General features: G+C 41.3%; 4 protein-coding genes across 6 annotated transcripts in view; 2 read left to right on the top strand and 2 right to left on the bottom strand.

Moving 5' to 3' along the window:
• acbd3 (acyl-Coenzyme A binding domain containing 3) overlaps nucleotides 1-5,831 on the top strand; it is a 10,828-nt gene extending 4,997 nt beyond the window's left edge. Inside the window, exons 7-8 of one of the 2 annotated variants that reach the window (XM_078274297.1) lie at nucleotides 2,092-2,376; nucleotides 3,336-5,831. In XM_078274297.1, the coding sequence (XP_078130423.1) occupies nucleotides 2,092-2,376; nucleotides 3,336-3,550 (500 nt within the window). In that variant the 3' untranslated portion in view covers nucleotides 3,551-5,831. Of the gene's footprint in view, nucleotides 1-2,088; nucleotides 2,377-3,335 lie in introns of both variants that reach the window. The other variant, XM_078274296.1, reaches the window with a different exon arrangement.
• Nucleotides 5,832-55,868: 50,037 nt separating this feature from the next.
• On the top strand, nucleotides 55,869-116,062 carry LOC144532986 (NHS-like protein 1). The gene is given in 9 exon segments (XM_078273975.1): nucleotides 55,869-57,358; nucleotides 95,498-95,650; nucleotides 99,839-99,966; nucleotides 101,518-101,710; nucleotides 103,934-104,065; nucleotides 105,887-109,212; nucleotides 109,215-109,260; nucleotides 110,357-110,489; nucleotides 113,425-116,062. Coding segments are annotated over 9 exon segments (5,052 nt in total). The 5' UTR covers nucleotides 55,869-57,108; the 3' UTR covers nucleotides 114,116-116,062.
• Nucleotides 116,063-118,709: 2,647 nt separating this feature from the next.
• Nucleotides 118,710-126,475, bottom strand: hebp2 (heme binding protein 2). Its single transcript, XM_078274864.1, has 5 exons — nucleotides 126,403-126,475; nucleotides 125,973-126,070; nucleotides 120,611-120,746; nucleotides 119,694-119,874; nucleotides 118,710-119,510 (listed from the first exon to the last, which is right to left on the bottom strand). Exons 1-5 carry the CDS (start codon nucleotides 126,443-126,445, stop codon nucleotides 119,327-119,329), a joined length of 642 nt encoding a protein of 213 aa, XP_078130990.1. The 5' UTR covers nucleotides 126,446-126,475; the 3' UTR covers nucleotides 118,710-119,326.
• A 627-nt stretch (nucleotides 126,476-127,102) lies between these two features.
• cmtr1 (cap methyltransferase 1) lies at nucleotides 127,103-138,146 on the bottom strand. 2 transcript variants are annotated; one of them, XM_078274789.1, is made up of 24 exons: nucleotides 137,703-138,146; nucleotides 136,368-136,472; nucleotides 135,591-135,742; nucleotides 135,256-135,414; nucleotides 134,972-135,064; nucleotides 134,687-134,758; nucleotides 134,187-134,281; nucleotides 133,746-133,818; nucleotides 133,438-133,636; nucleotides 133,227-133,345; nucleotides 132,954-133,050; nucleotides 132,625-132,802; nucleotides 131,715-131,894; nucleotides 131,571-131,627; nucleotides 131,406-131,463; nucleotides 131,195-131,263; nucleotides 130,803-130,934; nucleotides 130,277-130,402; nucleotides 129,886-129,977; nucleotides 129,632-129,700; nucleotides 129,075-129,122; nucleotides 128,852-128,964; nucleotides 128,571-128,679; nucleotides 127,103-128,406 (listed from the first exon to the last, which is right to left on the bottom strand). In XM_078274789.1, exons 2-24 carry the CDS (start codon nucleotides 136,465-136,467, stop codon nucleotides 128,271-128,273), a joined length of 2,526 nt encoding a protein of 841 aa, XP_078130915.1. In that variant the 5' UTR covers nucleotides 136,468-136,472; nucleotides 137,703-138,146; the 3' UTR covers nucleotides 127,103-128,270. The 2 variants fall into 2 exon arrangements, with proteins under 2 accessions (XP_078130915.1, XP_078130916.1); XM_078274790.1 differs by having other exon boundaries at nucleotides 132,670-132,802.
• Nucleotides 138,147-144,179: the final 6,033 nt, after the last annotated feature.

The following is a 144,179-nucleotide window of genomic DNA, read 5'->3' as shown; positions in this document are numbered from 1 at the left end:
TATTTAAACTGTTAATATATTCAGCAAAGCGCATTCAAAATGACCTAAATAAAAGCTTTGGATGCTCACCTATAACAATGTTGAGGACACTGCGATCTCGGTTGTCAGAGGTTTAGTCGACAACAACGAAGATTTTCTTTCCACAGATCTCTTGCTGCACTTTTTGCGTGTGCTGGTCAAAGACCCGCGGCAGGTGGGTCTGCCTGAGGCCCTGCTTGCAATGTTTAACAAGAAACGGACGTGTCCTCTTCATTTTCTCTAGCGGTATGTCAGCTTCAGCACACGTTGCAACAAAATCTTCCACAAACTCACGCCTTGCATCTATTGATTTTGTCGTTGCTTCCATGGTAACCTGGAGGGATTTTCCCGCTGGAGATTTAGCTTTGTTCTCGAGATGAGCTTTTGATTTCAAATGGTTGTCGGGAGGCGCCACCAAGGGGTTAAGTTTCGCTTCAGAGCTCGAACCTCCTATGGCGCCATTTTGATGCTACAAAGCGATCACCTGACGTTAGCATTCCATTGACTGCCATTCATTTTGGCGTCACTCTGACAGCGATTAACTTTACATCTGAAGCGTTTAAAGACTTTATTTGTTCATTGTTTATTTCTAAAGAAACACGACAATGTATAAAAGGCTCCATTACCTTGTACCTCAAGTTATGGCTCCGTAGCAGACGTTTTTGTAAAAATAGGCTAATGATTGTGTCATAACCACGCGACTTACTGTCGCATAGTAGAGGAATTACCGTATAGTAGAGGAGAAGCTCGCAGGCAGTTTCGACTTACATTAGCTGTTTAAGTTTAATTACTAATGTTAACTAGCATTTTAGTTAGCAGTAATTAGCCTGTGTCCATGTTCTCTCCTTACATATACCTACGCTCTCCGTCTCTGCAATATTGGGAATGATTGAGATTTCTCTTGGCACAGCTACCAGAAGACTTCCAACTTTCAGACAGGTTGCTCACGTCACATTTACGTCGTCTCTCTCAGTTGGAGGCTGCGCAGTAACGCTCAGCGCTCACCGGAAAAGTGCTTCTAATATAATTCACTTGGCTCCGTCCAGAGCAACATGATCTGTTGGTCCATTCTTATATACTGTCTATGAGCGCCACTCGCTTCGACATTTTTTCCCTCGCAACAAACTCAACGTGAACGTGATGACGTATGGTTACTAGGCAACAGGCTGTGCCATTTGGCCAAGGTTTAGGTAGAGACCTGACTCTGCTTGTTGTTGAGACCTTTCTCCGCTGCGAAAAATGAGAAGGAAAGTAAAAAAAAAAAATTTTTATTTAATAGGTCAACAAAATATATGCAAATTCCGTTTCAATTCAATTCAACAGAATTCCATTTTCATGTGTAGATAAAAGCTTTGGATGCTTCCGTCTGTGTTTTCCGCATCGCGGAAATCATAGGGCCCTATACTATGCAACTCTCTGATATTGGTCATATGTAGCCTACACATGCTTTCTCTTTCTCTCTGACACACACGCATAAACAGGTGGCCTGTTAGTTGAGCTGGTTTGGCATTCAGCCTGTGTATGCTGGTAAGAAATGTAGTATATGTATGTATGTGTGTGTGTGTGTGTGTGTGTGTGTGTGTGTGTATGTATGTGTATATATATATACATACACACACACACACACACACACACACACACACACACACACACACACACACACACCCGGTCAAAAGTTTGGGGTCACTTAGAAATTTCCATTCCACTCCATTATAGACAGAATACCAGCTGAGATCAGTTGCATTGTTTTTTTAACCAGGGCAGCAGTTTTCAGATTACATTATGTGCTTACATAATTCCAAAAGGGTTCTCCAATGTTTTCTCAGTTAGCGCCTTTCAAAATGATATCAGATTAGTAAACAGAATGTGCCTTTGGAACATTGGATGTATGAATATAAAACTGCTGCCCTGGTTAAAAAATACAATGCAACTGATCTCAGCTGGTATTCTGTCTGTAATGGAGTGGAAGGGACATTTCTAAGTGTGTGTGTGTGTGTGTGTGTGTGCGCTTTTGAATTAGCAGATTTTTTTTCAAAAGATTGTGAAAAGTCTCTTGTGCTTTGATCACAGCAGACTCTCCACCAGTCATAGCTGCTCCCTCCATGTGGACACGGCCACAGATCAAGGACTTCAAGGAGAAAATCCGGCAGGACGCAGACAGTGTGATCACAGTGGGGCGTGGCGAGGTGGTGACAGTGCGTGTGCCCACCCACGAGGAGGGCTCTTACCTGTTCTGGGAGTTTGCCACGGACTATTATGACATCGGCTTCGGGGTCTTCTTCGAATGGACGGACGCTGCCTCTGCTTCGGTCAGCGTGCACGTGTCGGAGTCCAGTGATGAGGACGAGGAAGATGAAGGTGAGGTGTAGGTGGGAAGTCTGTGTGAATAAGCCTGCAGTGTTTCTGACTTTAGGTGGTGGTTGTTAAAAAAAACTAACAAAAAAACAGCTTTACTTACCATGATGTGTGTGATTGTAGGCTCTCCTATTATAATGTGTTTATAATGATGTAAACTAAAAATATTTTTTCCAAGAATTGGAAATGGAACTTTGTTGTTCTCTTAGTTTCACAGTTTCCCTTTTGGATATAAAATGGGTCATAATTGCCCCTTTGATCTTAAGTTCAGAGCCATTTGCTATGGTTAATATACAGTATACAACATACTCTTATTTAATGACATGTAAAGTCATGGTGGTTATTTAGTTCCATCTTTGCCACAGAAGCAGCTGCTTATCAATTTGTTTCTGTTGCTTCACTCGTCGGCCAATTGAGAGATGAATAACTATTTTTTCAGATAATATTATTATATTCTTATCTCAAGGTCAGGACTTGCCTACGCCATAGTTAAACATCTCATAATTTTCCTGGGGGTAGAGGAAGTCCTGCTTGTGTTCTTTGGTGAAAACCAGCGCAGTGGTGTGAACAGAAATGAATTGTGGCAATATATGTTTAGATAATTAAGGCAATATTGTACAGTGGAATTGGTATGTTTTTGTTAAAGTAACTGTACAAATTAGGCTTTGGCAGATATGCCAGTCCTTCTAAACTTCACTTCTGACTATCTGCTGGAGAACCAGTTGTGTATTTATGTTTAGTGTCACAACACTGTGTTTTGCACAAGAGATTGTGCCACATTTGGTCATAAACCTCATGTATGTATTTTGTTTTGTTCAATATTTGATAGCATAATTATAGTCAAGCTGTTAAAAGGTGTATGTGTATATGTGTATGTGTGTGTGTGTGTGAGATGAGAATCATTGGTGAATCCCTCCTGCTTTCTATCGCAACTTGATACGTTGTTGTTGTTGTGTCCTCAGGTGATCCTCCCAGTGAGGAGGAGAAGGCGAAGAAGGAGGCAGGGAAGCCTCAGGTGGATGAGATTGTGCCGGTGTACCGGCGGGACTGTCATGAGGAGGTGTACGCCGGCAGCCACCAGTACCCCGGCCGCGGAGTCTACCTGCTCAAGTTTGACAACTCCTATTCACTCTGGCGCTCCAAGAGTGTTTATTACAGAGTCTACTACACCAGATAAGCCTGAATACAGACACAGGGGAGCCAAGGAGTGTTTGTTCATATGTGTGTGTGTGTAGGTGGAGATTTGTGCGATCGCAGCCTGTGTGTTTGTGTGTGTGTTTGAGAGAGAGAGAAAGAGATAGTGATACCAGATCTGGACAAAACCACCAGAGGGTGACAAAGAGACACATCTGGAGCCCTAGTTTGGAGATTGGACTAATATGTATGTACTGTATGCGTGTCCCAAGATACACCCATGCTAGAGCCTGTCATCGAGCCCCTGGAAGAGGAGTGTGTATTCCTGTTGTATATTCACCACCTGTCCTCGCTGTGCTCACATAGACCAAGCTGTAGGACTTTGCTGTCATATTGTATTTGACCACTTTTCACCCTGGGCTCCTCTTCTGTCACCACCCTAGCCCAAAGCTGTCCAACGTGGCCTTGTGGCTGCTTCTGCCCTGAGTGACGCTTTCATAACCCTGAACGGAAACCCGGCAAGTCCAGTACTCTGTGAGCCAACGTTTCCTGTTTGGTGGTAACAGTAGTTGTTAATCCCACAAGAACACAGACAATGTTGAAAATCGAATTATATTGCAAATGTACTTCATAACACTATGCCTCTGTTCCACAGAGAGCTTCTGGTCTTTGCCAAGTCTCTCACACACGTTAAAAACACCATTGTACGTGCACTTAATCATCTTTTTTTTTTTGGTTAAACAGCAGTCTTATTCTCTTCCCCAGCCACCATGCATATATGAAGATCTGAGAGGATGTTTAGTGAAAGCAGTGCTCTTTTTGGCTTATTTCCCACACAAAACCAGCCTGACTTTCACCTTTTATTTCTTTATACAATCTGATTGACACATTGAGTACACCATGAGTAGTTTTCTTTTTAATGGAGTCTACTGGGCTGGCAAACATTATGAAGGACTGGCAAGTCATTCCATGTTTTAGCGTGAACTCCAAATAGAGTCATTAATGTTAAAGGAGTAAGTATAACATAACACGCACATGGAAAAGTAGGCCCTCTGGCTTTATAAACTCAAGCATCTCTGTGTGATACACAGCAAAACGTTTAAAAACAAATTACTAAATAAATATTTGTTCTCCTTTTCTCTAACAAATATTGTATTGGTGTGTCTGTTTCCACATGATTACATTAAATCATCCACTGTCCTTTGCTTATCAATTCTTCATGATAGAATCAAGAAAAAAAGGAGCTGGTATTACGACAGATGTTATATTAATATTACCTGGGATGTTTTTTGTGTTTATCATTCTGTGTGTTTGGAGATGCTGTACTCAGTTCTGACACGCACATACACAATATAAATTCCATGTTTTGGAGGTCATAACACACTGTTACATCTCTGCTGCACACAGAAATCAAAATACATTACACAAAATACAGTGTTGCTGTTGTTTTTCTTCCTGCTTTGAATTCACTCAAATTGTCATCTCAAATAAGGTGTCGTGAATAAACTGAGATGATTTATTTTTGTGTGTTTGGTGATGTGGTTGCTTACTAACTCAGTTGTGACATCTAAGTTTATTCAATTTAAGTTAATTTGTTTCCATACTTTAGATTTATTATGTTGTTTAGTTTGACATTACATATGCATGCTTTGTGTACCTACCACCTAGGTGCATTATAAGCAGTGTGTGCAATGTGTTCAGTAGGCTTCAGAGACATTTGGTTTCACTTTATCACTTGTTGATCTGTATTTGTACATTTTTGTGTGTGTATGCAACCAAACTTTAAAGACACAGGCGGAATAACTTGCAAGTTGAGTAATATGCCCAATGTCCTTGCTGAGTGTTAGTTTATCATATTATTTAATTAGAGGCCACTCCTGCCTTCTATCCATTCAGTGATTTGTGTAACAAAATGTCACTATGGCATAACCAAGCCATGAAGTTTAAGAAAGTTCCCGTATGTTCTGATGTGTGATGTCTTAAGTTTCTTATTGCTCACCAAATGGTTTGAGTTGACTTGTTTAAGCCTTGTATGTAAATAATTCTATAAATGAGTTTATGTATGGGTTTTTAAATGTGGAAGAAGGCTATGGTTTTGAGAATCAATGCACTGTAAAATATGGTGAATGAGATATGTATACACTTTACCCCCAATGATCCAAAACAAATTGTAGGAAGTATACAACTGTAAGACTCTATTGACATGACAGACAGAAAAGCTCATCTTTTTGTATTGTTTTGACTTGTTTGGATCTCTTCTGAGTTGCAAGATCTTCTTTTGGGCATATATTTAATCCTGATTAAACTTATGTTCCTCTCTAGAATTGGGAAGTGTACTTTTCTAATTTCATAATTTTAATTTCCTATGATGATGCCTTAATACATTCAAACCTTTCATTCATTGACTGCCTAGCTCTCAGCAGATATTTTGGCACGTCATAGCTGCATGTCATGAGACAATGTGAGGACACTGAAAATGGCCTTGGAACAGAATAACAGTATTGGCTAGTTCCTTTTTCCGCTGGTGTTGAATGTGTCATCCTCCTGCTGCTCTCTTGTTAAACACATTTTGTGCTGAGGGAAGAAGAAATGCGGATGTAACTCATGTTTAACAGGATAAAGGGACAATCTTCCTGGCCTTCAATATGTTCAGAAGAAGCTTTATTAGCATTGTACACTCTTTATATTGAATAATGTTAAATGGTTGCCACAGTATACATACCAGCAGGAGAATAATTAGAAGATTCACAGTTTGTTGACTAACGAGAAAAAGTTGACAGGAGAACTACTTTTAGCCTGGATTTAATGTCACATAAGTTGTTGTGTTCCCCTAAAGACACTGGTGGCACAATAAATACTAAAGAGATACATTTTAATAACTGGACATTGTTAGCCAGACTTTCCAAATAATCCATGACCACGAGTTTACAGGTTTAAAGCTGAGCTGGGTAAAAGGTATGCTATTGACGCACGCACGCACGCACACACACACACACACACACACACAGAGATCAATCAGACACAAGTGTTTAGAGTATGTGTTGTCCAGGGTTATTTTAAAAAGGTATGAGCTTTTTTCCTTTGTTCGAAATGAACGCGCTAATGTTATGCATTTGTTTTTGCTAGCTTAATTTGTAAATTTGGGTGTTTCATGGATCATTCAATACTAATTCAAGAGTCACTCACCAGATAACACTAATGCCCACACTCCGCTGTAAGCTGTAACGTTACATATACGTTAGCTGAACTCTTAACCTAGCTAGCTAACTAGCTAATGTTATAGCATTAATAACTCAAACTACACTGTAACTTTTGCTAACGCTAGGTTAGCTTACGTTGATTTAGAAAAAAAGTGTCTCTTCATTGCACCAATAACAGATAATTTCATTTTAACGTCATTATTTCCCCATTTGATTAGGGTTATAAAAACTCCAAAGGATAACTATCTTTAAAAAAAGTTATTTTTAGCATTTTAGCAGGTTTTCTGGGTTCAGTCAGCATTTGTGTAGTGTAGCTAGGCTTGCCTAAACTCAATCTCGCCTAGGACAACCAAAGGGCTAGAGCCGGCCCTGGCTAGGCCTAACATTACTCTGAAGTTATTAGGCTATTTCATATGGAAAGACCTAGCTATAATAACCATAAACTTGCACCAACCATAAATTGTACTCAATTTGGCAATATACGTTACTTCAATTACATGTTATACAATTGAATGAATGCAACTAAATGTAGGCGATAGCCTATCTTTCATTACCCATAATTATAAGAATTGCCATAAGATAAGGATTAAACATGAATGGTTATTTGACATAGAGCATTCATGAAATAGTGACTTTAGCCTCACGCTGTGATTTCTTCTAACTTCTCAGTTTGTTGGTCGCCTCATTCCCACCGGTTCCGTTTGGAGGAAACCCGGTCCAGGTTTTCCAGCCGACTGCTGTACTGACTTCGAAGGGAGGCAGGTAAAGGCTCCTCTGTATATCTGGCTCCAGTTCCAGTTGCCACAGGTGGTTGTAGTATTTTCCGGGTTTTTATCTGTACTTTTACCGACTTTTCCTTGTGTTTTTTTTCTTTTCTCTCCAGCCTGCACTCTGTCTGGTTGAATTTGAATAGACTTTGGGAGGCAACGTCTCCAGTGTACAGCAGCACAAAGTCCCATGCTTTGAAAAACTAAAATATGGCGGGACTGAGGGATTATACTGCCTCGCAAAAAACAGCAGCCAAAGGACGATGCGTCTTGGATTTGTTTTAAAGCTGTGAGTTTTTTGCGCGAACAATTTTTAGTCCCGCTGGAGTTATTGGTATGAAATAATCATGCCCTTTCATCAGAGGAGCATTGAGCCGCGGCGTGTTTGTAGGTTATCGGCGAGGGATGGCTGGATACCAAGGGAAGAAACCGGAAAACGCAAATTGCGAAAACCGGTGTTGTTCTCGTCATTGGATGAGGTTGGCTGTCATACATTGACCAACATAATTCACCAACTTTCCGACCTTTCTCGACATGCCAGCGACATCTTCCTGGGCATCGAGATGGAGGCAGGGATGGTGTTCAGAAGATCCTGCAGGATTCAGGGGCGGCTGCAAAGGCTGCAGGGTGAAGTCCGCAAGTTTGATCCCAAGAAAATCAAAATCCGTAAGTTTGCAGTGCTGGTGACTTGTTGTTGGTAACTGTTAGTGTGCTGTGTGAGAGCTAGGCTAACGTTATATCTTTAATACCCTGACCCCATAGCAGTACGTTACTGTAGTAATATAGTGGATATATCAGAGGAGTCACTATCTTCTAGTTAGGACCCATGTATATTATGAGTAGGCTACATATATGGAACAATGATACTTCTGTACCATGAATTATCTCCACAGATGGATTCCAGCCAGAAGTAGATAAAATATAAAATAAGTTTTCATTTGAGATGTCTGACTTTGAATCTGGAGTTGCGTTTTTCTTTTTTGACTTTTGCTGCTCTGTCATAATGACATAATCATTAGTGTGAAGAGATGCTGGTCAGGTCCAAGGTGACTGTCACATTTCGTCCATTGAAAGAACCAGGGAGGAGTGACTGGTGACACATGGCTGTATTTGTCATGATTCGGACTTATGTTAACAGGGGTTGAGTCCCGTCAGAAATGATGGATTTCCTCTCAACGGACTCACCATCTGTGTTCAGGTCTTCAAAGGACACCGAGATCACAGAAGGCCTTACAACCCTTTTCCCCCATTTCTTCTTTCTGTTTTATGCATGACAACAAAGTTGGTCAACTCGAAGATAAATGGAAAATCAATTCCATTTGCTGCAGCCTGTGTTTACTTTTGCAATTTGTGATTTGTTTTGCTGCCCTTGTAAAGCTACCTGTAGTCTCACCCACAGTGGTTATATATTAACTCAGACTATGGTTACGTGCCAGCTACATAAAGATTGAGAGATAGGCCTGTCATTTTGTTTGCTCTGATATAGACCTGTAGTAGGGCCTTTGAGTGAGTAAATATATGTTACTTTATTCCACTGCTTCCTATTTAATAGGTTGTTATGTGGTTCTGTCGATTAAACATAGTAGTTAAGGGATTGTGTTTCCCATTGACTCCCTGCATTGCTTCTTTGTTGATCTAATTTGCCTCTGAAATATGTTGCAAAGTAGGATTCAAAAGAAAAAACAAGCCCAAATTCCTCTGAACATTGGTGAGAGAGGAGGATTTAAGTTCTGAGTCAGAATCAGTCCTTGTTATTGTCCCCTTTTTACTCTATCTATTCACCCAGCCTTTGGTCTGACTGTGACTCACTCTCTCACACACACACACACACACACACACACACACACACACACACACACACACACAGATTCAAAAATTGGTTGCAGGGAAATGACAAGCTGAGCAGACAGTTCCCAGACGCATGTAGTATGATGAGCAATGGATTGAACACACACACACGCGCACGCACACGCACACACACAGAGGCTGATACTTCATCAAGCTGTGTTTAGTGGGTGCCTGCTACGTGACAGCTTCCAGACAGTTAACTAATCCCCTGTGTTATTGCATGACTGGACTGTTCCTATTATCTATACCTGAAGTTTTGATACTGTCCTAGGTGGGAATGGGAGTTCCTTTTTAAAGCTTTGAAGGTGGAGGCTAGCAGCTGATGACAAGGTGTGAGAGAGTAGACTGGAATGTAGTGTGTTACTTAGCGATCTGACTCCCACATAGCCCCAAGGCCAGCACTGGGTGGACAGAAGCACTGGCTTCAGATTCATTACAATAAAGGCATGTATGCTTGACTCTCAAGTTTTTCCACACAAACACACCTGTCGTTTAAAAAATTTCCTTGAAGCGCATTTCTTTAGGATTTGAATGTATCATAATACAGAACAGCTGGTGGAGGTTTTTTGAATGGGTATTTGAATGAATGTTAATGTCTAATGCCGAAACAGAGCATTCATGTACTAGTGTTTTGCATGCAGCCTCCTCTTACACACACACACACACCTCAGTGCTTTTTGTACTGTATGTCTAGTATAGGTTTTAACCTCAAATTTGATGAGACCACATGACATATCACCTTTACAGTATTTGACCAGGCTTAAAGGAATGTATTAGATAATAATCCTATCATCTTCTAGTTTGCATGAAAACATTTAACTGTGACCGGTCACTCCTTTGTCTTCAACTACTGTGGGTTAGAATTCCTACTCGAACCTCAGGTCGGAGATAGATCAAATTACTGGTGAGGGGCAAAAAGAGGGGCCCTTATATGCTGGGGGACTGACATTGAGGAAAGGGCGTAGTGAGTGTGTGGGTGTGTAGTGTCTCATCTTGCTGTTTGTCTGCCTGATGCAGTCATAGTAATCATCTGGCAGTTTAAACAGGGACATGATGGCAAATGGGATCTTCCTCTCTGTGTGTATTTTGACTCTCTCATGCCACTGTTAATCCAATTGTGCTGAAGTCCAGGGCAGCAGGTCGGAGGTCATTCTCTCCAAGTCAAGAGTTTAAATAAAGTCTAGTTTAGCTGGTTTGGGTTTCTGCTGCAGGCCAACAAGGGTCAGTTCAGCTATGGCTGACTTATACATCATACCTGAGTAGTTTATGACTAACAATCTTACAGAATCAATGCATGTCACACTGTGCAAGGTGGTGTAATTACAACAGAGTAAAAAAAAAAAAAAAGAAAAGAAATGTAATTTCCCCATGGCGGATCAATAAAGTATGTATTAATCTTAATAAAGTATTGTACCCCAATCTATGCCAGTCTGTACAATATCAATGTTTGAGGCATGTCGAATGAATGAATTGTAAAGCTACAATAGGAAAAAACAAATTTACGTCATCCATTGGCAATGCTGTGGTTTTTTGAAAAAAGATAAACGATGAACAAGCTTTGGCCATAGTTTTAACTAGTGCTGTCAGTCAATTTAAAAAAATAAAATTAATCAAGTTAATCACAGTCATGGGCTGTGATTAATCACGATTAATCACAAATTTAAAATACTAGGATTTACTTGTAAACGTGCAGTGTTGACTTGAAATACATAAATGCATGACAAACTGATTTAAAGAAACGGATTCTTCAGTTTTATTATCTCAACCATTAACATTTATTAAACAAGTGTTCAATAACAATCGTGTTGCTTTGTTGAGGCATCCATATGACCTGCAGACATATTTAGCAGAAACCAACAACTGTTACAAAGCAATTTCTGCTCCAAAGTCACAAATGGCTTACCTGTAGTTTTTTTGCATAGTAACATCAACTCAAATGAATGCAACAATAAGTAGGCCTATTTCAGAAATGGAATGCCATAATGTATGTGAAGACACTGAGGGAACAGTCTCTTCATTCTTGGTTAAAGATAATTGCATCTGTTGCATCTGTGCAACATGCCTCCTGTCAACCAATCATACAGTCTAGTCTTTCTTTCAACCAGTTGCTCAGGCAGACTAGCCTTTGTTGTCTGCCAAAGAGAACAGTCTCTCATATGGCACTGTTGAGGCAGGTGTAGTCAAGTACCTTTTTTGCAATATGGGCCAGCTTATCATATCCACCTGCTTGTGACGACCACCACTGCAGTGTACATGTTTCCATGCTGACACAGGCGTCTGCCTTGTACCTCTCTAGAGGTTTATCTGTGGACAGCACCTCATCATCAGACTCTGACTCTGATTCCATCAGTAGGAGGGCCATCTTCTTCTTTGGTGGCTCTGGCTCCACTTTTTCTCCAGAGGCCTGTGGTGCAAGTTCTCCATCCTTCAGCATCTCACTCAGCTTTTGCCACACCTCTCCCCGTTATGTCCCACTCATTTGCAACTTGAAGAAACTGGCTAGCGGATGCTTCAGCAAAATGCTTTTCTTCTGTTTTTAACACGCCCAAAGGGAATGAGTGCAGCTGCCAGTTGTCATCGATTAAGTGTGCTTTTACACCAGGGTAGTTATGGCTACTTACTGATGCCCAGTGGTCTCCAGTAAGTGCAATAAAATTACTTCTTCCAACTGCCTCATTTTCATAGCTTTTTCAGCGTTGTACAGTTAATGTATTCTCGTAACAATAGTTCCCCTTGAAGGTAGAGATGGTCCAATACCATTTTTTGCTTCCCGATACCGATTCCGATACCTGAACTTGCGTATCGGCTGATACGAGTACCGATCCGATACCAGTGTGTCATATATTTTATTATGTTTTAACAGCTGTACACTACTATCCCTGTATGGATGTGATATTATTTCTATCTTTGTTGTCGGTCTGGCTCAGGTTAAACTCTTTGTGAAACATGAATGCCACAGAACTTTCTTTTATTATCCAGTTTGACAGTCAGTTATAACGGAAAAAGAACATAAATAAACTACCTTTAACGTAGATTTTCTTTAGGGCTTTATTACGTGGTATCGGATCGGTGCATAAACTCCAGTACTTCCCAATACCGATACCAGCGTTTTAGGCAGTAACGGAATATCTCTACTCAAAGGTAGCTTGTAAAATGGGTTGCCTCTGGCGATCTGAATGATGTCTAGAAGAACCCCGTCCTGAACTATGTTGATGGGCCTGCAGTCTGCAGCGACCCATTTAGCGATTGCACTAGTTAGCTTTGTTGTTGTTGTTGTTGTTGTTTTGTTGACAAACTTGCCCCGGCTGCGCTCCGCCAGTGTTGTTTGAAGAGCACGGCTTGTTGACCCTGTCTCAGCACTAGCATCTTTGCCAACATCAGCAGAAATGTCTTTCGCCAGAAGATGGTACTTCAAACTTGCCGTGCTTCCGTTAGCAACAGTCACACAGAGGGATTTTTTTTCGATAATGTCATGATTTTGATGCAGGCGTTTTTTGGTTGCCAAACAATACGATCTAAGACCGCTTTTGATTAACAAACCAAAGATTCCACCACAGTTCTCTCACGATTGTTTGGGACAGCCCAAAATTGCACCATTTAAATAGCCTTTTAATGGAGGACTCCTTAGCCTCACCCACTGACATGTCCCAACTTTGACTTTTAAGTGAAGTGTGTCCCTTTTTAACTAAATAATAATCACTATGTTTCATCTGCCAAATATAGCACTGGGTTGAATAGGGAGTAAGCTATTTTAATGTTCAAAGTAGGTCGAACTAGTGAAGGTTAATTGGCGTTAGAAGAGACTTAGGGCATCCCTGTCAGATACATGTTGATGCCCACTAGCTACCTGCTGCTGTGGGGCTCTGAAGGACACACACCTACACAACACACACACACACACACACACACACACACACACACACACACACACACACACACACACACACACACACACACACACACAAGCAAAAAAAAAGCATAAAAAGACAATCTGGATTGGACACGTGCTTCCAGCTGACCTGCTAATGTCCACAGTCAATCTTACTTTAGACACACATGCAAACTGCCTGTACATTCCTCCCCCCATCCCTAAGTTATTAATAGATGTATGTCTTTCCCCAATCTGTTTTCATCTGTAGCAGCCATCATCTTTAGTGTGTGTTGCTATTTTCAAGTACTTCTCAAGGGTGTGTGTGTGTGTGTGTGTGTGTGTGTGTGTGTGTGTGTGTGTGTGTGTGTGTGGACACACATACACAATTGGTCTGTTGATGGACATATTTTGGCTCAGGCTGGCACCACACTGGACATGACTTTTTTTTGTCCATAAACAGTGCTACTCAGTAATGACTATAACGCCAGACTTAACCGCTTGAGATACAAGTTGGGTTCCTTATCACATGACCAATAATAACTAATTGCTGTTTATCCTGTTTGACACACACACACACACACACACACACACACACACACACACACACACACACACACACAGTTTATCCCACCTCAATTCCCCCTACTAGTCACTGTTCACTCAGGCCCGTCATGGTCCCTTTCATTCATGGATAGAGAGCAGTCATTACGCAGCCAGAATCCACAAGTCAGTTCCCACCGGGCTTGTTCCAGCGAGGGTAGCCTGGCCTGGTTCTAGAGGTTGACCTGGACCCATGAGGAACAAAAGACACGGGATGGGGGTGACAGAGAAAGAGAAAGAGTGGGGAAAGGGCTGTAGCATTCCAAGAAATGGAAGGATATTCCCATTGAACTGCATCTGGCTTGGACTGTGTATGTGTGTGTATACATAAAGCCGCCCTCTCTCACGCCTCTATGCAGACTGCCCAAGAGGTAGACAAAGCCCTGGCTAGGGCACAAAGGACTTGTAGGGAGTGAAAATGCAAGGGAGAAAGAGGGAGACATGACTGATGAATGTTGTTCCTAAACGTCCCTTGCACATTTGTCTTTTTGTATTTATACACATGTGCATTTCCTTTAGCAGTCTGTCAGTGTTACCACAAGATAATTGTTGATCATCACATGTAATGTCCTGACTCCAGCTTTCTCTGCGCAGCTCTGTCCTACAGTTCCTTGGCTCAATAAAACTAAATCTGTCAGGGACTAATTTGCTCTTGATTGTAAGAGACAGTGAAGTTAATAAGAAAATGGCTAAATTTAGCATGTGTGTAGGTGTGTGGGACTGACTGTGTGTAAGCCCTGGTTTGAGCAGTGGTGTTCAGCCTGTGCGACTGCTAGGAAGTCAGTGAATACCAGATCACTCTGTGGTATATGCTAGTGTATCTTATCAATTATTTCTGCCAGCTTTAGATGATGACACTCAGTTGTTTTTCACATAAATAATTCATGGTTAATTAATGTCTCTATTTCATGGCTGGTTTTGCACATAGTAGTATGAATGAATTGTTAGTTTAGTTTCGTTCTGACCTGCAAAAGACAGGTCCTGGGAGGCCTGATTTAACACTCACTGTGGTGACCTCTGCTTGGAGGATCCAGAGATACCCCTCCGTCTCCTGGATGGTTATACATTTGTAGATGCATTTATATGCTCAAAAGCACACTTAAAAAAATAAATAATGTAAATTATTTACCTTTAATGACACACTTACCTTGTTACCAATTTATCTTCTTCAACACACAGCAGCTGTCGAATTGCCCCTTGTGGGATTAATAAAGTTGTTGAGTTGAATGGAACGGGCCCTTCTACTCTCTCTCTCTGGCTTAACCACCAGCGAAACCCCTTTTTGCATGAATCACATACTTTTTCTCAAAACTGTTAAATTTAACAGGGCTAAATTAATTTATATCAATTGTGTACATTACGTTTGGTACAACCTGTAGAAATCTGCAATATATAATGTACATGTACATTTGTTTTTGCTCATGGATTTTATATTGGCTGCATTACAACAGATTTATTCCATTACTGTACATGTTGAAGAATGGTGCAGTAGAAGAGTGCAGTCACAGAGTTCAAGTCAAGGTTGTGTTCCAGACACAACTATTGTTTTATCAAAATAGCCAGATGTTCAGGTCCAATTGTATTTCCCCTGGAGAGCCAAACAAAAGCTAAACTGACAGCAGAGCTCAGGAAAAATCTGAAAGAACAGATGAGCCCATGCACTGCTTAGTTCCCACATTTTTGACCAGGCAAATTAAAAATGACCAAAAACGCCTTTAGGGAGATTGTATATTCTCATACAACATCTGACGAAACATTTTCACAGCTTGAATTGAGTGTGTTCGACTGTTTACGAGTCTGTGCACAGATGTGACATGATGTTTCAGCATATTCCATTGTCACTCACTCTCCTTTTCACCTCAGCCTTCCCTCCCTCCTTCCTCTGTTTTAAAGTCTCTTCCTCTCTCCCGTCTCTCTTACTCCCTGTCCTATATTTCTTTCCCTTTCTCTCTTCCTGTTGTTTCATATGGCTTCCAGACCTTTCCTCGCTCATCTCTGTCCATCCTCTGCCCTTTGATGTCTGCCCTCACACTGCCGCGCTGACCACAAGAAAGACAAGGCCCCAGCTCGCCCTTTATCTTTCTCTTGCTTTTTGTCTCTCCTATAATCTGTTTTTGTCTTGCTTTATACATTTCTCTTAAATTAATGTATTTTCATACTTCACAGTAGCCTTAGTAAAATAGGCATAGAACTAGGTAAACTGATTTCTGTGTAGATTTACCTGCAAAAAGAGCTTTCAAGTGATGCACGATGCATCATGGCAGCCAGCAAGGTGGTAAACATTGACCGTAGAAGTTTATTGCATTTACTTGGAGCAGACTTGTTGAAGCAACATGGAATTGCTATAATTAATTTCAAGGTGCAAAATGATTTGATAAGCACTGATACATTTGGTCCATTTTGTGTCAAGTAATGTCGCCTTATGATTGTCAGCCAATCAATGATGATCTGGTTAAAATCACTGACTGATGTTCACACAGTAGCATCTGTACAGCTAGTGTGAGATGGACTGGAATTTAGGTCACACCATCATTGAGATACGCAACTGTTTATTTTGCCAGCTCTTTCAAGCAGCTTTGTTCTTTGGTTTTTACAATCGTGCCTTGTTTTATTTATTTATTTTTTTAATCAGTTTCATCAGCAGTTATCAGTTATTTGTTGTTTTATCAGCCAAGTCACCACCTGATGCACTAAACTTGCCTCCCAAATTAAACAATTTTTTATAAACTTATGCATTTTATGATGTAGTATTTTTCCTGGTTATTGTATGTTCAGGCTTTTTATGACAGTTATTCATTGAACCTACAATACAGTGGCAGCTAAGCAGGCAGTTATACCCTTTTCACACAAAGCAACATCTTGGGGGCGGAAAAACATGTTTGCTGTTGGTATAAATGTCACAGGAGTGCAACAGGGGTGGTTATAGTAACTACAGCATAACTACACTATAGTCAACCTGTTTCATAGTCAATGACGTTTCATAAGGTGACAGAATAAACAAAGGATGTCCTCTAAAGCTACAAAACCACTTTTGATGGCAGCAAAGGTTAGGATTGAAGACATCCTGTATAATATTGCGGTGATGTGTATGACAGACAGGCAGGCAAACACACATCCATACAATACATAATGACAAATTGCAGCAGGTGGGAGCTCATCTTACAGGAACATAAAGGCTATTGTTATCCCGCATCTGCACTTTACTGCACTCAAGGCCTGGAAACACACTGTACACACAGACATGCACAGATACACTCTGACTGTATGACCGTGTCAGGAAAAATAAACAGGGATTTTCTGCCACATCTGTCACTTGTGCCACTTAACTAACCCACAGATGCACACGCGCACAATAAGCAACAATTGAATGTGGAATCATACTGAATATTTGCACTTAAAAATCAGCCATGGGAAGATGAGAAGTTGGGGTAGAGCTGCGGCTATATTTGTATTGGCAGATAATTCCTTAGAAACAGCTGTTTGTTGGCTCTTTCAAGCCTATTTTTAGTCTTGGAAACATTGGCAACATTAGACAACAATTTCCTCAGCTGAATAAACAACTATAAACTATAACCAACTATCTGTCCAATATGAGTTTTCTATTGCACGACTAAAACAACTTTTGAACGAGCACATTCCACCAAAAGAAATTCCTTCCCGAGGCTTTTTTGCAGAGGCACCGGTATTTCGTCCGGCGCTTAAGATGCATTTGCCGCCCAAGACGATTGTGATTGGTTTAAAGAAATGCCAATAAACCAGAGCACGTTTTTCTCCTATCCCGGGGAACTGTGTGGACTAACCAAATCTTCCTCCGCAGCGCTGTGGAGGAAGGTCTGGCAATGCGAGACTATGCAACTCATGACTCATGACAATTGTTCTCCTCTTTGGTTACTTGTAATATTGGCTGTTTAGAAATAGACTTCTCGCTCTGTCAAAGCACATTAAAGGAAAGTTGAGAAAGTTAAGTAAATGAAAAAGTAGGTTAATTTAGTTGGGATTTAGGCAGGGGTGGGAAAAATAATCGATTCTTAGATGCATCGCGATTCTCTCTAGAACGATTCGATGCTCGATTCTGGTAAGTTAATTATCGATTTTTTTTAATTTTTTTTTATGTGTTGATTTTTTATTTAAAAGTTACTGTCTCCAGACATGTACAAATCAGAAAACAGAGTGACTGAAAGAGGATGGGATAATGGACAACAACTTAGAGTTTAGGCAAGAGTGCAGAAAAAAACACAAAAATGGCCAAAAGTAAAAAAATATTTAATTTTGTATATATACACATGATCTAATAAGACATGCATAAAATAATTAGGCAAAACACATATAGGCTGTTTTACTTTATCACATTACATCTGACCACCTCATGTTTCATGTTGTAAGAAGCCAGTTCTCCACCTTTAAACAGCCTCTGACATGGAAGATTACTGTGAGAGAAGGTGACTTTCACAAGCATGTTTAAGGCTTAAGCATGGAATGACTACAAAATAAAAACCTCAGTAGACAAAATATTTAATTAAAACAAATACTGTATATGTCAAAATCTAAGCTTTGTCTAGCTGCTTTGTCTAGGAAGTGATTAGCAAACTCTGAGTAGCAAACTCAGATTTATATGCATATTTTTTTAAATCACGCATGGAACTGTACATACAAACATTGTTGAAGAATTGAATTGTTGGCCTCTGAATTGGAATCGAATTGAATCGTGAGGTGCCAAGAGATTCCCACCCCTAGATTTAGGCAGATCTGTGATGGAAAAGTCCCAGATTTGAGTCAGTTGGACATGTGTGCCAACTATCAGCAAGGTTAGTGGAGATGGTGATGGTAGGGGGCAGGGTATTATGTCACTGTTGTGTGAGAGTTGTGTTTATCATTGCCTCTGGGAGTCTTTTAAGACCGAGTGGGGCAATAATTATCACTAGCACCATACAAATTCTCTTTAAATTTCAATGTGTCTTGTAAGACCCTTAACTTTGGCCTTCAATCCAATTAGTGGTAGTATTGATGGACATCATACTTATTTATAATGATACAATTGCAGAGTTCTGTTTTGAATCAATCTGGCACTCGTTTCTGTTTCAGAAAGCTTTATTTTCTGTCTTGGTCACCGCCCTGCCCTCTGTGTGTTTGTGTCAGAGAATGGCAACACAATCTGTTGTCCTCAATTCCTGCCAACGGTCAAAGGGTCCATTGTCAACACGTTGACCTAGGTTATTATATATACTGTGTGTGTATAGATACCCCACCCCCTACTGCATAACTCCCTTGCACACATACAATTCACATGTACGCATACAAACACAGTATGTGGTTTTGGTTGTTTCAGCTTTGACTGGCAGCTCTGTGCCAAATTATATTTATTCTATAATTGGCCGCTGCTGTTGTGTTTTTTGGAGTCATGATGCTTTTTATCAGAGATATTTAAATAACTGGGTTTAATAACCCACATTCCCACAAGCCTTCTTGATCTTTTGAAGGCTGTGCTGGTTAGTACTGATTAAGTTGGCACATCTTTAATGCCTTTGGCCTCTAAATTAAAGAGAATTTGCAATAAATGAATAAAATGGTGACATGCAACTGTGCAGGGTTACCCGATGGATACCTAGATGAATCTGGTCCCATTTTCTTGTAAAAAGCAGTTACATTTTTAAAATTTCTTTATGTGTAATATGGCTACTGAGTGCTATTAAAGCAGCACTCTAAGGTCACATAGAAATATTCTAAAATCCTTTGTTATGGTTAGAATGAATTGCTTAGACTGTCTTAATTCAACCAACTCATTTGTGTGGCCTGTCCGTCTCTGTCTTTCTATCTACTGTAGTCACTAAGACTTATGAGACATATGAAATAAAAGACTGTCAGCTGTGTTGTTTTAGTGTAGTGTTTTCTCCTTGTCCTCTTGTCTTGCTCTTTCTCTTGCTGTGTTACTCTTTTTTTTTAATTCTCATGATATGATGTGACATAGAGCATATTAGCATATATTTTGTTAGAATGCCAGCAAATCAAGTTTCACTATAAATACTCCCTGTCTTTTGTCTTTCTGGCTGTGTATTTGGTTTGGACATCTCAGCCTGCAGCTGAACACAGTTTGAAGAAATACAGCACATGTTTTCTTTAGTTCAACGCACGCACACACACACACACACACACACACAGAGTTTGAGTCGATTTATTTTCTTTGCTAATTTGTCTATTAATTACTTAAAACAAATAGGGCATAACGTCTCTCCCTTTCTTGCCTGAAGCAGATCCTAGGCTCATCATCCGTCTTAGTCTGTCTCCCCAGATCACTGCATGCCGTGTGTATGTGTGTCTGAGAAAGGGTCTGTCACTGTGAAGTATGACATACTCTGCACAGGAATCCCTGTTGACTACTGAATCTTCCTCTGTAGTAGCTCTAGCTGTCTGCCTCATCCACAGAGACCTCATTGTGCGTGTTTCTGTGTGTATGTGCATGTACAGTACACATGTGCACTTAAACTTACTTGTCCTGCTGAAAACTTCCATACATCAGTGATACACAGAGTAATACTACTCAAGTTCTATTTACATGGCCTGTTCCTGTCTGTGTGAGTTGTAGTGTCGAGTGATCTTGCTGTCATGTTGGTCTGCCCACATTAAGCCTCAGGAGTTGTATATGTTTCTCTGCTTTTATTCACTTGTTTGCCATGTCTTATTTCTCTCATATTTCCCCACCCTTTTTCATGTACTTTATCTAATTTCAAATTGTCTTTCTCAGTCTCTCTCTGTCATGATGCATAATGTCATTTTCACTACTTCTCTCCTCTTCTCTTCTCTTCTCTGCTTGGATGAGTGCAGAAAAGCAGTGCAGAAAAATCCAAACCACTTGTTGTGCAATCTATATCTCCTCTGTACCATGCTGAAAACAGATGGTGACAGTGCTGCAAACGTAATGGGGGTGCTTATATAATTGTGATTCAGTCTTTTGAACATGGAAGTTGCCTGACGGGAAAAAAGACGTTGAAGGGCTGGTTGCAGCTTGTGCAATTTTAAATAGAAGGCCACTTGTATAGAAAATAGATACCATGTTCATGAGACGGTAAGAAAAAGTGCCATAAGATACATTTGTTAATAACACAAATAAAGAATGTACAGATGTGCTGTCATTCAAATAGAGCTAGTAACTCGACTTCCTCACTTCAGAACAGCTGTTGAGTAAAAATGACTGAAGAATATGAGAGACATTGTTCCTCAGTTCTGCAAACGAATATGTTGCCACATCGGTGTATTAATAACGAGAGTGGTATCACAATTTACTGATAGTTATTGGTCTCACTGTTATTTGTTCGGATTGGATAGTGTAAATGCTCGCCTAAAAGTTTACACACACGCACTCGCACGCACACACACACACACACACACCTGAATTGTGCAGATGTGTGTGTGTGTGTGTGTGTGTGTGTGTGTGTGTGTGTGTGTGCGCGCAAAAGAACAAGAGAGCACATTTAGAGAGACCCTCCCATGCCACACAGTGAGACGGGATTTTTGGAGTCAGTGATGGGGATTATGAGGAATATTATTTCATACAGCTACAGAATGGTTAATCTCTTTAAACCCTGCTGGAGTCTGCACACTCATTCCTGTTACTGCCCGGTAATGAAGGCAACAGGAGAATGTTTAGCTTAACAGACAATTCATGGTGGGAAACAACCTGTGTGTGTGTGTCTCTTACCTGTTGGTTTATAAGTAAGATGGGTGTGGAGACATGTAATTATGGATATCAGTAATTACTTGTTACGTGAATGTTGACATTCTTGTTTTTTTTTTTTTTAAATATCAAAATGAGTCATTTTATTTTCCAGTAAAGTGCTTTGAGTGAGCACTGCTCACGAATTATGGCCACATTGCCATTTAGCTCCTGCTGCTGTTGGCTGAGTTTTCGTCTGTCTCATATGGTGAGGTTTGGGCTGGTCTGCAGATTCAGATTTTTAGATTATAAACCTGTTTAAAACCTTTCAGACAAATGTGACTGTCCTGCTCCAAAAAGTGCCTTGCTCAAGGGTTTTCTGCAATGGCTGTTTGGAGAGTAAAAGTGTTGGGATTAGAATCGTCAAACCTTTCGGTCACAAATCTACATGTCTACACACGAGACTACTGCCAGCTTGTGTATGTGTTATATTGACTTAGCTGTGTTTTTGACCTGCTCTTTCTCTGTGTGTGTGTGTGTGTGTGTGTTTTCACAAAAGGTGGTAGTATAATTGCTGTTACCATATTAGGCCTATACCTTTCTTGTCTGCTAATAGAGAACCTGTGGAAGAGTATTGAGACTGTGAGAGTCACATAATAGCAAAAAATGAAGTCAAATGTGGTAAATCTGAGCTGTACAATGAAGAAGTAAATCTAACAACATAACCACAGCTGCAACTAATGATTATTTTTATTGTTGATTAATCTGCTGATTATTTTTTTGTTTAATCAATTAATAGTTTTATCTAAAACATTTCAGAAAATGTTACAATTTCCTAAATCAGATGGCTTCAAAATAGTCACCCGGAATCACAACACATAAGGCAAAATAAAACCGTAGATGCCCGCAATTGAGAAGCTGAAACTAGGGATATTTTTTATTGTCTAATCATTTTAACTCTCAAATTGAGATAATATAGTGGTACATGTTGGTGTCCAGCGTTCACATGGGTAACATTAAGAAAATGGAATTGGATTGACAGACTTCATATAAATATGTGATGTTGTATGTCAGATATTTAGGCTTTAAAGCTTATTTCAATGCCAGAAATGCATGCTCACTGATAAATGTAGTAACCTATCAGTTGTTATTCAGGTTGATGATTATCATCCTGAAAGGGCATTGGTTCCAGCTGTAGGATATGAACAATCTTGTGCAGTGATGCTAGTGGATCAGATAACTATTGTGCACCTGTCAGTGCCGTCAGCTGAGGTCGTTGGAGGGCAGTTTCACTCCTGTTGGATCCACTGCTGTTTGTGAAGGATCCGGTTCCTACCTCAGAGCGATAGGCATTTTGTCTGTACTCAAGGTTTGTGTGTTTCATGTTGCACTGTTTCCACTGTAATTGTATAGAGTCCTGGTGCTTAGGCTGTAATTTTAGTCCAGTTCCTCTCTTGTTTTGAATCACTTAATCCAAGTTATGGTTCCAACAGAAATTGTGGGGCTTTTTTCCATCAGATAAAAATGTTGTAGTATATGTGCAGATGAACTTATAATTATTTGGGCGTATATTGTCTGTATCCCTGAATATCAGACCTGTTAAACAAAAAAAAACACTTGTTCTCTTCTCTTAAGACCTATCACCTCTCTAAACACAGATTCTTCCCATCCGTCTCCCTCTACTTAATTTACCAAACCATCTTTAACTGTATTTCTCTCTCTCTCTCTCTCTCTCTCTCTCTCTCTCTCTCTCTCTCTCTCTCTCTCTCTCTCTCTCTCTCTCTCTCTCTCACACACACACATTCAAACATAACTCCTTCGTTTGATCCGCTAACCTCAATGAGGCCCACAGCAGCAAACAAGGCGGCACCACATAAAAGAAAGTCCCCCCCCCTTTCAATTACCCCAACAATGTGCCCCTACTGTCTGCTAGAATTGGGTTGAATTTACCTTATCAGCCACGTCTCCTACCTTTGAGGCCTCACCTCCACTCCACTCCACCCCCAACCCTCCAACCTCCAGGGATTGATGGATAAACTTGCGCTCTAGAGGCCCAAAGGTCCTGGAAGAAGACTGAGTTGGAAAGCAGGTTAATAAGCCTGGTAAGGGCTCTGGGCCTTGGTGGAGCAGAGGTCCTCTGGGCCCCCGATACCCTGGAGGTTTGGAGATGAGACTGACGGTCTTTGTCTTTGTTGTGGAAAGACTGAGGCAGTGATGAGTGGTCTGGATGGAAATGTCAGATCCCCATAGGGCTGGGAGGAAAAGAGAAATCCATCAATCTTTCTCTTTTATCAATCATTTATGAATAGGTCTGCTCTTTGTGCTGTGTCCTGTTATCTTCTCCATTTAGTCTTTTGTTATCTCCTCTCCCACTCTTTGTCTTTATTTTCCCCTCTTTATCACTTCAACTGCTTCTCATATACATAAAATAAAAACTGGAAAACACAGCAAAGAGACTCAACAGTAATGCAACAGAACAAACCTGTCTGTGACCTCCTTCCTCCATAGACCCATTTTGACTCCTACACACAGCTGTGGAACAAAACCTATGACTAATGTAGTGGCTATTAAAGTTTTTAAGTTCGACAGAAGAATTTCTATGGCAACTTTCACCAATGCAGAAAATGCAGTAGACTCTGCTGTTACATCTTAAGATAGTCCTGATTTTTGAAACCTCCAACTAGGTTTGGTTACCGATAGCTTTATCTTGGATCATGTTCACATTTGGCAAAATAGCCAAATTCATGATTAAAATGACAAACATAACTGGTAGCATGTTATAGCAGCAGTGGCTACAATTTAAATTAGCTGTTGTCTGCTTGGTCCCAGTTCGATTCTTTCACGATACATGGGTGCCGATTCGATTCTTATTGCGATTCTAGAAGTATTGCGATTCGATAGTATTGAGTATTGCAATTTTCTTTTCCTTCTTTAACAAAAACAAAAGTTGAATAATACACTTCTAGAGACAAAATATCATGAGACATTTCTAAAAACGAATTGTTTTCTAAACATGTCAGTCAGTCTGACACATTTTCCCCTTTGATCTGTTTTGCTGGAAACAGATATGACGTAGTCGCCGTCAACGGTAACATATAAACAGAAAATATTTAGGTGAATCATTGGTAAAAAGAATAAAAGAAAAATATCGATTCTAGGGAAAAGAATCGGTTTTAAAAATTGTCGCAAAAAAAATCACGATATATACGATTTTCGATATTTGTCCCACCCCTAAACACCACTTTATGATCCTAGTGAACAATTTGTTTTATAGACCCTCGGACTGGGGACCCTGCTCAAGAGAAATGATCTAATGTCCCAGGTAAACTCATCGATGCATATAATATTAATATTTTAAACTCAAATATAATATATATTATAATTATATAAAATCAATATAATAGCTCTGAATCAGGACCTCGTGTATTTGGAGAAACCAGCTTGTGAAAAATGAGGTGTAAAAGTCACAGGACCAGCCACTAAGTACAGTAGATTAAACATTTGCCAGGCTGCCAGACCAGTGTATATTATCAGCCATTTTAAAGATAAAACACATTTCTTGCAGAGTGTCTTTATGGGTTTCACACAGAATACATAGACGTACAGTCTCTTGAAATGTTCTACTGTTTGCCTTTTGTTCACTTCCATTCTTTGACTTAACTTCCAAACCTCAGTCAGTCTTACTGTGGTATTTACTCATTGTATTTCCTTGACCCCCTCCCTCCTCTCTCTTTCTTTTTTTTTTATGCATCTATTCTGAAAGTGTTTTTGTATCCATCTGTGTGCTGTTGAGGCTGACAGGTCAGACAGGGCTATACACAACAGAGAGAGGAAAATAGAGCCTAATTCCCTTTGGCAGACCAGCGCAGTCACACACTTAAAATCACACACGTACGCACAGCTTTTTGGCCAGTCTCGAGCCCTCGAGCAAGCTGACTATTCTATAACAGTTACAATTAAGTAGCTCAATAGAAGTAGAGGGAGGGAGAGAAAATGAGAAGATAAGGTGGAGGTGCTGAAAATGTGAGAGGATAAAGTAAGATAAGAATAAAAGTGTTGCATACAGCTGGATTAAAGAAAAGAAAGGAAGAAATGAAAGACAGAATAAGTGAGTGAGAGTGAGGAATTTGATGCCTTAAATAAATCCACCTTTTAGTGCATTCATGACAGTGCAGTGTGTCAGGGTGAACAAGCATGTCAGACTGTGAGAGATGAACATTGGACGCTCTGGTTGATGCTGCATTGACTGTATATGTAAACAGTGAATATAAATAAGATGATGGTTCCCACGAGTATTACAGGGTTCCTACACAGTTCTGAAAAGTCTGGAAATGTATCTGAAACACTGCAATTTTCTGGTCAAGTTTTTGATTTACAGTTATTGGAAAAACACTAAATGTGTCCCAATACTACATTTGCATTTGTTTTATCTCCTCTGTTGTTGGGATATGACATTGCAAATGAGTTAGTGCTTGAAGAAAGGGGGAGAGAGGAAGGAGAAATAAAAGTGGAGCGGGGGAGTTTATGGTTAACGGCCACTAACAACATAACTTGGTGTCCTAATTGGGCGCGCGTGTGTGTGTGTGTGTGTGTGTGTGTGTGTGTGTGTGTGTATGTGTGCGTGTGCGTGTGTGCGCTCTCCAGGAAAACAGCTGTCTGTAGGGCTCTTAAGGCTGGGGTCACAAGGTCGAAGGGAGCCCCATTAACCAGCTAAGCCGTCTAAACACGCGCACACAGACACACACCCTCTTGTCTCCTCACCATATGGGAACCCAACCCAGTAGGCCTTTCATGTGGTTGTGGGCTGGGGAAGGGATGGGAGGGGAGGCAATTTCAGAAGCAGGGAGGTGACACACAAGGTCCCAGCAGTTCTGCTCTTCCACTCCTCCTTGTCCCATCCCTTTGTTTCTGCTCAAGACTTGCACAAGTTGGGGTACATATTATTTTCAGGGATGTGAAGCAACAGAGTGGTTTGTGGTTTGGGTAAAACCCCAATTGTTTCCTATCCTCTGCCAAAGTTTGGGCGTAGTGCTTTGGATTTTGCTGAGTTTTGCCACATGTGCGCTTGAGCAATTAAAGGTTGCACCCCGATACTTTGCGAAAGGCTTTTTTGCCCACTTACTCAAAACACTGATTGGATAGGCATCGGCTGGTACTGTAATTAGTCATATAACTTCTAAATACATCTATAAAGTGAACATAGCCAGAGAAATGTGGCTTTTCTAAAGAATATTCTCCTTTTACAGTGAGAGACTTCCCTACTGTATTTTGAATCATATGTTGAACTACAAACTCTCTCTTCTCATTTAATCTCTCCTCCCCATCACCCAGCCTTCAACAGAAGCCCATTGTGTGAGCTCACGTCTACCAGCCTTTCAAAGCATGGCAGACGGCTTGAAACGTAGTAACACCATAAGTCACACGTGTACACACACACGCACACACACACACACACACACACACACACACACACCAGTTTGCTCTCTGTTGCTGGTTTTTCCTTGTGGGTCACTGGGACACTATAAATGGAATCAGGTTACATTTCCGTATACCCACATAGAGAGATGAATGTAGACTTTAGTATCTAGTATAATTTTAGCAGATGCCGTGTTAGATTTTCAAACTTTGCATTCCTCTTTATTTACACACACACACACACACACACACACACACACACACACACACACACACACACACACACAACCATACCTTGATATAAATATCATACATGAGGATCATATCCCTAAGGTTTATGTTTTCTCTCTGTATCTTGTGTCACCTTCCAGCAAATCTGGCTTCTCTCTTCATTTTAGTTCATGAGTTTGTTCATAAACAATGACCGATGAGCTCGATATTGTGGTCAACATTAGGAAGCACAGTTATCAGTCTGATTGTTTTGGTAGCCCACTTAATTATTTCATTGCACTGTTTGCATATTGTGTCAACGTTGTAAAGGCACTTCATGGACCTGATTAGTAACAATGAATCCCTCAGGCGTCTGGCAGCGTTTTACATTAGCTAGCCTAATGGCATAAAGATATTCTTGGTGATTGATTGCTTTATGGCACCAAACAGGACATTTGTACTGTTCCTCCAGCACAGCTTAGCTAAAGCTGAGTTTCCCCCCCAAAGGCAGATGACAGAGCAAATAAATAAGGCCTGATGGAATACTAACTCCCACAATTTGTATCATTTTGAACAAAGTAATAGGCAAAACAAATTAATTAGGAACTAATCTTGACTGGTGGGGTTTGAGGGAGCAATATCCCCTTTGTAACAGGAACAGATGCAGCTTTGTTTTCAGGAACTCTTACTTTGACAATATACAGTATGGGCTATATTGATATATCGGCTTTGCTTTGGACCAACAGGCAGCATTCTAAAAGTAGAGTTGAATTAATTCATGGACACACACACCGTCATTGCTCTCACTTGTGTTTCCAAGACTTGAATGTCACATTTGACAAGAGCTGAACCCCTGAGAGAGACAACACAGCCTGCTGACGTTGTATGTGTGGTCAGTGTGCCCTACTACCGGTTGGCGTTGACATTTACTGATAGCACTCTCTGGCTGTCTTTTCTCTGTTGCAGCCCTCTTCTGATAATGTCCAGACACACATGACCAAGACATGCCCAAGTTCATAGTCACATACTGCTGCCTTCTGGTGCAGCAACTCTTGTTACTCCCAGAATTCATGTCAGATATTAGACAAATTCGTACTTTTTTTAATTGCCCGTCTGTATCGGTCTGTGTTCACTCCTTCCTCTATCCCTTAGTTTGACTATGACTCAGGAATCATGAGATACATGCGTGATTAAATGTTTCTAAACTCAATCAAAGATATTGATTGCTTCATTCTGTGGTCTCACTGGTGCCAGACAGCGGAGCTAGTACTCTTATTTATGTATGTTTTTCTCTCTCTATGCAGATCTGTGTGTGTGCACCGCTATATCCCTAATTGTGTTTATGTGTGTCTGATTGAAGGCCTTGTCGACTTTTCTCATGGTGCTAATGAGTGTAATTTGGCATCAAATGCTGAGGAGTGTGAGAAAAGGCCACACACACACACACACACACACACACACACACACACACACACACACACACACACACACACACACACACACACACACACACCACCTCGCAGTGTGAAGGCAGAGTTAAAATGCAAGGCAGCCCATGTGGCAGTTTTCACTCCCGCGTGTCAGTTCAGACCAAACCCATTCAACCACAGCAGCACAGCTTCACACTGTGTGTGTGTGTGTGTGTGTGTGTGTGCGTGTGTGCGTGCGTATGTGTGTGTGTGTGTGCGTGTGTGTGTGTGTGCGTGCGTATGTGTGTGTGTGTGTGTGTGTGTGTGCGTGCGTGTGCATGTGCAGGTGTGCGCGTGCATTTGTTCATATTCAAAACATACACATTAGAGTGCTCTGAGGTTTTTGAGTTGTTTTCATTTAGCCCTTTTTCTCCTCTTTGTTAATTTTTATGTTTATTATATGGTATGCATGTGTCTCAATGCTGTGGTTTTCTTCACCAGGGATTTTTTGGGTAGGGGTAAGGGAAGAGACATAGGAAGCGAAGAAGTCAAGGGGGAGAGGAAATGCATAAAAAATTAAAAGAAGGAGGAAATCCTTACTTTGTAGAAATGTTTGTGTGTCTGAATGCTGGTGTCACTCACAGTTATGGCTATCGCTCTCTGATTTTTTTTTCGGATTGTTGTCACATACGCTCCAGCAGACAGAAAAAAAGTTGTGATGATGTGAGAACAGGAGTGTGATGCATTCAAAGATGAATGAAGCTAGAAAAGGGGTTTGTGAAGGAAATAAGAGAAAGTGAGAATATCCTAGATTTAGTCAACCACTATGAATGAATGAACTGGAGGATGGAGAATAAGAAAAAACACCAACTAGTAAAACCCACTTCTAAGACTGTAGTAGTACTGGGGTTTTCACAGATGTGAACATGCACAACTTTGGTAAAGCAGGGCTTTGAAGAAAAGGTGACAAATGGATTTGTGTTAAATGAAACCCTTTTCAAACAAGTTGAAGTAGTGTGTTGGTCATTGGGTTGGTAGGAAAAGATGAAAGAAAGGGAGCATGTTGATGTGAATTTTCAGGGAAAGTCTCAAGTCTCCTTGTCAGCCACTGTACTTCTGTTCTTTTTAGTCCACCATCAAGTTTCCTTTTTTCCTTTTTTTTTGGCTTTTCCCCTTTCCTTTATTGTGTTATATATCTTTTGTGTGCATGTTCACAAACAGCTCCAAACAGCTCTATTGTAGTCCAGCCTTTACTTTTGTGACAAACGTCCGTCACTTTGTAACACATGTTATAATGCTCGCCTAGCTGCTAGCGTGGCACGCATTCATACTCTGCTTCTGACTAGCTATCAATGCTTACTTAGCTACTGCGCATGTGCGACTCCCAACAAAGATGGAACAGAAGTGAGATGCCTCACTCTTTAGCTAAAACAGAGAGCTCAACACACAGGGTGAAAAGAGGAGCTGCAGCAATTTGCAGTACAACTAAAACATGTTTTTTGAAATTTGAACCCTGTAAACCTATTCTGATATAACCTCTAAATACAATTATGAACCTGAAAATGAGCATAATATGAGCCCTTTAAGTTAACCTCTTCTCCCTGTCCACATTTCACACCATTTACTATGAACTAACCCTTTGTCAGGTATTTCCCAGCATCCTGTGGGAGATGGCGCTGTCAACTATATCCTGTTCCATTTCCTGTCCCTGTCGCCATCCTCCCTCCACCCCAGACCCTTGACCATATGTTCAGACCTCAGAGGAAAAATGCTCTTCATTGGACAGCTGCCTCGTCCAGTCACCACCCTCTGATTGTTCTCTCTGATTGTTCCCTTGTGCAGGGTAGCGTCACCAGCCACAGGATGTGACACGTCTCTCACCGCTGTTTCTGCTGGATTGGAAAAGTAGAACGGTAGTGATGAATTGTCATGCGGAAAGGGATAGTCAAAAGGTCTCCGGATGCTTTGCAAGTTATAATTAGGGCAAATAATGTAAGCACCGGTGCGATATTTTTTCACACACGTAATTACCTTTTTCATTGGCTTCAAACACACTTTAGGTCAGAGTTGATTTTATACAGACTAACTTTAAATGGCATGCAGAAGACACGTGGTTGCAGGCAAAATCACAATGTTAGTCTGTCTCACTGATCAAGCCTGTTTCTCCTATCTTTTCTGGTTCAGTTGAACATTGTGTGCTCTAGGAGTGTGATTGATGTTTGTAAAAGCCCTCAATAATCACATTAGACAGCTCTTTGTCTGCTTGAGGACTGCAGAGGAGTGGATGGGGAGAAGCTAGAGGGCAGAAAAAGGCCAAGATGCACAGGCTGAAGACGGTGAAAGGATGATAGGAGGCTGGAAGCAGAGACACAAGGGTAAATGTAAAGACAAAAAACTGTCTTTACATTTAGCGGTGAAGAAAGTCGCATTTCAGGTGTTGAGGTGGAGTTTCACAGGACTGCACATGCTCCTAAACATACCTACCTAAAGACATGATAATGTGTATATGAAACTTAGGGATGAAAGTTGGGTGGACATTTAACTTTTACACAAAATTTCATTTGTGTGTTTGCAACTTTTTCTGTTCCTGTGTTTAAATAAGAGCCCTCTGCAGGCCACATTCTCCTTCTCCAAACTGATTCACATCAAATTAAACTTGACCATTCTTTAAGCTTGATTGCTCAGCAGCTTAGCACTTCAAAGAACCTATTTCAGAAATGTGTGCTTGCCTGTGTATGTGCCGATGACCCCAACTTGATAACTAAAAGAGGCATTGAGGACCCGCTAAAAGAGTCAACGGGCCATGCTGCATCGCCCCGGCAACAACTGAAACTGGCAGATAGCATCCGCATCACCGTAGCAACCTTGGGGTTGAGAGGTTACCGGTTAGGGGCCCCCTTGAATGCACCATTCCCTTCTCGCTCACCCCTCTTTCTTTGTGACAGGTTTTTGATTGGCCGACGTGTGTGTGGGCTCTGCACACGTGCAGCGAGGCGGTACAGAGGTTGCAGATTGTGAGTGGGTGTGTGTGTCAGTGTGTAGTCTTGATGTTAGGGGTGCCTTGGTACTTTTGGTAATGTGTGTAAGGGCCCAACTTTGCACTGTCTGTAGCAGTGCAGTGATCAGATAACATCATGCCTGTTAAAGGAATTAGGATTTGGAACCGGAAGCAAAGGAGAAACCCTTACGCAGGTAGGTATGTTTGTGTGTGTCAGAGTGTTTCCTTGTGTGAGTGGGAATGTGTTTCTAGGCAAATTATTCGCACACATGTTCACAACTAACTCACTGGAAGATTGCCAGCTGAGGGTGAGAAAGTGAGCTAAAATAAAAAAGAGAAATGTGTGAACAGTGTGAATTGGAAAAAGAGAGGTAGAGATACAATGCATGGGGAAATCAGCAAATAGTGCGGCATGGAGGCTTGCTTTGTTCAGACTGTCGGTTCTCTGGGATGACATGGGGAAGAGCAGCAGGAGCCTGGATTCTGGGGCTGAGTTGAATGGTGGGCAGAAGACTGAATGGAAATCGATGGAGAGATAGACAGACTTGTCACTGCAGGTGACGTTTTCTTTTTCTTTTCTTTTTTTAGCTCTGATTTATATTTGTGTTGATGGAGTGTGCGTGATAACAGGTGCAATGGCTTTTCTCCTTTTGATCTAAAGAATTGTTTTACTGCTGACGACTGAATTATGAAAAACTGGTCTAACTGGCTATTTGTCAGTAAGTTTGTACATTGTTAGAAGAGTATGCTTTGTTTTATAAGTGGTGTTAATAGTCTTGGGCTTGACTGTTCAGACAAACTCTTGTGAATATTGTGGGACAACCAGGTGGCATGTTGATTGACAGGCTTTAGAAGGACAGAAGGTGTAATCTTAGTCGTAGGACAGGAGTGATACCACAGAATGATGTTGTTGTAGTAACATATTGTGACTGTTTGCCATAGACCATTTAAATAATTTAACCTGTATTATTGTATTATTAATTAGTGGTTTCGTATTTGGAAACGCATGACACACTACACCTCCGCCCAAAAAGTGAAAACACAACTTATGTTGAGGTTGATGTATTTTGTTAGTCTGAAACAAGGATTAAACATTTTATTTAATTGATTTATTGATTTATTCATGAATTACTAATTCACTACTAAAATATACTCAAAAAAAACCATCAAACCACATGCATTGAGAACATATTTTCTGTTATACTCTGAATCACTTGTTTACTGAGTACATCTAGCTAAACCTAATACAATTCAATACAACAGTACAGCAATAAAGTCAACATTTAGATTATTATACTGAGTTTTTGGTCTGCACTGTCGGAGAGGTGTTGATTCTTGTTGTTTTAGAGGCTGTCATTTGGGATGCAGTTGAAATGAATTGCTTTATAATGAAAGCAAACAAAAGCAAGGAGAGAAGAGGGGGGAAAAAAGGACAGGTTTTACTGACCTATATCATGCAGCAGGTTCTCTCTCCCTTTCTGTTCTCCACACACACACACACACACACACACACACACACACACACACACACACACACACACACACACACACTTCACCAGCCTACAAAACACACACATCCAAGGTGAGACTTTGCCAATTAACATGCTGCAGTAGTATTCATCAGCACATTTCTCTCTCACAGACATCACACTCCCCAGTTTTTTTTAATTTTTATTTTAACCCACATTATCAGTTGTGATGCATGTATACCTTATCCCGTTCTCCCAATGTGTATGCAGTTCCTTTTAACTGATTTTTGTTAAATTCTTAATATATTATTAGATTTCCTCCTTTGCTTCTGTACTTTATTAAGAATAGTTAGTTAATTTTAACTAAGTTATTAAGAATTTGTTAAGTTAGTAACCTGGTGAAAAAAACAAACAACTTGAGACCATGTCAAAGAGTCAGTCTTCATTTGGAAGTTTGTGTCCTGAATAAAGTGAATGAAAACTAGTTTAAAAATAGACTGTTGAATGTTTGTTTGGTTTTCCTTCAAATAATTTGTATCGCTAACCTCGGTTTGAATTGAGAAAAGAACTTCCATATTTGTTTTTGATTAAACGGTCCAATTAATTTGTGTTTAGTCCCATAGAGGGACTTTTATGTCTCTCTGTATCAGTCATCTCTTGTCTGAAGCTCTTTTACATTCCTCCGCCCCTCTCTCTCTTTTCCTCCTAGAATTTCACAGTGCCAGAACTTGTTAATGGGCCAATGCTGAACATCTTAAAGAGTCAAGTTGGGCTGTGGAAGTGGTTGGCCCCTCTTCCTCGCAATCCCCAGCATTGCTCTGTGTAAAGAAATAAGGTCCAAGTTTTATCATGGTACACCATCAGTTAGACTGTTGTAAGGTGTAAACCTCAATAGGCCTCTGTATCTTCCCTTGTGGCAGCTGGCAATGTGTCTTCCTCATCCTCCTGTAAGAAAAACATTTTGTGTTCTACTAATCCATTATGATCTATCTGTGGAGTATTAAGAGTACTTACAGCTGCATGGTCTGTTAGCATAGCCTGACAAGCCAGACCCACAAGATGTTGGGTCTGGGAACTCCCCATTGGCAGGGCTCAATCCGAGGGGCGGGATAAACGGTTGTCTTTCAAATTACCACTGCACGCAATAGGATAGCGCTACACCAAAGTAGAGCAACGAAGAAGGTAGCGGAGCTAGTTGATAGATTAAACTTCTGCTGTATCCGGTCAGCAAAACTCTGAACACATCTTCCTTTTTTAAGAATGACTTCAGTGCCGTTCTTTGTTCTTTTCTCAAAGAAAAGCTTAACTCCAAGTCTTCCAGAGTCGCAGTCAAAGCAGATTTGAAAGACCGCTGTTCGCCAGCAGCAGCAGCAGCCAAAAGCCCGCCCACCGACTCTATACACGATGTGATTGGCCCGGCCAGAGTTTGGTTTTTCCAGCTCGCAAGCCAACGGAGAGTTGCTAGATGACCCTAGCTGCAAATTACATTTGCTGCCGCTAGGGTGCGTCTAGATTTCTAGGCTACTGTTAGCAGGCTCCACTACACAGATTAAACTAGGCCTATCTGTAACTGGTAGAAAATTAAGATAAGTGCCCAACATAATTCAAATCGAGTTTTTACAACAAGGCCACATCACAATTTCCCAAATAAATAACTGAATTGAGTCACCTTAAAATAGATTTTAATGTCTATAGTACAAGAATCTGAAAAATGTAACAGCCATCAATTCCAAAGAGTTGTACGGCTATAGAAAACCAGTGTGCCGAGTTGTGTCTATGATGATGGGTGGGATAGTGAGCTAGTACTAACTAAGACGAGCTTCCACCAGAGATGCATTTAATGTTACTTTCAAAGACAATATTAAACACACACACACAAAGCATATACTGTGACTTCCACAGAAACGTGTTGCATCTTACTGCCAGTAAAGAGAACACTTCCTCTTTGCCAAAGACATTACTCACAGGATATTTAAGTGCCTGTCAGCTGTGTCACTTCTTTATTTCCCAATGTCTTAACAGCTCTCGCTAAGCTTTTGTTATACATTTTTACTGATCTATTCAAGCTTCTAATGAAACGGTGGGATAAGCAGAAATATTTCTCTCCTGGGGCAATTTTTTCCTCATTATGATCTTGATGTTACACAACATGTGATACAAACTAGTTGTGATCATAGCTGCTTGGCTCCTGATCAGAGCAGAGAGCTGTTACTGCCGCTGTGGTCAGTAAATTCCTAAATTCATTAAACTTCTCAAAAAATAGTTCTGTAAATAATTTTTGAAGTGATGGTAACACTTTGAGGGATTCAATTCACGCTTTCCATGCTGAAAACAAAAGATTTTAAATAGCTTTGACATACTTTAACAGAGATGTAGCCACCAAATTGTCCCGTAAGTGAGGAGACAACATATTTAGATCATTATGTTATCTTTAAATCTGATTAGGCAGACTGATCTCACTAAGTGGCGTATGTATGACACACCAATTCGTATGCCAATTTGGCGTGTTATCAAGACGCATAATCGTTTTTTAACGTGTTTATCAATGCTGTTTAGCCTCCATTGACCTACATTACATATGGATTATCGCCGTAGCGAGTAGTAGGGGAGAGCCGGGGCGATTGAAACGCGGGACGGATGAAACATTCCAGTTTTCTCCGAGTGCAATGATGATAGACAGACTTCCTTAGGTCAAAACATAGAGCATGTCAACCTCCTTCTATCAGCCAAATATCTTCCTGTCCTTTTATCACATAGTTACAGGCGATAAATGAGTTTTGATGGTCCAAAGTAAACTTCATTAGCGGTTACATTTTTTGGATTATTAATGAGTGATTATTAATTTCATTTAAAGGTTCGATTACATGCTTATTCAGTAGACCATTTAGTGTTCTCCACAATCCCAGACTTTCATATTGCATGCTTGTTTTACATGGAAAGCAAAACAAGCTATAATGGCATATATCTATGTTGGGACGATTGAAACAGCTGTTTCAACAATCCCGACCTGGCTGTAACTCCATGTATTTTAAGTAAATGCACAAATATCTGTGTTTATACAATAATGTATGGAGGTCAGACATGGAAAAGCAGTTTTAGAAAGATGAAAATATATTTAAGCCCACCAGGTAGGGGGTCGAGTTTTCCCATGTTATCCTATGGAGACAGGTGTAGGTTGCTAGTGACAAAATATTAGCTTTCAGTGCTATATGATCGCTTTGTAAATTACGTTTAATTAAAAAGTGTTTCAACTGTCCCGGCTCTCCCCTATGAAAGGACGGAGGTTGGTTGGGGTGGCGGATGGGTAAAACACAGGACTTTCACCCAGGAGAGCTGGGATTGCGTCCAGCATTTTGCGATTATCAACCGTTTTTTTTGTTGTTGTTTTTTTTTGTAATAAAGCCTTCCCCAATGTTCTTTTCCTAAACCCACCCGTTTATTGTTTTCCTAAGCGTGTGACGTTGATCACCGTCGTGGTTTTTTTTTGTGTTACTAAAGCCTTTCCCAATGTTCTTTCCCTAAACCCAACCTTTTTCTTTTTTTTTTTTTCTTTTTTTTTTAAACACGTGTGCAACGTTCTCGTGGTAGCACGGCACGTTCTCGCGATAATGTGCGAATATGTTTACATCCGCTTTATACAGCGTAGACATGTACGCGGATAGCTCAAAATGCGTACAGATAACACGCCATTTGGCTTTAGGAAAGTGGCGTGTATGTTTACGCAAAGTCATGATGCCATGGTGGATTAGGAATGCAGTTTAAACGATTCCTCCTTCCTATCAAGTTTGAATGCACTTATTATAGCTCTCTTTCGAGAAAAACGTCTGCCAAGTGAATAGGGCTGTGAAGGTATAGTTTTTTTCTATCGCGGTGAAGAAGCAACGTATCTCCCATATGCTATTACCTGCGGTTATGGCGGTTAATCGCAACCCCCTATGAGAGTAGCATATATTAGAGCGAGAATGGCAGGGTGCCTTAAGTGAGTGACGTCAGTGTGATTGACAAGGACAGCGAGCAGTAACGGAGAGTAGTGTATAAGTGCCGCTGTGAGGAAAAGCGAGAGGAAAAAGAGATGGCAAAGATGATGTTAGGTGAGTTAAAAGTACACCATAAAACAACAAGCTTGAGCTTCTCAAGACACGGTGGCTTTATCCGTTTACACTACTGCCGATAAAGTGAATGGTGTTACCCCCGAAAAAACTTTGGCTTAAACCTTACAACATATGTTGCAGCCATAGACTGTATAGGGTTTATCTATTCTACAGACAGTTCAGAAAGTTCTATTGTCAATAAAATAATAATAATAATGTTTGCCGACAATGCCCAGGGCAGACGCTTCGCAGCCCAGCGGTCTAGCAGCTGAGCAGAGAGGGCGACTCGGCAGTCTGCTAACTTGTTGCTCTCTCTACCAATATAAGCTGCTCTGTTTTAGGCTACAAAAAGTGGATGCAGGCTGAAATTTAACCGTGCGGTTTTGTCGGGATTAATAAGCTACAGGCAGAAGGACACTCCGCTAGCTGCTAGGCGAAAGTGCAATGGTAAACAATGCAGCGTTAACGTTAATGTGTCCATTTCAGCTGAGAACGGAGAAATGTCTTTGCCTTCCCTAATGTGAATTATATTAAACGTTACCTAATTCATAATAATCTGTCACACAAAGGAAACCCCCATATAGCCTATTTAATGGACTGTCCATCCTCTTGTGCAAAGCTGAAGTGACGAGCAACTTAATATTTTTCTCTCCATAATGTCTTGAATATAGGATGGAAAACAGTTGAGGATAACTACTGAATGATTATTGCTTTTATTATATTTCATGTAGCCTGCTGAACTTAGACCCACACAGAACACAATAACTTCGTTGGGGTTCGTTTATTTCTGTAATATTGGCAGTATTTTCAATTTGACAGAGGCCAAAACAAAAAAATTATTAAAACAAAATGATCCAAAACATACGGCAGTGGGCTTAGAACAATTTCATAGAATACAGACTGAAGAAAAACGGGCTTCACTAGGGAGCGCACAACTTCACACACTTGTCACTCATGTCTATTTATTTCACAAGATGCACTCAGCATTCTCCACAGTGCTGTTTCCCTGATCGGCCGAAAAGAAAAAGAGAGCGACCAAGAGCCACCGCGCAACTCTTGGCGTTTGATACCGCCACCTAGTGGCTGGAATAACTAACTAAAATGTACCTTCTGCCAGCAAACAAACAAACATATGCACATTTCTTTCACTTTTAGAACACAAAATACATACTGAAACAAACCACAAATACATGTGATGGGGTTGTTGTTACAACAAATTCACCACCCGGCTACATTCATATCACACAACATCTGTTTTCCTGTAACTTTTGCCAGCAAAAAGTAAAAAAATAAATAAAGTGAGCGGTAGTGTCATGTCACCGCCGGTATTGCGTTGATGCGGTTATCGTCACAGCCCTAATGGTGACACTTTGAGGGATTCGATTCACGCTTTCCATGCTGAAAACACAAGATTTTAAATAGCTTTGACGTTCTTTAACAGAGATGTATCCACCAAATTGTCCTGTAAGTGAGGAGACAACATATTTAGATCATTATGTTCTCTTCAGATCTGATTAGGAATGCACAGTTTAAACTTTTCCTCCCTTCCTATCAAATTTGAATGCACTTATTATAGGTCTCGTTTGACAAAAACGTCTGCCAAGTTGAAACTAATGTTCTACAATGTCGCTCTTCTCTTCTCTCCACTTGGTTGTGTTCTGGGACCTGAACTCTACCTCGGCCCTCTATGACTCTTCCTGCACAACTCAACAGGTAAGTGCTTTTATTTGACACACTGACGTTTAACAAACTATTTTCCCACTGATTTACAACACATCAAGTGTAGATGTTATTGTAATACTAGCCACTTCACTTGTTCTCTTCTTTTTTGATCACCACCTCTACTTTTGTCTCCCCACTGTATATTGTAATTTACAATTTAAACTCCCAATACACTATCATTACAGCAGCTTTGACAAACTAATTTCCTGAACATTTCAGAATGATGCCATGATCTGATGATTTATAGAGTTGTTTTTATAGTGATTCCTGTTGAGCTGGAAGTACCTTTTAGGAATGTGGTTAAATTAATTGAACTGTGTTGTGGGTGTGGAGTACAGTAGGTGCATTTTTTTTTGTGTGTGCAAAAGTGTGTTTCTCAGGTAGTGGAAACCCCAAGAGTTGTCCTCTTGACGTGGGAACAGAGACTGAAATAGGGCCTGGTGTATGTGTGAGATCATTACCCTCAGTGTTTTGTCAATGCTATACCATGCAGAGCCCACAGGCGCCGTTCTGTTTTCCTCTCTTCGTCTTTGTATAACTCACACACACACATGAATCCGCACACACGTCGGAGCGCCTTTGGTAACCACCCACAGAGACTCCAGTTCCTTCAGCTCAGCCATAAAGTGTTTTTCTCACTGTAGTGCGCTGACCTGCTCTCACACCCTCATGACCCATATCACTTCTCTTCACACTGGTCCTCTTTCTCTCTTTCCGACAGCCTGTAGCTACAGCCGACTTGTCCAACAAATCAAACCGACCGCTTGGATCCCAAGATTTACGAGGCATTTTTATTATTTTAACAGGAAAAAAAAATGTTGTTAGGAAGGGAACCTCCTTTTCTTTTAAGGGTTTGGGAAGTGCACAAAATGTCAGAAAGGTGTTGAGGGGATTCATCCTGTGTGATTCAACACAATTAGCCATTAAAACAACAACGTTGGCCACATAGTAATATGGATGGGGTAACCCAGAAATTACCATTACCATGTACTGTATCACATTGAACATTGGACAAAGTCTTTAAAATCTGTGTAAATCTGGAAAAAGTATGACCTTTTAGAAATGGAAAGTAGGATTTGTATTTACCAGCATGTGTTTGCTGTTAAAACATCTGGTTGAAAATGGGTTTAGACTCAATTAGTTTTCAAACGGCTGAAGATGACTTGCGTTTCAAGCTTCACAGTTCAGTTCAGCTCCATTTAAAATAGTTCTCTCCATTTCAGTTCAGTTTGGCTTAGTTTGGCCTTAGGAGTGTACCTATACAGTTGATTAATAAGCACTCATCATTTTGTGTGTGTGTGTGTGTGTGCGTGTGTGTGCGTATTTCTCTCTCTCTCTTTCTCTATCTATCTATCTATCTATCTATCTATCTATTTATATATATATCTATCTATCTATAGAACACCATTGCTCATGATAAGTAGCCGATTGAGCAAAAAGATTTTCAGAGCCTTTAACGCTGCTTGGTTTGCCTCTAAACCTATTATACTTCAAGATCTATGTAAACTGACTGACTCAGATTTAATTATCTAAAGGTCAGAGACAAAATACGGCATCAAAAAAGTAATTAATCCATGCAATTATTTGTGACTGAAGCAAATCCTGTGGTGAAGCAACAGTCTTTCATCTGGGGAAATCCGCAGCTATGGACTGGTGCTTTAATGATGGAATGACTGTGTTGTCTAGACGAGTGGGAGGTGCAAAGATTACCCAAAGAAACACAGTGACAGACAGCATGTCAGCCACAGATAACTATATTTACACTGTTGGCTTAGCTATGTGAGCAAGTGTTAATAGTATGGTCTACTGACTTTATGACTTTTATTAAGGGTCTGGAGACTGTGGAGGCTACTGGGTGCTTTATTATACTGGAGTTGTCAAAACATCAGTTGTCTCACTCCACTAATAGAGGAGTCTTGCTTGAAAAAATACACAATTTGCCAAAGAATATTGACAATTTTACCTTCCGCTTAGCCATGTCTTAACTCTTTTTAACTTTGAGAGATTTTGGTTTGTATGCTGTTATTTCCACGTGTCCAGTAGATGCATGTACAGTATTACTCTGTGCTTGCTCCATCGGACTCATGGTTCATCTTCTCCTCTCTAAATGGTTTTTGGCAGTCATCAGTGTGTCACATGCAGCCAGAGCTTAATACTGAAGGGTTTTCCCTGGCTTTCAGAGCGCCTGAACTGTAACCTCAGGGTGGTGGATTTTTAATAAGATTAGACTCAGAAGTCTCAACATTCCCATTATGCATAATCTGTAAAGCATTTTCATTATAGTTTGTAGATTTTTGTACAGTTCTTCTGTTGTTTTGGCTCTCAACATATAACTGCTGTTGCCAGTAACTGTTTACAGTATTATAGCATAAATATGAGTGAACAGAAATGTTAGATATAGGCTTAGATGTTTCTATACCGTTTATATCACAGTATAACTTTACTAATACTTTTGGTATGTATTAGGTCTCTGTGGCCAAGATCTTTACATCAGTGTGATGAAGTATCCTCATTTGTCAGCTTGTATATAGCTGGAAATGCCAAATGTTTTATCCCTAAACAGTGTCTTACTTCGGTTTCCAAATCATTGACTTTATAATGATATACCTTGATTTCACAGTGTAAGATTTAATGTACCGTGATAACCTTTATTCATATTTCCCACTACTACATCCGTAAAGGACCACTCCACCAATTTGACACATGAGAATCAATTTACTTTACTTTTTCTCACAAATTAACGAAGGTCCAATGCAAAATCTTTAGAGTACCCCTATAATAAGAAAACTTATAACAGTTTGTCCAGCATCTACAAAGAAACAATAAATGCATGAAAAATGAACTAACAGTAAGTGTATACACTACAGCCTGTCAAACAAATGTGCTAGCATTTGCTGGATGAACTTCAGTGAAACTTCCAGCTGTTAAAATGCATGCTAAAATATGAATGTGCTGCAGACAACAGCCTGATGAAGAACAGTGTAAAACATTGTACAGTGCAAGGGTTACACATGAACAGAGGAAATCACAGAGTCCAGCAATAATGGTGGTTTTCTACCCAAGTACCTAAGAAACCTAAGCTGATATGAACAGAGGCCCCGGAGGAGCAGAAGGTATTAGTGGAACTTAAGACACAATGAAAAAATACACAATACCTGTCTTGGATGGGGCTGCATTTCATGTATTTATATTGTTTTTGTTGGGAAAATAATATTCTTCTTTGGCTAGCAACTAAATACATGTGTGCTGTTATGATGGGTGTAATGTGTACCATTTGAGCACCAGAGGGTAAGGTCACAGTTCAGCGTAGATCTGGTCCTTTGTTGTCTGCCTGCTACAGGGGGTGGCTACTTGACTGGATTTCAAGTGTGCACAGATGGACACACATGCTACAGTGTTTCCCACAGATTAGAAAGCAATTTGTGGTGGCCGGGGGGGCGCTAGCGGTTATCCACTTCGTTCTCAATGGTAAAACACTGCTACAACACACACAAGTTCATCCTAATCTACAAAAGAAATTGTATAGAACTACTTATATGTCCCTCGTCTGCTAGCGCTGCTGCTAACACCGCTAGCTAGCTAGTAGTAGTAGCTAGCTAGTAGTCCTTACCTAGCTACTGCGCATGTGCGACTCCCAACAGAGATGGGATAGAAGTGTGATGCCTCACTCTGTAGCTAAAACAGAGAGCTCAACACACAGGGTGAAAAGGGTAGTTGTAACAATGTGCAGTACAACAAAAATAAGGTGTTTTTTGAAAATTAAACCATGTAAACCTATTCTGGTACAACCTCAAAATACAATTATGAACCTGAAAATGAGCATAATATGGGCACTTTAAGTTAACCTCTTCTCCCTGTCCACATTTCACACCATTTACTATGAACTAACCCTTTGTCAGGTATTTCCCAGCATCCTGTGATAGATGGCGCTGTCAACGAAACACAATATGTGGCGGCCAGTGTTGATTCTGTGGCGCACCGCCACAAATTAGTCAATGTGTGGGAAACACTGTGCTAGCACAAGTACATGCAAGGACAAGTATATGCTAACACATATAGAGAAATCACAGTGTGAATACACAGCCAGACACTTGGACGCCTGTACATAGACATAAGCACACACACACACACACACACACACCTGTGAGCAGCCTCAGACACATGCATGCAGACAGACAGGCATGAAGACCAACTATACACTGACAAACACACACACACACAGCGGGAAAGTCCCTACTGCGTTGGTGCTCCATCGGTGGGTGGCCGCGACCAGTGGCCTTTGGCTTTCAGTTCGAGGTGGGCTGAGAGTTTGTCTTCCACCCCCTCAACGCAGAGACACAAAGGCAGGCTGTGTTTGAGAAAAGAGAGACGGCACGATTAGATGAGAAGGGAGAGAGGTCCAGAAAAAGGGGGAAAAAGACAGAGAAACGTTGAAACAGTGAGATTTGAGGTGGACAAACAAAGAAAGGCAACCTGAGGAGGAAAGAATAAAGACGTAGAGCCATGAGACAAAGGGATGCGGAGAGATGGAGAAAGACAGATGGGGAGAAGGAAAGAGGGAGAGAAATGGACTTTTGACAGCTCGTGGGAGGAAGAACTTTGGGGAACTCTATTTCTGATTGGTGTGTGTGTGTGTGTGTGTTTGGATTTGGGTGTGTTTTGATAGTCGCATTATATGGTTAATTATAGCATGGCGAATATGAACTCCCTCTTTGTTTGTATTACTCTGTGTGGGTGTTTTCCACTCAGAAGCTCTGTTTTGAGTTGTGTGTGTGTGTGTGTGTGTGTGTGTGTGTGTGTGTGTGTGTATGTGTGTGTGTGTACATGGTCCCCATTACATCCATGGTTTGTCTGTAATGTGCCTTGAAACCCCAGTGTGTAACGGCTAGAAGTCAGCGCTGCCAGCTGGTCTGGCCTGCAACTGCTGATCTGGATTCTGCTCTTAAATCCCTCACTGATGGGATGACTTGCTTTGGGAGCTGTTCTTGGATCAGGAGTAAGTAAAGTAAGCCAGCGGGACAGAAAGCGGTTGCAGACAAAAATCTGTGTGTGTGTGTGTGTGTGTGTGTGTGTGTGTGTTTGTGAATTAAATCTGGTCTCAGTCCAGCATTTAAAGGAGGCTTGTGCTAGGTTGATGTAGTGTTACCAGCCAGGATAAGAGGGATGAGCTCAGAAGAGTGTGTGTGTGTGTGTGTGTGTGTGTGTGTGTGTGTGTCTCACAGAAGGCAAAATGCCAGACCCCAAAGTCAGCCTCTATTGTCACAGTAACAGTCAGTCTGCTCAATCAGCATAATTTACTCTGCCTATCGCTGTCTTTTATTTTGTGTCTCAATCATTCTCTCACTCCTTCTTTCCCCCTTTTCTTTTTCTATCTCCCATCTCATTTTATATTTTTATGTCTTCCACATTGCCCTCCTCCTCTAATCTGTGTTAATGCCAGTGCTAAGTGTTTCAGATATGTTGAAAGTGTGTTTCTGCTGGAGCACAAATCCACACTCTCACACATGTTCACACACGTACACAGGCATGATGGGTGAGGGCCACACACACTCCAATGGCTGTACTGCAAGGCTACCGCTACTGTTATTTCACACATCCTGGTTTTTATTGAAGTTTTTCTCTCACTTGTGTGCTTGTTAAAAGGATTTATATATGTAAACACATGGCGTATAATACTTGCACCTTCTAGCAGGCTGTAAACTTGCACAGGCAGATTGAAAATAACCCCTTTTGTTCTCATTCTTCTTTTTTATATTCCAGTGTCTATTCATTTTTTCTCTATTTTTGGGTTTATTTGTTTGTCTATCTTTGTCTTACTTTGTTTCTGCCTCACACTCTGTCAGACGCACACACTCTCACACAAAGAAAAAGGTTCCCGCAGATGACTGTGGTATCTGTAGTAAGCAGGCCCCAGTGGGGTTTTGGTTGGCTTGCTGCCAGATTGGATTCCAGAGGCCTGTACTACGAAGCAAGATTTGGCGTTAACGAGGTAACTTCAGGTTTAACCCAGGGTTTTGTGTATCACGACGGTGGATCACTTGTTACCGGGTTCAATCGCTGTGGTAACTTATGCTGAACGCCTAACCTGGTTGGGAGCAGGTTATGTTGGAGATTAGAGATCAACTGGTGTAAAAGCACCGCCTACTGACCAATCAATGCTGGATTGATAACGGCGTCACCGTTGTTAGAAGATCAGCTGGAGCTCGATGGGCGGAGAGAGAGAGGTGCGCTCATAAAAGTTAAAACATTTACAGACCGACAACCCCGTTAACATTCCCTGATGGGTATTTTTATGAAAGATATAGATTTTCAGCGGAGGGAATTACGTATAGGCTATTTGTTGGCTTCTTGAGCTGTGTGTTGCCAATGCGCACATCGATTTAAATTATGTTTTTTTTATTTTCTCTCACGATCGCTTACCACTGCCGGAGTTGCAACTGAAATAAAAGCCTAAAGCAACGACAGTTTATGGAAAACAAAAGTGTAATTATATATGGTCAGATCTTGTGCCTGACTGATGCGGAAGTGACCAGTGTAGTCTAATGTATTGTAGTGGGTGGACTGTACTGTATATGGGCCAGAATCTGCCTTTGGGGGGAGAAGGGGTGCATATCATAGTGGGGGGTCTGGGTGTCCTCCCCCAGGGAAGTTTTAAGCATCAACGACTTCATTTCCTGCATTCTGATACACATGTATGTACCAATTTATGGTGAAATACATTCATTGAGCCTATGAAGAAAAAAGCACAGATGACAATTCAAAATATATCAAACGTATAATGGAAAGTATGTTGTTACGTGTCATTGGGCATTTTTAAGTGGGTATATGGAAATCCTGGAGCTTACTATCACGTAGACTACACCACGGGATATTAATAAGCGTTGTGATTTACGCATAACAGCGTTGGCTTTTTTGCCAGCTTTCCTTCCTGCGTTTTGCCTGTAAAACCGTGTCTGTGTTCTTCATATTTATGTAGTATTATAGTTTGCTCTTCTTGTTTAAAATATGCGGCTGACCAATTTGCGATTAGTCATGCTGCGCAAACACCGCCTCTTTTATGTAAACGCGCGTTCCGCTGGATTGGGAAACCCTGGGTTGACTGAACTAGTTGTTAACCACCGTCGTGACACAGTTTATGCGGGACTGCGGTTGTTAGGTTAGGTGAAGCCGGGTAACTGAAAGAAATCCAGGGCATGTTGTTCTTGATTCGTAGTACAGGCCTCTGGTGGGTTGCCAGATTGGCTGTCAGCACACGAGCTGAACTTCTCTCATGAGTCTCATGAGAAATTTGTGCATTCTTTCATTGTCCATACCCACTTTTATGTTCTATTCAGGGTCATTTCATATGACATCATCTGCTTAATTTATGGCCTAGCTAATAACAACTGAGGAATAAGACAAAATCAATCCCGGCAGTGATGAAACAATTAAATACATGTAGAATACATAAATGATATGATCAAATATATGCTAAATCTGGAATGTAAACTAGTTAAGCTAGTGTTAATGTTAAGGCAGCAGGTCTTATAAATGGCAGTGACAGCTGAGGAGCTGTTGACGACTGTCTTCAGCACAGACCTTTATGGAATATCACTGTGGTAGGTTGCTGTTGAATAGACGTGAATCTATAGAATAGATGTGTTTTGTCAGCATGGAACTTACTGTTTTCACAATGCTGCACACGGATGTGACACAGCATCCAGTTTCAGCATGCACGTTAATACACACAAGCATATTTGCAGTCATGTGTGCAGGGAAGACATACATACACTGCAGGAAGTGAACTCTGCGTGCGTGCGTGGGTGCGTGCGTGTTGTTGAGGGTGTAAATGTGGGCACACAGACCTTCATGTCCACATCGGCATGTTTACAGTATTTAACTTTGTATTCATGTATGAGCATGTGTTGTAAAACTCAACATTCTTCTGTCCTGACTGGTGCTTCCACTAAAACAGCTGCTTGTCAAACTAACAAACTTCTCACCACCTAGGTTTGGAAAGCACTCTCCACTGAGCACAGTCCTACCTGTGAAATATAAAAACTGGTTCAGCCACATGTCTGAATTACAAACCCCCATTTTAAACATTGTTGCAATGACAAACATTCTGCCTGGCAGTTCATAAATACACTCACTAAGGGAACACCTTTGGGACAGTCGAACTAGACTTAAGGCTTATCATAAATCAAGACACTAATTACTAAAATGAGTTGATTACCCACCCTAACTAAATATTGAGTTGCTTAGTGGATGCAAGTTTGTTGGTTCACATAGGGTGAAATACTTAACTCATTTCATGCCAGGTTTCAGATTTCACAATGTGCTTGAGGAAAGGACTCATATGTGTCATAAGTCATGTGTGTTCAGTATTAAAGGAGAACTCTGGGCGATTTTTACGTTAATCTTGATCGCTATAAATATGAGTACAGTCGATAGCAAAAAAAACAAACAGAATTGGTCCTAGCAAACTGGAGTTGCTGCAGCTAATGCCCATAGCTCCCATTTAGCTAAAACGGCAGGATGTCTGAGTTGAAAACGCATCTTGTTGTCACGTGAGAGCCCTGTTCATGTTGCACAGATATTTTAATTGCATTTTGTGTCTGTTAAGAGGCACAAAGGCACTCTTTCGTATATGCCCCCAAAACTGCCGTTTTAGCTAAATGGGAGCTATGGGCATTAGCTGCAGCAACTCCAGTTTGCTAGGACCGATTCTGTTTGTTTTTTTTGCTATCGACTGTACTCACATATTTATAGCGATTAAGATTAACGTAAGAATTGCCCTGAGTTCTCCTTTAATCTGTTGAATATTTTATTCTTAAACTTTAAATTCACCATCTGTATATGATTTTATAAATACCATAGTCTGCGTGAAAACTGCAATGCATATGCAAACCACATCTGGCCTTAGGTCTGCTGGAAACGCTCCTCCACTCAGGCATGACCGATCAGGAATGCACAGTCGACCGCACCCTTTCTCCGCTTCAACCACTGGACGCAGGCCTGTTGGGTGTGTGTCTGTGTGTGTCTGTGTTTGAGTGTGTGAATGCCCTGCTCAGATTACCGCAGTTCATTTGTCCTGTAAGCTATAGGGCCACTCCTTTGTCAAACTTATTCTTTTCATGCTATGGTATCACCTCATTGCTCTCTTCCCCTTTCCTGCTCTCTCTGTCACACAGACTAGAAGAGATGAGGCCTCTCACCTCATACATCTACAGCACGAACGCTACACATATGATCATGATCATACACATACTGGAAGAGGTCCACTCGGCTGTTTAACAGATGTGGCTCAAATGCACACCCAGTCTGTGCTTCCTTGTCCTTTTTGTCTTGATGGTGCAGTTGTTCATAAAGGTTGTGTGCGTGTGCAGGAATTAAACCCAGCATTCTCTGGTTTGGTGTTGAAATACACGCGTGTGCACCAAACAAATGTGCCTGACTTATAGCATACTTAAGCTTGGACTCAGCTGCTGCTTTGGGGTCAGGGGTGAGAGATCAAAGGTCAATACATGCTTCACTTTTGTCTTTGTCTTTGCGGATAAACCACACTTACACTCATGAGTAATAGATACACACATGCACACACATATAATATTCACACACACTCATTCTTAATTGCATACACACAGGGAGGGGTCTGTGAGAGAATGGGGCTTCCAGCTAAGCTGGCAGCTTTTACCAGAGAGTAATAGAACACACACACACACACACACACACACACACACACACACACACAGTGCTTTCTGCTGGAATAATGGAGCACGTGGCCTGAGGAATGAGAGGATTTGTCTTCAAACCAGAGTGAATTGACAAGAGTTGACTACAGGGGTTTTGACCAGCTCAGTCGCTGTCTAACAACTCCACACAGGACCCTGTGTCTGTGTCTCCTCCAAGGGGCTATAATATAGTATATAATATACTTGTTCCCTTCAGGCCATGAGATAATGTTGTTTATGGACTGTAGTCTGATAGTTAAGTGTGCGGTATGTAAATACAAATACGCAGAAAAGGACACCCAATTTTCTGACCCATTTAACCTTTCAATGAAGTCCCAAGGCTGCACCGACCAGCAGGGAAGACAAGACTTTACTCCTCAGAGGAATTTCAGTCTGATGGTGTCCTCATGTGGTGGAAATAGCAATTACACTTCAACAAGGCAAGGTTTAACAAGCGTGTGAAAAATGAACACTTATCAATCATATTTAGCAACTGTGTTAAACTGTAAGCCTTAAATGTTTGCATGTACGTAAACTAGTTAAAAACCACATACACATATAGCTTATCAGTAACAACATGTATCATTACCATCTTATATTTTATATGTGTGGGCCCTTATGTAAGAACTGAGCTGGAAAGCTGTAGTACAAACTGCAACAGATAAAAGTAAAGATTAGGAAGAGGACTATAACATTTTTGATGACTTTAATGGTTGATTTGTTTTTTGTTTTTTCTCAATTAAGTTAGAAAATGGTGAAATATGCATATTATACTGTCCCAGAGTCCAAGGCGGTGGTTCGACCATCAGACCAAACCCGCCAAATATTCAGTTAATTATCACATAACTATGAGGAGCAGCAAATCCTCATATTTGAGAAGCTGGAATTAGAAAATGTTTTATTTTTTGTCTAATTGATTAATCACTTAAGCTCTAAAACATATACAATATATCACATAAGAACAGATACATTTAGCAATATCCACAATAACTTAGAATTAACTACAAAGCTCCAGAGGGAATCTAGCACTATCCACTGTCACCAGGGGGCTGTTGCTGTGATACCAGCCCTGCCCTGCCCCGCCCCCTGGAGGTATGAAGTTGCTAGGCAGCTGACCTGATAGAGGGACATTTTATACTGTGTGACTCAGTTTTTCCTCTTCCTCCTCCTTATCCATTATTATGTGGATTGGTCACTTTTCTTCTTCCTCCCTACACTGTTGATCAAGGTTGAGTTACGTGAGAAAAGGCTTTCTTCATTTGTGCTGATGGCCTGTGTGTGTGGAGATGTATATCTTGCTTGTGAGTGTGTATGCGTGCTTGTTCATCCATTGCACTGAGACTCCCAAAAATAATGATTAAGGTCAACCTCACCCCACCCTTACAACCTCCCATCATTCTTAGTGGCAGTTTAAGTGCATCATGCCACCTTATGAGGTTACTCTATGGACTCATGACCATATTGGGGCTCAGATGGCTAACTGAGTGAGTTGAGACACACACACACACACACACACACTGGATACTTGTTAAATATTCCCCTTTCAGGCTACACATTACACAACATATGCATCATCTCACACAGAAATCATGTGGTTTCTTTGACAATTTGAAATCCGTAAGAAGAGTCTCTTGTGTATTACTGTCAGTGTAAATGACACATCACTTCCTTGCAAAGCCTCATGGGAGTCTGAAGAGGTTGCCTACACTCTTTTGCTACATGCACTCGTGTACGTGTTTCACAAGGTACTAGAACACAATTTAGTTTTTGGCTCAGCACTGGTGCTCTTTTTAATCCTATTAATGTATGTGACTGCTGAAGGACTGACAGTAAAGGCAGTTTCAGGTTTCCTATTTAAAAGCAGTGTTGAATGGAAACGTGTAAAAGATACAGTAAAAAAAACATCTCTCACAAACATGCGTTTTAAGAACATGAAAGGCGGCGATAAAATAGATGATTAGCAGAAAGGCATAAGAATGCATTAAATGTACTTTAATATACTCAACAAAAATGAATAAGATAAAGAGCAAGATAAATGGGGCAGTCAGACATTCTGCCAGTGGAGGTGAAGTCTAAGCTCTTGGGTTAAAGCGAGCTCAGCAGATAATGTTTGAAAATAAGAATAGGATGCAGTGCACACACTCAGAAAGAGGTAATACTAAAAGGTAATACTACATCAAATTAATGTCTATGTAAGTCTTTATCAACAGGTCAAAATCACTTTAGTCTTTGTTTAACCTCATTACTTGATCTTCTTTCCATTTCCTGCAACATGCCTTGCCTCCACATACAGTATGCACCACCACAGTTTATTTACATATTGTATGATAGAGTTACACCAGACTTGCAGGGTTCTCACACACATCTGGGACATCTGTGTAGAAAGCAAGTATGGGAAATAAATTGGGTCATATTTATGCCTCTGTGCCGGCGACACCTGACGCCTCAGGCATTATGTTTTTGTGTTGTTGGTCCCTCCCATTCACGTGGACACAATATTTCAGGAATGCCTTGAGGACATTTTTTCAATTTTGGCACAAACGTCCCCTTGGACTAAAGTATGAACTGATTAGATTGTGGTTGTTAAATGTCAAGGTCACTGTCACCCTATATAACACGTTTTTGGCCATAACTCAAGAATTCCTATGCTAATTATGACAAAATTTCACACAAATGTCTAATGTGTGATAACATTTTATACCCAAAACGTCATAGGCCAACTTCACTTTGACATCATAATGTTTTGCAAAAACACTTTTCTGGCCATAACTCAGAACAGAAGGGGAGATTTGTGACCATATTTCACACTTGTTTAGATACTGAGTTGATGACACTAATATTGAAACTGTTGATTGTTTAGATCTTCTGTGCTACCAGCTTGAAGATGTGTGCAGCATCTACGTTTCGCCCAAAAATGATACTTAATATCTTTTATTAAATTGCTTCAAAGTCTTCACTACATACAGTATGTATGCATGTGCCTTGTATACACTACCAAAATATATTTGTGTGTGTGTGTGTGTGTGTGTCTAAGTAAGGAGATGAGGCCCTCCTCACCCGTTGGTGAAAATTCCAACAACTCTCGTAGGCACCTAATGCCTAACTCTGACCCTTAAATCATACTTTAAACAGAATTCCTTTTCAGTTGATCTGAATGCAAACCAAATTTGGGAAAACAAGTTGTGTTCCCAAAAAGACCTGCTGTCCCCATTCACCAGGTTTGGCTTGGTATTTGTCTCCAAATCTGGCCTTTGTCAAAAAAACACACACACACACACACACACACACACACACACACACACACACATCAACTTCCATATAACTGTCGCAGTAAATGTGGGGTGCTGTCTGATAATAAAAGCCTTCCGCTGTGGTGAAGCTGAACCCCTGTGTTTAACTGGCTCTGTGAATGTGTTACTGCTGAGAGACACTCTGTGTAACTGTACTTACTGGGATTTGGAATTTGGCAGACAGACTCAGCCAAGGCTTTTGTCCTTTTTTTCGGGGCCGTAAAAAAGACAAATGTGGACTAGTGGATGCACTAAATGCTACTTTTGTGTGTTGGCTGTGAGTTGCATCCAGGTAGCCTTATTTACTATATTTACCCTTTGTGTGACAGTGTCTGGTCAGTGTGTATCAATGTCAAGCGTTGGCAGCCTCTGATGTCTGATTGGGTTACTTGGCAACCAGGTGTCATGTCACCATCTCCTGTCTGTGTCACGCAATCAGTGTGTGTGTGTGTGTGTGTGTGTGTGTGTGCGCACCAAGATGAAATTTATTTCCACCTTTTGTGATGTTTATTTAGCAGGATATGTCATTTAGTCGGCTTGGCAAGTTCGCCTTCATTCGAAGTGAAATTACAGGATTTAATTTTTTCAGAGTCAGAAGTTTTATCTTCATAATCAGTGGTTTCAAAGGACTGTATCCATATTGTCATCTAGTTTCTGTTTCTTTTTATTCGCTTTCTGAATAATTTCCCACTCTGTCTTTTTGATGCAATAACCTTTTAATTGTATCTGATTTCATGTAATTTAGCTGTAATTACGCTGGTAGCTTAAGTTTAGTCCGTTACTGTCTGGTTTTATGTTTACTTTGGCTCCTGCCCCCCTCCATTCATGTGTGGGAGAAAAGTCTATTTTAAAGGAGAATTCCAGGCGATTTCGACACGTAGCTCTGATGTTTGTAAATTTGGAGTGCTGTCAGTAGCGAGAAAAACAAAAACAATTGGTGTTGCCTACACCGTGTTATCCTCCTGCTAGCGTTAGCAGCCAGGAGGCTGAAACTAATTCAGCTCTGTTTAGTTCCGTGTGTTGTACTTTGTAGACGGTCCTGAAGCACTCGTCTTGCAGTCTCAACACCGGAACTAAACAGAGCTGAATTAGCACACATTTTATGCATTTCTTTCACTGTGTTCACTCGGAAGGAATCACTTCACATGGGTAGGCACTTGTAATGACATTGTTAAGAGGCTAAAAGCACGTTTAAAACTTGCCCTGTTTCAGCCTCCTGGCTGCTAACGCTAGCAGGAGGATAACACTGTGTAGGCAACACCGATTGTTTTCGTTTTTCTCGCTACTGACAGCACTCCAAATTTACAAACAACAGAGCTACGTGTTGAAATCGACCATAATTCTCCTTTAAACAGCATTTTGTTTACGGTTTGAATCGTTTCACTGCTAGTAACTGCCACATGATATTATCATATGTTGATCATACTCACTTCCTTTATACTACATATTGCCTGGACCTACAGTGTCTGGTGCTGAAATTACGCTGTTTAAGTTATTGATTAAATTACTGTAAACTTGTTTCCACCACTATAGGAATTTTGCATTTAATACAAACACTAGGGAAGAAAATGACCAGTACATGATACAGTACATCTGCCAATATACTGCAGATTATATCATCAAAAGTTAACACTAGCACAATCAACCTGAAACAAAGATACATTCTGGGAATTTTGGGAACGATTAATTTCGGTTTAGGTCACAGATGCAAAAAACAAAACAAAAAAGAAAGCTTTTCCCTTCTATCAGAGTCATAGTTCTTTATTTAAGTTCCTAATTTCATTATTGTCTCATTTTGATTAGTGGCTCATTTCCTTATTAGTGGTATAAAGCTGATATTCATAAATATGCTAAATTAGTGATCCAAATGTAAATTAAAGCACTGGCACCGCAAATTTGGATTACTCCAAATTTCGGTCTTTTAGTACAAACACCATGCACAATTTTTTGTTTTCCGATGCAGTTACTTAATCAGTAGTTACGGTAAACATTTGAGTCATACAGGCCCAGAGTTTGACCCATGATCAGTAAAGAAACGGACAAAATGCAGATTTTGAGATGCAGAACTCAAACTCATTATTTATAATATGATTATACCTCCAATTCTTAAGGGAAAAAATACTTATTATTCCTTTAAAGACTAAGGTGTCATAATTAGGCAAATGGATGAAGTCTAAGACTAATCTTAATATTCTCCTGTGACAAGAAGCAGCCAAACCAAACCTGGTAAATGTCCACTATGCCACTACAGATATGAGGTTGAACATATTGATTATGGTCACTGCTGTCTCCTCTCTGTGTGCAGCATTAAGGGAATAAAAACAAGGAGATTTATGAAAAGGAAGTGAGGTGGGGGTTGAACCAGGATGCTGACTCCTTATGCTGACCTTTGACTTTTTAATCCCCTTCAGGGGTTATGGTACTAAACGAGCTTTTCTTCCTGAAAAGAGGAAATCAATAGACTAAACTGGTCTGTCTATTTCTTGCATGGTCTTCCATGTAGGCTTGTTGCTGTGAATGGAATCATTTCCCTTGTCAAAGCCAGTTAACGTCTTGCCCTTAGCGGTTTTATTTACTGGTTTTCATTTCTACTTTATGCCGTCCCTTTATCGCTGCACAGTAGAGAGTATTGCAGGTTAATTATTAAAGGACTGTAGCTTTATGTGTCATCAATATGGACAAAGGTCTTAAAGAGAGTGTGTGTGTTTGTAAGTTAAGCTGGGACTTCAGTAGCTGCCAGTTGTCCCTTTGTGTAAACAGCAAGTGCTGAGATAGTAGATTTCCCCTCTAAAGGGAAAACGAAAATGAGGTCGGGACCTGTCGGAGAGATGAGGGTTTACACCACCGGTTTTCTAGGTTAACACCGCATCCCAGCCACAAATCTAGGATCAGATTTCAGCAGTGTAATGGATCGATCCTCAAAAGTAGGTCATCAAAATCAAGGTTGTAGCAACAAGGAAGTGAAAGGGTTAAGGGGTTACAGAGGCACGTGTGCTTCATACACTTACATGCACACAGGCAGCGGTGGTTTATTGTCACACCTTGGTGGTCACACTACCTCTGCGGTTACACTTGGTTGGGAACGCTCCACCTCCCTAACAAACTTGTAGCGCCCCATAAAGACTTTGTTTTTGCCTCTGTGAGCCTCTGTGTTATTTTAGCCTACCCCAACTATTTGTTGGGCAGCTAAATATGTGTTGTGTATTAGGTTTTACAAAAAGAATATACACCGTTTGCATATTTGTCATAAATCTTTAAAATCTAGAACTTAGTGCAATCTCTTATTAAGTCATGTTCATTGTCGTCTTCAGGTACTCTAAATTTGTTGTTTAACCAGTTGCTTCCTTCACCTAAGGCAGAGTGTAAGTTTACAGTATTGCTATGAGAGTGTCCTTAAACAGTCGTGACATATTTGAATATACAGCTTAGTGCCTTAAACAGTCTCAAAATGTAGTGGTTTCCAGAGAGAAATCAGTCTGACACTGCAGATCTACAATGTGTTCTTTTTTTAAGATTATTTTTGTGGACATTTTCGGCCTTTATTTTTGACGGGACAGCTGAAGACATGAAAGGGGAGAGAGAGGGAGAATGACATGCAGCAAAGGACTGCAGGTCGGAGTCGAACCCAGGCCCGCTGCGTCGAGGAGTAAACCTCTATATATGGGCGCCCGCTCTACCAACTGAGCTATCTGGGCACCCTACAATATGTTATTTCATATTCTGTAGCTGTCCTGGTTCTTTACTAATTCAAATTGGCAATGAAAATATATTTTAGATGAAACACAACAATTAATACCGCCAGTACCTGCGAGGGATTAAACATTGTGTCTTTTGTCTCAGATAAAGCCCCTCAGAAGCACCCAAGGGGCTACAGGCGACTAGGATAACAAGGAAAGTAAACAGAAGGTTAAGTGTGGAAAGAAAAGTATGAGGGAGGGAAGAAAGAAGCAAAGGAAGGAGGGAAGAGTGGTTGCCATGCCGGCAAACGCATGGATGGGCGGGGCAGAGATCAGGGATCACAGAAAACGGAGGGAAAGAAAGAGGGAGGGAAACAAGAAGGGACGGGCTGACTCGTATTTCAGCACCGTGGCTACTAGGGTTGGGTGTAACCCTAACCTTATAGTCACAACACACATAGTCAACTCTCATAGTCAGTCACACACTGACCAAGACCAGAGTCCAGGGAATCCTCACCAGCTTATACTGCTTATCAGGCTGTCTGTGTGTCACACTACGTGTGTGTTCAGCAGGTGTGGGCTTCCCTTCCTGGTTCTTGCTTTTGCACTTGTGCTCAGATCAGCTGACTGGAGATTCAGATCTAGACGGCAGTCAACACCTGGAGTTTTTTCACAACATCAGCGTACTTGGCGTACTTCTTCCTCATCCACCACTGACGACGATACACCAGGGAATGCGGTCAAAACAGAAGAGAGAGGAAGAAGGAGAAAGTGTTGACAAGAAGTTGGATGAATTTGAAAACCCTGAGAGGCGGCGTCATCTTTGCCTGCTGGCATCTACACACACACATACATTATAGAGGATTTAGAACTAGTGGCGGGAGGACATCGTATGTGAGTGTGTGAGTATGCATGTAACTTCATCAGGCTCCGAATAGACCCAGGGACGCTGACACCTCTTAACCTCCTGGTCCGGCTGGGCACTGAGATGGTGCGAGTCAGCTGCTGTGTGTGCTAACAACTGGAGATAACAACACTCAAGAGCACACACGGTTGTAAACAACAAACGTTGACTCGCTGTGATTGAAAATTATCTTAATGTAATTTGGAAACCTCTCTCCACCCTGTCATGCACGACCAAGGAATATTACAGCCAACAGCGAGTGTGCACATACAACTGTGTGTATCTGAGTGTGTGCCGCAGAGGGGTGGTGATTTTCCAGATTGCTGGATTGCCTAATTACCCCTTTTGGGTTTGGGAATCACGCCCGGAGTCTTTAAACACAAAGGAAGAGAAGAAAGGAAAAGAGATTATTTACGTCTGGCTTTTGGCCTGTGACACAGAAATTAATTGAAGGAGAAAGAGGGTGGAAGTTGAGACTGTCCGGGTCAGAGTCATGATGTGGATTTGTGCAACCAAAGTAAAGAAAGACTGGGTTATAGCTGAACGTCCTCCTGGAACTAATTTAATACTTAACATGGAATCTGAATAGTTTGAAGTATTTTAGTGCGCAGACCTGGATGCTGTATTCAGAAATGTTTGGTATTTCATGATCTGGACTTTGAGTGAATATCCACCAACCAACCTAAGGATCTACATCTGAGCAATATTTTTCCAGGTGGTTTCGAAGATATACATCCTTCCATCTTAGACTTGCTTTCCCTGACTAAGGATGAGAGGGGAAAGGAGGTATGCTTCCTTTCGTAAGGAGAAACCTGCAGGCCTGTCCCGCGCTCTCAGCTGGCTGAGCGTTTCCACCCTCTCCCGCCGGAGCAAACGCATGTTCCACAGCCAGAATGAGCTCCACGCCGTCCATAACCGTCAACCGTACTCACACTCACACACTCACCTTCATATGGCTGACAGAGACGAGGAGGATGATGATGATGACAACTGGGTGTACCAGCCTCAACACAAAATAGGTGAGAGGGGAGAAAGCAATGAAGAGACAAGCTATGTCACTGCTTATTGATTCTGTTTATTGTATATCTTCCAGTAGGGCTAGTCCAATACACATGGTATGTTTGGCTTGGCTGCATCACAACTTGTCACAATGCCCTGAGCTCATGTGAATGAATTTTTGTTCTCGCTCTCAGCCCGGAAGCCAGTTAATGACTTGTTTACATGCACAAGCAAAGCAAGAAGTGGGTCATTGTCTTTTTATGGCTCCTTGTTCTCCATCTCCGCGTCCCTGGCACTTCCTGGTTGCTATAGGAAGAGCGCAGGAGGTGTCCACGATCAGTGGGACTGTTAGGGGGTCAAAGGGCACTTTGGCCGCGCGAGAGGTAAACAATGATGTGTCTGCCCGGAAGCAGACGGCATGGGCATGGGCATGGGCATGGTGATGCCACAGGCTGGTGGCGATGTGAGAGTGTATGTATCAGTGTGTGTGTTTGTGTGTGTGTGTGGAGGCTTGCATAGCTCATCACTCAGATGTAATACAGTAGAATAATAAGTTTTTCCTCGTTTATATATGGACATCATCTTGACTGAGGTAAGAATGCCATTTATACTTCTCTCAGTACCTTAGGGGTATTATATTTCCTGATTAGGTATATTATTTATTGATTAGTTGTGTGTGTACATGCAAGTGTGTATTTGGCCAGTGGTGTCAATAAGACTTTGGGGACAATGGTTGTAACTTTAGCCAATCCATAACCAAATTGGAAAAGACACGATGCTGCTCTAATATTCTCACCACTTTTTTCATTAACTGTGACCCATACTGCCGTCGTCAGTGACAGGTCTGTTTCAGCTGGACTCACATCAACAAAGACAGCAAGGGCTAGTTTGACATCACTCACTCTGTTCATACTTTTTAAAATTACTCAGGGATGTATCAGCTTGTAAATGTATTAGCTGTTTGCTTTGCTAATGGTACATGATGTGCTTACCTACATGTTAACATGTGTCCATGTTGATATGCACAGTTCTTATACCTTTTTAGAGATTGTACTGACACCTTAAGTGTCATGATTGTTCCCGTTAGTTACCTAGTTCTTAAAGACACGTGGAGCTACTTAAGCATAAGTTGCCATTTTGTTGCCCCACAGGAATGTGGAGCTTGCTGCTGTTGTCTCAATCTTTTCTGATCATTCTTTCTCCTCCGAACCTGCCCCTTCCTAAAACAGCTCATGGCCGCACATGGCTGCACATGGCTGGAATGGTTTGAGGTCCTCACATTTTTCTCTGAGTCAAAGGGGAGAAGCTGCAGCCACCATTTTGGAATGTCATCATTAAACCCAAGGCTTTAGATGTTAACCACATTATATCAGTTTGTGTAACATTGGTCTTGATTTAAATGTAGAACCTTTAATGTTTGTCATTGTCAGATGATTTGCACATGAAGTAAACAGTGATGGTCCCCTGCAAAATATGTACTAACTGTTTGTGCATATGCAGAAAAGGTCCTTGTATCTGAGCCAAATCTTTATCTGAATGTACTGTATATAATTAAGATATACCTTTGTTTGTTCTGGCATCTATCATCCTGCCTTATTTAGAATCTATCTATCTATCTTGTCCATGTTTGCTCCCTCATGTAGTTCTTCTATCTAACATGACTTTTTTGACACATCTCATTTTAAGTCCATAATTTAATAGTCTGATAGAGTTGATTTTTCCCTATTGATTATTTGGTAGGAAGAGTCAGGAAGCAGATTGAAATTGGTCAAGTCCTTGTTAAACCTTAAAGGAAGGAAGGGGGAGTGTTAATTGATTTTGAATTGAAATGAAGTGATTGCACTAGTGGATTTGTTTTTTTCTCGCTCCTGTGCTTTTATTTCTTTCTTTATTTCTTACTCTCAGTCTGTCTGTCATACACACAGTCTATATCTTTTTTTATAGCTAATTCTAGGCTAGAGACAGTGTCAGAGACAGGTCAATATAAAAGCTATTCCATCCATAACTCACACACAAGCATAAACACATACTGTACGTATGCACACTGCACATCACACAGAGGAAACCTCTCATAAGAAATCCTCTCTTGAACCTGAAGTATTTATAACATCTGGATCTTGCTTCCACACGCCTGCCAGGACCCATAACAAGACGCATGGGCAGCCTGTGTGTAAATATAGCCCTAAAATGACTGCCTGTGGCTCCAAAACCTGCAATTTTGACGCAGCCTCCAGCTCGACTGGTTGGGTTTTTGCCGCGGTTGCCAAGGAAATGGGTGTGCGAGTGAGTGTTTCCTGGTGTGGTTCAGTTTGACCTTGCTATTGGGAAAACTCTGAACCAATCATGTGTAAGAGAGCCGTCTGCTACACAAGCTGCTATTGGCTGTCCTGCTGAAGACCTGACTTGAGGTGGATTAACAATACTGAGTTGTGACTGGGATCAGAAAAATTCTAAACAAAACAACACAAAAAGTAATTAAATATCTGGTGTATTAATAATATGCATTATTTTTATTCCTGGAGTGAGAAAATTCTCGTTTAACTTGACTCAATATAGTTTTTCACCAGCAAGAATTACACAGAGAATGAAGGATTTACTTAATGTCTTAAAAAAATGTACTGCAGGTGAACAGTGCTCAGTCTCCCAATTCCATTCTATATACTAATGGTGTACAGTATGTACAGTAAAGTATGTAATACAAACTAATTTTCATAGCCAATTGTTTGGGCATACATACTAACGGGAAATAATTAAATACTTGCACTGATGATTGTTTTCTAAGCATTTACTACTTTTTATGATTATTTAATGGCTTTCAGTAGGTGGCAACATGGGGAGAGAGTTGTGTGACATGCAATAAAGTGACCCACAGTGACGTTAGAGTTATATGGTATGCATCTTAACCACTCGACCATCAGGATGCCCCAAAGATTTAATAAGTTTTTTGTTTTATGAGACATTCCTGGAACTGTTCCCCTAGCATTCAACATCTTTTTTAATTTTCCCTAACTGTGAACAGCTCCTCGGTTTTCTTTGTGCAATGTGCTGTGGGACAACATTTCAAATCAAGTGGATTTAGTATGTATATCGACATCTCACATAATCAAAACCTGTAATGCAGGGGGACACATTTCTTTTCTGATGCCCAACAGAGGAAACATTTTGATTATAAAGCCTACTGCACACCGAGCCGATAATCGGCCGTCGGACACTCGAGTCTATTCGGTGCTTTCTGTGCCGTCGTCCATCCGGGGGGCCGTCGTCCTTCATTTTGGCTGAATTGACATGTATAATCGGCGGGGCGGGCACTGCCGGCATTCGGACACAAATGACCCATCTGTTTGGTAGTGTGCTAACCCGGAAACGGGGAGCGGAATGAGGGTGACTAGATTCTCTCAAAATCTGACGAAAATCTTTTAAACTGACCTTTGTTGATCTGAAATGAAGACAGATTCAGCAACTGCATGGCCTATTTCTCGCTTAAAATGTTTTCAGAAACACGTTTAAGTGAACTATTTTAGTACAATATGAGATCGTACTCTGAACAAGCCGCCGTGACAGTCTGTCTTTGAATTTCCAAAGAAACCAGACCCACGTGACGCCTTCGTCCAATCAGCTGCCGGTTTTCATTTTTGGGCGACAATACAGATTAGCGCTGCCTGCTGTTATGGAGACGTATTACGTCTCGTCGCTTTGGTGTGTTCCGAGACACTTTTTTGACCAACTCGGGTAGACTGATCAGTCCAACTGCCTTTTCTGCCGAGGGTCGGCCGTCTGGTCTGTGTGTCTGAGCCTTAAGGCCAGAAGCCTGTAGGTAGCAAAAGTTAAATAACTGTGAAAAAGAGGTGATTGTGTTTTCACTGATATCTTCTCTCAGCCTCCATCAACAATTTGAACTCACTTTTTCTCTCACTGTCTCCTCTCTGTCTTTCTCGCTTTGCCACACATACAAAGACACACAATGACCTGATCAATCTTCTCAATCAAATCTATTGATCCTCTCTACGTGGCTGTATGTCTGATCAGTCAACAGGCAGGCACAATGGCTGTCCTGGAGGGCCATGTCAAGAAATGGATCGGACAGTCGGGCCCCGGGCACGCTGCTGAGGCCCCTCAGGCTTCCTGAGCCCCTGTGTCCCTGTCTGGAAGCAGGGGTTTTGAGCTTCACATGATTACTTTACAGCTACTTGCAGTGTATGCTGTTTATATGTCGTGTACAGCAAGTCACCATATGAAATGAACTTGATGACTCTGAGTCTAATTCATTGAGATATCCGTTGTTGGCAAGTAGGAGTGCACCGTGTTAACATGCAAGTAGGGCGATTGAGGGATTTAGTAGAAATGTGTGTGATTTATATATATATACAGTATGTCACTGGTTTTCTGTATTTATTTTTTTTAATCTTCATTTACACATTTAGGGCAACAACATATTAACCCAGGGTTTCCCGCAGCACTTTGCAGTTTAGGCGGCCCGCCTTAACAACACACGCATGCCGCCTTAACTGAGTCTTGCATCAATGAGCTGTTTATGAATTTAGGCTGTATGAAAATATCTTTTAGGACATTTGTCTGTGAGAGAGGCATACTGCAATTTGAGAGCACGTTTTTACACACACAGCACCCATCATGATTATGTAGTCCATGTGTAAATCCAGATTAACAGATGATAATTCGCTGTAGGGGGGAGTTGTGATGTATAAACCAGCAAGGCCTCATTAAAAGACAGACATGAAAATCTGGTGATGTGGCCCACAGCCCAGGTCGTATACACACTCCTGCTGGACACAGAAATAGATACGTTTACATACAACATACTGTACATGCACACTTAATGTTAGAGGGAAGCTGTGTTAAAGATAAAACACTTTTTACAGTTTCTAATCACCTTTTTCTTTCTGTCTTTCTCTCTTATGTGCTGACATTGATTTGGTGATTTTCAGGTAAGTCACTTTTTTTCTTTCTGACCCACATAACCTCCTTCTTATGTCTCTATTAATTGATCCCAGATCAGACCTACTGTATGCTGAAAACCCCTACAAAGCCTGCCGCTCATCACCGTCAAGTTTTAGCCTGTATTAAATCGCATTAACTCGTATTTCCCCTTAACAACCAAATCTGTGATTTGCATCACCCACCTTTTTTTGTATCGTATTGTATGTATTCTATTACCTTTTGTATTATGGTATCTAATCCATGAATGCCCTGACTCTATGATGAAAAGGGGAGGTGGAGGAAAAACAAGTGATTATATTTGTGAACATGATTTCAGTTTATAAGGGGATAGAGATCTATGGCTTATGTTGATAGGATGCACTGATGATGTCCCAACACAATCCAGAGGTGAGAGATTATAATTCACATATACAGGAGCTGTGATGATGTCATGTAGAGGGGATGATCTTTTTCAGTCACCTTTAGCACAAATCCAATCGTGTCTTCTGAGATTTTCTGTTTATTATTTCTATTAACTACTGATTACTGTTAAACCTGTTTTAACTGAGAGGTCTGGTCAGCTCAGATTTTTCCAATTCCAGGTTACTTCTCGTTGCGTGTCTAAATGTTCGTGTTACCGTAAGAGTTATGTTTGTTACAGCAAGCTTAGTTCTTATCTGCGTGTGTTATTTAGTTTTATCTTGTACTGACGTAAAGCTCCCAGCAGACAGTAACAACATGTCGTGTTTGTGCTGCACTGGATACCTTAGAAGATGTGCAGTACACTGAGTTAGATAAATAGTGACAGATGTTTAAGATAAGATACTGTATTGACATGGGGCCTTTGACACCATCCGGCCCTGCTGATATTGTTTTATCCATAGACAAAGACTGTATTTTGAAGAATGACAACAGTGGTCAGTTGGAATGCCTCTGAATGCAGTCTTTATGTCCTCTAGTTACAGTATAAGACGGCCATTTAAGCAGAAGACCTGTTACCATGCAGTCCAGTGCTGAAATGTCCGTGAAGAAGACCATTTTCAAAATCGATCAGACACAGCTTGAACAAAAGGAAGGGGATTTACATAATATTATACTGTTTATACATATTTTTCAAAATAGATCAAATAATACAACCAAAATACCGCATGAACATGACATAAAGAATATAAAGCATAATAACTGATAAACATACTGTAAGTGTAGAATCTTTTAATCGTTTCTAACAATATACTTAAATTAATCGTGTTTTGGAGTTTCATGATTACAATCAAAGTAAGCAAAATTGTCTTTAGCCAAGTTTTTATCCAAATTAATTTTCAGACTATCAGCAAAAGAAATGGCAAATGACTGCATGTTTTCATCTACTGGTGTTATGGGAATATATAGATAAACGAAAAAATATTAAAATTACATGACATTGCTCTTAACATAATAGCTTAAGAGTACGCCAGAAATTCCACCTCTCTGCTTTTACCACTTCAGTTTTGTGAGAGCAGACCTCAAGTGCTTCTTCACAGTCGAGTGTTTTGTGGTGAAGGTTCTAAAGTTAAAGCCATTTGGGGTGAAGCAGCATCCAATTAAGGTGGAGGTTTGATGAAGTCAGGTTTTATTGTCTGGTCAGGTGGGTCTATTCAGGGATTTGCGTGTGTTTTTAATTGTTGATTATTTCCAGGGTTGTGTTTTTGTGGCATTCTCATTTTATGCACTCAACCTTGCAACCTTGGGGCTCCATGTCACTCACACTGTGTCTCACACACACACACACACACACACACACACACACACACACACACACACACACACACCAATCAGCCCGTAATTGGTGACATCTGGTCGAGGCTGACGTGACATAACATGCAAGCCGTATTGGGGTGGGATTAACATGTTTATAACAAACACACGCACGCACGCACACAAGAACACTTACACTTGGATAGTACATATACTGTATTACAAATGTATGTTTGAAACACTGTACTGCTGTCACATTGCTTTATTGTACGTTTAACGCTGTTATTTGGACTTTATTTGATCCCTTTTTTTTAGGAACCTCTATGCAGAGTTTACATACCATACCCTACCAAAAATTGCTGTTTGCTATACCAAGCAATGTAGTATGTCTCAGTGTCTGACTAACATACTGTATGATAATAGAAAGTCTTACCTAAGTTTTTCCATCAGGTCTATGATAAATACCTAATGTAAATGCTTATAACCCAATGTGTAGAGTAATTTAAATGTCACTGTAAGCCTTTATAATGCTTTATGATGTCACAATTGCTATAATTACTCTTAACTGTTTTACATGAAAGGTCATAGTGTTGTGAACATGATGGTGCTAAACCATAATGAATGGAGCCATAACACAGCTTATAAAGTAATACACACTATATGTTCTGTATGTCACCTTTGTTATGTGTATCTATAATACATGATAGATATTGGCTTCAGAACAGAAGGGAATGCAAATAAAAGTAGCGTTACTAAGTTTTACATCACTTCCAATAAATTAGTTGCGATTAGAGGATGTCACCAGGTGCCCTGGCAGGCCGAGTTTGTGACTCACCTAAATAGTGTTTCAAAGATGTGCTAATTAGTGGATGTAGTGTTGAATAATGAATGAAACCTGCACACTCATAATAAGCTAGCTCAGTTTATTGGTACATTGTAGCTTGTTAAATGGGTCTTGACTGGTTTGTACCTTTTTAAGCTTTACTAACCGGTTTTTGCAGAGTAAGAGAAATCCACAATAGAGCCTCATTGGAAATCAATGGCATTTTGTATTCAGTCAGCTAGCCTGGAGTAAGCTAAACTTTATGTTGACACAGTGACTGTAAATGTCTAATAATGTCTAAACTACTTGCTTTTCTATTTCTACTCAGTCGCTTTCTAAAAATCTGCTCTTAGCTTCTGCATGATTTTTGTCCTCCGCTTTTATTTATTTATAAATTATCATTTCATTGTCACAGTAGTATTGTAATGGCACTAAAGCCCAGGCAAGGCCTATGTACTCTTTTCTCAGTTTTGGTAACATACAGTAAGAACTGCTACTGTTGTACTCTTTGAGTTGAGCAAGATAGATGCAGCAACTTAACATCCAAAGGCAAATGCTATTTGCCAGTATGTCACTCCCAATCCCTTGTTTAGCTGCTGGTAATTCAAAACGGCCGGCGCGGAGGGTTTGGGATGCACCGAGCTTGTAGCTGCTTCTGATAACAAACAGTTGAATTGTGGGGATTAAAGCGATTATATTTGATCAGCGCACAATGGATCGGCCTCAAGCCAGGGCCCCCTGCCTCCCTCTGAACTGCTGACTTACCAGATTCTCTACAATCACAATCCTCGATGAGGCTCGTGCTCTGTGTGTTTGTGTAATTTTGTTTTTATTTTTCAACAATTTAAACAAGATAATAATCTTGTATATAAATCTAATTTATATACTAAATACAGTTATATTTATACATTTAAAAGTTTGAGATTGAGGCTGGGCTTCTGGCTCTCTCTCGCTCTACCTCTTGCCAACACTGATGGGGCGGAGAGATGCGGGGGATTGTCAGCGTGGTACTGAGACATTCACAGATGCAGGGAGAGAGAGGGGAAGCAGCGTGAGTGGGTCGTGAAGCAGTTTCCTGCCGTGTAGAAGTTGGCTAGCTGCCACTCACGAGCGTGTGCGTGTATGTGTGTCTGTGTGTGTGACGGGAGAAAGAGAGGTAAAGAAATGGTGAGAGAGGCACCGTGATAGAGGAGTGTATGTGTCTGGATCTGTGCGTCTGTGTGTGAACGCCTTGACCGAGCGGTGTAGAGAAAGAGAGGGAAAGGGGGAGAGGAAAGGAGGGCTGGAAAGTGGAAAACCAGGAAAGAAACCGGCATTTGTTTCTCGTGGATAAATGGGGATATAAGTGAAAAGCCATGTTCTGTCTGAAAGGTAAGTGTGTGTGTGTTCATTACATGCATGTGTTTGCATCACCCCAGTGTGGGACTTTTTCCGCAGACTTTCTGAGACAAAGAAAAGTTGAGCTCCAGCTGTCTCCTCTGTGTGGAAAGTAATCTCTGTCACAGAGGCTTCCTCCTACACAATACCCTTCCTTGTGTGTTTTTCTTTAGTTCTCTCTTTAATCATTTTTTCCTTTGTTCTCTAAATCGTTCAGGTTCACTGACTTTAGTCCTACCTCTCCTTTTTTACTCCGTTGATTTGCTTTTTGATCGCTCTTCTTCTCAGTCGCTCTCTGATTCATTCTTGATTTTGGGGAAACAGAGAAGAGGTACCAATATTGAAACCTCTATATGCAACTCACTATATGAACTTTGAATTTGCTTTACTGTGGATTGTGTATTACCAGAGACGAGTGACGTGTTTGTGTGTCTGAGTATGTGTTGTCCATTGTAACAGCTGGTGAAGCTGCATTTGCTAGGCTGCTGTCCTGCAGAGTGCGGCCATGTGTTGGCTATTACTTGACTGACCAGTTAAAATGAGATAAGGGGAAAACTGGCTCCTCTTTTACTGGCAGTCTCATTTTGCATTTTTGTGTCTTCTCACACACTCTCTGTTTCATTGCTTGGCTATATTGCAATATACTTTATGCTCAATCTATAACTGCGTAACTCTGTAATGACTCTTTCTCTTTTGTTGTACACAAACACGACTTCACCATCTGCTATGTTTTATTAATGGAGGCATGAAGTTGTCCAGTAGATGATATGATGCTGTTGACCTAAAGGAAAACAGCAGCTCTGGTGTTGGCAGCAGGAGATTGGCTTCTATTGCTTTTTGTCTTCTTCTTTTTTGGAGAAATGATGACATCTTGATGCACAGATGTAAGAACATCATGTTGGCATTTTCATCATGGATTTCAATTAAAACTTAAACTTCATTCCTGTGATTTTGAATATCATGAAATGTGAAGAAAATGCCCCAAAATTGCACAAAAGTGTTGGAAAATACTAATATTTTTGATCGTTTCTGTAAGTATACAGCTTTTAAGTTGTTGACCAGCTGTCATTCGACATGTTTAGTTGTTTTGAAGAATAAACTAAACCAGCAACAGTCAGACTACATTATATTGTACGAAACAAACTCTTCAAATGCAGGAAATAAAGATTTGGAAAACGTGAGTTTTTAAGTTGAATAAAAAGTGAGAACTTCAGGCCTGCAGATGCAATAAAATGAAGAACAATATGGTGCTCAGCTGCATCTTACTAAAAGGTCCAAACTGCTCTTATCTCAGAAATGAGGAGATCATCCCACACTTTCTGTAGCCTGAAGATTTATGGCTTCCAGAAATGAGGTAATATAAACTGAACACTGCAACTATTTGGCAGTATCCCAGTTCATCAGCTGTAGGCAGTAATTCATGTTTTCAGTTACACTGTTTCAACATTATGTGACTCTGGTCAGTATGGAGAGAAACGGATGTGGGGGTTGTGTTGGAGAAACTTCAGTTGTGTTAAAGGAAGTAATTTACCATTTTAAAACTAGATTTACTGGTTTAACTTTGTATTCTTGACTATTGTCTGACCAACCAACCTTCCGATCTTCCTTCTACCAACCGGTTGTATGGTAGAAGGAAGGTCTTTTCCTGCAGATCATATCGCCCTGCAGAAATTATACTTTACTATGTAAAATGTTTAAACTGTGTCATATTTCTTCTATTAGCTGCAGTACCAGTTTTGGTTTCCAGCTCCAAAAGCTATACAAACTGACCCAAATACTGTGCATTACATTAAACACTGTGATTCAACTGGGTAGATTACTCTACATTGGTTGCCAGTTACAGAATGTCTGCTTATGTTATGATTTAAACAAGTCCCCTCAGTAGTGGTTGCCAACTCTGGGCAGATGTGACACATTTTCAGTCCATGTTCCTCTACATCCAGCTGTGGCCAGAGTGGATTCTCATCTGTTTTGACCACACACTCACTCCCCTACTCTCCCGCAGTAAAGCCTTGCATTTTAATGCAAGCCCTTTGCCAGACCACTGGCAAAGGGCTTTTGCTATGTTACATAAGTTATTTCTTCACTCAAGTAGAATATTTTAGCTCAGAAAGGAGACATTAGATGGGACTGAGTAGGGATTAGTTGGAGTGATTATGGAAACCTCGTTCTCACTCAAATTGAAGGTTTCCTGCAGTGTGACGGGTAAAGAAATGCATAATTTCTGTCTATGTTAGTAAATGTAAGCCTTGTCAAGCAAACCTGTTGCAGGGAATTCATCTGACCTTCTTGTTGTGATGTCCGTTAAGGGCAACTCGGGCCATGTGCAATCTGGAAGAACATGTCTTGAGTGGAACTTGGTGCCATAATTCCCTAGTTTGTTCTCAACCACTCTGATTGTAGTTCATTCAGATGTGTGAGCATTATAGCGGCTTCAGATGTTTTGGTTGCGAACAGCATTTGAGGAAGAAGTGCAGATGTGCTGACATACATACAGATGCTTAGTTGATAAAGCGTGTGCACTTGGAAGCCAGAAGCATCATCTAGTTTTAATAAGTTTAGTGTAATTAAGTCTGTTCTGAAGCTTATTTAATGAGCATTATTTTTCATTTGTTTGTAACAGATGAACTATATACAGTATATTCTTTCATTTCAAGACACTTTAAATACTTTTTGTTGAATAGGATTAATCCTACTGAATTTCTGAGCTGAAACGATTAATCGATTAGTCAATATGAAAATGAATCTCCAACTATGTTGATAATTGATTAATCATTTAGGTAATTTTTCAATGCCAAATATTGACTCTTCCAGCTCTTAAATATCATTTTACTATTTTCTGTAATTGTATATACTAAGCTATAAAAAATACACATATATGTGTGTGTGTGTGTGTGTGTGTGTGTGTATATATATATATATATATATATATATATAAGCAGCAACATTTGTAAGTAATTAAATAATAAATAACATAATAGCATGATCTGATTTTGTTGGCTGAGAAAGCTAAAACACTGCAGATATGCATTGTTGATTTAATATGGATTCTTGCTGAGTACAATGAATTATGTTTTGAAAATGTGTATTTTACAGGATCTATATTTGATCTTTTATTAAAAGAGATATTGATTATATAGAATAGAGATGTTTTCGAGCATCTGTACTGTATATGCGGCCTGCTTGTGTGTGTGTGTGAATTGAATTCCAGGAATGTGTGTGTGTGTGTGTGTGTGTGTGTATATATATATATGAGTTCCACACACTCCTGGGAAGGCAGCAGGAGCACAGTGTGGTAGATATGGCCCTCAGGGCACTGACCCACATAGCTATATGTGTAAGCCTATATGTATTTACTTATTTATATTTAACCTCAACTCCGTGGCATTTCACTTAGGATTCTCACCACCTATATGGCACCTACACATTATAGATTAGAGACAGGACTTTGGAAAGTGCAGCACAGTTATGGACAAAAATGGGTTAGTGGTTATGATCAGTTTTTAATCTGAAATATGTATCTACAGTATATTATTAATAAAGCAAATACTTAAGGTTATTGCCCTGTTTTGCTTCATTTCAACATTTGTTCAACTAGTTAATAGTTCTATGTTCAGTTCAATCTTTCCATATTGGCATATGTGCTACCCAAGGCGCAACCTTCAGGGCTGAAAAATTAAGCCAAAGCGTAAGTGCCAAAAACTTCAGTTCATCGCATGGCCACTTGAGGCTGGCTCCAAAAGGGAGTCAATCCCCATAGACCCCCATGTTAAAATGCCCAACTTTACAGCAGAAATAAACATGTTTATAGCCTTCTACAAAAAAACAGTTTTGGTCTCTATAGCTAATTTCCCCCTTTATGACAAATGTACAGGGGGGGATTTTTGTAATAACTCACCCAGTAAAATTATATTAAGTATATTAATTAAAGTTATGCATAATTAAGGGTGTTCCGCTTTAAGTGACAGGTGGCTGCCGTCACAGGAGGTGAACGTAGTCTGTAGGCTTCATTCGGCCCGCCTCAGCTCCATCCAGTTCCACCTCTTTGGCATTTACTGCTTCAAGTAGAATATTTGCATGTGTTTACATTACTGATAGTGAACAACTGAGCCTATGCAACTCGATAAGACCACAACATATGTTGGAGGAAATTGCCAAAAATCAAAATCAGAGATACTTCAGATTTTTAGGAATCATGCGTAACTAACAAAGTTTTGACTTGTCTTTTTAAGCAACCCCATTAAACTTCCTTCAGTCCCTTAATAACCAATGCACCTGATTGTGCTGTGTGTCTGGAAAAACTATGACCCCTTAACCCGAGGCTGACCCACTACCTGCCCTCTGGCCTTGTGGGTAGTGGTGTTGATGGATGTTCTCACACTCAATGTGGCAGGCTGCTTATCTCCAGTGGAGGGGAAGAGAGGAGCAGGGATGACAGGAGAAAGGTGTTGAAATGTAGACAGCAAAATAAGTGTTTCCAGTGTGGCATAGCTGGATTCTAAAGCCATTTAAAAAGCTGTTTGCCAACATGAGACTTGAAATGAATACCACAACATGAGTAAATATTGGACATGTAGCTTTGAATAATGAACTTACTTTAATAATACTTGTATTCAGTTGACTTTCTCCATGTATTGTACATTTTTGCATTAGTAAATTATGCAAACTTTAAAATTGCCATGGGACTCAGAATGAGATGTTGACCTTTGTCAAGAAGTCAAACTCTTCCAAAAGAGGACAAGATTTCTGGTCTTGATAGGTAAACAATAGACTCCAGTGGACCATTTGTCCTCTGAAAAGAGTTTACAAAACAATAGCTTTTTGGGAAGTTTAGGATGATGTTGGAGTCAGTAAGGGGGCCTTACTGTATTTTTAGTTGGAGAAAAAGTTTCTTAGCAGGCGAGTGTTAAGCTGTGGTGTTTCCAGGGACAATGCTGGAAAAGTTTTGTTGTGGGTGAAGTTTGAAAAGACAATGGCTGACCCCCTGTGGATGAGCGGATGACTTCCCCAGACAGAGGACTAACTCAGCTTGCAGGTGCTCCTCTCAATTCATTCAGACCTATGTATCCATGGTTACCATTGTCCCTTCCCTAAAGCCCCCCCCACCCACACACACACACACACACACACACACACACACACACACACACACACACACACACACAGTCTGTGTGCACATGTGAGTATTCATAGGCATAGGAGAGTTTATATGCACACAAGCATGTCAACACATATATTGATACATACACAATATGCACTATCCCAGCTTGACCTGGATGTTGGACTGTTCAAGAATTGGGTGCACACACACACACACACACATACACATATATATATATCCTGACTAGTAATAATCCCTATTCATGGGCAGTGGGCTGTGAGAGTCTGACCGCCATGCATGCTGGGTCTGGGCAAGACCTGAACATTCACAGCCAATTGAGACACACACGTTCTGTATGTGTGTATTCACACACCCAACTGTCACCACTGCAAACATACATATTTACCTGCTTGTAAAATGCAAATAATGTATGTTAATGTGTGTCTCTGTAAAAACACAGCCTGTTGTGATGTTATGACACTGTTATGTGTGCAGGTCGGCATGACTATTCACCCCCTGATGTTGTTCTTTGTGTGAACTGTATGACCCACTGTGTCTATGTGTTTATGGATTTGGGGCAACAACAGTGTTAGTGCAAATTAGGCCACAATTTCAATCTTTTGGCTTGCCCCATGGGCTACGCGTGTCCACACACTGTTTTTTATATATATATATATATATTTGTGTGTGTGTGTGTGTGTGTGTAGTGGTTTTGGTTTTGTAATCAGCTTGTGTGTTTGGCTGAATCACAATTCTGTGGAAATTATAACCATCGGTAATGGCTGTTTTAGCCTCTAGCTATCTGCTGAGGCTTTGGCAGGATAATGGCCTCCCTATTCCCCCAAAGTTGCAATGGGTTTATGAGTGTTCTTGCGCTGCGGCTAAAAATATTTTCATTATAGAGTTATCTGATGATTATTTTTTATTAGTCTATGAAATATTAAAAAATTGGGGAAAAAATGTCCATCCCAGACCAGTTTCCCAGAATAAATGTCACGTTTTCAACAGCCCAAAGTCCTAATATATTCAGTTTACAATGACATGAAACAAAGAAAAGTAGCAAATCTCTCTGGGAGAATCTGGGACCATATCATTTTTTTAACTGAAATTCTCCCACTGTACTATCACCACCAGAGGGCGACATTTGCTTGAGTATTCTCAAGTAGTTCTTGCCCCCTTTTTATTTTCATTTTCTTTTTTACCTTATTTTTATTCATTTGAATGTCTGCATATCTGTCTGGTGATTGCCATTTTATTGGTTAATGGGCCTCCACTAGAGGTAGTATCCAGTCTTCAGCTTTGTCCAGTCCTATCCTCTGCTGGTCTTTATCCTATTAATCTGATCATATCAATAACCAGCAAAGCTGATTAAGGATCATGCACACACATACACACTCTCACCTGGCAGGTTAGTCAGAAGTTTTTACCACTTGTGACTACTCTCACCCTGTGTTTTAATCTGTGTGTGTATCTTTGTTTGCTGATTTTACATCTGTTAGGCTGTCAGAATATAACTCTCAGTCCATCTCTGCCTCACTCTGTGCTCCTCTCTTAGTTCGGCTCCAATTAAACTCATCAAAGCTTTGAAACTTGAAAGAACTAGGTATGTTTTCAGCTAGATCTCTGTACTTGATAACACCAGTCAGGGGAGGACACCTGAGGCAGTAGGTTGATATTTGCCTCACATGCAGCTTTCTTCACACTTGAGTTTGCGTCATCCAAGTTAACCAGCTGACGCATATCACGACAAATTTTCTTGAACTTCCACACATTTTAGCACCGGGGGTGATGTAGTTAATTATATGTCCATCTGTGTTGCGTATGTGTGTGTCTGTCACGATCGGAGGCTAGGGCTGGAGGCTGGATAATCTGGGTTTACAGATTAGAACAGCAGCGCTGAGGAGCAGAGGGAGGAGGAGGAGCTGAGAGGAGAGATGAGGAGAGGCCATGTGGACTCAACAGAGTAATGCTGGTGTTCTGTCTCAGATGCATGGACAAAGAGGAGCAGCATGTTCTTAGACACGGCAAACTTGTCTGAACTCTCTGTTGGAAGATGAAACCTCATCTCTAATTTACCAATTGAAGGCGCTCCCCATCTTTGGCCATGAACCCTTTCTTCTTTCGTAAAAATTTTGATGATGCTTCTCGGTCATTGCAAAGGATAAAACAGCATTTAGAAGAAAACATGCTTTAACCACAGGTATTTCCACGACTGAGAGTCATGCAGGATTTTTAATAGCCTTATGCTGCAATAGTTCTGTGGAATATTTGTTTTTGAGTTAAATCTTGTAATCCAACACTGTGCACAGCCTTCCTTTGTCAGGCAAAGCAATGCAAGTCAATAGGATCCCCTGAGAGAGGGAGAGGAAGGACAAAAACAGTAGGAGGAGAGAAGAGGAGACGGAGGGGGGATTGGGTCCCCTGTTGGTTGCAAAAACCTCCAAACCCCCGTCCAATCTTTTCAGAAATAGAGGGGGAAGCCTAATGAGGGTTTGGGAGCAAGAGGGGAGGTCTCCCAGAGTCACCCCTCCATCCCACCACCTCAAGTGCTTGTCCAGAGAGAGATTGGGTCGTGCTAAAGAAGAAGGAGGAGGAGTTGGGGGACTTTGGTCCTGGATAGCGAAGGGGAGGGTGGGCTTTTGGGGGGGGGGGTTTAGGTCTTAGCAGGGGATGATCACATACATGCATTGCCTCTCTTCGAAGCCGGTGGTCAGCTGCTGGCACAGGGCCTGCTATGAGGACTCCCCTGGCGAGAAACAAACTCTGTGCTCCTTCCTGCCCGCCGACAAGATGGGGAACAGCCTCCAGCCCCCGGCCTTCCCAAGCCCCAGGCCCGCCAGGTCAGAGGGCTGCCTGCGCAAACGTCTGCTTTCGGTGTCAAAGGTCCATCAGAGGCCAGACTCTCTCTGGACACCCAAACCGCTGCTTGGACAAATTATCAAAGGCTCATCGGGGAAAATGCAAACCTTACAGGATGGCAAAGGTACAGACTAGAGAGCAGAACATATTTACTATCATGGAGTTTGTTAGTTTGAAGCTGGAACAAACAAATTTGCTTGTTTGCCTGTGTGTGTGTGTGTGTGTGTGTGTGTGTGTGTGTGTGTGTGTGTGTGTGTGTGTTAGAGCTTCCATACCTCTATATACTACAGACTGTTGTCAAGATTTGGCTGTAACTCTGTCCTCTCTCTTTGAACTCAAAGACAATTTGATATTAGGGGTTCTTGTCTTCAACTTTAGAGTAGGACTACCCAGGTAGCAGTCTCTGTGAGCCTCTTAGTAAGACTTAGCAGACTTAATGTGACACCACATTGCTGTTTTGCTACAGTAATAATTGTGGTATTGTTTCCCGGCTAGGAAACAAGCTCCGGCTTCAAAGAGAACTTAAGTCACCTGAACTGTTTGTAGGTAATGACTATACACTGTGTGTCAAAGTCCCAGAGAGTCATGACACATGCGGCGGCAGCTTTTCCCAAGCCGGGCTTTGTCTCTTCTGATTAGGTGATTTCCATCCTCTTGTAACTGAGTGATCTGTGCCATGTGTCTGCAAGTGAGCATCCTTATGTGTGTGTGTAGGTGTGTTATGCAGGGTGTCTTGTGCGGCATCTATACAGATTGTGGCTTTGTGACCTCGGAGACCTTTGGCCTTTGGTGTGGTGGCGAGGCTTCAGGCAAGAACTGGATGACCCTCAGAGAAAGGCTTTCATTAATATAGTCACTAATGCTTTTAAAAATGACCTGCCATATTGCACATTAGCCTAGTTATTGTCTGTGAAATCTGCATTACATCATGTTTGTGTAGGGATATTATATATCCGTTTTGTTGGATACATATTTCTAGACTTCCCTACTGTGCATGGACAGTGCATGTGTTTGAGTATGCATTTATCCCTCATCTCATGCACATATTACTTGCATGTATTGTCAGCCTTCTTGTGTGTGCATGTGTGTTATAAGGAATGTATGCCCAATGCCGATGTGCTTGCTTGCATCCAGACCATGCATCACTCTCTTTTGGGACAGTAGGACTTCATAACTCCCTTGGGTGGCCACCCCTGGGAACAAGACACAATACCTAGCAGCTGGAGGTGATGGGCCAGGCCTGCAGGGAAGTGTAACAGAGCTGACAGTAAAGGGGTGATTGAGCTGACACTGCTGGGGTGACGGAGGTGACCCACTTTCACCTCCGTCACTACATAAAGGAGCCATCAGTGAGATAAGAGAGAGTGCTGAAAGATGTGACAGGATCTGTCACAAGATCATTATTTATTTGCAAAAGTACTCAAGGATATGACATTACAGTAATTAATAGTGCTTATAATGCCAGTGGTCTACACAAAAAAAAGCAAACCCAGGGCTTATAGATACTTTTTTTTCACTGTAACTTGGTTTCTGTTTTTGTTGTTAGCCCATATTAAGGCTTTGCCTATCCATTCACTTTATTAACTACTTTCTAATGTCTTTCTGCATGTATAATAATCTAAAACTGAATTCCTTATTCATTCGCGTTTCGCTTAACAATATGCTGCCAGACGAGTCCCGCCGTCCCGCCTGCTTTGGCTAACACGTTGTGACAGCTCAAGATGTCGCTGCCCTGGGTACAGTATTGTCTGGACTCTGTATATTGAATCAACCTCCCAGTCACTCTGGTTTCATGCACCGCTGAACAGACGACCGTCAAACACGCTCAAATTGGAGTTTTGCTAGTACGTCCTTTCTGTGCCTCTGTTTCTGTTTTCCTGTAAGCATGCATCTCATTCTATCTAACTTACGTGCTTTGTGTTTTCACACACTTATCTTCCTGTTTTCCAAATATTTACATACATTTTCTTTTTCTTACAGTAGATTGGAAATGTCAAGACTTTTTTTTCTCCAGCAGTTTCTACCCCCTATCCTCCTTTTATTTTATATCAGTTTAGTGGTGGAGCAGGTGTTCCACCGGATCCCCTATAATCCCTCAGTGGGAAGGCAGGTTCAGCTATCGACCAATCAGTGCCAACAGCTCCCAAGGGAAAAGCACCTGAGGGAGGCTAGGCTTGTTGAGTAACTAGATGAGGCCAAATGAAATGGATTGGCCGCATTTACGTGGGGAAGGGCTGCTGAAAATCAGTTAAAGTAATATAATTGTGGTAGTGGGAATGAGGAGGGGTTTGGTCCTCGGCCTCAGCTCTTTATCATTGTATCCCCTTCAGTGTTTCATTCAGGCAAACATTTCCCATCTTTTCGAGGCGATAAAAACCTGGACAGTCGATTGAGGGTGGCTCTAAAGTTGCAGGTTCAACTTTCAGTAGAACCACCCTGCATTAAAAATGTATGCATTCATGGTACTGTAGGTAGAATATTAGATAAAGTTATTCTCTCACACACTGAGATTGGCTTACACCTACACTCAAACACTCAAACATAGATGAGTAAAGACAAGTACACACTTAGTCCGGAATGTGCATGAAAAAAACCCAATAGCAGGTTGGAGGTGGCAGAACAATGGAGTAGAGAGCATGACACAGCTTAATGAGATGAAGAAAAGAAGGGGATTTCTCACACACTCGCACACTTTCGGGAATTGGGGGTCGGGGGTTGCTTGGGGTCATTCAACTGTAAAATGGGTTAAGGCTCTGCCCCAATCTCTCGCTCTCCCTCTTCATCTTCATAGTCTGTAGCCCTGTTTGTGTCTTTGTGAATGAGTGCATGTCTGCTTGTCGTCCATTTTTCAACTCTGAATATAAAAGCTGAAGCAGTCCAATCCACATCTTCCCCGTCAACATTCATTTGGTTAGGAGATAAAGGAGGTGAAGTGTAATCAGTGGCTGTAGCTAGCTGTGTATCCAACAGATTGTTAACGGCCTAATAGGTAATGGCTGGCTAGTGACTGGCTAAACTGGTGCTCTTCCATCATGTGTGACCGACTAATGAAGTTATCACTGACAAATATTGGGAGGTAATTTAGTTTTGTGTGTGTGCGCATCCTGGTGACTCTGTGTTAATTCATCCATAGATAGACGTTTTTTCAATTATTGTTTTGTGTGCTTCACATATAGTACTTTCTCTATTGACTATTGTCGTTTTGTCTAAAAACGTCAGAAAATAAAAATGCCCTTTATAATTATCTAGACCCTGAGGTGAAATTGCTTGTTTTGTAAGACCAGCAGTCCAAAACCCAAATGTATTAAATGTCCTGTCCTTACAGCAAATCCTCACATTTTAGAAGCTAAAACCACAGAAAGTTTTGCTTTAAAAATGACCAAAACAATTAACTAAATGGTTGCAGATTAATTTTCTGTCGATCAGATAATTGTTCCAAAATCTGATGTCACAGTGTTAAAATAGCGTGTATATGGATTTTTCCAGGAAGTTGGTTTTTGTCTTTCTCTCTGTGTGTGTGTGTGTGTGTGTGTGTGTGTGTGTGTGTGTGTGTTGTTTGCTTTACAAATTGTAATAAAATAATCTGGTCAAAAAAATACTGTGGGTCTGGGCTCAGCTGGCTTTTCATTTGGGAGACTGGAAGCGATGGAGGAGGAGAGAAGTGAGTCAGGGAGAACAGTGTTTATTTCAGGAGGGATCAGGTGTAAGAGACCCTCGCAGCCCCATATGTTTTTATATTGAGTTTGACTTAATGGTTTAATTATCACATGGGGACAGATAATTACTTGAATCTACAGAGACATTAATCCTTCCATTGACCAAATGTGTCAGAGCAGAGGAAGTAAATACAGGGAGCTTTCAAACAGCAGAGGATTGGTTGGTTTTAATAATAATAATACTAATAATAATAATAAAACTGTTCATTGTGCTTCTGTTTTCAGAATTTTCCTTTCCTTTCATTTCTTATTCTTGTTTCTTAATTTTTCCCCCCCCCCACTAAATAAACTTCCATTACTGTGTTATGTTCTGCCCTTGCTGCCTGCTCTCTGTTGACAAAGGGAGCCTCCTCGAGGTTGGGTCAGTGTATTGCACCATATGGCACCCATATTCTAGAAGAACAAGATGAAGATAGCTCTTGATAAGGTGGCTCATTCAGATGTATCTCTCCCTCTTCTCTCAACTCCTCTTTCTGGTTCCTGGGTATTTGAAGTATTTGTGTGTATAATTACAAAGTTGAAGTGTCACCCTTATGGTTTAATGCAATCGGTTAATCTTGTGACTACATTTATGATTGATGTTGAGGAATACTACTGTGCATATGCATTCTTGTATGTTCTCTCTGTCAGACATACGCATGCAGACAAGTCACGAACATCTGTCTCCCTCATTAGCAATATGAACTTCATGTTTTCATGCACACTGACAAGTTTCTTTATCAACTGTATATTAAAAAAAAAGAGTCGTAATAAGATAAACTCATCTGCACTGGAAAAATAATCACATAATGAATGGATGTGTTTGTCTTAACACTCCTTTTATGCTAACAGACTTTAAAAACGAATGCGATTTCAAGACTTAATCTGACGTGTTTGCTCCAGCAACAGCTTTTGCCTTCTTCTTTAGCCACAGTCAGTTTAACAGTGGTCTTGTTGTTAGTAATTGAAAAATCTAATTGTGTCGTAGTGCAGGATAAGTGTGTTTAAGCACTCCTTAGCTGTGCCTTCCTCAGTCACAGCTCATTTCTTTAATGAGCACTGCAATTACAGGGAGCTTTTTTCCCCACCTCATGCTGCTTCAAGTCTGGCCCTCTGAGGTTTCTGGCCCTGTTTGACCTACTGACCAGTCTGCACACATTTCATTCTACTCGACTTCTACTACAGTACAGTTCACGCAAAGTGCACAATCTTCTTTAACCCAAGGAAAATTACACAAACAAACCTCAGAAAGAAAAGGTAGCTTTCATTTACTTAGGTACCAGTAATGTACCGTAAAATAGTTGGATCAAAACTGGAAAATTGTGATTCTTCACAATTTTCTGACATTTTACTCACTAAACAATAAAGTAATCAATCTGATAAAAAAAAACACATTGATAAATGTATATTTTGTTTATGCAAAATTAACAATGTTGTTGCTGTAATCGTTTTATTATATATGTATATGTATTTCAAGTTCTTTTAAGTCCAGTCATAGCTTACAAGCTTCCCCAGCAATGCACTATGTACTTTACCTTTACTATGTCATGTACAGTAGCTCAGTACTATAGCTATAAGAAAGTTTAATTTGCATAAATGTAAAACTCAACAATTAAAAAATCTAAAGTAAAAAATCCAACATGTAAGGAAAACAAACGTGTTCAACTGGCTACATACATAACGTTTAAAAATGGTAAAAACCGAATAACCACTGTTTTTCCACCATCTAACCCATTTCATCTTTTATCACTAGCTCACACAGACTTCCTCACTCCTCCACCATGTACCCAAGCACCAGTCTCCCTCTTCCTGCCTTCTCCTCAGCTGCAGGCCCCTTTATGTCCCAATCAGCTGGAGGTTTCATTAAGCCTCAGAAAGCAAAGCCAAGCCTCTGAAAAGCTCATGTCCCCCCATAGAGGCTGATTATAATAGGACCGAGAGAGGGGAGAGAGGGATTTTAAGAGCCTCTGTAAATCTGTCTCGTTAATGAGTTGTTCTCACCATAGCAACATCTCTCTTTTTCAAGGGTTTTCTACTCCACATGGATGAGGGTTAAAGACAAAAAAGAAGGAGAAATGTAGCGAAAAGGAAGCTACAGACATGTTCTGTGCTTGTAAAACCACATGGGAGCGTGCACTGGTGACTGTTTGACTCTAATTTTGTTTGTTTATAGCAGAAGCTACATTCCTAGACTTTTGTTAACCTAAGAGAACTATGCAGTAGGACATTGGGAAACCAATTACATTTGTGTCAGTTGTTGCTAATCTTCACCACAAGGTGGCGGCATAATACTGACAAGCGGAGGAACTCATTCAGTGGATGAAACTGCAGTGCTTCTGATCAGTTTCAAAGTAATTCATCCATGAATCATACATTTTAACCAATATAGAAATAAGAATTGAAGAATAATAATAAGAATAATAATTTAGAGCACACGCATAAAACCATTGTTTGAGACTAAATTGACAGGATTACAGTGATTACAAAATTACAGCTAGATTAATTGCCCATCAGACAGAATGCACTCATTTATCCACACCAAAAAGAGACACATGGGGTGTCCCATAGAATTTAATTTAGAATAATGGCGGTCTTACATTTTGGGTGTATTTGATCAGGGAGTTGGCCTTTTTTCCCTCTGGGCCCATTAGAAGGGTGCACTCATTTCATCAAGAGAGGTCTGCTCTCTCTATTAATGCCTCCATCCCTCTATTATTGCTCAGAAGGGGGAGGGACAGAGAGACGCACATGGAGGGGGGCTTATAAAGAAAGGAGGAGGAGAGAGGGAGGGAGCGGTTAAGTGGATTTTGGTTCCTGCTTTTTTTTCCCCAGACGTGGTCTCAACATAGGATTATCAATGGAGGAACCCAGGCTTAGCACATACATGTGCACACACATACACTCCTGTGTGCATCCCCGAGTCGGTTTGTTGAAGTCAGATGAAACCACCAATCGCAGTGGGTCGGTGTGCGTGTGGGTCTGTGTGTACATACAGTATGTGTGTGTTTTACAGATGATACTGATCCACGTCATTTAATGAGCACTAAGCCTGTCTTGAGACATATTTAACCCTCTCAGTCTTTACCCCGGGATTACAACACACTCATTCTAAAACTATGGCAGGGCTGCATTACAACAGTATAACATTTATGTTTAACTCTTCTGATGATAATGATGAAACTATATTTGGAAAACTTGTACACATAAATATAATAGTTTTGGTCTGATTACTGTTTGAGCTCCAATGATGATAAGCACCACAGCTATAACAAGGGTGTCCTGAGCTGACCCTGTCTATGATGATGATGAATGGTATACTGATCTTTGATCAGTCTTGTACGAATGTTACAAGCTGGATTCAGCAAACCCTCTTAACTGCACTAACTTGTTGCAAATTGTCGCTTGACTTTACTTGATGAATACCAAGGGCTCATGAGTAGCTATTCATTTGATTATCAGTATAATCGAATGCCAACAAATTCCTATATATGGCTTCCTTTCCTGCTCCATTTGTAGGCAAGTTTTTTTGTTTGTTTTTTAGATTATTTTTGGGCTTTTATTTTATTTGATAGTGGATAGACAGGAAAGGGGGGAGAGAGAGGGTATGACACACAGCAAAGGGCTGCAGGTTGGATTCAAACCCGGGCCGCAGCTGAGGACTACATGGGGGACACACTACCGGGTGAGCTAGAGGTCACCCCAATTGTAGGCAAGTTTTATTTACCAAAATGTCAACAAAGAGTAAAGAACAGTTCTGCTGTTTGAAATCAGCAGATTAGAACAAATTTAGCAGTTAGTGGTGGTGTTTGCTGTGGCAAAAATCAGAAGTTCATTTAGGTTCATACTCCGTGTCCGTGCCTTGTGAAAGCCAATGTGGAATGTGCAGAACATCCTCTAATAAGCTAACTAACAGAGAAGAGATATAAATTGGATCAATGTTATGGGCCTGGTGAACGGAGGCAAATCCAGTCATGCGGTGTGAATGTGTTGGATAATAACAGTAATCAATGCCAGCCACCAGAACTTGCATTCGACTTCACATCTAACCTCCTGATTGTGCTACTGCCTTGAGGCCTAATACATCCATGCTTGAGGCTGATTGTCGTGCTCACTTCCTAAATTTGTGGTCATCAGTCAATGGGTTGTACTGTATTTGTGATTGTTGATTGGATGGTATGGTTGTGCAACCCCCCACCTCCTCTCATCAAATGACGTGAGGTGCAATGTGGGAAATGTGGGGAAGTGGGTCAAACAGCATACTGTCAATTTTGCTCCAGTGGTGGAGGAACTGTAGATGTAGTTGATATAGCTTTAACCCACTTCCCACTCTATTCCCCCCCTGCCCCTGCCACGCACGCACGCACATACACACTCGGCTTCCCTCCCTGTGATGCAGGCTAGCCCCAGGTGGCTTGTTGCTTTGTGCCCTTGAGCTACTGGAGGCACTTAACCTAAATTAGCTCAGTCTGTCTCTGTGCCTCTGTGTCTAAAATCAGACAAGAACCTCTTGTCAGCAACATGAGCTTAGCACGAGGTTCATGGTAACAGCAGATACAACGTACTGCTGTAAACATAAGCTCATGTATACAGTAGTATAAAATAAGAATTATTTATTACCTCTGCTTTCTGTTTTTTTTTTCACCTGTTCTGGTGTTTTGCAGGTGTTTGTAAATTTTACTTATGCTGCTGTTGTCTTGGTAAATCACTCTTTATTGCAGTGTCGGCTAAAAGCCTTAGAGTAAAGTGTGCAATGAAATATTGATTCTAATTAATCATATTGTTAAAGCAAATAAACTAATATTTCAGCTGCTACCTATTGATTCTTGTCATTATCCCACCTTGGACATTATTCACCTCACACTTTAAATTAAGCCAGTTGTGAGGTTTATGTGTATGGCCTAAAAGTCTGGTGTTGCGGGACACACACACACACACACACACACACACACACACACACACACACACACACACACTCTTAAAGTGAACAGTGGACAACTACAAGCACACCATTCCACAGTGTATTGCATCTGTGTGTTTGTGTCAAATTTATGGCAGTTTGTGTGTGAAGTTAATTTTGAAATTGGATTAATGATACATGCACACACAGGCCCTTAGCAGAGAAGAGCAGACAGCCCTGGTATTGAAATGTAGGTCAGGTAACAAGCGTGGCAGCCAACATAATGCAGTGTGTGCCGGCATCCCTAATGTGCGTGCGTGCGTATTCAGTCCTGCGTGGCTAAATACTTGTATGCATGTTGACTATAGGCACATGTATTGTCTTATAACCTATATGTGCAAGAAGGTGCATTTGTGTGTGTGTGTGTGTGTGTGTGTGTGTGTGTGTGTGTGTGTGTGTCAACAGCAGAAACAAAGACACCAAAAGGATAAAGTGTATAGTAATCTAGACCTCATTTAAGGTCTAGATTGTAATGTGTGACTAGGTCTGTTGTCTAAAATCTGTAGATTGTAGAAACAGCTGCAGGCACACATTCACACATGCACAATAACATGCACACCCATATATTCAAAAGCATGCACAATGATGTCAGCCTGATGTAAGCCAGTGAGATGCACAAACACACTCAGGCCTCGTCGTTATTGATGTGGCGGGTCCTCGGAGGGTCCACTGGAGAGTGAGAAGGGCCAGGAGTCAATATGAGTGGAGACAGTATGGCTGGATGGTAATGGCTCTTAATGTAGTCTGGGGGATGCTAGGGGGTCTGTCTTTAAGTTACACTACCAGTGGTTGAATGGAGCTTTCCACTGGGAAATTATTTTATGATAGCATGTCAGAAATGTGTTACACCTGCATAGTCAGGATTTAGAATAGGAGCTTCGTTGAATAATTGAATGCTGCTGAACTGACAGAAATAAAATATTTTTGTAATGCTTAAACCAAGGTCAACACTGAATTACTTATGCTGTCCAGTCACAATGCTATTCAGCTATGGCACAAAACAAACATGGGGTGTTACATATAGACAATGGATTTCTGACCAGAATGAATCAAACAAAGTCAGATAGAAAAAAACAGGACTAAGAGTCTGCAGCCCTGCTAGCAGGCTGGACTTTGACACAGCAGTGCTTTGAACTAAATGGTAAAGTCAGCATGCTAATATTTGGTTGGCACTAAACAGAAAGACGCTGATGGGAATGTTATTAGTTTTTGCAAGTATTGGAAAAATAGCACTTTGACCTGATGATTGCGCTACATGAGATGTCAGAAATCACCAAAATCATTCTCGTTCATGCTGATGAGGAATGAATGCCTGCACCACATTTAATTACAATTCATCAAACAATTGAAGACATTTCCTTCAAAAACTACAAAAGTCAACCTCATGGTGGCACTAGAAGAAAAGTTAGGGGATTATCGAAGTCATTAGAAAACCTCCTTTGGCCACCATTTAATATCTGTTTTAAAATGTCATGGCAATCCATCCAGTGTTGGTTTTTTAGTTGCGTGGCTAAAAACGTGTTGGGCCAGGAAAACACGCACTGAACGTTGTCCCGCCAACTTACAAAATTTCCTGTTTCAGTTTCATCTTATTGTCCTGCCAACTTCAGGGGGACTGACAGGCCAGTGGGGTTAGATTGCATTAGATTAAACTGTGTTGCCGGGGGGGAAATGGACGGTTAGCTACAAATCCATCCTGACGGGGACATAAAAGGAACAAAATTGCCACCCTCTCTGAAGGTACCAAATGCTCAGGCAAACAAATCAGCCTGCTCATAAAATGACAGCGTTTTAACGCCCTGCTCAACAGGCGTGTATATTTTAAGAATGACCCATCTTTTATTGTACTGAAGCTAACATTTGGATATAAAAGTTTGCTTGTTAAATTAATGTATGGGTAGGATTTATTTAACGGTTGCACGCTTCCCTGTCAGTTTGTGCTCTTCCAGCTGTTACTGCTATTAGTTGACCTGGTCTCTGTTTTTAGGCTTTTCTTAGCTAGTTCTTGCATCACTAAGATGCTGAGGCACAAAGATGTCATGCACAACAATGTTTTTCTGTACAAAGTAGACTCTAATGCAGTCTTGTCTGTCCACATGATCAAACAGAGGTGCATATACCCTCTATCTGTTCTCTCTTGTGTGTCTTTCTCTTTTATCCTGGCTTGAATTTCAAAGGGGGTCGGAAGGGTTAGACGCGAGGGGGGGAATTAGGCATGTCCGCCAATCCTGCTGGGCCTTTGTGTATGTTTGTGTGTATAATAACAGCTTTTAGTGAGTCTTTACCTATGGATGTTTTGCATTGACACTCCATCTCTCTTCTTGCTTCATCTGTTTCCCTGCTCTCCACCCTGACTTTTCTCCCAGCTGTCTTTATCTCCTCTCTCTTGTTTCTTTTGTCCTGCTAAACGCTGCCTTTTCTATCCTGCTTCACATCGCTACTCAGCAAAATGGCTCTGCTTCTACCACTATAAAGAATCTTTCAACATTTTGTGGATGCAAACTTTGCTTTTGAAAGTCTTTGTGCAAAGTTTTGCTTTTGATACCATCTCCATTTATTTCCCCCCACATTAGTATCGTGCTGCCTTTTCAAAGATATTTCCCAGATAGGAAGGATATGCACATATACATATGCTTGTGAAACACAAATCAAGAGCAAAGAGCCTGATTATGTTAGATGCTGTGCATGCTCTGGGCGTAGTTTGCAGGGTGTCACCCAGCCTTGGAGGGTTTTCTCATGGATGACAAAGGAGGAGCAGCCTATTGAGGGAGGCCCCAGTGCCTTTTATTCAGAAGAATAACCCAGCATACACACAGACACACTCACAAAATGCAGAGGTTTTCATTGCTGACTTGAATGTACGTCAAATCTCCCCAGCTTATGCTGTAAGTGTAATGTTTTACTTTGGTGTAAAATGTCCACACTCACACTCTACACTTTACAAGTCAGTGGCAGATAAAAATTTGTGCCATGCTAAATCACCACCGCACACATCCAAAAAAACGTTTTCACTACAATGACTTGTTGTGAGCCACTTCAGTAGCTTTGAAGTACATTTGTCCCCTTCAGTCTGACCTTTTTTAACCCCACGCCATATTCTGCATGTAATAATGCAAATACACTGCTGATGGGACATTGCCTTTCTGATAGTGATCATAGAGGGGTTTGCTGTCTGCGTGTTGTTAGTTGAGCTGTGTGAATGTGAAGGCAAGTTGGTATGTGTCTATTTTATTGTTTTAACGTGTATGTGCACAGTCAATAATTGAGCTCAGTTATGGGATGGTGAGATTGTGTGTGTGTGTGTGTGTGTGTGTGTGTGTGTGTGTGTGTGTGTGTGTGTGTGTGTGTGATGGAATGCCAGCTGCTTTAAGGGAGTAGGTCAGACAGAAACACCAGCAGAGGGGTGGGGGGAGGAAGGAGGATTGGCGTTACCCAATAACCTCTGTCTGCTGAACAGACAGAAGAAATGTGTGTGTGTGTGTGTGTGTGTGTGAGAGATGCGTGGGAACTTCACCCCATGCTAAAATCATTAGTGCCAGAAAAACAGTTATCACAGCTTGTTTACTCAGCCCAGCCTCTCTGTCACCTTGGTTTCAGTGTTGTATGTAATGTTTGAGAGGAGTGAGTTTGAAGTTTAACTTTGCTTAACTGCCTTTTTGTGAGCACTGTAAAGTGTTTCTCTTTTATCCATGTTTACCATTTCCTGACCCATCTTTTATGGTTTATTACCATCATCAGAACATTATAACTATATCATACTACTATTGCTGTTTTCATGTAATTGTTCTCTAATGATTACAGATTTGTTTTTGCAGTCTTTTTTGTTTTTACTTACACAAAAAAGAAATTGTAAAGAAAATACTGCATTTAAATATGGTGTATGATCATTAACCCCACAACCTTCATCATGCCATACTACCCCCTCCCCCCGTCCTGTACCCCATACTCTTTGCTGATAGATAATTCATGCCTTGCTCTATATCTCAGAGAGGACCAAAGCGATCAGGTTCCCATTGGCCCCTGATGAAATGCTTTCATTCACAGAGATGTATGTAGGTATGAAAGAAAAGGGGAATGGATGAGATAGTATGTTGCTCTACATGCTTTAAATTATAGATTTTCATTCACAGAAAAGGGGAGTTGGGATCAGATGGAAGATACATAGAATGTGGTGTCATTATTTATTAATTTTTCCTGTTTAAGTCATCATCAAGTCCAAACAACATTTGTTGCCAACAGGTTTGCAAATTTGAAGAGCTGCGTCCTTTCCCCTTTTCACAATTTTTGGCTGTGTGTTAGACTAAGTAAGCATTCTTGCAACATGTTTTTGGTTACCCAAGATGGTTCTTTTTCATAATTTTGGAGTAAATTGGAGTAAGTTAAAAAGATTGGAAATTCATTAAAATTGAAATATTAATACTGCACAAATCAGGAATTTAGTGCCTTGCTAAAGGGCATCTCATTCTTAATTGGTAAAGGAAAGATGAGTGCTATTTGTTCACTTAGCTTAAGTTCATGTATTTTAAACCAGTGACCTTCCAGTGACAAGCCTGCCTCTGTTTAAATGCATTCAAATGTTCAGTTCTAGCAACTCCCTAACAACTCTGCTACGATGTGCATTCTACAACGCTGCACGCGTACAGATGCAAAGTGTTTGCATTCACTCAGGTGTGCAACAAATATTTGGCTCTTTTCCATGCCTCACATTTTCCTGCTTATCTCCACCTCGCAGGTTTTCTACTAATGGGAAGGTGTGCAAGGTCAGAGCCTGAACAAGAAAACACAAGAAAAGAAGGAGAAGAGGGAAGAGTAAAATCAATACAGGCTAGATTACATTAGCTGTAATGCAAGCGCTCATGTCTAAAGGAAAAAGAGAAGAAGAGGAAAGACAATTAGGAATGGAGAGAAAAGGAAGAAAGAGAGGGAGAGAGATTTAACATCAGGTTGAGTTGAAGGATTTAAGGGGGTCAGCTTAGCTTTCCCAGTCCCTTCTTAAGTCCAATTAGAAAAATAAAAGCTGAGACCTGTCAGATGAAGAGGGAGCTGTGTGTGTGTGTGTGTGTGTGTGTGTGTGTGTGTGTGTGTGTGTGTGTGTGTGTGTGTGTGTGTGTGTGTGTGTGTGTGTGTGTGTGTGTGCGTGCGTGCGTGCGTTTTGGGGATTGATTGAATGATAGAACGGGGACTGGATGGAATTGGAGTTAAATTTAGCAGTCTAGGCATAAAAAAAATAAAAACTAGGATGTGTATGAGAGAGAGTTTGTGTAGCTGTAGTTTCCTCTGCCAGGTTGATGTGGAGATCCAAACAAGGTGTGAAGACGCAGAAAGGAGGAAGAGCAGGTGCCCCTAATCTATCTCTCCTTTATTATCACTCTGCCACATTCACCCTTGAGTCTTAATAACATCTTGTGCAACAAGACTTGTTAATTATTCACATTGCCCCCAGTTTCTCCTTTTCTCGAGGGTTACCACCTTTTCACATGCTGCAGATTGTCTAACAAGAAGAGATAATCACTGTTTTGCCAAAGGGCCTAATACTAATGTGTTGAGATTTTGTGTTTAAATGCTGATAATGCTTGATAATGTCATCAGCTTTATCAGCTATTTAATTTAGAGAAAGGAAATTGGGATTTATCTTTAATGAAAATAATTGTTGGTTACAGTCCTAGAATGCTTGCTAATACAACTATGTTGTGAAGAAGAAAGAAAAAGCTAATACCTCTTAGGTAATCAAGATTTATTAATTGCATAACCAAGGGCTAATATGAGTAGGATTGCTCTTATATCATGTTCATAATAATCCCTGATGTTTTTCGTGCTAAATAAGCATCTTCCTCGAGGTATAAGCTTCATCCACAGAGTCCCTCATGCTTCCTTCATATGATGCTTAAAGTATGAATGGATGAAATATGATATTGTTTGGGCTTGTGGCTTCCATTCTTCACTGGGAATGAGAGGAAGGATGTATGGCTGAATGGATGGGTAGCTTGAATCCTAGAGGTGGCCTAGATTTGAAGCCCTCCTTCAGCGGATAGAGTTGTTGACCTGTCTATCACACTCTGTCTGTGTGTGCGTGCGTGCGTGTGTGTGTGTGTGTGTGTTTCCTGAGAACAATAGGCTCTTTAATGAGTGATGCCGCTTAGACTCGCGTCTGCATAAATGATCCTAATACTGTACGCGTGCCAAACAGCACGAGATACAAGCCAAACAGAAGCTACTGACGGAACATGAGGACTTTTAAGGTGGACAAATGGAGAAAGACTTTGCTTAAACCCTTTTAGACTGACATGGTGACCTGAGATAAAACTATGTTTACTGTCAACCTGAATGGGTTGACACTAACCGGGGTTAAAAGTACGACTTTTTTATTTTCATTTATCCAAATATTCAAAAACAGTAAAAACTATTTCTCAGAGCCTTTGTTGCTTATTTTGTCTAACCAACATTTTAAAAACCAAAGATATTCAATTTACAATGATGTACAAGAGAAAAAATTAAGTAAGAAAAACTTAACATTTGAGAACCAGTAACAAGTAAATGTTTGGCATATTTTCTTGTTAAATGTCTATCACAAATGTTGATTTATTTTATGCTGATACACTTAGTGATTCATGTTTCAGCACTTATCTAAAGTCCACCTGACTGCTCAGCTTTGATATAAAATAGTCAACACTGTTTTTTGTAATTACTGTAAGATCGTGGTTATAATAGTTTATATATGTTATTATAGTGGGATTATTGTAACTTTATAGTAGCTTTTGGTGGGGACTTGTAGCCCTTTCAACCATACATGTCAGCCTGAGACAGACTTGAACATTAATTTAGACTGTAGATTTTACATTAGCTTTTAATAGTGTGATCTAAAACAACAGCACCTGCTATATTGGATCTGTTGAGCCACTTTTGATTAACTTTAAGGTGATAACTCTGTTTAGCAGAGGTATAATTCTACAGTTTAGCTGATGTGTATGTGTGGACCTGCGTCTGTGTGGAAGCTGATGATAAATTAAAACCCATTACAGCAGTTTTTATGAAAAAGTCAAACACACAGGTTGAACTCTCAAGAAAAATATGACATTTATAGAGACATAGTACCCATGTTTAGAGCTTCATAACCCAAGGACAAGAGCAACTGCAAATGCTGTGAATAGACACTTAGCAGTGTGCAGTAGACAATGCAGAAACGACAAATGTTACTATACATGAAGAAATAAATATATATAAATAAATCTAAACTGTTGTCTACAGCATTAAAGAGTCCCGCTGAAAAGGTTCAGACGAGCAAGGTCGTGGGGGTGGCTGGGGGGGTAGAGTGGAAAACCTTTCTACCCACAAATCCAAGGATCATTTGCAGTCCCATTCAAGCTCTTGTTGCAGCCCCCTCCCTCGTCAACCATTTGGGCTGAAAAGAAATACGGTCACAGAAGGAGGGGCATCCCTGCCCGTGTGTGTGTGTGGGTGCGCGTTTGCAAGTGTTTGAATGGTGGGTGCCGGAGTGTGTGATAGATTGTGAGCAGATTGGACAATGGGAGGATTGTATGTGATCTATATTCATGTGGCACAGATTCAGTGGCCATGTGCGCACACAGCAGGCTGGATATGATCAGACAGAAGAAGAGGGGTTGATAGAAAACAAGCAGATTTATGTAGAGAAAATGAGCACAATCTATTTCTTTCTGGATTTAGACATCTTAGATAGCTGAAACCAGGGAATCAGAATCTGTTTAGTCCTTTTCAGTAATGGTGTTATGATGTTTTACAATCCATAAAATGGTTCAAATTGAGATCAGACAAAATAAATGTCAGTGCTTTAGTATGTTGTATCATATGTAATGATGCTTCCTGTTTGCATTACACTTTGCATGCAGGTGGGAGCTGCATCCTCCTGAGAATACCTTGTGAAAAGCTCAACATGTTTGTTTTTTTCTCTAGGATGTACAAGGTTCTCCGGTAGGGGTGGCTGATAAGATCCATACATATTTCCAAGATAAGTCTGCCATAGCGGTGAAAGCAGCAACACACTGAGCAGAGCAAGGTAGAAAGTAAGGAAAAGAAAGAAAAAAGAGAGCGATGGACTGAAATGAGAAGCGACTTTCACAGCAAAATAGCATGAGTTTGCCTGTTCGTTCTAATAAAGCATGTTTAACTTTCATCTATATTGTGAGTCCCGCAGAGTAAAGAAAAAAGAGAGTGTACAGAGAGAAAGACAGCCTAAGAGAACGACTGATGACGAGAAATAAAGGGAGAGGCAGCCAGAACTCCTTGGTAACCAAAGCACAGAGCAACAGAGGGGCCGGTCCTACACCCCTCCCGCTGTGTGTGTGTGTGTGTGTGTGTGTGTGTGTGTGTGTGGACTGGACTGCACTGCCTGAGGGGGGGAGTGGTGGACGGAGTGTGTGTTTAGAGAGAGAGAGAGAGATAAGGGTAGAGGCTCATTGTGTCACCATAGTAGACGCTCACACAAACTCGTGTAGTGAGAATGTAACCCGACGCCAGCACTCCTTCGTCCCGTCTTCTTTCTGTCATTTTCTCTAGATTTGGATTGTGCCTTACAAGGAGATTATTTTTAAAGAGAGAGACACACACTCGGAACAATGGTATTTATCGGGACCTCGTTAAAATCTGTGATTAAATACTTCAAAAGGAAGGGTAAGATATGTTTACTTCTGCTCTATGTTGATCATTAATGTGTTGTGTATAAGTAGTTTGGATTTATATTCTCCTAATGAAAACTAGAAAAATGAACAGCGGCAGTTTATTAGAATTTGTATTGTTTTGCATCATTTTGACAGGATTTGTATTCACGTGTGTCTGAATTTCCTACATTTGTTTCAATTCTACTTCATTTAAATAGCCTTTTTAAATCGCTTAATTAAGACTTTTCTGCATCAAAAGTGGACGCACGGCAGCTTCAATGATTTGTATATTATTTTAATACAAACTAATGGTTTCCTGTGGGCATACTGCTTCACTGCTGCCTCTGTTAGCCCAGGGAAACCCTCTGTTGCACCCTGTTACCAGGTAACCATTGGGCCAAGATTTCACAGAGCCGACAACTATTAGCACTAAATGACCCAACAGCATTTGTAAAGGTAGCAGCTGGAAGCATTTAGAATCACAGCTACTTTACAAGAAATAGTTGGCCCTTTTTCCTTCTTCTTAGAACAATTTAGAAGTTTTTTAAATGTTTATTTAGTTCTAAATGTTTCAGATAATCTGATCTTGGTTTTAAAGGAAACCATACGAGGTCTGTGTGCCATGCATGTACAGTAGATTATGGTTGGGAGGATTAGTTAATGTTCCAATGCTATATAATTATTGTATTAATGGCTGTGTATTAAGCATGTGTGGATGTTTAACAAAGACCTGGTTGATGCAGGGCAAGCTGCTTGTGCTGACTCTAATCTCAGGTGTATTTATAGTGTGTGTTACAGTCGAGGCTGAGGTGATATTGTCAATCATTAGCTCAGCTTTTTTGTACGTCTTATTTTGCCATCTTGCACATGCCTGCACTTTGCTCTTCAGATGAGTACCTTGGTCCTTCACTGCAGTCCAGAGGATTGTGAACTCCCTACTGTGCAGAGCTCGTATCCTTAGCTTTTTCAAAGTCTATATCTATGACGTTACACTTCCAGGATTGCTCCGTTGCTCCGGAAATTCCACCGAATATCCTTCATTCGGACGGATGTCCGTTACCTTCCGCTTTCTTTGTGTTGGAATTTAAACTCCGGTCAATTTATGAGGACTATGGTTAACTGCTCCTCAGATCTATGCAGGGTAAATCCAGACAGCTAGCTAGACTATCTGTCCAATCTGAGTTTTCTGTTGCACGACTAAAACAACTTTTGAACGTACACGTATGTTCCACCAAAACAAGTTCCTTCCCGAGGCTATTTTGCAGCGGCACCGTGGCTCCGCTCGGCGCTTAGCACCGCCCATGACAATTGTGATTGGTTTAAAGAAATGCCAATAAAGCAGAGCACGTTTTTCTCCCATCCCGGAATGCTGTGTGGACTAGCCAGACCCTCTACCGCAGCGCTGTGGAGGAAGAGCTGGCAATATGAGACTAGCTTTTTCATAATATCAAGAGTGCACAAACTTTTTAGACATTGAAATAGAAAGTTGCAAATTAATTTGGGTGTGAGGTTAAAAAAATAAGCCAATCGGGCATCCGGCAAAATAATTATTAACTAAGATGTTTTACACTTTTGCAACATGACTTTATTGTAAGTTATATCTCAAACATTGACCTGAACCAACCCTCTGCTCCTCCTTATGAAACACAGAAAGTTGTTTTATGCATGAAGTCAATACTGTATTGGCTGGTGGGTGATCGGGGGCCAAGTTCAGGATTAACATAGATTATTGATCATAAAAGCTAATAACTCTGGTGTGTGTGTGTGTGTGTGTGTGTATGTGTGTGTGTATGTGTAGCCTCCGCATGTTTAGCTCTGATGCACCTTGCAGCCTGTTTGTGTATTTCAGAGTCTTCCCCTGTTTGCTGTTTTCGGTTTTTAATGGACGCAGGGAGAGCTGGGATGTCAATAGACAGAGGGATTAGTAGACTTCTGAGAGAAAAGACTTTCGTGCCACAGTCCTCTCTGTGTGTGTGTGTGTGTGTGTGTTTTAAGGGGCTAGGGCGTATTGTGGCACTGAAAAGCCTGATGTGGAGACTGATGCAGAGGGACAATACCGGCTTTGTGTCCATAGTCCTCATGTCCTTGGTCTGCCTATAGCCTTACTGAGGTCTATTCACACACCCCATAGTCAGAAAAAAGGGTGGGGGAGGGTTACCTGTGCTCAGTGTGTGTGGGAGAGCAAAAATAGTAGAAATGGGTTTCATAAGAAATGGATTATGTAAAACCCTTATTTAGCCAGGTGAGCTGAATTAAGGATGTACTTATTCACACAGCTTTTCTAACCTTCACTTTTCAATTTCCACTTCCACTGTGTGCTAGTGGGTTTTGTGGCAGCTGTGTGTTTCATGCGCTTCTCCAGTCCGGACTTGTGGTCAGAGGAATTTTGCCTAATGATGTATTTGATTGATTATTCTGACCAGTGCAGACACGCTGCATTGCAGCATGTGTAACCACCAACGACACAGGTAGAGAAAGTGAATGAAGAAATAAAACGAAAGAAGTGTTTGGTAACAGTGAGTGTGAACATGAATAAACACAATGACCCATCACCTTTGCTTAAGAAGCAGTTAACGGCTACCCGTTCCTCATTGAGCTGTAGGGACGTTAAGGTGCCATTAGTCACCAGCAGCAGCAGGACTTGGCACACTGGACTGTCCCTTATAAATCCATCCATAGAACTATGTTCAACTTTGCTGTACTCATTGCTCACACATGGGTTAGCAACAAATAAGCACAGTTGGACTGGTCACAGAAGAGCTTTTAAGATGGCCAGTGTTGAAGCCTATTAGACGTTATATCAAAGCAGTTACACACAGTTTGACACTTCCACCAACGACCAATTTGCATTTATAGGCACCCCACCCTATACTTCTACCTCAGAGGCGCACACACACACACACACACACACACACACACACACACACACACACACTATGCATCCTATTATGTCTCATTAGCACCTGTTAAGAAGCACTGAAACAGTCCACACACTCCCCGCCCCTTTTCATGACCATCCCCTTATTCCTGGTGTCTCCAACGTCTCCCTCACAGTCCCAGTCAGATGGACATGTTGTGATGGTAAGAAGTCAGGGACAAACCAATAGCAGTCTAAATGGAGATAGTCCTACATCCACGATCACCAACTTTGGCTTGGATTCGCTCCCTTGGTAAGCCTACTTTCTGGAAAGTGTGTGTGTGTGTTTGTTGATACTGATATTTACCTTGGTCGTTTTGCTGACACTTGTATTTAGTACCTTACAAATGCAGCATGGGAATAAGCTTCACTTTCTGGATCATCACTATTACACTCCACCACCAGTAGCAAGAGAAAAGTCCATATTGTCCTGTTAAGATTTCTATAATGAGGTCAGTCTGAGAAGAGTGTACTAGAAAATTACAAAAAAACAAGGAAAAGGGTTCTTTTTCCTGTCTTGCAAAGAAACGATTGTTGGATAGCCAGCCGTGTATGTTTATCCAGCTTGATGTTAAACCCATTGAATGAGTGCTGCTAGGTGCTTGGTGTGCCCAGTGTTGTTATTTCAGTGTTTTATTTTGCCGTATTGTTTCTCAGAGTAAAAGTTAGCTTTTCTAAGGTATGAGGTTTTAGTAGGCTGTTTGAGCTGGATATCATCTTGTTAGTGTTTCCCTCCAAATTCACCCCATCCTCCCCCTCTAACTTATGTGGCCTACTGTGTGACGTCTCAGATATGTGTCATGTTGTTGGTGTGGAGCCTGACACCTTGATGCAAAGCACCTCAATCTACTTCCCCTTCCTTTTCACCGCCAAATATAAACAAATCCCTCCAGTAGCCAGTACTATGTGTACATTTTCTAGTCCATGATTTACTGTTTCTAAAGGTTTGAGAACATGTGAGCTCTTTTTAAAAAAAAAAAACTGTGGCTGGATTATTTTTAGTTTTCTGAAACCATGGCAACTTTCTGAAGTATTAAAAGATCCTTCAGGAGATCCATTAGCGTCAATAACATTGGAAATTTAACTCAAGACTAACTAAATTCTATAACCTGCTTTGTGTCTCTGCAGCGGTGTCTAACTTGGATGAGGAGAGCAAGTGGACGGTTCATTACACAGCTCCGTGGCACCAGCAGGAGAACGTCTTCCTGCCAGGCAGCAGGCCGCCCTGCGTAGAAGACCTCCACCGCCAGGCCAAAGTCAACCTCAAGACCGCCCTGCGAGGTAAAGATCATTCAAATTAGAGAGTTTGACGGGATGCAATACGATAAAATCATTTGCCACTCATGTAGAGAAGGTGATTACTGTTCTCATTGTTTCAGGTTCACATTAAAAAAATAAAAATAAAATAAAAGAAGATAAATAATAACAACATATGAAGGGAAACGTCACTTCCACAGCCATCCACACTTTAAGAATTCATTAGACACTTGTGCACTTTGACAATTTCACAAGCCACATATAAAACAAAACAACCTTTAAGTAAAAGTAATACGTTTTCATGTTTTTGGAATCTAAATCGTATTTTGGCTATTGAAACAAGGTAGGTGAGGTAATATGATAATGCTCAGGTTTGCTCAGGGACTCCAGTGCTGCAATGGGTAAAATAGGGTAAAAGTGTCCTGTTTTGTCCAACCAACAGTCCAAAACTCAAATAGATTTTTTTTTCAGTTTTATGCAATTGTTAATTAATTACAACAGTATAAAACTCTTCACATTTGAGAATTCTTCCTTGAAAAGTGACAAATACCATTATTCGATTATTAACCTGTTGCATGTTAATTTCCTGACGTCCAACTAACTAATTTCAACGTTTGTGTGGAATTATAGTTCAGATTAGTTTCTAGGTGATACCCATATCTATCTTCAATAAATCAGTTACATCCATATCAGCCAAATCAATCATAATATACACACTGACAAATCTCACTTATGGGAATGTTGCTGGATGTCATCCCATTCGTCATTGTTAGGTCGTCAAGGAAGCGATCAGCTGTGTTTATCTACTACATTGTAAAAATGCCCAAACCTGTAATTTGTGTTCAGTCCAAAGTTTAGCCAACAACACAACAGTGTGAGATCCTCTCGTCCTGTTTGTCCAGTACACTTGGAGAAAAACAGACACAGCGTTTTTGTCAAACAAACACAGGGAGTTAAGTCACAGCTGAGTGACACATTTGTAATATTCTCACAACGTTCCCAGAACAGAACACCAGTAAATGCTGGCACCTGTTTTGCAGAGAGTTCCTGGGAAAGTTGTGTTATCCACTCATTTCTCAGATAACGGATTGAGAGGCAAGTGTGTGTATATGGGTGTGTATGTGTGCGTACATGGGTGGATGTGTTACAGTAAAGGCTTGTTGTTTACATGCACAGGTGACCTAGTGTGCCAGCAGATAAAAAAGACTGATAAATGAAGAAAGAAAGGTAAATGGAGAGAAGCCGGTTGTAACCTGATGCTTACAGTGTGTAAAGCATTAGTCACCTGCTTTAACACACACACACACACACACACACACACACACACACACACATATGCATATTACTTCCTGCAATATTGATGTTGCTAGGTACGCAAACACACAAATGCCACCTGGGAGGTTGGATTAAGTCACCCCCCCCACATCCTGTCACTGTCCCATCATCCTGTCACCACCACCCAGCCCCAGGGGTCCTAACTGAAAGACAACAGGTGTCCAATAAGAGCACATGTGATGTCGCTTTGAGTCTTTGTGTGTGTTTTAACTCTTTCATTCCTTGTCCACTCACAGGAGGTTGAGAGTGGAGGTTACACACCTAACTACAGCCCCACCTTAAGGAATTAGACTTAGTGTTTTCTTAATAAAACATGGCCAAATAAATCTATATTACTATCTCTTTAAACTTCCATAATAGTAATAACTGTATTTTTACAAGATATTTTATAAGAGGTTATATCAGGAAGTTAAACCAAGGTCAACCCATGCTCTAATACACATGTAACCAGTCACTAAATCCAGTGCCACCAGCGTGGCACAGCAAGCTACACGAGTCTGCTCTCTACTAATCAATAACCAATCAGACGACAATGTGCATCTACTCTTTGTTCCTTTGACACACTCACATGGGTTTCAGCTTGTGTTTAGCAGTGAGGCTTTTTCAGGCGGCTGGTAAATTACAGAAAACATGCCAACAGGTTGAAATACACCAGGGAAGTTACGTAACAGTCGTATGATTATTGTCAGTATTATCCCAAGAAATACGCATTAGTGTAGTCAATGATGTCTTTCAGTTATGATTAAGGATAGATTTTAATGAGACAAATATTGCTTTCAAGCTCCTGCTCTGAGGTCAGACAGAAAAGCAAAGACTCTCATTATCATGATCAGCTTTACATAGCATTGACAATTAACTAAATTCAATTTAAAGCTATTTTTTTAATAACATATCACATGACAATGTAAAAGGAGTCGTTCACAGCGTTGAATCTATCACCTGAATTGTCACCTGAATCTGCAGCACTGCTCAGTTTTAAGGGGCTTTATAGTAACTTTCAACTCATGGTTGAGCTCTCCGGCCCTCAACTTTACTGTTTTGGTTAACTCTCTCCACTCCTATAGAGCTGTTTTCAGCTAAAAGCTCTAAAAACCCACTTGACACCAAACGGCAGACAACCACAGTTAGCGAGTAGCTGGTGAACACAGTGGAGCATTTAGCGGCTGAAGAACCAGACATTTCCCTCAGTTACATTATACTGCCACTTCAGGGACTCTCTTTTGGCAACTTTAGGTCAATTACTAATTTACTTGTCACTTTAGAATATATAAAGATACAGATACACCCTCTTTAAATCATTATACTTTTTCTATACTTCATTCTTTCTGCTTATCTTCTCTTGTCCCTTCCCTTCAGTTTTGCCTACCAACAAGCGGCTCATCAAGGCGTATTTATTTTATCAACCATCCCCAATCACACAACACCAATCATCGTAACGGCTCTGCCTCCCGTCATCGTCCTCATTATCATCATGAAATCCCTTCTTCCAGACCGCTACCACATCAGATTGTCGTTACAGTTGCTACCTTTGCCAGCCCCATTAGGATCCATTAACTGACAGTATTATACATGCACCAGCGTTTCTCTCCACATAGATGGGCTGTAATTAGCTATGGAGATGTCACATAAAAGGGATCAAAAGCAGCATCTCTGAGGTGCCAGGCTAGGAGTGACGTGCATGCGCTTTGGTACATGTATGTCAGTCAGCAAAAGGGGTTTTGATTGTGCGTCACATACTGAATAACTCCCAAAAGATGCAAGATAAAAGACCAGGGAGGTTTTTCCCATTTGTATGGATCAGGGATAATATGCAGAGAAAGACATAAAAGACTCATGCATGCTTGTCAGTTGATATGCTACCAATATAGTTGAGACGGACATGTTTAAATATCGTATTAAAGTTATTTAAAATAAAAAGGTGTAAGGTTTGCCCTTTATCCTTGAGGTTACAGGCATCAGTAAACACACACAAAAAACCCTTTACTGTGTGTTTTAGTTGTACCGGTACTATGTGAATATAATTAGCTATTACAAGACTAGACAAAGGATGCACTAGTAGACATTTGCAGAGGGAGAAAGAGAGAGATGATTTGCTAAATGCCCACTTAGAGAAAGAGGGGGAATGGAGGAGAGAGAGGGACAGTTCTGCCATCTGTGTGTGACAGCCTGCAACTGATATCCCCTCCTCTGGTTACACACACACACACACACACACACACACACACACACACACACACACATTCATTTATAAACTCTTCTTATCACACATCGGCATACACACATACATCACAACCCGGCACAGCAGGTGGTGTCGGAGGAGGTGTGAGCAGCACTTGGCAGCATCCAACAGGGACTGACACCCAGACACAGTTGATGGGTTGAAAGTGTTACACAGTTATGTCTGTGTGTGTGTGTGTGTGTGTGTGTGTGTGTGTGTCCTATAGATAGATTAGATTTCACACATCCTTCCTACTATAGTGTTATTGGCAGACTTATTTTGAATATTATATGCACAAGTTAGCCTGTACAGTAAGTGATTCAGAGTTTAATGTTTAAAATAATTATAAAAATAAAAAATAATTTAAGTTAAATTGACAATCTCAGACTGTATGTGGTACATAAATGTATCTTACATCAGCAAAGGAAAGGACAAGTGTGACCTGTAGAAACTCTTCTATATCACACTCAACAACAGCTCTGTTGTCAGGTAGTGAGGTGGTTTCTGACAAAATCCTTTCAAGTATAGTCTCGTGATCATAATGTGTATCTGCCTGCAGGTTACCAACATGAAAAGCTCAACGAAATCCAGTTTGAGACAAAGATCCCATTATTTTTTTATCTATGTAAAATCTCTCAACCCCCCCCCCCTTCCTGCAGAATGCGACAAGTTGAGGAAAGATGGTTTTCGGAGCTCTCAGTACTACTCTCAGGGTCCCACCTTTTCTGACCCCTTACAGTCCACCAGCAGCCTGCAGGATGAGGAGGAGGATGACAATGATAAGAAGGTACACATATGCACAAACACAGCACACAACACTGCACACAAATACACACACAACTGTCCAGGTGTAGAAACTAGCAATCACTACATTTGATCATGTGTGCACAGCGGTGCTTTGCAGCCAATTCAGTGCATGGCAACTCACCTCCAGTGATTTAAACAGTGTCAGTCTTCCATCTAGTGGTCAGAAATGAGAATGCATGTTTTCCTTTGTTTACACAAGTTACTTTTCTGTCTCCCTTACTTATTTTACTTTCTAATTTATTTTCTCCAAATAAATAATAATAATTATCAGCTTTAAATCTGAAAAGCTTTGCAAGTCACCTAAAACATGTACTCGTAGGTCTAGCTTATTTTGTCATTACGTCTTTCTTTACATCATCCCCTTTTCTGCCTCCCCCCATTTATCCATCCATCCATGTGTGGTTTGTATGAAAGCACTAATAGCCATCCTTTTCTAGCCAGTCTAATACTTAATGGACAAAGGGAATGATTGCTGTATGTATTTGGGAGATTCTGGACAACTTTATTCCAACAATTTTCCATCTCTGACAAACCAAATCACACTGAGGATTTTTTTCCCATAGTGGCAAAGCTCAACCTGTTGCAGATGCAGCCAGGCTTTTTGGTTTGATCCAGTGAAAGTAAAGACGAATAATTTTGCCTCTGAAATTGACCTAGAAACGGAACAATTTGGGATTATTTGTGTTCACCGTGCTCTCCAAACGATCTTTATTCATGATTACAAACCAAAGATCTCAGAATCTCAAATGGACATTGACAGCTGGTTTTCTGTTGACTAACAGCTCAATTTTAGGCCTGGATGCTGCAGTAAAACATTCTGTTGCTTCTCTGCAGTAAATTCTACTTTAGGATTGAGAACCGTTAGTGTGTGAACAGTTAAATGCATGAGTGATTCTCTCTCTTTGTCCTCGCTTTGCTCTCTTGCTTTTATCCTGCCATCTTTAAAACGCTCTGTCGGTTTACTCTGATAGATGTTTGCGTGTGTGCGAGTGTGTGTGTGTTTCCATTTGGGTTTGATTGATCGTGAAACATGTTTACAGCACCACAAGCCTCTAAAGGTCACAGTGATAGTAATATTTTATAGTTTGTTTGTGTGTGTCAATAAAGTCTGTACAGTCTGTCAGTTATAGTTTGGGACAATTAAGTTATATTCTGTTCTATAATATTCTATTCACACTATTCATTTTCTTCTGTTATCTTGACACTTTGTTTTGACATTTTTCTTTATCCATCAATTCTGTGCTCTAATACAATATGACAAATCTTTGACTCCATTGGCATTCATTACTCCACATTGTGTTTCATCTCTCACCTTCCCTTTGCATTTGACTCTCTTCTTCCCCTCTATCTCAATTGCCTTGCTGTCTTATTGTCTTTTCTTTTCTTTTTTCATTTCTTGTTTCTATAATTTCTCTCCTCCTGTACCTTTCCTTTCCTCCTGTGTCTGCTCTCTTATTATCTATTTTTCTCTCTCTTTGCTCCACTTGATGTTTAATGTCTTGTTAACCCATTGTTCCTCTTTGTCATCTAGTCCACAGCTTCATCAGCTGAGGACGACAAATCTCAGCTCTCCTTGAGGCCCCAGACCCCGCAGGGAGGAGAGGGGTACGAGGTTGACGGACAGGTTGTATGGAACAAAGGCACACCCCTCCCCACCCCAGAGGAGAAGATGAGGCTGGCGGCCCAGGCCGTGCCCACAGACATAGTTCCCATCAACGTCACAGGTATGACCTCTTGGCAACCGCAATCATCCAACTATTTTGTCCATCTCCCAATCACTAGCGACCAATCCCTATCAGTGTTGGTAGTGGAAAATCTCCTGTTACTCTAGTTCCATATTAGATAGCAACGTAGAAAGATGAATCTGCTTTGAGTTTGATCTGGTCTCATTCATCCCCGGTGTCTATTCTGTAACATTAACCTCTTACCACCAATCACACATTTGGTTTTCTTTAACATAAAGGATTTTTCTGACATTTTTGGAAATTTGCTTGATTGCTGTTTTAATGAGAGATCAACATTGAATTCATGTCTGTGAGTTGAATACATGTTCACCATGTTAGTGTGTAAGCATGCTATTATTTGCTAATTAACACTAAACACAAAATACAGCTGAGGCTGATGGTAATGTCATTAGTTGTGCAGGTCAAAGTTTTGGACAAAAGCAAATTTTGACCTGGTGGTGGCACTACATGAAAAGCCAGCTAGCGAGGCAAATAAAAAATGGTCTTTTCATCTAATTCTCAGTAAGGCAGCAAAAAAAGGAATGGGCAAAACCCGCAAAAATGTCAGACTGTTCCTTTAATCAACCCTCTGTGGCTAACTAGATAGAGACTAATGTATTACTGTATCCAGTCACCCACAGAGGAAAAAAACTGTACGTGTCAATCATGGATGTCTGCCTCTCCTCCTGCACCTCTGTGTATATTCTTCTCTTCCATCAAGCTTCCTGCAGACTGACCTTCACCTTCCTCTATGCGTGTGTGAGCGAGCGTTTGTGTGTGAAAATCGTATCCAAGGGTCAAGGCTTTTTACTGACTTTATGTCAGATCACAGTGCGTTTGACAGATGAACACAGCAAAACGTGTCGATGCTATTCCCCTGTTAGCATGTCACATCTTTCAGTGCTATCTGCCACGCACGAGACACACACATCCTTCTAGATATAACATCTCATTCTTACAGTTCTGGTGATTAATATATTACACTGTAGCTTATCTGATCTTTCACTAATAAGACATAAACTCACACCAGCCAGATATGTTTTACAAGGTGTAAAACAGATGAACAACAGCCCAAAGACTCAAAAAATGTCAGTTCAGTATCAACATCTGAATTTTGCTGTTGTCAAGGCCAATATAACTGCGATCCGGGACACTAATGAGTGTTTAATGTGGTTTCACTCCACACAAATCATTGTTGACTTCGTCTCCTGTCGCTTTATATTACTGAGAAACACACACACACACACACACATGCAGACACAGAGAGCATTCAGGGACATTTCTGTCACTTTGAGAGGGGGAATGTGATGGACACTATCTGCCCTCGTATCAATTTCTATTTCCCTAATGCCTGCAGGCTGTCACGAGCTAGCCAAATAGCAGGAAGGAGAACAGTTAGTAAGATATTGCTCTTCCTTCAGGGAAGCTGGACAAAGAGGGAGAAAGAGATTGAGAAGATTAAGAAGAAGAATGAATGACTGACTGTGTGTATGTGCATGCTTCACCTCATATCTGTCCTGTGCATGTGTGTGTTTGTGATAAGAGCATGCACTCCACACATCTCTCAGAGACTTACAATCAGAGTTGGAAATTAACACAAACCATCAGCCAAAAAATGTAAAGTTTTCTTTGCCAGCCCACATTTGATTGGCCAGTGCCTTAGTAATTTTTTTTGTTTTAATAATTAAGCTTGACGAGTAAATAAGTGAAAATGGCTGGTCAATTTTGGCTGGTGGATGAACGTTAAAGGGTCAGCTCACCCAAATGACTGAAACACATTTTCTCTTCTAATGGTATAATGCAACACAGAAACTTTTGGTTGTATTTGCCTAAGTTTAGTTTGCTTCTGAGCTTTATGCCTCTACCCCAATAAATAAAGGTAAATAGGATTTTATTTGTGGCGCTCACAGTATTGAATAATTACTTGAAAGAATCAACAGCAACTCGTATTTCTAGAAACATGCCAATGCAGACCTCACTGTGAACAGTTCTTAATAGAGCCAAATAAAACAAAAATATCTGCATGGCTACATACCACTAAAGGGAAATGTTTTTTCATAATTTGGTTGACCCTTGAGGTTTCTTTTCCTGTTGATGTTGCATGTTCAACTTGAAAATAAAAATAAAAAACCTTTGCATGTTGTTGAGGTTGTTCCTTCCAACTAACCAACTGCTGTTTGCCTGTGTGTCTGCCTGCCTTGCTCTCGCCCTCCCGGCTACCAGGGGCAGTGTTTGACCGACAGGCGAGCATCCGGCGCTCCCTCATTAACACTGACACCGTGTCCCGCCGGCCCAAGAAGGTCAAACGCAGAAAGACTATATCAGGGCTGCCTGACAACTTCAACCATGAGCTAGGTATGGATCACTGTGGGGCAATATGTTGCCCTCTACTGTCCACAGACCTGTACCAACACTCTGGAAAAGCATCCCTATAACCATACTATCTATGGATTTATGCTTTTATCCATTAATTGTATACATTGAGTGGCGAATGAACCCACCCCACCAGTATTGCTCTTGAGGAAATCATATCGAGAGGGAGTAAATGACATGTGCAAGTCCACAGTGTTGGATCAAGGCCCTGCAGGTGTTCAGTCTTTCCCTGTTCAGTTCTTTATACCAAGTGTCCTCATTTGTTCTTCTCCACCCTGTTTAACTGTATCCACAGCCAGAAACCCATTATGAAATCCTTTTAAGTAGTTTTGTGGTTTTATTTTTGCCCTATGCATATAAACACATTTTAGACTTTCCCTGTTGGAAAATTATGTCACGTAGGAGAAGTTAAGTTCAGGGTTTGCCATTCTTAAATGCGTATTGTGCCATAATCTTTCAGTTTAACTTTCTGCAGTCCCTTTTCTGTTGTGTGTGTTAATTGTGTGTCTGTGCCTTAATCCTGGAGCCATATTGATAATCTTAGCATGTCCTATGTGTGCCTTACTTACCAACATGTACGGATTATGAGACAATGGGCCCTTGATCATGGACACCTACAGTAAAAAGGCCCCACAACCCTCGTCATTTTTTAGAACATATTATCCTCGAAATCTTAAATAACAAATATGAAGTTTCATATGTCGCCTACCCTTCGTTACTCAGCTGAGCTGAGTGTTAAGCGAGCACTAAGCTTACTAAGCTGACGCTGTGGTGACAGCACCGCATGGGTGATGTTTATTTACACGTCTCTGAGCTCAGCAGCAGCGTTTAAGGAGAATGTAATTTCTCTGTGCGATAAGATCACCAAGGCTGATAGGAAAGGAGCTTTAAAGTCTGGTTAGTGACCAGCTGACGACATCCTCTGAATGTCATGATTACTGGGCCGGGGTATTTGTCCCAGTGCTTCATCCCCTCCCTCTCCTTGCACAAGAGCTGCTTGCGAAGTAGACCTGCAGCTTAATCTATCGCAGCAGCAGCCAAGCTGTCAGTCCAGCTTTTAGCAAAGGAGGAAGAGAGTGTATGTGTGGTTTAGAGAGAGAGAGAGACAGGGGAGAGAGAGGGGAAAGGACGCAAGAGTGTATCTATGTTTTGGGATATGAGCATCAACAGGAGAGGCACCACAGATGGGAGACACACTAGACATCATCTCCCGTTTAACAACTCATTCTTCAAATTGTTTGTTTACAAGCCGGTATGTTCTGTGTGTGTGTGTTGTGTGTGTGTGTGTGTGTGTGTGTCTGTCTGTCTGTCTCTGTGATATCTGCATTTCTGTGCGTCCTTGTCTCTGTATGTATCTGCTGTTTGTTCTGCCCTGTATGATAATGCATGACCATGTCAGCACTGTTTGTGTCCATTTATGTGTTTGTTTGTTGGCTGCCTCATACCAGCTGCCTGTCCTGGGTATTATACCCCAGGGTATTATACGTATTTGTATATATCGGACTGAGCCAGAGCCAGAATAGAAGGACAAGCACAGGAAGGAGTCTCTCTGTCTTCCCTTATACCCTTTCCTCCTTAATGAAGAAGACCAGAAGTTATTAACGCATGAGAGGGTTACAGCTAATCAAATGAATTAGCTTCCATGTGAGCACAGTTTATTTAACAGTCCAGCCAGAAGAGCAGAAGGCATTGTGGCTGAAGAAGTTATAGAGAGTAAAGAGAAGGGTAGTTGTGCAAGAAGATAAAACAAGATATTTTGTTCAATTACATGTTTATTTTATTTTATTTTTTCCTTTGACATAGCAAAAGGACACGGTGGAGAGCTACGGCCGCATTCCATGTTCATCCCGGGACAGTACTCCACCTTGGGCAGAGTTGGGAGCGTCAACTCAATGCTCAGACGTTCAGAGACCAGAGACTCTGGCTGTCAGACAGAAGAAGTAAAGGTTGTACCCCCGTCCATGAGAAGAATCCGGGCTCAGAGAGGACAGGGAATTGCTGCTCAAATGGCTGGCATTTCTGCTTCCTCCTCAACAGGAAGTATATCCGTCTCGAGTAGTGACAGCTCTGGGATCTTGATGCTGCCACAGTTTAACAGAGACCCTTCCCGTTTTCACAGTCTGCCCCGACAGGGTGCTAGGGTGTCCCTCAGCGCTGACCCCATCTATAGCAGCACCCCCATCAAGTCAGAGGAGCAAACTACACCTCAGAGGCAGATTGGAAAGTTTCAGGTTGACGATACAGTGGTGCACATGAGACATGCCCCAAGGACAGGCACCCTGCCCAGGCCCAAGTCTCAGGAGGTGAGGGGGACACAGGCCAGTGATTGGGCTGGTGGTCCAGCATGTGTGGTCTCTCCACATGCTGCCTACTCCACCTCACTCATCCCTAATGCCACCATGTCAAGCTCCTCTGAGGTCATTACCCTCAACACCTCCGGTCAGCTCTCCCACTCCCCAGCCTCAGCTTACCCCACAGCTCGTCCGCTCAGTCTGGCTTCCTCCACCAGCACTGACCCCATGATCTCCAGTCCAACAGCCTTTACCCACAGCTCCACCTGCCCAGCCTTGGCCACTTCTACCCCCACTCATACACCAAAGGATGGTGGTCTGGTAGTCGAAGCACCTGCTAGCGAGTCAGGGCACTCGGACAGCAGTATACACAGCCACAGCACCTTGGCTCCCACGCCACCATCCTGTCTGTCAGAGGAGCAGTGGATCTACGACACGCCAGAAAACGTGGTGGTTCCACAGCGCACTCTCACCTCCAGCTGCTCCACTCCTATAAACCAGCTGTATAGCAGCCTGGACCTCTCCTCCAGGACCACTACTGACTCCAGCTCCCTCTATTCCCAAGACAATGATGGATACTACACCTCCATGCACATGGACTCAGGCCTGCGCTCTCGCAGCCATGGCAGTGGGCATGGTGCAGCACCTGGACGGGCCACCCGGCACAGCATGTACGAGTGCCGTGAGATGGCCAATCAGGAAGACTCTGGAAGCTTGTACAGTGATCGCTCTCTTTCCCGCAGCATCTCCCTCCGCAAGGCCAAAAAGCCTCCGCTGCCCCCAGCTCGTACAGACTCTCTTAGACGCAAGACTTCTGTGAAAAAGCCCCTTGGAGGCGTTAGCGCCATCAGCGGTGCTAATGAGCCAAACAGAGCCAGGCTTAATGAGACTCTAATTGCCAGCTTGCAGCAGAGCCTACAGATGGGGCTGAGAGGAGGGAAAGGAAAAGTGGCTTCACCTTCTTCACCCTCTCATAGCCCGAGCAGCGACTACGATGACCCATGGGTGATACGGCCACGCAGTCAGAGTAGCATCAGTGCAGGTAGCTCTGCAGCATCACTAGTAGCTAACACCAACTGTGGCGGTGTGTCTAATGTTTACTCGCTATGCCACGTGACGCCTGCTCACAGTGACACCAGCAGCTTGCGCTCAGACTATGCTGATTCCTGGGGCTACTACATGGACTACCCTCGTAACCATGGAGACCAGAGGGCACAGACCCCTCCGGTTCATGCCACTGATAACATGTCGGCTGGGGCTCACCCAGGAGAATTGCAGAATGGAGGCGAGCTTCTCAACAACAGCCAGGCCCCTGGAGCTCCAGGTCAGGAGGGAAGGGTGGCAGTGAAGCCCAAAATGTCCACCTCCTCACCAGACAGGGTGCATAGGTTGACCTCCCCATCTAGCGGCTACTCTAGTCAGTCCAACACCCCCACAGCTGGAACCCCAGTGCCCTCATTTGTCAGGTCCATGTCTCCCTCGGGCAGCCGGCCTAAGCCCAAAGTGCCCGAGAGAAAGTCATCTCTCCTCTCCTCTGTATCCCTGTCCTCCTCTTCCACCTCCCTTTCCTCCAACACCTCGGACTCACTTAAAAGCTCCGGACCTCCCCCTCCACCACCCCCACCCTTGCCCCTCTCCTCCTCAGCTCCCACCACCCCTCTCAACGCACCTCCACCCTTCCCTCCCCCTCTACCGCCATGTTCCAGTGCGGGCACTCCCCCGCCAGCTCCCCAGTTACCAACCACTCCACAGGGTCCAACTCTGAGCCCACCCCCTGCTTGCTCCACCTCCCCAGAATTCCCTCCTCCTCCATCCCCTGAAATGCTAATCCACCCCAGTTCATCCTTCAATGGGAGCTTCAGTCCTCCCCCTCCACCTCCCCCTCCCGTCCCCTCCATGGGGCCCCCTCCACCTCCTCCACTGCCTGCTTTTGTCCAACCTTCCTCCTCCCCATCTTTTGTGAAGGCAGTGAAAGATGCTCTGAAACCAGCTCTTTCCAACAGCCCTACAAATTCACCTAAGCCCCTGATCACCCCATTTGCACTGCAGAGTGTTCAGCTCCGCTCTGTTAAACTGCCAGAGAAGAAGATTAATGGCAATTCAGACCACACCAAAGCTCAGGAAATAGGGGTGGACCTCCTTCAGGGTCTAAAGCCCCTGGCCCTGGAGAAGTCATACTCCATGGAGCATCCCACTGTGATACACCTGTCAAACTGCTCCCCAGAAGAAGATTCACGTAACTGCTCACCTTCACCTGTGTCAAAGCTCTTAGAAGAGTTGTCTTTTGAGTGCAGTATCACAGATGACACACCAGACAGTGCTGTCATGAATGGAAAAGCCAAGAATCAGAGTTACTTTCTCTTAAACGGAAAAGAAAAAGTTGAAGGACAGGAATCATTTCCCAGTCCCCCACAGAGCTCCAAAAGCTCTCCGGTCAAACAGAAGCCCCCAGTAGTCTCCAAGAAACCCAAAATCTCTTTTCTCCCACCATTTAGCCCCCAACCAATCAATGAACAGGTTCCATCGCAGCATGAGGATACAACCAGCCTGTCACAAACAGAAGACCAAGTAGATGCGCCACAAAGACAAATAAAGCAAGAAGAACAGAACGAGCGTAAAAGTGAGCAACAGGAGGCCGAGGAAACTTCAAAGAGCTTCGAGCTTCTAGCAGAGAGCAGTGAAACATCCACAGTCACCCAGAACGAGTCCTACATTTCTGTTTCCGCCAGCCAGTCAAGTCTTGACCATGGACTGTGTACTGATGGAGAGGCTCATGAAGAGGAGGAGGAGGAGGAGGAGGACGAGGAGGAGGAGGAGGAGGAGGAGGAGGAGGAGATGGAACAAGTAGCACGACTGGATCCATCAGCTCCAAGGAGGATGACACTGGTGAGTCTGACTGAAATAGATTTATATTTTTATCATCATGCAGAACATGTGAAGAGAGAACACTAGTTTTAAATGGTGTCACTCAAAAGTTTCATTTACTTATTAGTTAAGCTCATTACCATAATCCTATATGGTTAGTAGTGATGCCACTGCCTGCTAGCTGTGCGGCCAGCTCCTCAGGCCGTAAAATTCATTTTGCCCTCCGAAGCAAAGGATCCAAACTTGAAACCACAAGCTCTTAAAGGTTTGAAAACTGTGAAAATAGCGCAGAGTAGACTGCTTATCACTGGGACAGCACTGCTGCAGCTTCCTCAATCTGAATTCATCCTCTCTTACTCTCTCTTCTACATTTCACATGCAGAGATCTCTTGTGGCTACTGTCCCATCGTTTTTTCCCTGCATTGCTCCCCCCAACACCCCCGCCTCCGCGCGCGCACACACACACACACACACACACACACACACACACACACACACACACACACACACACACCTCAGCCTCTACTGTCTACTCGACTTCTTCACCATCCATCCTTATTTCAAAATATTTATTTTTGCCTTTTTCTCCTCTTTTCTGATCTTCAGTCTGTCCTACTCAGCCCCCTCTCTTTCTGTCCTGCTCCCTATCTATCCCTTTTCTCTCTCTCTCTGAGCTAAGGGCGGGGGGGGGGGCAGCAAGTGTCCGGGGGGAGATGCTTTTCGTGTTTGGAGGGAAAGGGGGGAGGGGCTCCATCATATCAGAGGGGAGGTGGAACAGATCTGGTAAGGGGATGGAGGGGAGGATGGGGAGAGCGTAAAGTGAGACTGCCTGCAGCGGCTCAGGCAGTCGGAGCGCAGACGTGAGCGTGGAGGTTCAGAGGAGGAGGAGGAGGAGAAAAGAGGCTGAACTAGAGGAGAAGAAAAGAGAGGAAATCTAGAAACCGAAAGAGAATGTAAGAAGATAGTCCAACACCTCCTCTGTACCACTTCAGATTTCATAGACAGCCAGGTTAATGGATGGTGGATTCATGAGTGTGTTGTACTGAGGAAACCTGAAGTATGTGTGTTTACTCTCTTGTAACTTTGTGAATGTAACTTGTATGTTTCTCTGTCTCAGGTGAGGTGTTCTACTCCAGTACGGCTGAATCGTCTCCGGCCCCATCAGCTAACGGGGCCTCCGAGGAGAACATGGTAACCCCGACTCCCACGCGACCCCGAACCACTGAGGACCTTTTTGCCGCCATTCACAGGTACCATGATGCATTTCTCTCTTTTACGCCTCTTGTCACTTGTTCATCTACTCCAACGTCTTTGCTCTTGACCTGCTTCAATTCCTGATATATAATTTATTACACTGAGCTTTCTCTCTACCTTCCCCCTCTTTCTCTGTCTGCATCTCATTCCCTCTTTCTCACCCCATCATAAACCACAATGTATTACCCTGAACTCCAAGCTCCTTCTCTCCCTTCAACCAATGATTTCTCTTTTTCCATCTCCGTCCCCCTCCTCTCCTCCTCTTCCTCTGCCCTCCACCTCAGTCATAACTTTACTTAGCGCTGTCCCATCTGCAAGTATACACATCTGTCAAATAGCTGGTCTCTGGAGTCTCCCAGCCTAGAGTGGCTTTTTCTGTTCCTGATCAGTGAAGAGGCTGATTCAAGATGCAAAATGAGTCAGTAGTCACATGTTTGTCAAGGCATCTGTGTTAGTGAAGTCACGTTAGCGCTGCTCATTCTCAGCAGGAAAAAAAAAGGCAGTTGCTTCATCCATTATTTAACTACTCGACACCCACGGGTCCTAATCTAGGTTAGAGGCCACCTGAGAGATTTGTCTTTCTCCCTCTCTCTGTTTCTATCTCTCTTGTACACACTGGTCTCTGACATATATTGCATACGTACTTCAAAGGGAGCACACATAAATTTCTCATGCAGCCCGCCAGTTTGTGTTTCACGGTCACGTGCAACGGCAGTCGGAGTTCTCTTGAGCATCACAGGATTTCATTTCACGGGATTTTATTTCTGCTGGCGACAGATTGTCGATGTATTTATGGTGCACACATCACATGGGCAAGTGCGATTCATTGTGCAGTTTAATTGGACGGCGGGATTGTATAAGCATGTGTGAGTAAACCTCACAGTGGACCTGTGTTTATTTACCACTTGCTTTACTGCACTACTCCTCCATTGCACCACATTAGTATAAAACATATAGAATAATTTTACAGATATTTGATAAGTGGGAAGTGATGACCGACTCCTGGCAGTGCTGTCAAAATGAAAGGAATCAAAAATTGCGAAGAATGAACTCAACTCACATAATCACACAAACAAATTATTAGCTAATTTGCAAAAAAAAAAAGTGGGGCTCTTATCATTTCATATTATATCTGTCATTAAATTAAAATCCATTTGAGATACATTGTTTTGAAATATTAAGAAATCAAATTATATGTTTCGATTGTAGCCTTCAAATTTTTGTGGTGACTTTCTTTCTGTCTCCCTAACTGTTCCTCCTTCACCTCTCTGACACATTTCCTCTCCCCTTCTCACCTGTGCAATACTGTTGTTTTCCACTCTGTCATTTCACCTCGTTCCCGCTCTTCTTCCTCTCTTTCTCTGGGAAAACGGAGAAATGCCTTTACAGCTGCAGCATAAAATACAACCTGTCTGGAGGGAGATCCTCCCAAACCAAGTACAGCCAAGAGAAAGAAATCGATCAAGCACTCCGAGATGTGTCTTAAATTGCAGCCTTGTTTACCTCTATAACTGAGATTGGTATCAGCGCCTCTCCAGTGTGGCCGTGTATTTGTGAATTCAACAAACGTTCAAACGTACAAACCGTGAGTTCAGTATGGAGCCGTCTTGGTTGACTGAGTTCAGGTGTGTGAGTGTGCACGTGTGTATATGTGTGACAAAAGTCTTATGTAATGCTGATGTGGCGAGGGAGCTTGCAGGGGATGACGCTAGATGGAGGTTGAATTTAGGGCACAGACATATATTTTGCAGCCTTTCTAAAACAGAAAGCAGAATTAGATTCTCTCACAAACCATTTATACCCTGTAGTTCTCCCTCTTATTTGACCTTCACAAGTATATTCTGTACAGGTTTTTTTTTTCTTTATGGAAGAATTTCTTTCTGTAGATCTAATCTGAGGATTAAGGATTTTGTCTCACTGCTCCCTTTAATTTTAGCATCAAATCACTCCCTTATTGCATAATCTGTATTTTTCATGCCTTTAATCGTTTCTGTCTCCCCTCTCCTCTCTCCCTCCCTGTGCAGAGGGGGCATGCAGTGGGTGGCTGCATCCTTTCTAGAGAGGTGCGAAGTGGCAAGTAGCCCCTTCACCTTTAATTAGCAAGCCTTGTTTCTGCCATCGCTGTGATGCTACCTTTGGATTAGCAACTGTAGTCCCACAGTGCAACCCCGTGGACCACAGATTACTAAAGCTGTTTCCTTGCTAGCCCTAATCCCCTGTATTGACAGTTGCAGCTTTATTGCTATGCTTTGGTGCAGGAGTTATAGACAGTGTAGGTTGATTGGTGTAGTCAACCACTCGGATACCCCCTGCTGAGAGGAGGCTGAATTGTACTGTCTGATTAAAACTGCTTTGGGCACTTTTCCCAGTTTGTGTTTTTGATTAATTTCATTGTGCCGCGTCTGAGCTTTCCTGCAGAGTTGCAGCGTCTGCAGCTTTTCTTGTAAAAACTCATTGGAATTTTTTTTTAAAATGAAAATGCTTCTTCTCATTGCCATCCCTTTTTTGTTTTTTTGCATTCACGCCACTCAATGCTCCCCTTTATTTAACATCTTTAAGATTTGTGCTGTGACACATGGTTGCTGGGGTCAGTGCTCACATATGCATATGGCCAAGTATTTTAAGTGCAAATGTTTTTCTTTTCTTTTTTTAAAGCTATGACAACACAAGGCTGGGTTGGGCAGTCTACCAAAGGCTGCTTCCTGCTCAGTTAATATGATAATCACATACGCTGCAGCCTAATTTCAATTTGAATAATTGGATTTGATGATCGTTTCCTGACAAAACTGCCCCCAACTCTTGTATTTCTTCTTGCCCTTCCATCAGTTCAACATTTAACTGCCCTTCACATTCAAAAACCCTGCTTGCACTCACTCACTGCACAATTTCTTTAAGCATGTCATTAATCTGGTTATCCACATGTTACCCTAGGTCGAAGCGCAAGGTCCTGGGTCGCAAGGAGTCTGAGGAGGACAAGTCCCGGGCTGGGAGCCACCCACAGTCTCCCCCCGTCACCCCGACAGGCGGGTCCCCAGTGATGGTGTCCCCAGGGCCGGTGTCCTCCTTGCCCCGCCAGACAGGCTCCATCCAGCGCAACCTCCGCAAGTCCTCCACCAGCAGCGACACCTTCAAGGCCCTTCTCCTGAAGAAGGGTAGCCGCTCAGAAACCAGCTTCAGGATGTCCGCCGCTGAGATGCTTCGCTCCACTGACCCTCGCTCCCAGAGACCACACTCTGAGTCAGTGTTAGACTCGCCTGCTGCTTCACCCTCCTCACTGATGGCGCCGCACAGCCCCTGCACCTCCCCCGGCCGTGGTAAAAGGGCAACAGATGAGTGGAGCCGCTACGAGGCCTTGGCTCTGTCCTCCCCGACTTCATCGTCCTTTACAATGAGCGGGTTAAAATACGGGCGCTCACGCACGCCGCCCTCTGCTGCCAGCAGCAAGTACAACGCACGCAGCCGAATCCTCAGCAGCCCAATGACAGTAATCTGTGAGCGAGAGGGGGAGCTGGCTGAGAGCGAGTACGGAGACACTGCAGAGAGTCTGTCCGAACCCAGGGCTCAGACTCTCCCTGTGCTCAATAACTCCAATGGCACTTTATCTAAAGAGAGCAGAAGTTAAAGAGCAAGGACTGCCCCTTAGATACAGGGAGCGGAACTCACTCGTCATAACCAGGTAGGGGGCAGGAAGAGGAGCCAATAGACGGCCCTCTAGAGACACCTTCCTGAGCCCCACCCCCTCGGTGCTGCCTCTGAGGGAGTGGACATGTCGGGTCCTGATGTGAGGTCATAGGTTGCCCCTTCCTGGACCGGACTGAACTTAGTCTGAAGTGGAGAACTGGTTCTGCTGCAGCTTTTCAAAACTCCCATGATTCTCACTCTGTCCTTCGTTTGGTGACTCATCCTTTGTGTTAAAAGAATAGTGTTTCTTTAACGCCTTGTGTTCTTAGTTAGTTTTTTCACTTGTTTTGCTGTTTTTTTATTAACTTTTATTTTGTCCTTAACACGCAGGAACCTTTTAGTTTCTTTGAAGGACAAGGTTAAAATGGTAAACTTAGGTGAATTGAAGGAATTGAAAAGTCACAAGTTGTAACTTTGCTGCTGTGGTGCTACGTAGCTTGGCAGTTGGCAAGAGTGAAATGTAGGGGCGTGCTGCACGCTCGCTTTGTAAATTTTCTCAGCTTCTGCTTCTCTTCTGTTGGCTCTGGAAAGTGTTTGAGAGCACCATGGTTTGGAAGTGTTAATAATATAACATAATATTGTGAAAAGAACTCGAGGGCAGGGAACAACAGACAGCTCCACCACTTCACAACTTGAGCTGCCGTTATGGCCAGGTTTTGCTTTCTGCTCTTAGGTCAGAGGTTTAGTTTGCAGAGCTGGTATGTTCAGTGGTCCATAGGAAGTGCAGAGGGCTCAGTGCTGTCACCTAGTGATGGCCAGGAAGTAAATAACTGTTGAGTGTAAAAAAAATTCAAAAAAACTCAAAACAGCACATTTACTCTATAAAAAAGGCTCATAAAACCTCTATTAAATGAATTTTAGTTTATAGATTTTACACTGTGCGTAGGTCTTTTTCTTTGTTTGTGACTTAAAAACTATGTTTTAAAGATTGTTTTAATAAACAAGTGATGTCATGATTTGTGTTTGGGAGTTAAGTATAAATCTATAAATGTAAAGGCAGAAATCAAATTAGAAGAAAAGCTTATTTTACTGTCCGCTGGGTCTTTTAGGGATCATGTTGGTTACCAAAGAGCTGAAAAGTTAACTGCTGGCCGTTAGAGTCTGACACCCTGCTTACGGTCCAGTCATCGCTAATTTAGCTGAAACCTACGAGAAGCTTTTAGGGCTTTAATGATTTCTATAATGCTGTTAGGCTTTCTGCTAAGTTGACCCTTTTTGCAGTTTTATATGATTCTGTATGTAAATATATAGAGAAAGAAGTTTTAAGTAACATTTTGGCTTATTTTCAGAGACTGTACATTTTAATAGCCCTGTGTTTGCTGGAAAGGAGTGGTTTCCTTTTTGTAGATTATTTATTTTCACATAGCAGGGCTGCAAAAGGTGTCACAATCAACCAACAAGGTGATGGAGGCACAGGGAAGGGTTGGGAGGGCCACATTTACTACGCTGATTCACTAGGCCATTTTTCTTTTTAAAGGTGCTTCAGAGTAACAACAAAAATGCAACAATGTCAATATTTATGCTAAAGCCTTCTACTGCCCTTAATCTTGAGTCATGCAAAGCCCACGCTGGTGTTCACAGCTGAGTAAATGTGGTCTCTTTAGAGTCATAAGCTGAGGTAACAGGCGTGAGACTTCATAACCTCCTAACAGCCATAACACCCTGTGGTTTAATCACCTGTGACCAAAGTGTGTCCCCCAGCTCCCGCGGCGCCCCCCCCCCCCCCACCCCCATGATTGAGTACTTGGGCCCCCGGGCTTGTGTCATGACAGGAAAACGTCTCAATCACAGAGAGCTTGTGAAAAGACAGGAGGACAGAAAATAGTGGGAGTGGAGCTGCTAACGCTCTTGTGTATGTCTGTGTAATAAAAACAAGGTGATATTTAAAGTGCAGGTTTCTGTGTCATTTGTGTGTGTGTGTGTGTGTGTGAGAGATTTACGGCCATCTGCCCACCCCGCACCCCAAATCACAGCTTCATTAGCACTGTTGCCATGGCACCCACACTCGTCCGTCATCTGGAAAGCTGCTCCAATGACCATCGCCTTACCCCCCCCCACGCAAGGGTCATCAGTTATGTCTCCTTCTGAACATCCTATTAGGACACTGAATCACAGGCTCTGCCTATAATAGACTTTTCCACTGACTGCAGAGTGAAGGTCTGACTTACAGTTTGTGGCCCACGACTGAAACCTCTCGACATTCACTGCAGATCTTCGCTGCCTTTTCAACGACTCGACATGTCAAGTGTTTTTTCCCAAGGGTAAAAAAAAAAAAACCTGGTCTTCCTTTACAATGAAGTCTCTCCACCTCCAATTCAGCAGAGTCACCTGCTCTCTGACGCTGTGTCCATCTGGCTGTCAGACAGGAATCAATACAAACCCCTCCCAGCCATAATCACACTATTGACACCTCAATGCTTTCCCTCCTCTCATATCAACAACCTCCATACAGCGAAGTGACAAATGAGACAGAACCCCTGTATTGACTTGAACCCAGTGAAGAGTCCAGGAATAGAATAGTTATTGCCTGTGTTTTTAGTGCTTCAAGAGTCTTTATAAATGACTCAGCGTACTGCTCTAATTATTTAGTCAGAACAAGGGAAATGCAATCGATCACATTTTGTTTTTACCCTTGTTTAAAGCCACATTGTTGTGAAAATAGAAAAGGTCCCTGTTCACTTAACAAAGGACTGTTTCTGTGTTTTTTGAATATATTTTACATGACAACTAATTTCCAAAGGATTTTTATATTCACTTCCTCAGTAAGTTTGTGCCAGACACGCGACACTGCCTGATATAAGTGTTTGTTCTACTTGTTTTGTCAAAATCAACTTTTTGCGCAACAAAGCAGTTGTAAATAGTAGAGCTGAAGCGATTCCCCGATAGCTCCAATAATTCAATTACTAAAAATTGTTTGTGAGATGTTGCACTCACTGGCTATGGTGTCAGGTATCTGTTTTGCCCTAGATGAAATGGTAATTGATAATGAAAATAATCGTTAGTTTCAGCCCTAAACTTAGTGTGTGTGTGTGTGTGTGTGTGTGTGTGTGTGTGTGTGTGAAAATGTAATTTCTGCCGAGCGTCTGAACACGATATTGGGAACAATTCTGCCACAAAAAAAAAGAATGACTCAGCAGACATGAACATGAACCTGACGACGAGAGAGTGAGAAAAGGTGAGAGCGGATGAAGTGGGAAGTGAACTGTGGCGAGGATTTCATCCGGCTGATAAAAAGGTCACAGTGATCAGAAAGTGTAGGACGGCCTGGACTGTATCCACTGCAGATCTGAACAACTCACACTGAAGCTTTCTGTGGTGTGTGATTCTAACTACATTAAAGAAGCCCATCATGAAATAGGGATGACTAGAACATAATTGAAGATGGAGCTAATACATTATCAGAATAATCAATCATTTGATGCTGAGTTAGATTTATTATTGATGAGATAATACATTTTACATTCTTAAACAAGGAAGTAATATCTCCCATGATTCATACATCAGTGCAGTGCCTATGTCACCATTCCCTCACCAGGTAGCATCCCTTCTTCAGGATTAAAAACACACAAATTATTGTACATCATGAACTATGAACATGATAATTAATGTATAAAACAAAGTCCACTCCGATTAAAAAAGCAAAATGTTTGTTAGCTTGTGTCATTCTTTTTTTACATCGTACACTCACCAAGCACCAAATTTGTTGATAGATTTCAGCTTAAACCACACAGGCAGGTAACTTTATCAGGCAGAGTCTTTTTTTGCTGAGACTTGAGTGATGCAGGTATGGTCCAGAAGAGTTAAAACCTGCTGTCAGAGTTTGCAATTTAAAGTTAAAGGATAGGTTCACATTGTTTTTCAAGTTTATCTTCACACAAGACTAGCATGCCCATTTGTATTTGTAGTGTTATTGGTCACTGTAAATCATTCCTCCTCCAAACTGGCCGCTAAGCAATCGCTTTCTTAGGTGATGATGGACGAAATGGTCCGTGTATGTTTTGATTGACATTTGATGACAATTTTTGTTGTCTAAATAAAAAGAAAACCAAAGTTGTAAGTAACGGGCCAATTTTGTTTTTTGCAAATCCCTTTGTCATTTTTTTTTCATTCCGAAGAATGAAAAAAAAAAAAAAACAGACGCATGACTCGGTAGTAAATCGAAATATAGATTGAAAGTTTGTTTTTGTTTTTTACCAATTTGAGGCTTTAAAAAAGTCAGAGTTAAGTGTAATTAAGTGTGTATCTTCCAAATTACATTTCTTTAAATTTAAAAGCCCCTTTTTGTGTTTTACAAAGTGTGTCCTTGCTGAGCTGCAGAAACACTATTTTGTACAAAAATACTGTAATTACTGTAAAAAAGACACCTAACTACAGTAACTCTGACTGTTAAAGCCTCATATTAGTTTTGGCTCAACTTAGAGAGCATGTGTACACCAATAGAGGGCTGTGGATTTTGTCCCCCCCCCAATCATCAAACAATCTTTGTTCTTTTCCCCAATCACAGTGAACAATTATTGCTTTAAGACTGATGTAAAAACATTTGAACCTTTCCTTTATTTTTTCATCCTGCACACAGTCCTTTTATATTAGTGTTTATGGGAAAAGACATTAAGAGTTGCCACATTGTTGATATTGTAAGTATTTTTTGACCTTTAAGAATAACTGAATGAATAACAGTTAGCAAATTAGTGTATTCTAAACAAGTCATTCATTAAAAAAAAAGGCACTTGTGGTTTTTGTCATGACAAGATGCACCAAAAGAGAGAAATGTTTCCTGACTACTTGGCTCCACCTGCTGGAAGTATTGCCCCACTGTATCCAGATTTTTTTGTTTATGATGACCTTATGATTAGCTCTTGTAATAATTTGTTTGGTCTCTTTGTCAAGACTTTAAGTGAGTCTATAATTCAGTAACTTTTAGTCAAAGGAAATAAAGTAAAACACACAATCAGACATGGAATAATGTATATATAACCTTTAAACTTCCATTTAATTTCATTATACTTCTATAATAGCAATTTTTTTTTTCTCCCTTTGGACATTGTTAAGAGTTGTGCTGAGTGTTATCAAATGATCATATCTTTTTTTTTTGTCCAAAACGGGACTATTTGACAGTTGTAGTGGGCAGAGTGTTGTGCGACCTTTAAACCTCCTACTCCTGCTCCTTCTTGAGGACCCAGACCTCGTTCCTACGGTTGGTGAGCTTGAAGGGACTGTCATACCCGGCTGTGTAGAACGGCTTGTCGACGTATTGGACGCCGTCCCTCTGCAGGCTCTCCATAAGTTTCAGAAGCTCTTCTCGCTTCATATTGTCATTGGAAAAACCACCGAATGTCCTAGGAGAAGGAACAAGAGGAGGATCTAAGATTGAGTTCTGCATATCTTCATTTTTTTTATCAATTCTCTTCTAACTGCACTTTTCTTTTGTTTCGGTGTGTGCAATCAGGTTTCATTTTGACACTTTCACACACTAAAATTGAATTAGCAATTAAATATATAATGCTGAGGTTGTACTGTACCTGACATAAGCTGTAAACTCTTTCCTGTGCTCCACAAACACCTCCGGGTCACTCGGCTCCGGTGGATTGTCCTGATGCTCCTCTGGGATGAAGAAGGATACAGTGAACTGAGATTCACACGCAGGGCCGGCTCCAGGGTCCACACGGCACGTCACAGGAGCCGTCATCTCCACTTTCACCTCTGAGGAACAAGGAATATAAATACTAAATTAAGAAAAAATTAAAAACACAAGCAGCACACGTCTGACTGGTGTAAAACAGAAAAACGTGAAATCAATTTAGGAATAAATGTAAATATGAGGTTCATGGTTTGTCTGACATGTAATCAGCTTCCATGAGATGCACAGATATTATATTTTCTAAACAAACTCTCAGTTGCCAGCTGGTGGATCCAAACTTCAGTAAATAATGATAGCTGAACAGATGGTGGACATAGAACCACAGTGTGTGGCAGATGTAGAGAATTAAGCAGCAGGTTTACACATCACACTCTCCTTACACAGCAGAACTCAGTAGTCAACAGCATAAACAATATACAGTATATTCTCATAAATAATGCTGGTGTAAACTGCTGAGTAAGACAAAGGCAGTGGTGCTGTTACAAACTGCTGAGCAAGAACTAAAATGCATTTATTCATAGACTCTTTTGTTGTCTTCATGCCAACGATATCCATAACTTCATTCTGAAACATTTGAACATTATTAACTTGACTGATTGTGTTTGATCAAGTTTAATTTAATTTTACTTTTTTATATGGCTTTATATGAAGTTTGTTTTACAACACCACACAATAAGAGCCTCAAATTTCAACACCTCTCTGACAAAATAAACTAAAGTTATATCTAACCTTTTTTCCCCGCTTTTCACCGTACACACAACCACGTGGCATTTTAAGAACAAAATTGCTGAAACTTACTGTTGTGATTGTTGCCTTGAATGTAGTTGAAGAGTCTGCGGAAGCCAGTGTTCATGGCTGCATCCCACTGCATTCCACTCAGAGAGGTGCTAACCCAATTAGTGGCATGGTAGGTGCGAATCTCATAGTCTTGTCCCTGCAAAACATGCATACATGCACACACTCATAAATTATCATAATATATATAATCATCTGTAATTATTTTTTCAATTTACCATTTAATCAATACAATGTCAGAAACTAGTGTGTGTGTGTGTGTGTGTGTGTGTGTGTGTGTGTGGGAGGGTTGTCAATGTTTTACACTGAAGTCAAGGAGCAATCTTCAAATTCTCTTCAGGCTTCTTCCTCTTTTAAATGCTACTCCTCCCACATACTTTTATCTACATATGTCTATCAAACTTTACACTTTTCACAAAACCTTTAGCTATTAGAAAATGATTTACCTTTTTGATATCTTTTACAGTTTCTGTTATCACTGTTTACGTTTAGTGTTTCATTCAGGCTTTTTCTGTGCTTATATTGGAGTGTGTATTGCGCGACCTTAACTTTTTGTGTGGAGTTTGTTTGTTCTTTCAGACTTTCCTTTGAGTTATTATACAATGACTTTTTATCACTTTTTTCAACATACTATACTATGACTTTGTTCGATATACTATACTTTGACTTTTTGCGACATACTATATTATGAATTTTTATCACTTTTTTTCCTATACTATATACTATGGAATGCTATGACTTTTTTTTGATACACTATGACTTTTTCGACATACTATACTATGGCTTTCTCATGACATTTTCGACATAATACACTATGGATTTTTTAATCACTTTTTTCGAGATACTATACTATGGCTTTTTTATCACTTTTTTTGACATTGTTTTAGACATACTATACTATGACTTTTTCACTTTTTTCGAGATACTATACTATGACTTTGTTCGACATACTATACTATGACCTTTTTGATTAACTATACTATGACTTTTTTCACTTTCTTCAACATACTATACTATGACTTTGTTCAACATACTATACTATGACTTTTTGCGACATACTATACTATGAGTTTTTATCACTTTTTTCCACATACTATGGAATGCTATGACTTTATGCTCTTTTTTTTTCGATACACTGTACTATAATTTTTTTGGCATACTATAATATGGCTTTTTTTTTTACTTACTATACTATGACTTTTTTATCACTTTTTTTCAACATACTATACTATGGCTTTTTATTACTTTTTTATACTTTATTCAATATACTTTGCTAGGATTTGTTTCAACATACTATACTATGACTTTATCACTTTATTCAACATACTATACTATGACTTTATTCAATATACTTTGCCTGGACTTTTTTCGACATACCATACCATGACTTTTTTAGACATCATACTTTCAGCTAAAAAATAAATTCAAACTGTACAAGGTTCTACATCTTCTGGCATTATTTAACTTTTAAAGCCGATAATTACTTTAGCGTTTAAATATTCCACATATTTTTTACATTAGTGGTGTTAATTAACTTTTCAATGAAATTCATACTAAATAAACGCATTCCTAATCCAGTTTAGTTTTAGCAATTTAGCTTTTCAGCATTCATGCGCATTTTCTGCAGGAAATACATTTCTAGTTTATATTAATAACCCTCTTCTCCGGGAACCATCACCTTATCGTGGTGGAGAGGTTTGTGTGTCCCTATGAACCTGAGGGCTGTGTTGTCTGGAGCTTTGTGCTCCTGGTAGGGTCTCCCAAGGCAAAGTGGTCTCAGGTGAGGGGCCAGACAAAGAATGGTTCAAAAATCCTATGAAAAATCGAGGAAGGGATGAAGTGACCCTGCCCGGAGGAAGCCCGGGGCCCCCGTCTGGAGCCAGGCCCAGATGGAGGGCTCGTCAGTGAGCGTCTTGTGGCCGGGTTTGCCACGGAGCCCGGTTGGGCACAGCCCGAAAAAGCTACGTGGCGGACATCCCTCCATCCCATGGGCCCACCACCTGTGGGAGGAACCGCTTGGGTCGGGTGCGCTGCCACATGGGTGGCAGTGAAGGTCAGGGGCCTCGACGGACCAGACCCGGGCAGCAGAGGCTGGCTCTGGGGACGTGGAATGTCACCTCTCTGTGGGGGAAGAAGCCGGAACTTGTGCGGGAGGTGGAGCGCTACCGGTTAGATCTGGTGGGGCTTACGTCTACACACAGTCTTGGTTCTGGAACCATACTCCTGGATAGGGGTTGGACTCTTTTCTTCTCCGGAGTTGCCCAGGGTGTGAGGCGCCGGGCGGGTGTGGGGATACTCACAAGCCCCCGGCTGAGCGCCGCTACGTTGGAGTTTAACCCGGTGGGACGAGAGGGTCGCCTCCCTACGCCTGCGGGTTGTGGGGGGGGGGAAAACTCTGACTGTTGTTTGTGCATATGCACCAAACAAGAGTTCAGAGTATTCGGCCTTCTTGGAGACCTTGAGTGGAGTCCTGCATGGGGCTCCAGTCGGGGACTCCATAGTTCTGCTGGGGGACTTCAACGCGCACGTGGGTAATGATGGAGACACATGGAGGCGTGATTGGGAGGAACGGCCTCCCTGATCTAAACCAGAGTGGTTGTTTGTTGTTGGACTTCTGTGCTAGTCATGGATTGTCTATAACGAACACCATGTTCGAACATAGGGATGCTCATAAGTGTACTTGGTACCAGAGCACCCTAGGCCAAAGGTCAATGATCGATTTTATAATCGTTTCATCTGATCTGAGGCCATATGTTTTGGACACTCGGGTGAAGAGAGGGGCGGAGCTGTCAACCGATCACCATCTGGTGGTGAGTTGGGTCAGGGGGTGGGGGAAGACTCTGGACAGACCTGGTAAGCCCAAACGGGTAGTGCGGGTAAATTGGGAACGTCTGGAGGAGGCCCCTGTCCGACAGACTTTCAACTCACACCTCCGGCGGAGCTTTTCGTGCATCCCTGTGGAGGCTGGGGGCATTGAACCCGAGTGGACAATGTTCAAAGTTTCCATTGCTGAAGCTGCGGTGAGGAGCTGTGGTCTTAGGGTCTTAGGTGCCTCAAGGGGCGGTAACCCACGAACACCGTGGTGGACACCGGTGGTCAGGGAAGCCGTCCGACTGAAGAAGGAGTCTTTCCGGGATATGTTATCCCAGGCGACTCCGGAGGCAGTTGCAAGGTACCGAAGGGCCCGAAGGGCTGCAGCCTCTGCCGTGAAAGAGGCAAAGCAGCGTGTGTGGGAGAAGTTCGGAGAAGACATGGAGAAGGACTTTCGGTCGGCACCAAGGTACTTCTGGAAAACCGTTCGCCACCTCAGGAGGGGAAGCGGGGGAACCATCCAAGCTGTGTACAGTAAGGATGGGGACGCTGTTGACCTCAACTGAGGAGGTAATAGGGCGGTGGAAGGAGCACTTTGAGGAACTCCTAAATCCGACTAATACGCCCTCTATGGTAGAGGCAGAGCTGGAGGATGAGGGGGGGATTGGCATCAATTTCCCTGGTGGAGGTTGCTGAGGTAGTTAAACAACTCCACAGTGGCAAAGCCCCAGGAATTGATGAGATCCGTCCAGAAATGCTTAAAGCTCTGGGTGTGGAGGGGTTGTCTTGGTTGACACGCCTCTTCAACATTGCGTGGAAGTCTGGGACGGTGCCTAAGGAGTGGCAGACCGGGGTGGTGGTTCCCCTTTTTTAAAAGGGGGACCAGAGGGTGTGTGCCAATTACAGGGGTATCACACTTCTCAGCCTCCCCGGTAAAGTCTACTCCAAGGTGCTGGAAAGGAGGGTTCGGTCGATAGTCGAATCTCAGGTTGAAGAGGAACAATGCGGATTCCGTCCTGGTCGTGGAACAACGGACCAGATCTTTACTCTCGCAAGGATCCTGGAGGGAGCCTGGGAGTATGCCCAACCAGTCTACATGTGTTTTGTGGATCTGGAGAAGGCGTATGACCGGGTGCCCCGGGAGATACTGTGGGAGGTGCTGCGGGAGTACGGGGTGAGGGGGTCCCTTCTCAGGGCCATCCAATCTCTGTACGACCAAAGCGAGAGCTGTGTCCGGGTTCTCGGCAGTAAGTCGGACTCGTTTCAGGTGAGAGTTGGCCTCCGCCAGGGCTGCGCTTGTCACCAATCCTGTTTGTAGTATTTATGGACAGGATATCGAGGCGTAGTCGGGGTGGAGAGGGGTTGCAGTTCGGTGGGCTGGGGGATCTCATCGCTGCTTTTTGCAGATGATGTGGTCCTGATGGCATCATCGGCCTGTGACCTTCAGCACTCACTGGATCGGTTCGCAGCCGAGTGTGAAGCGGCTGGGATGAGGATCAGCACCTCTAAATCGGAGGCCATGGTTCTCAGCAGGAAACCGATGGAGTGCCTTCTCCAGGTAGGGAATGAGTCCTTACCCCAAGTGAAGGAGTTCAAGTACCTTGGGGTCTTGTTCGCGAGTGAGGGGACAATGGAGCGGGAGATTGGTCGGAGAATCGGCACAGCAGGTGCGGTATTACATTCAATTTATCGCACCGTTGTGACGAAAAGAGAGCTGAGCCAGAAGGCAAAGCTCTCAATCTACCGGTCAGTTTTTGTTCCTACCCTCACCTATGGTCATGAAGGCTGGGTTATGACCGAAAGAACAAGATCCAGGGTACAAGCGGCCAAAATGGGTTTCCTCAGGAGGGTAGCTGGCGTCTCCCTTAGAGATAGGGTGAGAAGCTCAGTTATACGTGAGGAGCTCGGAGTAGAGCCGCTGCTCCTTTGCGTCGAAAGGAGCCAGTTGAGGTGGTTCGGGCATCTGGTAAGGATGCCCCCTGGGCGCCTCCCTAGGGAGGTGTTCCAGGCACGTCCAGCTGGGAGGAGGCCTCGGGGGAGACCCAGGACTAGGTGGAGGGATTATATCTCTAACCTGGCCTGGGAACGCCTCGGGATCCCCCAGTCGGAGCTGGTTAATGTGGCCCGGGAAAGGGAAGTTTGGGGTCCCCTGCTGGAGCTGCTACCCCCGCGACCCGACCCCGGATAAGCGGATGAAGATGGATGGATGGATGGATTAATAACCCTCATAGTGTAACATAATCCAACAGATTTTGGTGTAACATCACAATATACGGTGACATCTGCAAATGTCTTGTTTTGTTCGGCCATCAAAAGATAATCAATTTAAAATGAAATAATATAAAGAAAACTAACAAATTGATATTCAGAACTAATTCATTTTCTGTTGATCAACTCTTCTTTTCAGCACAACAGAAAACCTAAATTGTCGACGTAACATTTCAGCACTAACTTAACTCACATCTCTTGTCCCATCATGGAAGTGTGCTAAACAATCAACATCAGACCAAAGGTTTACTGTCCTTTTATACAAGGCAATCTAGGAAACACATACCTTTTTCTCCTCTGCTGTGTATTTAGGATTCTGCAGTCCAGTTGAGAACAGAGCTTGTCCCACAGCTTTCAGCATGACTGGTGTGAAGGTGGTTAAAACTGTCGGTTTAATAAATAAAATCGTCAATAACAAAATATAACAAATAACTAAATATCGCCAAACTCAGACGTTTCCAAACCACTGCAATGCGTGTATGTATCATAAAGCATTATAAAACGTTACACTGGTATATAATATGTTACATCAGGTCACGGGACTATGTATTCAAACACATTGGCTTATAAAACAGCTCTGGAAATACATTTTAAGTTAATTCAGATTCGGCTAAGTAGGATAATTCTTCACCGCCTAACCTAACGCTTTTGTTAAAAAAATGTTATCATCTTGTAGGGTGTAAAAAAACAAGAAAAAACAAGAAGATGGACATTACCTGCAAAGTCAAGCGTTTTATAACTACTGTGTGTGGAACTCATTTGTTTGCTTCCTGTTACATAAAGCTGAAATCTGATTGGCTGAGCGAGTGTAACTTCAAAATAAGAGTCCCTATCCTTAATGTCAACGCCACCGAGTAAATAAAGAGATAAAAAGTTCGACTTTGGCCATCATTTAAACTTAGTTTGGGTGTGTTTGAGCTCCCCGACATTCATCCTACAAAATGATGCAAGAACTAGGACTAAATGATAGCAGTTACAAGTCCAATGACGCCATATACAAAAACTCTAATGTCGGTTAAATCGGGGATCAGGGATTCTTGCTATTTGTGCTGCTTCCAGTGACAATAGAGCACTTCACAACTGGAATAGTTCGGTCTTCATTTAAATATATATTAATGTATTTCTAGCAGTAGTTTAAATACCAGTTGTCACTTTAGTACAAATGAGATTTATCATAGTAATTTTATTGGAATTTGAACCACTGAACTATACATCTGGGACCTACAGTATATTATGATGTAACCTTGTGGTCTTGTGTCAAAATCTAGTTCTAACACCTTTATTATTTAAGATTGTATTATGATAACATTTTGGTAAATAAAGTTGTTTAATGGCAACAGGAGCCTTCCATCAACTTTATCCAGCCGTGGTTATCATCACCCGGCATAAAGTCTTTAATCAAATGTTACCACACAGTTGAAAGGTATTTCTGGGAAGAACATCTCCCATTTATTTACTACATTACAATTATTTACATCATAGGGATTGATAGCGAACTTTTCAAGAAAAGAAAAAAGAGAAATTTGCAGTATTTAAGAAACACACAGTCCAGGCGATATGAGGCACAATCACAAAGAGGTGTCAGAGTAAAAACAACCTAAAACCTAACAGGACAACTTCCAAATGTTGAACAAACACACACGCACACACACACACACGCACACACGCACGCACACGCACACACGCGTGATAGATCAGTTATGAATGGGGAAAAGCTGCTACATCTGTACATCTGGAACTGATATAAAAGTGATGGTGAAGATAAGTCAGAACATGAGTTGTATATAGTATAAGTAGTATTTAGGCTTTAGCTATAGTTTTGCAGGAGGCGACGACCAGGGGGCTGTTGGTGTGAGAGACTGGGCAAACAGATCCTGGTCTCTATGGAGATGAGAAGCTGTACAGTAAGACAAGCAACACTGTTAACAATGAATGCATAGTTTAACGTGTAACTCTGTCTAGAGCAGGCACCCACGCACACCCGCGCGCGCACGCGCGCGCACACACACACACGCACACACACACACACACACACACACACACACACACACACACACACACACAGCCTGATCTACAGGGACATGCAAGCCAATGAAGAGACAATGGCAGCAGCTTTTTGTCTCCAATTTGTCATATGAGGCGAGTCCTATTCATTACAATTCGCAGAGCAAAGGACAGTGGAAAAGGCAGAAAGACTGGTTTGTCAAATGTCTGTTGCTTACACAAAGTCCAAATGTCACCATTGGAAAAAGCAGCCTAAAATTCCTAACGTAAGCTCCAGAACCCCAGTTACAACCTGGTAATAATTTCTCCAAGCGACATAATATAGAGGAACAAGAGGGTCTTGACAAACAGTTTATTAATTGATATTTAACTGGACAACAAAAACAGGGATTAATACAAACTTGATCTATGTATTGGTTTATTTAATAAGCAGTATTTTTTGAATCCCTCTTTTACTGTCAAAATAAATATTAATTAAGGCCTTGTAGGATAACCTTTTCTAAGGCTCTATATCCTCCACAAGTTAGTGCATTCTTTGTCTAGGTTGTAGCTGCTGATGCTCTGGGGCTCTGGGAGCATTTCAGGGCTGGTAATTCTGGTGGACGAAGGACAAAACATCATCTTTGGACAGTTTCTCAGGGTCCATCCGTGTCTGCGAATCGTGAACGATCACCCCGTCCACCCAGGCCCAGAAGAGCCGCTCAGAGTGGCAAACACTGAGGACGAAGACAAAGAAAGCATACTGTTTATTCTTAAGATCATCAAGGCTGCTATTACATATAAACTGTTTCTATCACCCCCACTACATGACAGACAAGTTGTCATATAAACTTAATAAATCATTAATCAATACAAAATGGGAAGAAAAGACGCTATTTACTGGAAGGGGGCGGCAGAGTTGGGTGGCATTGCATAGGTGGAGTCTTTGGTAGTCTTATTATAGAAGAATTTCATCTTGGAGTTTTTGCTGTATGCCATTGTCCATGGTTCTGAGGGACAGAGATGGAGGAGACAGATATTTTGTAAATTTTTTATTGAAACATAAGTAATTAGGGGTATGTTGCCCACAGGAGGCTTTGAAACGGTTAAAGCAAATTAAAGTTGCAAGTTTTAAAGTGCCACTTCTTGACAATGAGCTGCAGCACAAACAAATATACGTACCATTGACAGTCTTAATGATGTAAAGGCCGGTGGGAAGGAAGTGTCGGTCATCTCTGCCGGTGTAGGACAGACGTGGGACTCCTCCTGAACTCTTTGTCACCTTCATCTCTAGTCTGGATGAGAAAAACAAAAATACAGTAGAAAATCCTCAACATTTAGTAAATGAAACAAGGCCTGATATGTTTTGGATCATGTTGTTTACTGGACAGTTGTCCTGTCATACCTGACAAAGATTTTCTCCATTTCCTCCAGCCTGTAAACCTCCTTCACTCTGTTTGGGGAAACATAGATGTTACATTTCAGATCCCATCCAGACATGTTTTAAGACTAATAATAATTTGTGTCTGATGTTTATTTTTTTTTTTTACAAAAAAAGTCTTAATTATAATTTCTTAAAATGACCTCCATTCTCAGTATGTGCACTGAAGGCTTCCATTTCCACATCAAATCTTGTTTAAACTGATATTGGACCGTGTTTGGCCTCCAAACTGGTTGTGATGTCACAAAAACAGACTTGTATGCAATATTTGTATTGTCAAAAGTGTTTTTATTTTAAGGACTTGCTGACCATGTTGGATTTACTTGATCAGAAAATGTGACATGGGGTTTAAGATCTACTTGTAAGCTTTGTGTTCAAATTTCCATTATTATGGTATCTGTATTACATAACTGTCTGTTTTCCGCTACTGTCCACTCTTCAAGTGCTTCCAGTGAGAATAAGATCTCTGAAAATAAATTACAAAGCAGCATTCAAAAGGTTGAATTCATTTAAATGAATACCTGATAGGGTTCATGTCTGGTCTGCTGGGTTTGGCCACTGCCTTCACAAACTTCTCAGCCATCTGGATCCTGGATATACGACGGGCATTATTTAGTTAACTATTGAAAAACTGGTATGAAAAAAAAACATTGTACTGCAATACAGGTCAATTTATTTATAACAAGTTATTTATTTATATGTTACAGAGACGAGAATTCTAATGTTGACATAATTTTGAAGATCAAAAAGTATTAATGAATAAAGGCTGTCCTACCGTTGGTTGAAGTGCTGATCTCTTACATCAGTGCCGTTCAGTATTAGTGCATCCATTACGTGAACAGCGTTGATTCTGCGCTGAGCTTTACCCTGAGGACCAAATAAACTGTATTATGTAAAACCATTACCACGAGCAGCAAATAACTAGCTTCTTTGGGTGTAATTGTTACTTTTTGGGGGGAGAGGGATAATGATGCAACAGAACTTTACAACCTTTGAGACCTGAAGCCTCTTCTAAGAGAAAATTATCAAGAAAGCATGACGCCCCAAAAGTACACATCATCTCATGAGAACAACTGTTATTTCAGCATAAACAGAAATGAAGCAAAGCTTAAAGAGTTTGGGATACTGGCTCCCAATTTTCATCTGTTTACAGTCCCTCTTCTCACCTCGCCCTTCAGCTCTTGGACGATCTCCACACTTAGAAGTGTATCTCTTGGCAGCTCTAGCTTGAAATTCTCCAGTTTCCTCCACCGCACAGGCATCTTCCCATCCCATGTGTATATCTGAGACTTCTACATAGGCAAGGGGAAAAGGAAAGAACAGATAAAGAGATGAAACGGGTTTAATCACAGGCTACCATGCTTTTAAAAAAGCAGTAAAGCCTTTCAAGTCACCACGATCCCTATAAATAAAAACATTAGGGGTGAATAGATTGGCCTGTCAGCTCTGCATTTTAATCTTTTCCAGAAGAAAAGGAAACCATCTTACACAGCAAATAGCTGAAAGTGACGATACTGGCCTGGGTGTCCCATTAATGCATACAGTATGGGAGCTGCTATCTGATATCAAATATGGGACATCTTAAAAAAGACTAATTATATCTACTGGGTACAAAAAAAGGATTGTATAAGTTGGGTGAAAAATACATTACCACAGTGCAGTAAGACAAAACACAAGCCTCTTAAGACTCACCCCCAGCGCTAGAAGGAAGATCTGCTCTCCACCTCCCACAATGCACCTATGGTCCAGGATATGACGCAACTTCTCAAGTGTAGTTGAGTTAAGAGGCGTGAGCTTACACTGAAACGGCTCCACATCCGAGTTCTGAGGAGCAACAGATGTAAAGAGACAGAGAGAAAGACAGATATGGAGACACATTTAACATGTCAAACTAAATATATAACATTTGTTTTAAAATCTGACGTCTGGGAAATACTGTTTAGGATTTACCAAAATGCACAAATATGCTTAACTTTTATTATTTTACTTTTATTATTAACAAGTGGTATTCTCTGACAGCACACATTTATCTTGTCTTATTTGTAGAAGGTTTTTTTTTTTAAATCCCAGATTTATTAACGGACCTTAATCAGTTCGTAGAATTTAGAATTTGGGTCTGAGGAAGCAGGAGTGACTCTGGCCTTGTCTGGAACCTGGAAATGGACATGCAATGTATTTAGGAGTGGAATAACATAATAAAGAATACAACTGCATTATTCAACAAACTATTCTTTCTTTAAGTTCTGTTTTAGTCCAACTTCAATTTAGTAAGTATATTACGGTTTCTCCACTCACCCCCCACAGTTTCAGACACTCCTTCCTAATGTCTGCTTGCTTCGGCTCTGAAAGGGTCCTAGAGGAACAAACGTCCCAGTTAGTTGCATACATAAACACCATCACACATAGCTATACTGCAACAGAGATCAATGCACCTAGACAAGTACAAGACAGGCTACTCACTGGTCTACGACATAGGCGTGGATCTTAGCCAAGGCCTTGATCTGGACTACACAGAGGCTGCAGTGAGAGATAATTCAATTTCTGTCAGTCACTCGGTTTGAAATGAATAGATTAAAGGCCTTTGTGAATATTGTGTGTCTCTACCTCTCATTGGAGTTGACCATAAACTGGTAAAAGTCTGTGTCTTCCTTAATGATGCTCAGGGGAACCACATCTGTAACGTCGGTGTCTGTGTTCCTCAGCTGGTTCAGTTTCAGGTTGATTTTGAACATGTATTCCCTGACGGCGTCTGAACCGGGCTTCAGACCACGACACACTATGTACCTGCGGATGGCAATGAGTGAGAAGAGTTTAACAGAAGCAAGAATTGTCTCTTCTTAGTCTAAAAGAAAAACTGGATCCATAGAAAAGACACTGTCCCATTTCCTCCAATTGAGATGTTGCACAGTCATGTCTAACCTGTCTAAACCTAATTGTAATTTTGAGTACAGTTACTATGGTTACTGAGTATGGTGAGGAAATGCACCCCTTCACACAGGAGGTGATGAATCCAAATCTGAGAGCAAATATAGGTTTCTTCCAGGTAGCCGAGAGCTGCGACTCACAGATTATTACTGAACTTTAAAAGTGGAACCAATATTCATTCATTCCAGTATTTAATTCATTTTTTTATGTTTTGTCTGCACAGCCACATTATGTGTGAAGAACCCCAGTAAGGTTAATTGAACCTGTAGAAAAAGGGAAAAAGAAAATCTGAGGGAATGTCTAACATGGGATCCAATAATGTGTTGAAGATGTTCTTTATGTGGTTTTTCCCATCAGCACTAAAATATTAAAATGAAACAAACTGCCACTGTGGCACTGCTCATGATCTATTACCTGTTTCAGGCTTTGGTTTGTTTTCAGTTGGCTAAATAGTTTAGAAAAAAAAGCAGATATTTGTTTAAAAGAATGTGCCAGTTATCCAAAGTTTAAAAAGATATTAGGGACAACCCTGAAGAAAGGAATTTAGGTCAGAGAACAAGCACATATGTATATTATATATAATAATCACCTAAAATATAATAATAACCCTGCATAAGTATCCAACCAGCCCCACCTCTCAGAGTTGGCAGGCCTGCTGGTGACGGGTTTGAAGAGACAGATCCTGTCGAAGCAGTGGTAGAGCAGGTAGACCAACCCCACACTGAAGGGAGTGAAGAGGTCAAAAGTCTTACAGACAAAGTGACCACCTGGAGAAGACAAAGAGTGCCACTATCATCTAATTTTGCACCCTAACACAAACATACAGTACATGTGCACACAAACACAGAGGCAAAACACAGAGACAGAAATGCTGACTAACTAGGTGACTCATCCATTCATGCACATGTAGCCCCATACCTGTCCTGAGTGTAGAGATGGCAGTGAGGAACTGACAGAGCAGCAGCTGTTTGCTCAGGATCTCCTGGATGTTTTCCTGGCCTTCCACAGAGAAACCCTACGCAAGACAGTCATCAAACCAAAAGTAATCATCAGTAAACAAAATCTGAAATTCTCACTTCAACCCAACAAGAGCAGGAATCTGTGACCTAATCTTCTGTTTGATATGTACATGTGGCTATAAATATAAATAATAAAAAATAAAATAAAAATGGATACGTGAAATAGTCTCACCCCATCTGCCATGAGAAAGTGTAGCCCTCTTCTCTCTGTACTCTCCAGGACAAAGTTTCGGAAGGCAGTAATGTTTTCTGGCCGAGTGATGTCTCCGTCCCCGTCCACCCCTCCCTCACCTGGGACATACAGAGGTCAAGCTTCACTGAATCATTCATCATCTGAGACGTGACCAGTTTCTGTTCTCCCCCTGAGCGCGATGTGTGCGTACCATAGTAAGGCTCAAACAGCTCACTCGGCGCTGAATAGAAATCTTCCAGTTTGAAGTCACAGGGTCCTTTCAGCGTCATGCCAAACCCCTTGGCATGCCAACGCCTCTTCCACAGTATATACTCTGAAAAGCCTCCAGGCCCCGCACAGACGTCACCGAAGTACAGAAGCTCGCCCTCGCGGTCCTTTGTCAGAGGTTTCTACATAACGAGAGAGGTTTGTCTCGCCATCTGTTTACATGGGCCTGTGTGTTCTGTTACAACAAAAGTTCACTGCAACACATATCAGCTGTTACTTTGACCAACTCACCCCTTGAGAATCCTTTGGGTTGGTGAACATTTGGTCGAAGCAATGGTCGATGTTGGACATTTTCATAGCTGCTCTAAATACAGAAAGAACATAACTTGTCATTGTCTTTAAAGGGTTGGCACACTACAGAGTACTCTTTAATCCATTTTCAAACTCAAACCAAACAGCTGGGATATTTTTTATCTGATTTTATTTTCACATAACTTATATACAAATGATATATAAAAATGTGTATCCACACACACACACACACACACACACACACACACAAATATGTTTTACATTTTCTATCATTCAAAAGCAGCCATTAATTGGTGGATTTTTTTTCAATATGTGCAAAAGAAATTAAGTTAAATAAAACTTTAAAGAAGCCAATCACTTACACAATATTATCCACAAGGATTTTTCAAACCTGTAATTTTCAACTATTTAAAGACTGACCTGTTGAGGAAGATACCTCCTCTAATCGTTTCATAAGGGTTGGAGCGTGTCCGTGCTCTCCTCATCTCCTCGCCCTCCAGGTTATCAAATACTGACTGAAAATCATACATACACAGTGGTTAAACAACGCAGGAATATTACGGCATTAAGATTTGGGTCCATCCAGTGTAGAAGGCTATTTACAGAGCTTTACACAAAGAAAAGTCCATTTATATTATTATTCCCACCAATACAGTGCATTATCTAAAAAATACTAATATTTAACCCAACCCTCACATGTAACATTCACACTAGATCCAGTAGAGCTTCACTGGGCTTGTGAGCCTAAAACTGGCCATGGTCTTCTTGCAGGGTTAATACCTTCCAGCTTATTCGCCCCGCTGTTTCCTGAGTATTAGATATATACTGCTGAAGTATTTAAACATACCGTAGATTGTGCTATTTTATGTTCACGTATAAAATAGAAAAGGGATATAAATGAAACAGAAGTTTTAACTCACCTTGCACCTTAAAAGAGTGTGCAGGAGATCTTCAGTGCAAAATTCTGTCTCATCCTCAATCTTTAGTTTTCTCTGTAAGCAGTCAAAAACGAGACTTTAAAAACAAAATGTATACATATGAGGCGAAAGAGTATGCCTGAGTGAACTCACTTATACAGTATATAGGCCTGAGTAAGCATTGTGTACGATATATATATTGTACACTATCATACACAATGCTCACTCTAGCCTATATACTGTATAAGTGAGTGTCTGATGTGTCTGTAAGTGTCTGTTTGTATTTACCACTCCCAGTTTCATCCAGTCCCTCAGCTCATCTGCATCTGGGTTCTCTGTGGTGCATTCTGGGAACCAGTCTACCTTCTCTACGGCACTAGGCTGGACAGACAAATGGAAAAAGAAACAGAGATGGGAAACAGATCATCGTGATGTGATGTAAACATAATTTACTAAAAATTAATTAATTAAAATTAGAAAAACACAATTCATAGTTTAATTATAGACACTTCACATAATTTACTGAAAACACCACTACAAACATTGCATGGTTATTATTTACTTCTGTGTACCTCTGGTTCATCGCGCCAGTCAACATTGAGCTCCCCCTGAAAGCCCTGCAGGGTGAGACCCAGACCTCTTCTCCCTCGCTGGGTAGAGGCCTCCACAATCTCTTTGCGTCCCTGGCCAAACTTCCCCAGACCTTCACCCTCACGGAAACCCATCTTGGCCTAAAGGTGTAAGAGGTAGGAGAGAATGAGGGAGTTAAGAAAAGACAGTGACAGAAAACTCTGATTCTTCTGAATATTTTGCAAAATAAACTGAAAATGTCCTAAGAAGCCTGTATGTATAATCCACAATTCTGCAACACTCTGAGACAGTGTTAGTGCAGGTTTCGGTACATTACCATGAGTTTCTGAGACACACTGTTGTACATAGAGAAGTTGGCAGAGGCATTTGAGGGGTCAGTGTCTTGGTCATCATAGGATGATATGGAGGGCATGGAGAATCCCGGTCTGTGATCCTCCTGGTCACTGAGGGAATCATTTTGGCTTGAGTCTAGACAGGAAGCAGAAACAAACAGGTGCAGTTCTAAAATAAGACGAAACCACAGCCTTAGGGTCTCTTCTGGGTACTAAATTGTTAATTAAGATGGCAGATCATAGCTCCACTGACTGACTTGAAATACCTTAATCCAGTAGTGAAATGTAAGTAAGAACATTTACTGAAGTACTGTACTTAAGTGTAATTTTGAGGTACTTGTATTTTACTTGAGTATTTCCATTTCATGCTACTTTATGCTTTTACTCCACTACATTATTATATTACAGTTTTAGTTACTAGTTACTTTGCAGATTTAGGTTATTAATATAAATCAACTAATTAATTATGATATTATTATAGGTTAAGCTACCTAAAGCAATTAAAATGAACTTTACCTTTTTACCAGCTGCAACATTAAAATGATACAAACATTAATATAATGTAATACTGTAAAATATATGATTCTAAAATGGGCCAAAATGAATAATTAGTATTTTGATGCTATTACTTTGTTCTTTTACTTTACATCATCTATTTATAGACAGTGGCTTTCAATAGTAACTATGGCATGTAACATATCAAGACTTCTATCTAAAATCATGGCATACATTGTTTGGAGGGGGGAAATGAATCTCTCTACCTTGTCTGGATAATTGGGACTCTTCATCTGAGCTGCTGTCATCACGAAGCCTCTTTGTCTCCAGCACTGGTGCTGGCGATGTTTCAGCTCTTCTCTTCATCCTGGCTGAAACACAGCACAGAGGACAATATTATTAGAATAAGATACTCTGTCTGATGGATGAGGTGGAACAGCACACAGACAACAAAGGAGAAGACCAAGGACTGTGACAGAAATACCCAACCATGGATGAAGGTAATTTTAAACTAAATGAAATAAAACAGAATCTTACTTAATGTACATATTGTCAAGAAAGCTAAAAAAGCGGACTAAACCACAGCAGCAAGTATGACAATGATGCATGTATGAGAGGCAGCCAAAGCATTGTGACAGATAAGGCTGAAGCTTCAACAATTTGTTGGATTAATCAATACAGCATGCATACAATGCTGATTAAGTAAAAATACCAAAACATTTGCTGACTACAGCTTTACAGATGAACAGTTTCTTATATTTCTTCATTTTTATTATTGTATTTAATATGTTTTTCAAACTGTTTCAAGACATCGCCTTAAGCTGTTGTATTTTGGCATTTGACATTTGATTTGACCTTCACAAAATAAACAAATGAAAAATGAAAATAACTGATTGTTGCAGCTGTAATGGCTGCCTGGTGCATGGTTAGCAATGCATATGCACTGACTTATATATTTTCTTACATACGCATGCTCAACATATTGAAATAATATACTATTATTACTATGTATTAAGACAACTGATAATCAGTCCTTTCAACAGTGACAACTACAACAGTGAATCCTCATTTTGCTACCAAAAGTCTGCTCTGTTTGGTCTAATTTATGCAAAGTAAAAAAGGTGCAAACTTTCTTTGTTCTTTGCTGTTTTCTGGGGGTCGAAAAAAGAAATCTTAAGAAAGTTAGAAATTCCCAAGCAGGCACAATAAAAACATGCATGTTTAAGTGTTGAGGGACTGTATTTCTGTCTCGGTAATAGATGTAACGTAGGTAAAGGCAGCACTGTCATCAAAACTGGATACAGGCTTCATATAATCGATCATTCAAACAGCTCGCTTGGTTATCTTGGGACATCTAACGTTAGCCCCAGTTAGCGCCTCTTGTGTATTACAATTACATTCACAAAGGGCGTAAACTGTGGCTAGTAAACATCACATATAACAGAAGCGAAGTCTTGAATTTGACTGTGAGCAACTGCAACTAAACAATTTCCCTGAGGGGATCAACAAAGTATTCTGATTCTGATCCTCCACGTTGTCAGAACATGACAATTATAACGTTAAAATCTGAGAATAAATGTCCTGCAAATATGAACAGTTACCTCTGTGGTTGTGTTGTAGTTAGCAGCAGTCAGCTATCAAAGTTTGGTAAAGTCGACCCATGCCACTCTGCAAGATATGTTATTACACACAGTAGCACACAGCTAATGTAAACAGACTTGTCTGGTTAGTGTCAGTGTGGGTGTTTTCGGTGTTTTTCTGTGAAACGAAACTGCGCAGCTGTAACGTTAGCAGCTTTAGCTAGCCGTTAACGTTAGCTAGCTAGCTAGCTCTCTAAATTAGCCAGCTAGTTTTTACCAGCTCAGAAGAAGAACTTCACTCTTCTGTGGCGACACAGCAGCGACAAAACGTAAATTCCGCATATGTTTCGAGCTCTTCCAGTTGGATTTTTATTTGCATGGAAACTTTTGTTATAAATACACTGTTTTTTGAAGTTTACATTAGCCCGCGTTCTGTCTCTACAGATTTCAGGGGTCCTTCCTTTTCTGACGACACGCAGTAATGATGCGCCGGACGTTAGGACTGTCTATGCAAGTGCCCGTGTGTTTTAAAAAATATATATATATATATATATATATATATATATATATATATAAATAAATAAATAAATAAAAAAATTAAAAATTAAAAATTAAAATTAAAAAGTGCCCGTGTGTTTTGTTGTTATTATTATATTTTATTATTATCAAAATTAATCTTGATTAAAAAAATGTTTTAATCAAGATTAATTTGATTAAGATTCATTCTCAAATTATTGTTTCCTGTCTATATTTTTCTAATCTGCGGTCCCAAGAAAGTTCGAAATATAATAACAACCCTCCTGAAAACTAAGAATAAACATGCCTGTAAGTAATCACAGTTAACCTGGCCTGGATAAATAGGCCTACATATAGTGAAAATGGTGACTTCCCTTTTTTGTTAGCGAAAACAGTTTTGATTTTCTGGTGCCTAAGAATAACATTAGCGTGTGTGTGTGTGTGTGTGTGTGTGTGTGTGTGTGTGTGTGTGTGTGTGTGTGTGTGTGTGTGTGTGTGTGTGTGTGTGTGTGTGTGATTAAGTGATTAGATTTTTCCCTTTAATCAGTCTTGCAAGTCTGTTACACTGGGCTAATCCGTTCCTGGCATGTGAGTTAAGGGATCCTGAGCTGTCCTTCAAAATAATCATTAGGCTATTTCCAGTGGTACTCTACAATGGTTTATGAAAATAGGCCTCTGTGTGCACTGTTAGAAAGAAAGTCACACAGGAACATGTCTTTTTGGCTCCAGACTGTCTGCACATTGTGTGAAAAATCATTTATCTCCCACAGGCTAAATTAATCATCCTTTCAGTGTACTGTATTTTCAAAATGTCAGCGCTGAGCCAGGTACAGTATATCCTGTTTGGTTATTAAGTTTCAAGTAAACGCTCTTCCTTCCGTGATGCAGCTTAAAGCGAATTAATAATTGCATCGCATGCCTTTAGAACATGTTTTGTTGTGCAAGCATCCACTGTAATGTAATTTGCCTTTTAATTGTACCTAATTGTTAAACTGCATCTTAGTGACCCCAAGCGGATGTCATGGCAGCGTTGCTTTGTCATCGGTTGATGAGGTTGTGTGCTCCTTCCCTACATAATTGGTGGCCAATGGACTTAGAACCTCTCTCACAGGTATAATCCACCGCAACTCCAGTTGCTTTGCTAATCCTCCACTGACACAAATGCACATACACACGAAGACACACACAAACGCAGTCCAAACACCATGTGACCAGTTTATGCAATAAAGCCAAGGCTTTATATACTACCTGTAGGGACCGGTGTCCCTTATGGGAGATCACAGTGCAGGTGTGTGTCGGTGCAAGTAAGGGAGTAAGGGAGTGAAGAGTGTGTCTTTGGACGCACGGAAGAGCTGCTGGCTCAACCTGGTGGAGAAGACCCAGGCCAGAGAGACACAGAGGGCCTCACAGTGATAAAGTTGCCTAGCAGACAGTCCTAAGAGCTGGAAGAGTCTCGTGTGGTCTCATCTGTGAAACACCGGAGAGAACAACAACAATGTTTTTTCGCATCCCTCGACTGACCCCTGGATACATAAGATACCTCCAGGTGCGTAAGATACTTTAGGGCGATTTTCTTCTTTAAATAGATTAATGATAGTCTTATACATCGAGGGACATCTGCAGTTAGTTAGGTTAGGTTAGGTTAGGTTACTTTATTGATACCCATAGGTAAACTAGTTTTACAGTCTAAGAGAGGCGGGACATCCTTAAACATAACATGCAACACACAAAACATTAAAACATATAAAAACAGGTAATAAAACATGGATAAAAAGGAATAGAAAACTGTACATAACCAAAGTGCTTGTGCGTTTTGTGCAAATAATTTTACCGTTTGTTTAACATAGTAATTGCCGCTGGTACAAAACTGTTTTTAAATCTTGTAGTTCTGTAACCAGGAACTCTTAGCCTCCGTCCAGAGGGGAGATACTGGAATTCCTTATTCAGAGGGTGTAGGCTATCTTCTTTGATAGCCATAGCTATCCGCTGTAATTGGCGTAACAGTGGAGCAAATTCCATTAGAGCCTCTAATACTCTACACTGCTTCATTAAAGAGTTGGCCTTGCATTGGGGCAAACATAGCCTTTGTGTGTAGATTTTAAACAAAACAAACTTTCTCTTAATGCTGCTTCTGGTATGCATTAAATATATTAAATGTTTGAGTTAAACCATCTTATTCATACCTGAAGAAAAGGTCAACATAAATAGAAATTAGATTTGTATTGAATTGTCACTTCACTGTTCTAAAAGCTCATAATAAACTGATGCCACTGACTCATCACTGTACACAAAATGCCTATTTGTGTGTGTGTGTGTGTGTGTGTGTGTGTGTGTGTGTGTGTGTGTGTTCTTGTTTAACTATATTTGTGGGGTCCAAAACCCGGGAATACAGTATACTTGTGGGGTCTGGACAGCTTTGTGGGGCCAAAATGCTGGACCCCACAACTTTAAAGGGCTGTTTGAGGGTTAAGACTTGGTTGTAGGATTAGGGTTAGAATTAGGTTATGGTATAGGGTAAGGGTTAAGGTTAGGCATTTAGTTGTAATGGTTAAGGTTAGGGTAAGGGGCTAGGGAATGCATTATGTCAATGATGGGTCCCCACAAAGATAGTGAGACGCACTATGTGTGTGTGTGTGTGTGTGTGTGTGTGTGTGTGTGTGTCATGGCAGCATTTAGAATAGAGGATTTCAGCAGCCTGTCTTTGAATGGATTTAAATCAGATATACCTTAGCTCCCTAGGGTCAGGTAAATGCCCTGTAATTAGATCTCCAGAGGATGAGCTCCATGTTTGAAATCACCCTGCTGGGTATTTCAGAGACCTGCAACTATGGTTTCATAAGCCTACAGTGTGGCTTGTGTTTGTTTTAAAAATGGACAGGTTCAAATCTCATTATCTATTTCTCAGCTAATCAGAGTTCATTTTAGATTATTATCACTTGATGAAATAGGTCAGGATTAAACAAATGTCTATTATGTCATTTGTACCTGTTGTGCACTTTTGTGACTAAGAAAATACCATAATGTCGCTGTCCTGGAAGATATATAAAAAAAATGACAACTTTACATGAGGTATGAAAAACATCCATGTTTTCAGCTGTGTCATAATGTATTTTTCAGATAATCCATTGAGTTTTGAAATTGTGTATTAAGCCCTAAAAAGTTAAGAATTTTCTTAATCTGTCAAATTTATATCTGACTTTAGGACATGTCTTGGATTGGCTCAAATTTCTGAGATTTCTCCAAACCTGCACAGGACTGATACACAGGCAATGACTGTATAAGGTTAAATGTGTATTGAAACTTGATAAAATGGAGACTGTAATGCGGCTCTTCCCTTATGGTAAGACCATCGTTGGGATGAAGCAAGTGTGTGACCAGGGTCACCTCTTTAAGGACTCTACCGCGGCCAGAGCCAGGAGGAACGTTGCTGGCACACTGCCTTGGTCATTATCGTCCATGGTGATGATCGTGCCTGGTGGTGGTTGTCGTGACTACATGGGTAGTGACTCCTACTCTCTATTTCAGACTCAGGCAGCCCAGAATGTGCTGCAGAGCCAGGAAGGCCTTGTGATGCCGCGTATGGCCATCTTGCTGGGTTTCATGGGGATCGGCATGTCCGGCTACAGCTCCCGCCAGCTCACACTGAACTGCAAGCCGTCAAGTCACCTCTTTAGATGAGACGGATGAACTACAGGGGGCATAGACATCCACACATGCACACATATTAACACACACAAACACACACACACACACACACACACACACACACACACACACACACACACACACGCATCTTTTACTTCAAGTTAAAGTTTGACATTTTGGGAAATATGCCTATTCAGACTGCTTGTCGAGCAGAGGAGACTTTGGAGACCACTCTGTGGTTAATAAATGATATAACTCCCTGTAAAACAGAAAATTGTTGTTTTTTTTGTACAGAATAAACAAAAAAGACATATTGTAATTATTAGTTTTAGAGGAGCTGGAAGATGGATTTTTATTACTATTTGACAGCGAAGGGCTAGCTGTCTCCCTGTGTTTCAAGTCTTTATGCTAAGCTAAGCTAATTGGCTGATGGCTGGCAGCAAATAAGCATATTTCCTATAAAATGTCTATTCATTTAACAGCAACATGCCACCAGGTTCTACTAGGTTTCTGTTTTTTTTGTCTTTTTTTCTGTGCATCATTACTAATAATCCCCTCTGTGTGGTTCAAGTTCAGTGTCATCCTTGTTCTGGATTTCGTCATGATTTTATTGTGTTTGAGATTTTAGATTGTTGCCTTGAGGCTCCGTTTGTGCAGTAAAAAGTAAAAACATTATTTCTTGTGACTCATATGCGGTGGAACAGAAAGGCAGCTTTTGATGTTTCTAATGACCTTGGTTGATGTCATACGTGAACCACAATCCCTCCCCATGTCCCGCTCCTTATCATGGGAGTGTTCATTTAGAATTTACCTTTTAAATTATTTTTTCAAACATATTAATGGTCTTTAAAGCGCTGAGCCCCAAGAAATCTCTTCCAAAATCTTCACTCTTTTAATCACCATTACTTTTTCCTCTGCCATTATGGCAATTTCTATGATGTAACTCCCAGGTACCCCCTCTTTCAGAAGGACAGCCAGTATTGTGAAGTCTTGACATGTTTGCTCTTTTTGGATTTCTTGGGAGACATCACATCAGAGGCAGCTTCAACTCAGAGAATCAACCCAGTTATATTTCAGTCTTGAGTCTGGATTTGACAATATGAGTTTTAGTTTTAATGATATCTCTCTCCTTTGTGTTAGCATGACTAAACACGAGAGGAGTAAGTACAGAATTGCTCCCAATCTGTTTGGGTGTGCTCAATGCCTGAAAATGCACAGAGAAAATACTCTACAAGCAGAAACATAAGAACTGGGTTTAACTTTTTGATGTGTGAACAATGCTACTTTGCACTTTTTTGTGTAGATATCTTGTACATAACCATGTACACATCACTTTGATGCTGAACGAGATTCGTAGAACATGACATTGGGTGCTATATCAGCCTGTGTTGTGAGCTGGACTGGGCGACATCTAGCTGGATTGACACACTGCTGTGTTATTGTCAGGCAGAGGAACCAGGACAGCCACCCTGGATCCCACCTGAACTAACGTGTGAATCCACCCGGATCTCTCCCAGTTGCACACCACCGTCAGACAATGTAGATGAATGACCACTATGGTCTCTTACCATAGGAAGACTTTTTATTTTGGCTGTATATCTCTTTTGCACAATGCTTTGTAATGGAAATAATGACTTTGACAGCATATGAATGTATCACCGATGTTATAATGTGATTGTAAAGATGATTGTGTTCTTTGCTCTGGTTTCACAAAAGACAGGTTATGGTATGTCTTTAGTTTAAATGTATAAGAAAAGATTAGCATGTCACAAGGTGTGTGCAGTGATTCATGATCCCTCGCAGATCCTCTTAAGATACATCTTTTTAAGACCAACTTATACTTACATATGAGAGAGGTCGCTAACCCTGAAATGGAGACACGTAAGAGTGTGACAGAGCAACAAGTGTGTGTTATGTAAGTAATTTAAGTCTGTAAATGGGATTCTAACTGAACACGGTATTTAAATGTATGATATTGTTGCTGCAATGTTGTTTAGGATTCATTGTTGCTGCATAGCAAGTTTTGCTTGTTTGTTAGGTTTTTTGTTGTTGTTGTTGACAGTTAGTCCTCATCATTGTACAAATGCATAAGGTGTCTCAAATACCTCCTTGTAATGAAATCTACCTTAACATGGTGTATATTTACCCTAATTAATCATATGTAAATGAATACAGTTCAGGAATGTGTGGTGTGAATTAATTACAGGTATAAATCTGAATCACAAAAGACATAGTTGTGCATTCATATTATTCATCATACAAATGACTTGCATATTTGTGTATAGAAACAGAATTGTATAGTTTGCAGTTGTGGATATAATGTTGGTTGTGTAGTGA

This window comes from Sander vitreus, chromosome 18 (genome assembly GCF_031162955.1).
Source record: "Sander vitreus isolate 19-12246 chromosome 18, sanVit1, whole genome shotgun sequence".
NCBI lineage: Eukaryota > Metazoa > Chordata > Actinopteri > Perciformes > Percidae > Sander > Sander vitreus.
Note: the sequence above shows the minus strand (reverse complement) of the source record. Positions and strands in the feature narration are given on the sequence as shown.

What these genes read in the sequence shown, in the direction of transcription:
- hebp2 (XM_078274864.1), bottom strand. Translation starts at nt 126,445, where the DNA reads ATGAGTTCCACACACAGTAGTTATAAAACGCTTGACTTTGCAG. An exon ending in TAAAACGCTTGACTTTGCAG is followed by an intron (nt 126,071 to 126,402) that starts GTAATGTCCATC and finishes TTAAACCGACAG; the next exon opens with TTTTAACCACCTTCACACCA. An exon ending in ACACAGCAGAGGAGAAAAAG is followed by an intron (nt 120,747 to 125,972) that starts GTATGTGTTTCC and finishes CATGTTTTGCAG; the next exon opens with GGACAAGACTATGAGATTCG.
- cmtr1 (XM_078274789.1), bottom strand. Translation starts at nt 136,467, where the DNA reads ATGAAGAGAAGAGCTGAAACATCGCCAGCACCAGTGCTGGAGACAAAG. An exon ending in CACGCCTATGTCGTAGACCA is followed by an intron (nt 131,464 to 131,570) that starts GTGAGTAGCCTG and finishes TTGTTCCTCTAG; the next exon opens with GACCCTTTCAGAGCCGAAGC. An exon ending in ATGGAGAAAATCTTTGTCAG is followed by an intron (nt 128,965 to 129,074) that starts GTATGACAGGAC and finishes TTTCTCATCCAG; the next exon opens with ACTAGAGATGAAGGTGACAA.